This window comes from Hemiscyllium ocellatum, chromosome 11, assembly GCF_020745735.1.
Source record: "Hemiscyllium ocellatum isolate sHemOce1 chromosome 11, sHemOce1.pat.X.cur, whole genome shotgun sequence".
In the NCBI taxonomy this organism is placed as follows: domain Eukaryota; kingdom Metazoa; phylum Chordata; class Chondrichthyes; order Orectolobiformes; family Hemiscylliidae; genus Hemiscyllium; species Hemiscyllium ocellatum.
Genome location: NC_083411.1, coordinates 28,064,132 through 28,194,622, shown reverse-complemented (window position 1 = coordinate 28,194,622; position 130,491 = coordinate 28,064,132). Strand labels below are relative to the sequence as shown.

The window sequence follows — 130,491 nt, the reverse complement described above, 5'->3', positions numbered from 1 at the left end:
GAAGCTTCCTGCCTCTATTCCTGATGAAGGGCTTTTGCCTGAGACGTTGATTTTCCTGCTCCTTGGATGCTGCCTGATTTGCTGTGCTTTTCCAGCACTACTCTGATCTCAACTCTGGTTTCCAGCATCAGCAGACTTCACTTTTGCCTAGCTCTTTCAACCATGTTTCAGTGATAGCAAATACATCAGACCGCCTTGTTTTTATTTGAATTGAATTAGCTTTATTGTCACATGTACTCACATGAGTACAGAGAAGAGTTGCCACTTATGGTGTCATCTTAGGTACATAGGTACCTAGGTACAGAATCTTGGTACAAAGCAGAAAAATAAGGAAAACAATGTTAAAAAGCTAAATGTTACAGTCCTTCTTGCTAAAAAGTAGAAAAACAAAGAAACATGGTTAACAGTTCAACATCACAGTCCATAAGTGCCTGGCCATGCTGGGCTCACACTCTTCACAAGGGCTTGTGCTCCCCCCTAGCTGCCACCCCAGACTGCCTGCTCTCACTGCCTTGCAACCTACAGCTGATCTTATTGGGATTTATGGCCTCAACTCATCTGTCTTGTTTGTCAGATTCCTAATATTAAAACACAAACCATCCAACTCCTTTGTGCCTTAACTGGTTTATAATTTATAATTTCTTTGCCTTCTTGACACACTTTCTGTCTCTTCTAATTCTGGCTATTCACCTCCCTATGCTGGATCTTCTCTCTGGGTCTCACCCTCGCTGCCAAGTTAGTTTAAGCTGTCTTCAACAGCATTAGCAAACCTTCCCACAAGAATGCTGTTCCCATTCCAGATCTGGTACAACCTGTCTACCTTGTTCCTAAAAATGGTCCCATTGTCCCAGAAATCCGAAGCTCTCCCTCCTGCACCATTTCTCCAGCCACACATTCATTTGCAGTAACGTTCTATTCCTATACTCACTAGCATGTGGCACTGAAATTTTTCGATGCTGTGGTCCTGTCCTTTAATCTTCTTCCTAGTTCCCTAGGATTTCATTCTTTTCCTTCATGTGTTATATGTTTGTCCTCCCCTTTCAGAATACCTTTGCAGCTGTTCAGTGACATCTCTGACCCTGGCACCAGGGAGGCAACACATCATCCTGGAGTCTCTTGTTTGGCTGCAGAAATGTCTGTTTTCATTACAATTGTATCCCCTAACCAGTATAGCTCTGCAGTTTTTATTCCTCCCTCTTTGTGCAGCAGAGTCACCCATGATGTCATAAAGTTGGCTCCTGCTGCTTTCCTCTACACAGTCATTTCCCCGACAGTATCAAAGTGTATACTGTATTTGTAAGAAAGGGGACTTCTACATTACCTGCCCTCCTCTACTCTGCCTGGTAATCACCCCTGGCCTTTCTACCTGTTCTGTCTTCACCTGCAGTGTGACCACCTCATTGAACGTGTTGTCAACAGCATGTTCAGCATCATAAATGCTCTGCAGTGAATTCACCCATTGTACACCCCAGTCCAACACCGGCATCTCCAAATCATGACACCCATAGCTCCAACTCCAAAATGCAATTAGCCAGTAGCTGCAGTTGGACACACTCCTGAACATGTTGTCACCAGGGATAACTAAAGGTACCATGATTGGCCACTTAGCACAAAAGGAACACATCGCAAGTGCAAACCCTGCTGCCATGACTTCCTTTTAAAACAAAATTAATTATGTATATGTAACTCTAACACTACTTCCATTACCTTACTTTGCTTATTTATATAACTTTATCATATTGGCCTTTTGACTTATTCCTGTTTATTTTTCTTTTTTTTTCAAAAAAATACACTTTTAAACATTTTGAACCAATCAACACACCACTTTCCTGTGACATCACTCTTTGATTTGTTTTCCCAATCAGCAGTACCCTGAAGCTGTTAAACTAGGGCTCCCCTCCCTCTGTTTAGTTGAAGCTGAAGAATACAGACTCACAAAATATGAAACAAAAAAATGCAAAATGCACCTCTTCCTTTCTGCACCAAATTCCTACGATGTTCCAAATTCTCAAAAACACACTCATTCCAGGCTGTGTCTTTTTCAGGGTGTGTTCTCTCCCACTGTGACTGCAAGGTAAGAGTTCTATTGACAGCACTTTCTTAATTCATGAAGAACAATAGGAAAAAAGGTAGCAGGTCCATAAGAACACAACCAAGCTCCCCTTCAGGACACACCCCACCCTGATGTGGAAAGTTGTTTGCATTCCTTTACTGTCGCTGAGCCAAATTCCTGGAATCCTTGACAGCGTTGTGGTTTACCTACATCATATGGACTGCAGCAGCTCAAGGACGCACAGCAACATGTCATGAATTAATTAATTTTAAAAAGCAGAAAATTCTGGAAATGCTCAGAAGGATTTGCAGCATCTGTGGAGAGAGAAAAACAAACGTAACATTTTGATTCATTGACCAATTTGCCCACCACTGTTGTCAGGCTCACCAGTCTATAGTTCTCTGGCTTTTCCTTACCACCTTTCTTAAATAATAGCACCACATTAACCAATATCAGTCTTCCAGCACCTCACCTGTGGCTATCCTTGATACAAATATCTCAACAAGATGCCCAGCAATCTCTTCCCTAGCTTCCCACAGTGCTCTAGGATACACCTGATCAGATCCTGGGGATTTATCCATCTTTATGCATTTTTGGACATCCAGCACCTCCTCCTCTATAAAATGGACATTTTTCATTTTATTTTATTTATTTCCCCTCATTCTCTATCTTCAATATTCTTCTCCACAGTAAACACTGATGCAAAATACTGATTTGTAACTTCCCCATCTCCTGCAGTTCCACACATAGGCTTGCCTTCCTGATCTTTGATGGATTCTAATCTCTCCTGAGTTAATCTTTTGTCCTTAACGTGTTTTTAGAATTCCCTTAGATTCTCCTCAACCCTAATTGCCAACGCTATCTCATGTCCCCTTTTTGCCCTCCTCATTTCTCTCTTAAGTATACTCCAACCACATGTATACTCTTCTCGGTAATCACTCAATTTCTACTGTCTATACCTGACAGATGCTTTCTTCTTATTCTTGACCAAAACCTCAATTTCTCTAGTCATCCAGCATTGTGTACACCTACCAGCCTTGCCCTTCACCCTAACAGGAACAGACTGTCTTTGGACTCTGATTGTATCATTTTTGAAGGCTTCCCATTTTACAGCTATCCCTTTACCTGCAAACATCCGCCCTCCATGAACTTTTAAAAGTTCTTGCACAATCCTGTCAAAATTGGCCTTCCACCAAATTAGAACTTTAACTTTGTTGCACAGTCATTTAACAAAAGACATCCTATGTTAACTTGATTAGCAATGTTTTGGGAAATTGTATAGATTTGTCTGAAAATGAACCTTCCAGCTCAGTGAGCAAACCTCCATCCAGATTTGAAAATTTACACTGCTTCAAAGATTATGGAGAAAAAGACCGTAGGAGATTGTAGAAGAATTATTGCTCATTCATGATGAGGGGCTTATGTCTAAACGTTGATTCTCATGCTCCTTGGATGCTGCCTGACCTGCTGTGCTTTTCCAGCACCATACTCTCAACTTTCTGAAGAATGCAGTAAATCTGAATTAGCTATCAAAAGTGCCTGATCAGTTAAAAAGGTTACACCTCAAGGATGTTTGTAAGACTATACAGGCTACTTTATAATTGTGTAACTTTTTGGGAAGGTTACACTTGTCAACAGCTTTTTGTAAAAGATAAATTGAAATTAGGAAGTTCACCATTTGAAGAAGGATATTTCGGTTTGTAGGGAGCCAGGGTTCACCCATGGTAGTGTTTCTTAACATTGTGCATGAAACATTTAAATAAAGTCCTGAAAATGTGTCCCAAACCAGAGACCAAATCCCCAACCATATGAGTGGTAAACATAAGAATATAAGAAACAGGAAGGGTGTTGTTAAACTTGAGAGGATGCAGAAAAGATTTACAAGGACATTGCTAAAACTGGAGGGTTTGAATTATACAAAGAGCCTGAATAGGCTGGGGCTTTTCCCCTGGAGCGTCAGAGGCCGAAGGATGACCTTATACAGGTTTATAAAATCATGAGGGGCATGAATAGGTTGAATATAGACCAGTGAGCCTTACTTCTGTTGTAGGAAAAGTTTTGGAAAGGATTATAAGAGATAAGATTTATAATCATCTAGCAAATAACAATTTGATTTCAGATAGTCAACATGGTATCATCAAGGGCAGATCTTGTCTCACAAACCTCATTGAGTTTTTTGAGAAGGTTACCAAGCATGTAGATGAGGGGAAGGGCAGTTGACACGGTATACATGGACTTCAGTAAAGCATTTGATATGGTTCCACATGGTAGGCTGTTGGAGTAAATGCAGAGATATGGAATTGAGGGTGATTTAACAGTTTAGATTAGAAACTGGCTTTCTGAAAGAAGGCAGCGAATGGTGGTTGATGAAAAATATTCAGCCTGGAGTCCGGTTACTAGTGATATGCCACAAGGATCTGTTTTGGGACCACTGCTGTTTGTCATTATTATAAATGAGTTAGACGCAGGCATAGGTGGATGGATTAGTAAATTTGCAGACGACACTAAAGTCGGTGGAGTAGTGGACAGTGTGGAAGAATGTTGCAGAGCGACTTGGATAAACTTCAGAATTGGGCTGAGAGGTAGCAAATGGAGTTCAGTGCAGCTAAATGTGAGGTGATGCACTTTGGGAAAAATAACAGGAAGGCAGAGTACTGGGTCAATGGAAAGATTCTTGGTGGTGTGGATGTGCAGAGGGATCTTGGAGTCCATGTACATAGATCCCTGAAAGTTGCCACCTAGGTGGATAGTGCTATTAAGAAGGCATAGAGTGTGTTAGGTTTTATTCGTAGAGGGATTGAGTTCTGGAACCGCAATATCATGTTGCAACTATACAAAACGCTGGTGTGGCCACACTTGGAATATTGTGTACAGTTTTGGTCCTCAAGGATGTGAAAGTATTGGAAAAGGTGCAGAGGAGATTTACCAGGATGTTGCCTGGTCTGGAGGGAAGGTCTTATGAGGAAAGGCTGAGAGACTTGAACTTGTTCTCATTGGAGAGAAGAAGGCTAAGAGGGGATTTGATAGAGACATACAAGATGATCAGAGGATAAGATAAGGTAGACAGTGAAAGTCTTTTTCCTAGGATGATGACATCAGCATGTACAAGGGTCATAACTACAAATTTAGGGGTGATAGATTTAAGGCAGATGTCAGAGGCAGGTTTTTTATATAGAGTGGTAAGGGTGTCGAATGCACTACCTCCTAATATAGTCAACTCAGCCACATTAGGGAGATTTAAACAATTCTTAGACACGCACATGGATGATTTTGGGATAGTGTAGGGGGACGAGCTGAGAACAGTTCATAGGTCGGTGCAACATTGAGGACTGAAGGGCCTGTTCTGCGTTGTATTGTTCTATGTTCTATGTTCCAATAGCTAAGATCATTTCCTTAAGGTGAGGGAGTCCAAACTAGGGGGCATAGGTTTAATCTGAGAGGGAAATATTTTAAAGGACCTGATGGATAACTTTTTCACCGAGAGGGTGTATAGAATGAACTGTCAGAGAAAATGGTGGAGACCAGTACAATTAAACATTTAAAAGACATCTGGATGGATATATTAATAGGAAGGGTTTCAAGGGATAGAGGCCAAATACTGGCAAATGGGACTGGGTCAGATTGGAATGTCTGGTCGAGTTAGACTACAGGTCTGTATCCATGTTGTATGACTCTATGACTCTATCTAGGAGCACGGGTAGGCAATCCAGCCCCTTGAGCCTGTTCCAATAAAAACAGATCATGGCAGACAGATGTCATGTTGACCTCAACTCCACTTTTGTTCCTGTTCTCCATTATCTACAACCTGCTACTAATTAAAGATCTGTCTTAAAGGGCGGCACGGTGGCACAGTGGTTAGCACTGCTGCCTCACAGCACCTGAGACCCGGGTTCAATTCCCGACTCAGGTGACTGACTGTGTGGAGTTTGCACGTTCTCCCCGTGTCTGCGTGGGTTTCCTCCGGGTGCTCCGGTTTCCTCCCACAGTCCAAAGATGTGCGGGTCAGGTGAATTGGCCATGCTAAATTGCCCGTAGTGTTAGGTAAGGGGTAAATGTAGGGGTATGGGTGGGTTTCGCTTCGGCGGGTCGGTGTGGACTTGTTGGGCCGAAGGGCCTGTTTCCACACTGTAAGTCTAATCTAATCTAATCTATCTTCTGTTCAAATTTGCTTAGTGCCTGCATTCAACACATTCTGGGGTGGTGACTTCAACAAGTTAAATATTTTTTTATCTTTACAATGAATCATAGAGATTTTGTCAAACAGAAATGTCCTTCAAATGGCAAATGAATTGTTTACTTTAACCAGTCATTCCTATCTGCACATACTGCACAATACTGCTGTACTGTAGCAATAAAAAATGTTAAGGTGAATGCTGATGATATAAGATTAGGCTTACTCCTATGCATTTTTGTGGAAACCAAACTACAATGCATTGAGTATAGGAATTGGGAGGTCATGTTGCGGCTGTACAGGACATTGGTTAAGCCACTGTTGGAATACTGTGTGCAATTCTGATCTCCCTGCTATAGGAAGGATGTGGTGAAACTTGAAAGAGTTCAGGGGAGATTTGCAAGGATGTTGCCAGGATTGGAGGGTTTGAGCTATAGGGAGAAGCCAAATAGATTGGGACAATTTTCCCTCGAGAGTTGGAGGCTGAGGCGTGACTGTATAGAGGTTTATAATATCATGAGGGGCATGGATAGGGTAAATAGACAAGATCTTTTCTCCAGGGTGGGAGAATCCAAACTAGTGGGCATAGGTTTAAGATAAGAGGGGAAAGATTTAAAAGGGACCTAAGGGACAACTTTTCCATTTAGAGGGTAGTGCATGTATGGAATGAGCTATGAGAGGAAGTGGTTGAGTCTGGTACAATTACAATGTTTAAAAGGCATCTGGATGGGTATTTGAATAGGGATGGTTTAGAGGGTCATGGATCAAATGCTGGCAAAATGGGACTAGTCTTATTTAGGATATCTGATTGACATAGATGAATTGGACTGAAGGATCTGTATCTGTGCTGTCTTTCTCTATGACTCTATTTCATTAAGTCTTAATACCCCTTTGTAACTTTTGACTTGACTGATGATATCCTCCTATACTGAAAATGTGTTGCTGGAAAAGCGCAGCAGGTCAGACAGCATCCAAGGAGCAGGAGAATCGATGTTTTGGGCATGAGCCCTTCTTCAGCCTTGGATGCTGCCTGATCTTCTGCGCTTTTCCAGCAACACATTTTCAGCTCTGATCTCCAGCATCTGCAGTCCTCACTTTCTCCTAGATATCCTCCTATAAGCTATTATATTGATTCACCTGTGCTACGAAGATAAACCTATATCTCCATTTATAGGTTTATTTATTATGACTGGTGTTTAGCCAAATGTTCTGATGAAGGGTCACTGGACTCAAAAAATGTTCACTTTTCTTTCCGTCAGGTGCTGCCAGACATGCTGAGTTTCTCCATTAATTTTCTGTTTTTGTTTCAAATTTCCAGCATCCATAGTTATTTATTTTTGTTTTGATAAATATTGTTCATTTTCCTCCCTCGTGTCCTAGCTATGTGAAACTGCACTCTTAATTTGTCCATTGTGCTGACTTAAATATTCTATACCCTCAAATGTTTTACCAATTTCAGTCAATGGGATTAAGTCATAGTTTTGATATTCAGAGCAAATCATTGTAACCAAATCCGTGAAGATCTCAGTGCTGGAATATTATTTCCAAAGTTTTGAGTGTTCATTTACAAATTTGCTTTGAAAGGACACAGAATGTTAAGTGTGCAAAAACTAGCAATCCCACACTGTTCATGAACATGTTGCTCAAATTGGTATGAATCATTAAGTTTATTAGACACTTGACTAACTTCCAAGCTGTTGGTAACTTTAGATCCTAAGTAGAGTCTAGATTCCACATCAGTTGGAAAGCAAGAGGTTGCAGTTCCTGTTCCATTATTTGACAAGATTGTTCCTCAACATTTGATTCCACTTTAGCCTCATACTCCTACAGTCTCTGGCCATACAGTTCTGAGGACAACAGAGAGCCCCTTGCTGGGTCCAGCTCCTGAGCCTGGCCAGAGCAACAATTTACATCTTTGGGCTATGGGGGGGGAGTGGCCTTAAAACTGAGATGAAGAGAAAGTTCTTCACCCAGAGTGGTGAACTTGTGCAATTCTCTGCAACAGAAAGCAGTTTAAAGTGAAACATTGTTGTCAGATAGGTTAAAAATAGGTTAAAAATAGTGGATGTGAGTTTGCCCATGGGTTGCTACTTTTTGGCGCAGATAGGTGAAGTTGCAGATACAGATAATTTACTGTAAATTTTTAGGGTTTAAGAGATCAAAGGAAAGACTGAAAGTGGGATTAGTGTACTAAATCAGATGATCATATTGAACGGTGGAGGAGGGTCGAAGGGCTGAATAGCCACGTGCTCCTGCTTCCTTTGTTTATGGGAGCACAGTTTCTGCCACTATTCTTCAGTAGTTAGTTTTGTAATTAATAAACTTCCTTCATGCCTTTTAGTCTTTTGTCATTTGTTGACCGCCATTTGAAAAGAGGACACTTTTGTTGGTGTTTTTGTACATTTAGTAGTCAGTGGTCCCCTTCATATTTTTATGAAGACATGTCCCACTTTACCCCCTCCCTCTGCACGTTCCATCCTCTGATTGACACTTCACCTCGTGATGTCAACACAGTCTAGTCCCGCCCCATGCCACGAAGCGTCATCCATGTGCATGCGCAGCCTGGGTTCCGCTCCTCAATCTCATCCCTCCGGGGATCTCTTAGTGGCGACAATCTGTTCCGGAGGTAACGTTATCCTTGGTGATGGTGGAGTGTGTCGTTAGCCTGAAGAAGTCAGCTGCTCGGCCGAGGCCTAAGGTGAGCAGCAGCTGATGATGCTCTAGTACAAATATAAAGCTTTGTTTCTTTTCTAAATGAGGAAAAACATGTGTCTTTTGTGCAAGAGTGAGGGAGAAACAAGTGAAAGCTTTAATTCATTGGAATCTTTTAAATAAACAACATGACCTGACGTGGATCAGCATGAAAACAAACACTCCATAACAAAGGAAGTAATAATAACCCAATTTGTTCAATAGAATCAATCAAACCCCAGTTCCAGGAAGTAGAATGCGAAATAACAATGCTACACAGAAATTCTTGCTTAGAAATTGAGTATTTTGTGGAAACTTGATGCAGATGTATTGTTAAGTTTTATAATAAAGGAAAGCTAGTATTGGAAGAGCTTGTATGTGATATGATTTATGTAATACGTAGCGACTTTAAAATAGCTTGTATTTATAATGTATAGAAACATGCCAAGGTTCTTCGCGAAAATGCAACCAAACAAATATTTGACACGGGAGTTAGAAAACAGGAGACGTGATGGGGCTGACTAGTATCTGGATCAAAGCGATAGACTTTAAGGAGGTCCGTTTTTTAAAAAATACGAGACAACGAAACGAAGTTTAATAACGATTTGGAGGAGCCGGTATTGGACTGGAGTGGACAAAATTAAAAATCATGCAACACCAGGTTCTAGTCCAACGAGTTTATTTGGCAGCACTAGTTTCAGAGTGCTGCTCCTTCATCAGGTGGTTGTGGAGTGTAAGATACAGAATTTATAGCAAAAGTTTAGTGTGATGTAATTGAAATTGTATATTGAAAAAGACCTGGATTGTTTGTTAAGTCTCTCAACTTTTAGAACGGGCATGTTGGTTTCAGTTCTTTTGATATGTAAATCGAATGTGTGGTCATGGAATTTGGAGGAGAGGAGCATAAGTGAGTCACATGAGTGAAGTAAGTTTCGAGTGTGTTATTAGGGAACTGGAGAATTTAATGAAAAATGGTACTGTTGTTCAGGACTAGACTATGCTGAGCCTTGGCTGAATGGAAAGTGAACAGGCAGGAGGCTGGAAGACAGAACTCCCCTATCCTGTGGCAAAGACCTTAACTATTCATCCTAACCATGCACCTCATGATGGTATAGACATCTATAAGGTCCCCTGTCAGCTTCCAACACTCCAGGGAAAATAGCCCCAGTCTATTCAGCCTCCCCGCTATAGCTCACACCCTTCAACACTGGCAACATTCTTGTGTATCTTTTCTGAACCCTTCCAAGTTTCACAGCATCCTTCTGATAACAGGGAGATCAGAATTGAATATAGTATTCCAAAAGTGGCCTGATCAATGTCTTAGACAGCTGCAACTCACTGCACTGAACAATAAAGGCAAGTGTATCAAACACCACTACTCTGTTGACTTGTGACTCCATTTTCAAAGAGCTGTGAACCTGCACTCCAAGGTCTCTTTGTTCATTGTAATCATTATTCCATACCCTTAATTTAAACTTTCCAATCTTCTGTCCAGGTTGGTTTAGCCACCTTTATGGGGAGAGGGAGGGGTAATGTAAGAGTGAGAAACGCAGGAAGAAAATTTGAGAGTAGCCAAAAACTAAAATACTGCTTCAGAGAAACTGAAGTAAATAAAGGCACTAATTTATAACGATACTGCTTTTTATTTTTGGTAATTGCGTAGATCCAGAAAATCTCAGAAGGTCCCATAAAACTGTTATCTGAACAATCAGTTTTCAAATAAAATACTCCTCGCATCATCTCATTTGAATAATTGAGGTTCTTCTGTCCGTACATATTTTGGTTCAGCCTTCACAAAGGAGAACAGAAGGTCTAGATAGAGGGATGAAGTGAAATAAATTAGTTGGGAAATGGGTTGGGGAAGTTGATGGGGTTAAATATCAAATCCCCAGAGTCCAATAATCTACAGTGTATTTAAGGAACCTGGCCCTAGAAATAGGGCATGACCATCTTTTAATATTCTATGGACTCTTGAACTGTTCCTTTGGACGATGGTAACTTAGGTAGAGAGAAATAGAATTATTGACCAGTTAGCCTGACATTATAGAAGGGAAAATGCTCGAGATTTAACAGAATACTAAGAAAACATTAACAGGATCAGACAGATGCAGCACAGATTTACAGAGGGAAAAATAATGTTTGACAAATGCACTAGAATTTTTCAAAGATATAATGAGCAGCATTGATTAGGGGGGTTGGGGGTGCAGTGGATTAACTTGTAGTTTCAGAAGGTTTTCAATGAAGTCCGACGAAAGAAATCAGCACATAAAATTGAAGTGCATGGGATTGAGGGTTATGTATTGATATTGATAGAGAACCAGTTTGCAGACAGAAAATGCAGAGTAGGCACTTAGGGGTCTCTATGATTCTATTTATGAATAAACTGGTATTTTCTGCAGGAGACTGTAGAAGCATCCCAGCTTTCAGTATCTGGATGCCAGCTATTCACAGTATAGCTTAATGATTTAAGTGAGGAAACTAAATGTAATATCTCCAAATTTGCAGACAGCACAAAATGGGTGGGAGGGTGAACTGTGAGGAGGATGCAGAGATGCTTCGTGTGATATGGACAAGCGGAGCAAGCAGACGAATACATGGCAGATGAAACATCATGTGAATAAATGTGAAGTTGTCCACTTTGATAGCAAGAGATTGGCAAGGGGGAGGTGCAAAGAGACCTGGGTGTCTTGAACATCAGTCGCTGAAAGTAAGCAGGCAGGTTCAGCAGGTAGCGAAGACAGCAAAGGGAATGTTGGCCGACAAAGCAAGAGATTTGAGTACAGGAGCAGGGATGTCTTCCTGTAATTATACATGCCTTAGTGAGATCACATTTGGGAGTAATATGCGCATTTTGGTCTCTATATCTGAGGAATATTCTGGGTCTGGAGGGAGTGCAACAAAGGTTTACCGGACTGATTTCTGATGTATGAATAGATGCTGGATCAGCTCGGGTTGTATTCACTGGAGTTTAGAAGAATGACCGGGATCTCCATCGGAGCCTATAAAATTCTATTAGAACTAGACAGGGTACATGCAGGAAGAATATTCATGATGGCAAAGGAATCCAAAACCGGGACTGTCAGTCTAAGGATTTCGGGTAGGCCATTTAGGACTGAGAAGCAGAGAAATTTCTTCTATTAGAGAGTGATCAGATTGTGGAATTTTCTGCTGCAGAAAGTAGTTGAAGCCAAAATAGTGAATTGTTTCAAGAAGGAATTAGCTATAGTTCTACAGCTAAAGGGGTGAAAAGGAATGGGCAGAAAACAAGAACAGGGTACTGAGTTGGATGATCAGCCAGGATCATACTGAATGGTACAGCAGGCTTGAAGGATCAAAGGGCCTACTACTGCTCTTATTTTCTATATTTCTCTGAAAACTTCTAAACGATTTAAAGGAATACATGCTGTGATACACAACATTTTTGGCCATAGTTTTTCATCACAATGTGACTGCACAAAGAAAACTTGAGCAAATGTCCTAATGTTATTTTGGAGATGACTATGGGCAATTATGAATATCATAATACATTCACTGACCATCTTCACTCATATTGGACTTGAAACTTCAACTGTTTTTCACTCACCACAGCTGCTGACAGGCCCATTGAGTTATTCCAACATTCTGCTGCTATTTCAAACAACAGCTTTTGTCATTACAATTTGTTCATGCATATGAACACAAGAATTAAGAGCAGAAATAAGCCACTCTCTCCCTCAAGCCTTCTCTGGTAATGAGTAAGACCACGTCCTCCTCTTCACTTACTTTCTGATCGACCTTTGTGTCACCAGCAAATTTGGCATTTAGTCCCTTTACCCAAATTATTTATACAAATTGGCTGTGACTTCAACTCTTTCCAATGTTCTCTCGAAGCTGTGCATGCCATGCAAGATGATTGCCAGCGTCATGCTAACCACAGCAGGCACTTCCAGTTCCAGAAGTGATCTTGTTCGGTAAATCTAAAATTTGGATAATTGACATTCGGTTAACCAATGTTGTTCTGTAATTGGTCTGCCATTTCTTTGTTCACCATTATAATTTCCCTTGTTCCTGATTGTAAGGGATCTATATTTGTCTTTACTGAGCTTTTTAATTTTCAAATACTTTTAGAGGATTTTGCAATCTGTTTTCTTGAGGTTCTTGACTGCCTTGCCATTTTCCAGTGATGTGAAGACCAAAGACAAATGGACAAGAAAAGTGAAATGCATTCCATTAACATATCTGTGGAGGGAATGACCTGCAACTCATGTGTACAGACCATTGAGCAACAGATTGGAAAGTTACAAGGGGTCTGCAAAATAACGGTGGGTGTTGTTCAGTTTTTTAATGCAAGCTATTTTCTTCCACATTTTTTGGGCAGTGTGGAGGCATCCATGCTTCAGGATAACGAAAAGCTGAATAAGTTTTACTGGGACTTGAGCATTATGGTGTGCGTCAATGAACTTTGTCTGCCACTGACTTCCATCTGTTTATTAACTCTTCAGTTACAAAATTTCAAATTATATGTAGACAAGAATAACTTGTATGGATTTGTTAAAAGAAAGTCACGTGTAACTGTGAAGGGAATGCTATAGAGATAGTACATACAAACTTTTAGAAATACTTAAACCAACTCTCTCAAAATGCGCGTAGTACAATTTAGTCAACTGATGTAAGTCGAAGTGTAGCTGTCTGGCTAGAAAGCTGGCCGCCAATTGGAAATTTGGGAAGAGTTGGAAATGGTGTAATCTAGGAGTTAATGGTGGGTACACCTTTGTACCCTGTGAATGTTTGGTTGATTTAGACTTGGGAAACAGGAAAACTGTATTAGAATTTGCTGATGATTAAGTAGTGAAATTGGTACGCAGGATGAGGAGTGAAGTACTTTAGAAAGACATATGTAGGTTCACAGAATGAAGAGAAAGTTTGAATATAATTAATTTTGAATAAGTGTTGGGTAATATACATTTAACTGTATCTCTTGCTGCTGTACAGGAGGAGTTGTGCACACTTTGTAGGTACTAACTCTGTTGACCAGTACATTCATGGTTCCTCCCACTGCTGACATCATTGTTATGTGTCTGCTCTATGCCTAAGCTGATGGCCTGCTTGATGCCTTTCACTTGATACACTTCACCCAAGTTCTCACTATGCTACCTCAGCAAAAATGGACAGTAGGTTATCTCAACAAACAGGAGAAAGTGAGGACTGCAGATGCTGGTGATCAGTGTCAAAACGTGTGGTGCTGGAAAAGCACAGCTGGCTAGACAGCATCCGAGGAGCAGGAGAGTCGACATTTCGTGCATAAACTTTTCAGCAGGAATGTGGCAGCGGAGGAATTGGGAGTAAGGGATAGCGTTATTACTCGGGGGGAGGACGTAGTCCAGGTAGCTGTGGGAGTCGGTGGGTTTGAAGTTGATGTCCGTGTTGAGTTGGTTGCCGGAAATTGAGATGGAGAGGCCCAGGAAGGGGAGGGAAATGTCCAAGATGGTCTAGGTGAACTGCAGGTCAGTATTGAAGACGTTTGTGAAGTTGATGAACTGTTCAACCTCCTCGTGGGAGCACGAGGTGGCGCTAATACAAGCATTGATGTAGCAGAGGAAGAGGTGGGGAATGGTGCCGGTATAGTTGTGGAAGATGTACCCAACATCCCCCGCGCCCCATATAAATGCTATCCCTTACTCCCAATTTCTCCACCCCTGCCACATCTCCTCCCAGGAGGACCAGCTCCACTCCAGAACATCCAAATGGCCTCCTAATTTCAAGGAATGCAATTCCCCTGCCCACATGGTCAGCAATACCCTCCAGCACATCTCCTCCATTTCCTGCACTTCTGCCCTTCAACCCCACCTCTCCAATCGCAATGAGGACAGAACTCACCCAGTCCTCACCTCCAATGTCCAGATACATTGCATCATGCTCCACCATTTCCACCACCTACAGTCAGATCCCACCACCAGAGATAAAATTCCCTCCTGACTCCTTTCAGCATTTCACAGAGACCATTCCCTCCGCAACTCCCTCGTTAGGTATGCACCTCTCATCAAACTACCCTCCATTCTGGGCACCTTCTCTTGCCACCCCAAGTGGTGTAAAACCTACCTACACACACACACTCCTCTACATTGGGGAGAGAGGATACCAACTTGTAGAATGTTTCAGCGAACATCTCTGGGGCACACGCACCAATCAACCCCACCACCCTGTTTCTGAATTGTTCAACTCCTCCTCCCACTCTGCAAGTCCTGGGCCCTCTTCCACTGCTAAATCCTAGCCACCTGATGCTTTGAGGAAGAACACCTGATCTTCCACTTTGGGAGCCTTCAACCACAAATAAATTTCACCAGTTTCTTGATCTCTCTTGCCCCCCCCCCCCGCCCCCTTCTTTTCCAATTCCAAGATCCAATCCTCCAACTCGGCACCGCTCTCTTGAACTGTTCAATTTGCCCATCTTCCTTCCCACCTGTGTATTCCACCCTATCACCATCACCCCTCCCACCTTCATCTACCTATCATATTCCCAGCTATCTGCCCCTAGTCCCACCCCCCTCCCATTTATCTCTCTGCCCCCATGACCCTTCGCTCCCCACATTCCTGATGAAGAGCTTATGCTCGATATGTTGACTCTACTATCCCAAAGTACAGTGTACCAATTTGAAAGTTGTGCACTCGTGTTGATCATTGGAGAGACCTTGGCACTCCCACATTGTTCATGATTCCCTAAAGATATGAACAGTACTTTAGGCTTTTTAAGGAATGATAGTGCATGTGTATAGCATCCTTTACAATCTTGGGATGTTACGCAGCTAATAATTTATTTGCTGAAGTGCAATTGCTGTTGTGATTGATTGGAAAGTCATCAGTACGGTTATACATAGCAAGGTTCCACAAGTAGCTATCTCGTAATTATCCAGATTATTTGAGTATGTTGATTAAGTATGTCTATTTCCTACGTAGATCTGTTTATGATTTCATCCAGAAGACATGAACAATGTCATACTTTCTCAGTATTGCAGCATTAACTTTAATGATATGCTTAATTATTTTGGAGTGGGCTTTGAATCCACAATGTTGAGAGTCTGAGGTAAGATTGTTGCTACAGTTGCAAAGTGGACAGCACAAATGGGACGGATGAATAAAAAAAGACCGAATACGTTTATAAAAAATAATGGTTATTCTAAAAACAATGGGAGGAGAATAGAATTGGGTCAGTTGATTTAATATCTCCCATTAGGAAAAAGCTCGAATCTATTATTAAGGAGGTGAAAGTGGGACACTTAGTAAATCCAGTTAGAGTAAACATGATTTAATGAGGAAGAAATCATGTTTGATCAATTTGAGTGTTTTCTATTGAGCAGAAATGGTATATGTGGGCTTCTAGAAGCTGTTGAAAAGGTGCTTCATCAAATAAGAGTTTTTTTTAGGGGTAATATCGTCCCATGGATCGAGGAGTCATTGGCTGACAGAAAACAGATTAGGAATAAAAACAAAATACTGCAGATACTGAAGATCTGAAGGAAACGGGAAGTGTTGGAGAAATTCAGCTGGCCTGGCAGCATCTATGGAGAGTTCATATTTTGAGTCCAATAAGGTGGTTCTTTGGAACCAGAGAAAATGTGACTTTTATTGCTGTTGAGAGGCTTCAGATTTGGTTGGTGGAATAGAAAAAAATGCAGTGACAGGTTAGAGGATGAAGGAGGTTAGAGATCAAAGGTGTCATTGAACAAAAGGCACACGGAGGCATAATGATTTTAGAGGTCAGACAGTGAATCATCCAGAGTCCATTATATAACCAATTGGGAAATTAGATCAGAGAGGGACCACTGGATCATTTTTGGGTTGGTAATCTGTGGAGGGTAAGTGCTTAAGGCTTCAACTCTTTGTGACTTTGAAAAAGGGACCAAATGTATGACTGTTAATTATACCAATGATACAAAGAGACATGAGAAAGTAAATAGTGAGGAGTAAACTAAAGAATTTCAATTGTGTGTGAGGAAAAGATTGGCAAATGAAATTTAATGTTGGAAAATATGAACCGCTTGGTGCTAAAGCAGCATGTTATTTAAATGGAGAAAGCTTGTAAACCTCGGGATTACAAAAGGATCTGTAGTACAAGGGGACCCAGGTCTCTTGGCGCATGAATTGCACAAAATTAGTATGTAAATACAATAAGTGATTAAGAAGGCAAATGAATGTTAATAGGATGGGGATTGGAATACAAAATTAGCAAAGTTTTATTACAGTTGCATGTGACATTGATGAAACTGTATCTGGAGTAAGGTACAGTTTTGCTCTTGGTTATTAAATAAGGATATTGCAATGTTCGAACCAGTTCATAGATGATTCCTGTGATTGTTATAAGGTTATAAAAGATTATAAGGAAAGATGGGTGACCTTATAGAGGTTTACAAAATTATGAGGGGCATGGATAGGGTAAATAGGCAAAGTCTTTTCCCTTGGATCGGGGAGACCAGAACTAGAGGGCATAGGTTTAGGGTGAGGGGGAAAGATATAAAAGGGACCTACTGGGCAACTTTTTCACGCAGAGGGTGGTATGTGTATGGAATGAGCTGCCAGAGGATGTGGTGGAGGCTAGTACAATTGCAACATTTAAGAGGCATTTGGATGGGTATATGAATAGGAAGGGTTTGAAGGAATATGGGGCGGGTGCTGGCAGGTGGGACTAGATTGGCTTGGGATATCTGGTCGGCGTGGACAGTTTGGACAGAAGGGTCTGTTTCCATGCTGTACATCTTTGACTCTATGTGCTTTAACCATTGGAGCTCAGAAGCATAAGAAATGATCTCATTGAAACCTTTAAGATTCTGGGGGGATTTGGAAGGCTGGCTCACCTGTGGGAGAGACGAGAATTAAGGAAGACATTTTAAAAATGAGGGGCCTTCCATAAAAGGTGTAGATTAATAGAATTTTTTCAGTTGTGGTTCTGTTCGCCGAGCTGGAAGTTTTTGTTGCAAACGTTTCGTCCCCTGGCTAGGTGACATCATCAGTGCTCTGGAGCCTCCTGCGAAGCGCTTCTTTGATGTTTCTTCCGGTATTTATAGTGGTCTGTCCTTGCCGCTTCCGGGTGTCAGTTTCAGCTGTCCGCTGTAGTGGTTGGTATATTGGGTCCAGGTCGATGTGTTTGTTGATGGAGTTTGTGGATGAATGCCATGCCTCTAGGAATTCCCTGGCTGTTCTCTGTCTGGCTTGCCCTATGATAGTAGTGTTTTCCCAGTCGAATTCATGTTGCTTGTTGTCTTTGTGTGTGGCTACTAGGGATAGCTGGTCGTGTCGTTTCGTGGCTAGTTGATGTTCATGTATGCGGATTGTTAGCTGTCTTCCTGTTTGTCCTATATAGTGTTTTGTGCAGTCCTTGCATGGTATTTTGTAAACTACAGTAGTTTTGCTCATGTTGGGTATCGGGTCCTTTGTTCTAGTGAGTTGTCTGAGCGTGGCTGTTGGTTTGTGTGCCGTTATGAGTCCTAAGGGTCGCAGTAGTCTGGCTGTCAGTTCTGAAACGCTCCTGATGTATGTAGTGTGGCTAGTCCTTTTGGTTGTGGCATGTCCTCGTTCCGTGGTCTGTCTCTTAGGCATCTGTTGATAAAGTTGCGCAGGTATCCGTTTTTGGCGAATACCTTGTATAGGTGTTCCTCTTCCTCTTTTTTCTGTCTGTCTGTGAATCTGCAGAATTATTTTCTGTAGAGAGCAGTGGATGCAAGGAATGGGATTTATTATAGAGTGAGCTAGATAGATCCTTGATTGACAAGGAAGTTGACGGGCATGGGGGTAGCCAGCAAAGTGGAGTTGCGCCCGCAGTCAGGTCAACACGATGCTGTCAAATGGAGAACAGGCTTGCGATGCCAAATGGCTGAAAGTTACTGTACTCCTAAATCATATGTTCCCCGAAAAAAAGGAGATCTATTTGAAGCCTTGATGATTCCACAGAGTGGGTTCACCAAAATGATACCATATTTGAGAAATTATAGTTAAAGAGATTCTTGAGATCTAAGGATTATTTTTAGCCATGTAGAGAAGACAGAAGATTTATTAGAGGTGTTTAAAATAATGAGTTGTGCTGCTTGATTGAATCTGGAGAAACTAGGTAGTCAGTCATAGATAATTAATTAATTTAACATAATTAGAATAAGAAGAGAGGCTAGCAGAAACTGATCCCATGAAGAAGCATGGAATGTTTTGTTGCATGGATCATTGTACATCATGAAACAAAATTAAATATTTGAAATAGAGGAAGTTATAGATCTACATGAGAGAGACAGTGTGACAGGTTTGATTTGGATTCAACTGCTCCAGCATAGATTCTGGATTAGTGGTGCTGGAAGAGCACAGCAGTTCAGGCAGCATCCAAGGTGCAGCGAAATCGACGTTTCGGGCAAAAGCCCTTCATTAGGAATAAAGACAGTGAGCCTGAAGCGTGGAGAGGTAAGCTAGAAGAGGGTGGGGGTGGGGAGAAAGTAGCACAGAATACAATGGGTGAGTGGGGGAGGGGACGTAGATGATAGGTTAGGGAGGAGAGGGTGGAGTGGATAGATGGAAAAGAAGATAGCAGGTAGGCCAAGTCTGGACAAGTCATGGCGACAGTGCTGAGCTGAAAGTTTGGAACTAGGGTGAGGTGGGGGAAGGGGAAATGAGGAAACTGTTGAAGTCCACATTGATGCCCAGCTTTAGTTCTGTAGTTACTTCGAGTTTACTCACATCATCCTGGTCGCGGGTTCGCAGCCAGGTTACTACGGGTGCTGCCTGGCCATTTATTCCTTCAGTATCTTCTTTAACTGGCTTTAGCTCTAACATAAGAGTCAGTATAGATCAGAATGAATTGAATGACTGTGTTCTATGAGATTTTGAAGTTCACCTTTTAAATGCTTATTTACCTTTCTGTGCCTGTGATAGATGAGGTGCTTTCAGCACTGCTACTATCTTATACAAGTGTACAATGACCTTGGTATTGATGCATGAACCATTATTTATTTTCCATCATTTTCTCTGACCTTTTGATAACTGTGCTGCGCAGTGTTTTGCTTTGTTCTAAGCTTCATGATTTTGGGCAGATATTATAATAAGGGTTTAGATCAGAGTGGTGCTGGAAAAGCACAGCAGGTCAGGCAGCATCTGAGGAGCAGGAAAAATCGACGTTTTTCATCAAGAATAGAGGCAGGTAGCCTGGAGAGATAAATGGAGGGGGGAGCTGGGGAGAAGATAACAAAGAGTACATTAGGTGCATGGAGGTGATAAGTCAGAGGGGAGGGTGGATGGATAGGTGGGAAGGGAGATTGGCAGGTAAGACAGGTCATGAGGACAATACTGAGCTGGAAGGTTGGAGCTGGGGTGAGGTGGGGGAGGGCAAATGAGGAAACTGGTGAAGTCCACATTGATGCCCTGGGGTTGAAGTGTTCCAAGGTGGAAGATGAGGCGTTCTTCCTCCAGGCATCAGGTGGTGAGGGAGCAGCAGTGGAGGAGGCCCAGGACCTCCATGTCCTCGGCAGAGTGGGAGGAGGAGTTGAAATGTTGGGCCAAGGGGCGCTGATTGGTGTGGGTGTCCCAGAGATGTTCCCTGAAAAGCTCTGTGAGATGGCGTCCAGTCTCCCCAATGCAGAGGAGACCGCATCAGGAGCAACAGATACAATAAATGACATGACATTGGTGGATATGCAGGTGAAGCTTTGGATGTGGAAGGCACCCTTGGGGCCTTGGATGGTGATGAGGGAGGAGGTGTGGGCGCAAGTTTTGCAATTCCTGCGGTGGCAAGGGAAGGTGCCAGGATGGGAGGGTGGGTTGTTGGGGGGGTGTGGACCTGACCAGGTAGTCACAGAGGGAATGGTCTTTGCGGAAAGGGGTGGGGAGGGAAATATATTTCTGGTGGTGGGGTCTGTTTGGAGGTGGCGGAAATGTCGGTGGATGAAGCATTTATTGGGAAGGTTGGTAGGGTGGAAAGTGAGGACCGGGGTGTTCTGTCCTTGTTACAGTTGGAGGGGTGGGGTTTGAGGACGGAGGAGCAGGATATGGATAAGATTCTTTGGAGAGCATCTTCAACCACGTGGGAAGGGAACTTGCGATCCCTAAAGAAGGAGGCCATCTGGTGTGTTCTGTGGTGGAACTGGTCCTCCTGGAGGCAGATACGGCAGAGGCGGAGGAATTGGGAATACGGGATGGCATTTTTGCAGGAGGTAGGGTGGGAAGAGGTGTAATCCAAGTAGCTGTGGGGGTCCGTGGGTTTATATATAAAAAAAAGTCCGTGTCAAGTTGGTTGTCAGTAATGGAGATGGAGAGGCCCAGGAAGGGGAGGGAGGTGTCAGAGATGGTCCAGGTAAATTTGAGGTCGGGGTGGAATGTGTTGGTGAAGTTGATGAAGTTGATATTATAAACAGTTTCCTCTTGTATTTATCTTGAATTGGGCACTATTTGGAAAGACGATGTGAACTCGGATCTTTGAGAACAAATGTAATATCCTTACTGACTTGTGCTCAGTGTAAAACATTATGCTTTCCAAAAAAAAACCTTGTTTTTTTTTTGTGGGAGAGGTGTTGTGCCTCCAATCAATTGGGAACAGGTCATTCAGTACAGGGAAAATAAAAGGTATTATATATTAACCTTCAAACAATGATGTATTAACCTCCAAACAATCATAGACTATTAGTTATGCCAAAAGTCCAAAGGTACGTTGCAAAAGGTTGAGTGACATTAGAATTTGTGGCAGATTTTCTTTATGTGTTGGTTTGTAACACATGACATGATAAATTGATTTGTCTTGTACTTTGGCCATCAAGTTCTCAAGGAATTAGTTATAAATTAATGCTTCAACAACACAATCACTGTGCTTGAGAACTTGCATTGATTGGTGCTTTCAGCACTATGAAAGGAACAAAAAAAAACAATTAAGCCAGTTGAGTTGTGCACATAATGGCACAAAGTAGATTGGAAATCCGGTCGGCATGGACGAGTTGAACCGAAGGGTCTGTTTCCGTGCTGTACATCTCTATGACTCTGTCATTGGAGATGGGGATATTTGTGATGCCTGCACTTCCAGTGTGTTGTTTTATTGTTCACCAGCATTCACAAATTGGATGTGACAGGACTGTAGAGCTTAGATCTGATCTATTGGTTCCCAGATCGTTGAGCTCTGTCCATTACTTGCTGGTTCAGCTGTTTGACATGTAAGTAATCTTGTTTGGTAGCTTTATCAAGTTAACACGTAAGTTTTAAGTATGTCTGGTGCTGCTTCAGACATGCCTTCCTGCACGCTCCATTAAATAGGAAAATGGAAAGTTTGAATAGGCAAAAGAAAATACTGTTACCTTGTACCATCAAAACACTATTTGATTTGATTATCCATCTTGTACAGATTTTATTCACTGACCAAGCAGCAACTTGTACTATTTACACACTTATGAAATGGATGCCCCTTGAACTAATAGAGTCATAGAGATGTAAAGCATGGAAACAGAACGTTCGGTCCAACCTGTCCATGCTGACCAGATATCCCAATCCAATCTAGTTCCACCTGCCAGCACCCGGCCCATATCCCTCCAAATCCTTCCTATTCATATACCCATCCAGATGCCTTTTAAATATTGCAATTATACTAGCCTCCACCACTTCCTCTGGCAGCTCATTCCACACATGTACCACCCTCTGCATGAAAAAGTTGCCTCTAACATCTCTTTTATATCTTTTCTCTCTCACTCTAAACCTATCTCTCCCACCCCAGGGAAAGAGTTTGTCTTTTTATCCTGTCCGTGCCCCTCATGGTTTTATAAACCTTTATAATGTCATCCCTCAGCCTCCGCTCTCCAGGGAAAACAGCCCCAGCCTATTCAACCACTCCCTAAAGCTCAAATCCTCCAACCCTTGCAGCATCCTTGTAAATCTTTTCTGAACCCTTTCAAGTTTCACAACAACCTTGCATTAGGAAGGAGACCAGATTTGCACGCAATATTCCAACCGTGGCTTAACCAATCTCCTGTAAAGTCGCAACATGGCCTCCCAACTCCTGTACTCTATACTCTGACCAATAAAGGAAAGCATACCAAACGCTGCTTTCCCTATCCTATCCACCTGCGACTACTTTCAAGGAACTATGAACCTGCACTCCAAGGTCTCTTTGTTCAGCAACACTCCCGAGGACCTTACCATTACGTGAGTAGGTCCCGCTCAGATTTGCTTTCCCAAAATGCAGCACTTTGCATTTATCTAAATTAAACTTCATCTGCCACCCCTCAGCCCATTGGCCCATTTGATCAAGATCCCGTTGTAATCTGAGGTAACCTTCTTTGCTGTCCGGTACATCTCCAATGTTGGTGTCATGTGCAAGCTTACTAATTATAACTCTGCTCACATCCAAATAATTTATATAAATGACAAAAAGTAGTGGACCCAGAACCGATCCTTGTGACACTCCATTGGTCACAAGCCTTCAGTTTGAAAAACAGCCCTCCAACACCACCCTCTGTCTTCTACCTTCAAGCCAGTTCTGTATCCAAATGGCTAGTTCTCCCTGTGTTCCATGAGATCTAACCTTGCTAACCAGTCTCCCATGGGGAGAATTGTCGAACACCTTGCTGAAATCCATATAGATCATGCCCACCGTTCTGCCCTCATCAATCTTTTTTGTTATTTTTCAAAAGACTCAATCAAGTTTGTGAGACATGATTTTCCACGCACAAAGCCATGTTGACTATCCCTAATCAGTCCTTATGTTTCCAAATACATGCACATCCTGTCCCTCAGGATTCCCACCAACAACTTGTCCACCACTGACGTCAGGCTTACTGGTCTATAATTCTCTGGCTTGTCCTTACCACCTTTCTTAAACAGGTGGCACCACATTAGCCAATCTCCAGTCTTTTGGCACCTCACCTGTGACTATCGATGATAGAAATATCTCAGCAAGGGGCCCAGCAATCACTTCCCTAGCTTCCCACAGAGTTCTAGGGTACACCTGATCAGGTCCTGGGGATTTACCCACCTTTATGCATTTCAAGACATCCAGTACTTCCTTCTCTCTAAAATGGACATTTTTCAAGATGTCACCATCTATTTTCCCACATTCTATATCTTCCATGTCCTTTTCCGCAGTAAGCAAAGATGCAAAATTCTTGTTTAGTATCTTCCCCATCTCCCGTGGCTCCACACAAAGATTTTGCTGCTCTTTGAGGGGCTCTATTCTCTCCCTAGTCAGCTTTTTGTCCTTGCTGTATTTGTGAAAACCTTTTGGACTGTCCTTAACCCTATTTGCCACAGCTGTTTCATGTGTTTCCCCCCCCCCCCCCCCCCCCCCCCCCCCCCACCGGCCTCCTGGTATTCCTCTTAAGTATATTCCTACTGCCTTTATACTGACCTCAGGATTCACTTGATCTATTCCGTCTATACCTGACATATGCTTCCTGCTTTTTCTTAACCAAACCTTCAATTTCTCTAGTCATCCAGCATTCCATATACCTACCAGCCTTTCCTTTCACCATAACAGGAATATACTGTCTCTGGATTCTCATTATCTCATTTCTGAAGGCTTCCCATTTTCCAGCCGTCTCTTTACCTGCAAACGTCTGCACCCACTCAGCTTTTGAAAGTTGTTGTCTAATACTGTCAAAATTGGCCTTCCTCCAATTTAGAACTTCAACTTTTAGATCTGGTCTTTCCTTTTCCATCATTATTTTAAATCTAATAGAATTATGGTCACTGGCCCCAAAGTGCTCCCCCACTGACACCTCAGTCTCCTGCCCTGCTTTGTTTCCCAAGAGTAGGACAAGTTTTGCACCTTCTCTAGTAGCTACATCCTCTCCATCTAAACCCTTATGGCACTCCCAGTCTATGTTTGGAAAGTTAAAATCCCCTGCCATAGCCACCCTATTATTCTTACAGATAACTGAGATCTCCTTAAAAGTTTGTTTGTCAATTTCCTGCTGTCTATTACGGGGAGTATAATACAATCCCAATAAGGTGATCATCCCTTTCTTGTTTCTGAGTTCAACCTAAATAACTTTCCTGGATGTATTTCTGGGAATATTCTCCCTCATTACAGCTGTAATACTGTCCCTTACCAAAAATGCCACTCCCCCTCCTCTCTTGCAGGCAAGTGGGGTGTATTTAATCACACTCTTGATCTGTGCCTTTGCAGTATCTCGTGCCTTCAACCATTTTTTAAATATCACCCGCAGTGAATTGAATTGACTGAAGATTGGTATCTGTAATGCTAATCTTCTTGACTTTGGACAGATGTTAAGTCACCTCTTGGGTTTATCGTGAATTGGGCATTATTGTACTGGCCTCCTCTACATCAGGACAAAAGATAAAGCTCAAGTATTCGCAACAACCTTAGGCAGAAGTGCCAAGTGGATGATCCATCTCCGCCTCCTCCTCTGAGTTGACATTGTCTTTCTAAATAGTTTGATGAAATACTCCTCACTTGCCTGGGTGGGTGCAGCTCCAACAACACTCAAGAAACTGGACATTATCCTGGAAAAAGCAGTGCTCTTACATCTACAAGCATCCACTTCCTCTCCTATCGATGCTGTGTGTATTATGTGCAAGATGCATATGCAGAAATTCACCAAAGATCCTTAGAATATTTCAAACCCTTTGAGCATTTCCATCTTCAAGGAAAAGCACAGCAGATACATGGAGGAAAACTTGCAGTAGCAGTATTTCCAAGTCACTTGACATCCTGACTGGAAATATATTACTGTTCCTTGACTGTCACTGTGCCAAACAAATCCTGGCATTCCCTCCCTAAGGGCAATGTGCATCAACTGACAGCATGTGGACTGCAGCAGTTTGAGAAGGCAGCTCGCCACTACTTTCTGAAAGGCAACTAGGGATGAGTAATAAAGACTGGCCCAGCCAGTGATGCCCGTGTCTCATGAGTGAATAAAACAAATGAGCAATTGTCTGGATCATTTCATATGCATTTCCAAATGTTGCAATGGTTTTACATATGAATGCAGCATAAAAATGTTTTTTAAAATTTTTATTTAAATGTTGTGCATCTAAGATTAGTGGAACTGTGGGCAGCAGGTCTATGCCACCAATGCTGGTTCTTCAGTCTCTTCTGTTCTATACCAGGTGGTGTTCTACTCCTCAAACTTTACTAAGTAATCTTTGGCTGGCCCTATTGACTTCATCTTAGTCTCTTTCACTTGATTGCCAAATTGGTAGGGCTTATGTCTTGGAGATAATGGCACATCTGGCCATTATCTCCAAGATATCAGTACAAGCATCAGTTGTCTCTCCATCACACTGAGTCTCTAGTCTCTTCAGCCAATTGTCTGGGTTAACTCTATTTGCGATCCCATTCCTTCACGTGCTACCCAGCATATTGTAGATAGTGCAGGTGAAAGATGTTTGAAATTAGTTAAAACTTTTGTTCTTTCCATGTCTTGCTGACATAGGGGACAAAGGCCTTTCACTTGCCAATAGGTAAACTGTGATTAGCACTTGAGTAGTTAAATGGCTTCTGGCTGTGAAATGTTTGTGCAGAATATATTAGCCCTCCAGAAAGGAAGGAGCTGCCCTTTTGTCTGCAATTAAAAATGCTCATGCTTGAAGAAAACCAGTTTATTTCTCCAAATCCGTTGTTGTAAACTGTGATTCCTGACCAAGAAGTCATGTTAAAGTACAAATTTGAGATGGCCCAGGGGATCCCTTATGGACTCAGACCTGTAAAGCCTCTCTCTTGGTTCATCCCGGAGATTGTATTCTAGGAATCTGGAATAAAAAACCTCTTCCAGATTAGTTTAATTTTAGTCATTCCCTTTCTTTACCAATGGCATCACTGCTGATAGCAATACAGTAAACTCACTAGGTTCTAATGACCTAGCAGAGTAAGGTACCAGCTCTTCAAGTGCACCAACAGGCTTCTCCAATGTACTGATACAAAGTGGCTTCCTTTATACAAAAGTTTACGAAAACATTGCATGTTCTTAATTAGACAGATAACAGTGAAAGACAATAATTCATAAGGAAGAAAAGTTAATTGACAGGTCTGCGTAGGCTTGACCAATCACACTACAGGCTGTAAGCCATTAATCAGGTGGGAAAAACAAACCCACCAAGTTAGGCGTCTGCTAAGGAGATAAACTCTTATCATAAAGAGGTACCAGTCTGAGCTAATTGGAGAGTTCATAAGGTAACCTTGCACAACTCGCATATCAGATACAATTCTTTTACAAAATGGCTTCTTTTCTTAGCAAGGAGGGCAAACTTTTGACCATAAAATGGCTTCCTGAGACATTGTGCCAGAATCTCTTCAATGTTAGGCCTAGAATAATTTCTAAGCCAGGAGCAGACTCCTGCTTTTAAGCACTAAATCATTCTATACCTGAGGCTGAGATGTTACCATAAGGTTGCATTTAAACTGACTCATTCGTCTTCGAATTAAACATGCTTTCTTTTCAGGGTTGTGATTCAAATTCAAATTAGACATAAGATTTGGGCGGCACGGTGGCACAGTGGTTAGCACTGCTGCCTCACAGCGCCAGAGACCCGGGTTCAATTCCCAACTCAGGCGACTGACTGTGTGGAGTTTGCACGTTCTCCTCGTGTCTGCGTGGGTTTCCTCCGGGTGCTCCGGTTTCCTCCCACAGTCCAAAGATGTGCGGGTCAGGTGAATTGGCCATGCTAAATTGCCCGTAGTGTTAGGTAAGGGGTAAATGTAGGGGTATGGGTGGGTTGCGCTTCGGCGGGTCGGTGTGGACTTGTTGGGCTGAAGGGCCTGTTTCCGCACTGTAAGTCTAATCTAATCTAATCTGATGATTTAGAATTGACAGTGGGGTAGTCTGTAAGCTCTGTAGAGTGGTCTGCAAGAACAGCAAGTAAGATAAAGCTTCATCAATATTACCTCTTACAGAGTTTGTATTTAATAACCAGTAAAGGTTACTCTATATCACCATAAAGTCCCAAATGAAATTAAATTCAATCCATAGCAGGTAAGCACTAAGCGTTAATTTTCTGCTGGCTTCAGCAGCCTCAGCACTAAAATGGTCTCTCTCTGTAGTGTCCTTTTGAACTCTCAAGTCAGGGTCTTGTAACTGCAGAGACGTTTTTCTCTCTGTGTCTGCCCCGTTTGCAAGAGGTAATAAGAATCCATTATAATTGACAGGATGTGACCGTCGATTACAAGGCTTTTAATAGTACAGAGTTTAGTTTCAGGGTTAGAATAAAACACTGTCATTAATTTCACAAGGAAACGGCCATGAATATTATCACTTGGTGACCTGTTCACACAGATTCACTGATACTAAGGCAAATGTTCTTAATTGCCTTAGAGCATCCTGTTATTACTTGGTGAACACAGATGTTTTTATCTTCTGTATTCCTTGAGTTCCCCCTTTTTTCTTTTAGCTTTCCTACCTGTCTTATCTTCTAGTACAGCTAGTGTGTTCTAAAATTAAGCATTGCATTTTAGTCTAAATGTTCAAAGACATGTTTTAAAGCTATAGATGTTCTCAGTCAGAGACTTTATAAGGGTGAACCAGTCATTCTGTGCATCCTGCAATCAAGTGAAAGTACCTGGAGAAGGAGGATTGAGGAGTAACAATTTGAAAGGATCATTTCAGCAAACTGTCAGGACAGGAACTATCTCCCTACACTTTCCTTCTGCCCAATGCATCCATTTTCTTTGTGTATCTACATGTGTGTAGGATACTTTTTAACTTGTAGTTAAATGTAGTTACGAATAATATGTTGATTATTCATAATTATTTATCTATAGCTAGAATCCATTTTTTTGCAGTAACTAGTAATTCTTGTTTTATAATAGCCTGGTCTGTGCTTCCTTTTAACCTGGGTCGAAATGACAGGTAAATTGGGGAATTTCGTGTCCACGTAAAATCTTTTAACTTTTGTGACAACTCTGGGAATAGTGGGGCTTGATTTCTCGTCATAATGTGGAGGTGCCAGTGTTGGACTGGGGTGGAAACAGTTAAAAATCACACAACACCAGGTTATAGTTCAACAGATTTATTTGAGAATTCAAGCTTTTGGAGTGCTACATGGCGGAGTATCATTTCGAAAGTGTGTACTTTCAAGTGAACCTGTTGGACTATGACTTTGCGCTGTGTGATTTTTAACCTTGATTTGTAGTGCTTGAGAGTCGAAGATTGTGGCACTGGAAAAACGCAGCAGGCCCGGCAGCATCTGAGGAACAGGAGAGTTGACGTTTTGGGCATAAGCCTTTCATCAGGAATGTGGAGAAGGAAGAACTTATGCCTGAAACATTGACTTTCCTGCTCCTTGGATGGTAATTGGCTTGCTGTACTTTTCCAGCGCTACACTTTTCTACTATGATCTCTGGCATCTGCAGTCCTCACTTTCTCCTTTATAGTGTTCTACCCCAGTGAGATGTTAATATATATGGCTTTGAAGGTATTAATATACTGCTCTGGGATGAGTACTGTCTTGTGATGTACCAGAGTAACTGCTGCTGATCGACATTGGAAGCCTTTCTGAAATCAATGGAGTTGGTAAGGAATGGCTTCTGGCACTCTGATATTTGCTCTTTGACTTTTCTGTGTATAAAGATCTACCAACCTGGAAACTTGCCTTTTTTTTCATGAATATTACCAATTATGTCTGGTTTCAGCCTGTTAAGCTGCACCATGCTCAAGACCTTGCCATCTATCAACAATAGCATTATGCCTCTTTAGTTGCTGTGGTCATTGACGTTTTCTTTATTTGGCAGCTGTGTTGTGATTGTGTGTTTGTTATGTTTTAACAGCTCTTCTGGTATCTCAATGCCTAGTGCTTTGTAGTCCTTCAGATTCTTATTGGCTCTTTGATTTCTGTGGCAGTTTCTCCCAGTTTAATGCTTAGCTTCTGGTACAGTGCTTTTATTGAGCTTGATTCTACAGCTGGGTCTGGGCTAGTTGAGGATCTCCTAAATGTGTTGTACCCATCTGTTGTGCCCCTTGTCCATAGCATCCTGCTGTCCACTCCCCTTATTGGTAAACTGCTTTGGTTCCTTGCACCAGTTAGCTCCCATACAATGCTGTAGAGCATTATGGAGTCATTCTACCATTGTTGTATTGAGCATCTGTTTGAGTTGAGTATAACTTCATTGGGTGTGGTGTTTTTCTTAATCAGAGGTCAGGTTTGCTGCACCCTTCGTGCAGATTTTCCTTTGGCCTGTTGACAGTGTCTCTCAATGTCCGTGACCTCAAGTTATTTGGTTCTCATTTCCATCAGTCCATGGGATTGTTTCCTTTCAGGACGAGTGTCTCCCTGTCCAAATTTGCTGTTGACTCAAAGATAAGTGGTATTTTAAGCAGTGTTGATAAAATTACAAAGATATTGGCCATATCAGCATAATAGAATGCTGACCCCAAATGCGTTATCTAGTTGTTATACTGGAGACTTTATGTGCATGTAAATGTTTTTAAAAAGGAAGAAACTTAGACCTAAAACAGCTGCAGTAGTCATCTGACCACAGGTTGAGGAAAGGCTTTGGATACCAACAGCAAAAATAAAGCTGACTAAAATTGCCTTATTTATCAAAAGACAGAGAATTAAGGCAACTGAATCAACATCATAAAATTTGTATCTCTAATGATACACGCTTATATGATAATTTTGCACATTGGCCTGGGTGGTCTCGAGTGCTATATTTCAACAACTGCCTTCCTCTCTCCACATCTGTCAATTTCTTCCATCATCTTGGAATGGTGAACAAAGACACGCATGAGAATTCTGAGAGGCATGGCATTCCAACTGGAATTCTATCAACAAACACCAAGTTAGATCCCATCTACCATCCCCTGAGAGCTAAGAATTCTGGGTAATCAGAGATGGAGGATGGGAAAAGTTTCTGGCTGTAACAGCTGCTCCTTTTTTTTAAATGAGGTATTTTAGGTGCTGGAGGTGATTTCCTCTAATTCCAGGAGCAGCAATTAATGTTTTATATGATTTGGAGATGCCGGTGTTGAACTGGGGTGTACAAAATTAAAAATCACACAACACCAGGTTGTAGCCCAACAGGTTTAATTGGAAGCACATTAGCTTTTGGAGCATCGCTCCTTCATCAGGTGAAGGAACGACGCTTGGACAGCTAGTGTGCTTCCAATTAAACCTGTTGGACTACAACCTGGTGTTGTTTGATTTTTAATTTTGTTTTATATGCTGTCGCATTGTTTTAGAACTTTGGGGGAAAAAAAGTCAAAACAACAACAGTTTTAAAAGGGACAAAGGAAGCACATGGTGAGGACCGTGCAGGAGAGAGAGACAGAGAGAGAGAAAACCTACACAGCTACTGCCTTTGCTGTTTTTGAATTCATGTATTGCTGGACATCAGAGTGCATCTGGCAAAATTAACAAACAGTGAATTTCACAACTAATCTTGGAGGAACCTGTTTGGGTGAAGTTTGCAACATAGAATCAGATAAGTTAATCGTTGTTTTAAATGTGTCCACTAGAAAGGCTTCAGTAGTGGGTATGTGGGTTCTTTCTTGATTATATGTCTTTGGAAATAAGTCTCTTGATTAAACTTAAAATATAAGCATAACTATTAATTTAACCTGGGGCAGTGTTTTGTAGAGGAATAAGATGGTGTTATTTTCTGGTTCTGTAGATTGCAAAGGAGAAAAAATAGCCTTTAGTTGAGTGATATGTACTTTTTGTCAAATGTGGGAGCTTAAAGAGAGTTTAAGGGTTAATGCGGATTATGTCTGCAATAAATGCTGTTGGTTACAAATCTTATCAGATTCAACGGATCGGTTGGAGAGACAGCTAGAAACGATGAGGAATTTGCAACAGCAACAGTATATGATGGATGGCAGTTATAGAAAGGGGGAAAAGTCTCATATACAGTCACATAGACGGGTTAACTCCAGGAAGGGTAAGAGAGGTAGGTAACTAGGGCAGGAGTCTTTTGTGGATATACCCATTTCGAACAGGTATGCCGTTTTGGAAAATGTAGGGGGTGATGGATTCACAGGGGAACATAGCACGAACACCCAAGGGCGGGGGGGCGGGGTGGGACCCAGAGAGTTAGTGAGGAAAGAGATCAATCTGACACTGGTACACTTGAGAACAGAAGTGAGTCAAACAGTCAAGACAGGCAGGGACAAGGTAGGACTAATTAATCAAACAGCATTTATTTCAATGCAAAGGGCCTAACGGGGAAGGCAGATGAACTCGGGGCATAGTGAGGAACATGGGACTGGGATATCATAGCAATTACAGAAACACGGCTCAGGATTGGGCAGAACTGGCAGCTTAATGTTCCAGGATACAAATGTTACAGGAATGTTAGAAAGGGAGGCAAGAGAGGAGGGGGAGTGACGTTTTTGATGAAGGATAGCATTACAGCTGTGCTGAAGGAGGATATTCCTGGAAATACATCCAGGGAAGTTATTTGGGTGGAACTGAGAAATAAAAAAAGGGATGATCACCTTATTGGGATTGTGCTATAGACCCCCTAATAGTCAGAGGGAAATTGAGAAACAAACTTGTAAGGAGATCTCAGCTATCTATAAGAATAATAGGGTGGTTTTGGTAGGGGATTTTAACTTTCCAAATGTAGACTGGGACTGCCATAGTGTTAATGGTTTAGAGGGAGATGAATTTAAGTGCGTACAAGACAATTTTCTGATTCAGTGTGTGAATGTACCTACTAGAGAAGGTGCAAAACTTGACCTACTCTTGGGAAATAAGGCAAGGCAGGTGACTGAGGTGTCAGTGGGAGAGCACTTTGGGGCCAGCGACCATAATTCTATTAGTTTTAAAATAGTGATGGAAAAGGATAGATCAGATCTAAAAGTTGAAGATTTAAATTGGTGAAAGGCCCATTTTGACGGTATCAGGCAAGAACTTTCGAAATCTGATTGGGGGCAGATGTTCGCAGGCAAAAAGAAGCTGGAAAATGGGAAGCCTTCAAAAATGAGATACAGAGAATCCAGAGAAAGTATATTCCTGTTAGGGTGAAAGGAAAGACTGGTAGGTATATGGAATGCTGGATGACTAAGACATTGAAGGTTTGGTTAAGAAAAAGAAGGAAGCATATGTAAGGTATAGACAGGATAGATCGAGTAAATCCTTAGAAGAGTACAAAGGGAGTCAGAGTATACTTAAGAGGGAAATGAGGAGGGCAAAAAAGGGACATGAGATAGCTTTGGCAAATAGAATTAAGGAAAATCCAAAAGGTTTTCACAAATATGTTAAGGACAAAAGGGTAACTAGGGAGAGACTAGGGCCCTTCAAAGATCAGCAAGGCAGTCTTTGTGCGGACCTGCAGAAAATGGGGGAGATACTGAATGAGTATTTTGCATCAGTATTTACTGTGGAAAAGGATATGGAAGATATAGACTGTAGGGAAATAGATGGGGACATCTTGCAAAATGTCCAGATTATAGAGGAGGAAGTGCTGGATGTCTTGAAACGGTTAAAGGTGGATAAATCCCCGGGACCTGATCAAGTGTACCCAAGAACCCCGCTGAGATATTTGTATCATCAATAGTCACAGGTGAGGTGCTGGAAGACTGGAGGTTGGCAAAGTTGGTGCCACTGTTTAAGAAGGGTGGAAAGGACAAGCCAGGGAACTATAGACCGGTGAGCCGACGACGGTGGTGGTCAAGTTGTTGGAGGGAATCCTGAGGGATAGGATGTACATGTATTTGGAAAGGCAAGGACTGATAAGGGATAGTCAACATGGCTTTGTGCGTGGGAAATCATGTCTCACAAACTTGTTTCTTCTTCAAAAAACTCAATCAAAGAAGATTAAGGAGGGCAGAGCAGTGGATGTGATCTATATGGACTTCAGTAAGGCATTTGACAAAGTTCCCCATGGTAGGCTGATTAGCAAAGTTAGATCTCATGGAATACAGGAAGAACTAGCCATTTGGATACAGAACTGGCTCAAAGGTAGAAGAGAGGGTGTGGTGATGGAGTGTTGTTTTTCAGACTGGAGGCATGTGACCAGTGGAGTGCCACAAGGATCAATGCTGGGTCCTCTGTTTGTTGTTATTTACATAAATGATTTGGATGCGAGCATAAGAGGTACAGTTAGTAAGTTTGCAGGTGACATCAAAATTGGAGGTGCAGTGGACAGCGAAGAGGGTTACCTCAGATTACAACGGGATCTTGACCAGTTGGGCCAATGGGCTGAGAAGCGGATAGATGGAGTTTAATTCAGATAAATGCAAGGTGCTGCGTTTTGGGAAAGCAAATCTTAGCAGGACCAATACACTTAATGGTAAGGTCCTTGGGAGTGTTGCTGAACAAAGAGACCTTGAAGTGCAGGTTGGTAGCTCCTTGAAAGTGGAGTCGCAGGTAGATAGGATAGTGAAGAAGGCGTTTGGTATGCTTTCCTTTATTGGTGAGAGTATGGAGTACAGGAGTTGGAAGTTAATGTTGTGGCTGTACCGGACATTGGCCAGGCCACTATTGGAATATTGCATGCAATTCTGGTCTCCTTCCTGTTGGAAAGATGTTGTGAAACGTGAAAGGGTTCATAAAGGATTTACGAGGATGTTGCAAGGGTTGGAGGTTTTGAGCTATAGGGAGAGGCTGAACAGGCTGGGGCTGTTTTCCCTAGAGCGTCGGAGGCTGAGGGTGACCTGATAGAGGTTTACAAAATTATGAGGGGCATGGATAGGATAAATAGATAAAGTCTTTTCCCTGGGGTCGGGGAGTCCAGAACGTGAGGGCATAGGTTTAGGTGAGAGGGGAAAGATAAAAAAGACACCTAAGGGGCAACCTTTTCAATCAGAGGGTGGTACGTGTATGGAATGAGCTGCCAGAGGAAGTGGTGGAGGCTGGTCCAAATGCAACATTTAAGAGGCATTTGGATGGGTATATAAATAGGAAGGATTTGAAGGGATATGGGCTGGGTGCTGGCAGTTGAGACTATATTGGGTTGGGGTAACTGGTTGGCATGGATGTGTTGGACCAAAGGGTCTGTTTCCATGCTATACATCTCTATGACTCTAAAAGGAACAGGAAATGACATCACCAACCCAAACATATAAATAGAAAGTAGGAAGTTTCAGCATTGCTTCGCCTGAGGCCCACTGAAGATGTTACCTAGTCGGGTAACAAAACATTTTGGAAATGAACCTTCCAGCTCACTGAGCAAAGCTACATCCAAAACCATCATGGAATATGCTGTCCAGGGGAAAGGCAAATTGGGCAATCGAAAATAAAAATAACTACAGGTTTCAGTACTGCTGAAAGTTCAAGTGACCCATTAAACAGCTATGATTTTGGGTTAACCCGGACACAGCCAGGGCTTTTAGGACTTCTTTTAAATGCATAATTATTATTACTTCTCTATCAGAGTCCTCATTTTTAAAACTTTATATAACCTGTTTGTGTCTTTATTATTTTTCTTAGGATTGGGAGATAATAAACTTCATGTTTCTGTCACTCTAAGAAAAATATTGGCAATTTGGAAAAGCATAGTGTGATTAAAGGTGTTCAGCATGGCTTTGTGAGGGGCAGGTCTTGCCTCACAAATCTTTTTGAGTTCTTTGAGGAGGTGCCAAGACAGGTCGATGAAGGCCACGCAGTGGATGTGGTGTATCTGGACTTCAGCAAGGCACTTGATAAGGTTCCCTTTTGCAGGCTCATTCATAAAGTCAGGTGGTGTAGGATAAAGGGAGATTTGACTATCTGGATTCAGAATTGGTTGGCTGACAGAAGGCAGAGAGTGGTTGTGGAAGAAGAGTATTCTACCTTGAGGTCAGGGTTGAGTGGTGTCCCGTGGGGCTCTGTTTTTGGGTCTCTGCTCTTTATGGTTTTTATAAATGACTTGGATGAGGAGATTGAGGGGTGGATTTGTAAATTTGCCAATGACACAATGGTTGGAAGTGCCATTGATAGTATCAAGGGTTATTGCAGACAGCAGCGCAACATAGACAGGATGCAGAGCTGGTCTGAGAAACAGCACATGGAGTTTAACCTGGATAAAAGTGAAGTGATGCATTTTGGAAGGTCGAACTTGAATGCTGAATATAGGATTCTTGGCAGTATGGATGAACAGGGGGATCTTGGTGTTCAAGTTGCCTCAAAGTTCCCTCAAAGTTGCCACTCGAGTGGATAGGTTTGTTAAGCGTATGCTGTTTTGGCTTTCGTTAACAAGGGGATAGAGTTTAAGAGTCGCAAGGTTTTGCTACAGCTCTCCAAGTCCCTGGTGAGACCACTCTTGGAATATTGTATCTAGTTCTGGTTGCTCTACTATAGGAAAGATACAGAGGCTTTGGAGAGGGTGCAAAGAAGGAATACCAGGATGCTGCCTCAACTGGAGGGTTTGCCTTATGATAAGAGGTTGACCAGGCTCGGACTTTTCTCTCTGGAGAGAAGGAGGAAGAGAGGTGACCTGATCGAGGTATACGAAGTAATGAGAGGCATGGATAGAATCAATAGCCAGAGACTTGTCAGCAGGGCAGGATTGACTGGCACAAGGAGTCATAGCTTTAAGATATTAGGAGGAAAGTATAGAGGGGACATCAGAGGTAGATTCTTTACGCAAAGGGTTGTGAATGCATTGCCAACTGTAGTGGTGGAAGAGAAGTCATTAGGGACATTTAAGCAACTGCTGGCCATGCACATGGAAAAGAATGAACTGAGAAGTGTGTAGGTTAGGTTAGTATATTGGGATTAATCCTCGGCACAACATCGTGGGCCAAAGTGCCTGTTCTGTGCTGTACTTTCTCTGTTCTAATTTGGCTCTTTGAAATGTAGTTTATGAGAATACTAATTCAAGCATGTGTTAAGAAATAAAAGTACTTGTTGCATCCAACTGAAAGGAGTTTAAAAAGAGATGAGCCAATTTCCCCCTCACCTTCTCATAACAATGTAAGGAATGAGTAGAAGTTTGGAATTCTCTTCTGTTAATTACAATTGGTTTTAAAATTGAGATTGCTGGATACTTGAAACAAAAGTGTAAAGGAATGTGGATCAACTAGAAACACGTGGCGTTAATTTGCACATTAGCCTCAGTCTCACCGACAGATCAAACTCAAAGGGGGCTAACTGACCTTTGCTTAATCCAATATTTTGCTATTACGACAAATGAAGACAGTTTCTGGTTATCTGTCCCTTGGGTTTTTCCTGAATCGTTTTCCTCTATAAATGCCTTGTATGTTAGCAATGGCCATGTGAATTAAGAACAAGTGAACCTTTCGCAGTGAGTGTCCTTCTGAGCTGAATGGCTCCTGTTTCTCACAGAATGGACAACAATCTGTTTTTTGAAGTGTTGCTCATGAGAATGGGGGCTGGGGGAGAAAGAAAAAGAGTGAAATATGGTCTTGCCTTATTAAAGTTTTTTTTTATTTTCCCTTTTGGGTTCTATTGCAAATAATTTAACTTTCAAAGCTAATTATATTTCTGATTAAGTTTTTCCCTGTGAAAAGAAAGATGAATGTATGGTACTTCTTTACTGATTACAAACCATGTAGCTTGCATTATGTTCTCTGACTATTGAGAAACTGGTTTTGATCAGCTTCTAATTGAACAGTTTTGCTATCTAACATATACCTGAATGTAGGTCACCTTTTGAGGAGGTCCAACAAGATACGGCAAACTTTTTATTTATTAATCAAAACATTGCATTCAACATTATATCTGAAACCTGAAAAGGCTGATGGTACATTTTAAAGTAAAAGTAACTTCAAATGATTCATATCCTTTTTTGGAAGAAAAACCAGAAATTAAGCCTTGCATCTTTACTTGTTGCATTCCCTGACTAAAATGTCATTATCTTAATCAAGGTTCTCATATTGAGGATCAGTTAATTTGAATCGTGGATGTATATACAGAGGAATCTCAATTATCCGATTGAGATGGGTGGGTGCTATTTTGTTCAGATAATTGATAGTTCGGTTAATTGATTCAGTGCCTCTCCTCTGGGGCTCGGAGTTTTCTGAAGTTTCCTGTTTCCTTGCCCTGCCTGCCTTGTTCCCTCTCTCTGTCTCAGGGTTTGTTTCTGAGCAGAAACTCAGTTGTGTGTAAGGGATGTGCAGCATTGCTGAAACTCGCCCATCACTATCAGTTCAATGGGACTGACACAGTGAGCACTTGCTAAGTCCACACCCTGTTCAGGAGGCTAGGCAACAACACACTTCATGTGAGCCCCCAACCTGGCCCCCTGTCCACCCACCGAACCCCGTCCAAGATCCATCCCTGTCCGACCTGGCCACCATGCCCCGCCGTCCGCCCCCACCAGATCCTGTGAGACCCTGTCTGCCCCCGCCCCCAGCAGCTCCTGTGAGAACCCCCCCTCCCTGCTGGCAGCTGGACTGGATAACAACAGTAAGATCACTGCTGGGGGGTGAGTCTCAAAACAGTGCACGTGCAAACAACTTCTTACTGCAAAGTTTTGACAGGTTCCTTCTTTGCCCTATTCAGGACAATATTGGAGAGATTATCTGGGGAAGGGGGGCGTTTAGGGTATGCCCCTGTGTAGAACTTCACGGCAAGTGTGGGGAGGGAGAGAGGGCAGCAGTCAGTCATTTGGAGGCAGTTCCTGGGCTCCAATTGATGTCCAGGACTGTTCTCAGCAGCATTTTAGTAACCTGAGTTCATTTTTAATCATCATAAACAAAAGAAATGATCAGTTTTGAAATATCTCTTTGATGTAATGTTTCTATCAGGACCTTGAGATCTTCTTCGGATAATCAGAAATTCGGATAATTGATGTTCCTCTGTATACAATTGTGATGTAGCAGTGATGCTTATGGTTCAGAAATGTCTCAAGTTTTTAACCTTTGCTGTTCATTGAACATTGCTAGTTTGGAGTGAAAGCACGGTAACTGTCTCTAGTATCCTCAGACCAGGGAAAAAATCAAAATCGATAAACTCAGTGGGAGAAATGAGGGGTGGGTGGGACCTTCACTGAATTTGGAGACAGAGCTTCTGAGGTGACGTCAGGCTTCAGAAAGAGGCATAGAGCAAGAGGATTGGCTGTTGGGAACCAGCTTTAGAGATTGTTTCTCTCGCTGCTATTCATTGAGTGTAAAATCCTTACTTTTTGTTTAGTGAGTAGTGGATAAGGTCAGATAATTGGTTCCTAATTTATTGTTTGTAATCAGTAAGATTCACTGTGGCAGGTGAACTCAACCCCATGCTTCTCCTGCAATGTGTGAGATATCCGGGATGCTAGGTGCAAGGGAGGAGTGCAGCTGCTGGAGATTAGAGTTAAAAAGTGTGGTGATGGAAAAGTACAGCCAGTCAGGCAGTATCCGAGGAGCAGGAGAATTGACATTTTCAGGATGCTGCCAGTTTCCATAATGACCATGTATGTAGGAAATGAATTAGTTGGAGCTGTGGATGAACTCACCAAGAAGCATCCACGGGGCTGAGGATATCATGGATAGCACATTTCGTGAGCTGGTGACACCACAGTCAAGGACTGTGCAGGCAGAGAAGTGTTGGGTGACAACCAGGAAGACTAGGAAGTATGAGCACTTCCAGTGCAGGAGTTCCTTATGGCCATCCCCCTTTCAAATAGGTACAGGTGCACAATCCTTTATCCGAAATGCTGGTTTTCAGAATTTGGAGTTTTTGGAATTTCAGAATAAGTGACAGTTTGGCAAAAGTTTTAAAATCTCACTGCGTAAAACAGGCCCTGAAACAGAATTGAGGCCTGCCAGTGCTGGGCCACCGGCCACCTCCCACCCCCCCCCACCTCGCCACTGTCACATCTGAGTGACACACATTGAGTGGGTGGTGACTTGGATTAACTGTTTGCACGACAAACAACCTTGTTAATGAGAAAAAACCTTTGGACTTTGGAGCTTTTTGGATTTTGAATAAAGAGTTGTTTACCTCTACACCACGTTGTGTTGGGGGGTGGTGGTGGGTGAGTGTGTATGTATATACTGCTTAGTATGGTGCCACTGTCAGGGTTGTCTCACAGGCTGCAGGACATTTTTGAAGGGTGAGGGTGAACAGCCAGCAGTCGTGATATGTCAATACCAGCAACATGCGTGTAATAGAAATAAGGTCCTGCAGCAGGTGAATACAAAATTAGGTAATAGATTAAAGAGGAAGCCTACTGAAGCCGTAATCTCTGATTACTTCCAGTACCTCATGCTACAGAGCATAGGGATAGGAAAATAGGTCATGTGTACGCTTGGGTAAAGGAATGATGTAGGAGGGCGATCTTTAGAATTTTGGAACGTTTGGGATGGCTTCTGGGCTTGGGGTTACCTATACAAGTTGGATAGGTTACATCTGAACTGGAATGGCCCCAATATCCTTGCTGGGAGGTTTACTTGTGCTGTTGAGGTTTTAAACTAATTTGGCAGGGGGAATGGGGCATGAGTGATGAAAAGTAGTGAGCAAGATCTAATCGCTGACCACTCATGGGCAAGATAAGGCACATGGGAGATTTACAAAGCTAAATTGTATCTATTTTAGTACAAGGAGCTTGACTTGTAAGATGCATGAATTTCGGGAAATGGAAGAGAGGTGGGACATTGGTTAAGGAAACCATCACTTCATTAATGAAGGAGTGCATCCTTGAAAGGCCTTCAAATGAGGCCATTTGGTAGAACTTAGAAATAAAAATGGAGGTCATTGTCTCGTTGGGATTACGCTGCATGCCTCCCAACAGTCTGAGGGAGATAGAGGAGCAGATATGCAGGCAAATCACAGAAAGGTAAGAGAGCAATAGGGTTGTGGTTGAAGGGGACTTCAACATTGCTAGCATTAACTAGGAGTCCATGGCTTAGTGGCATTATCACTAGACTGTTAATCCAGAGATCCAGTTAATGTTCTGGGGACCTGGGTTCAAATCCTGCCTTGAAAGATGGTGGAATTTGAATTCCAGAAAGGAAAAAAAACCTGGAATTAATGAATCCATTGCTGATTGTCAGAAAAACCCATCTGCTTCACTAATGCCCTTTAGGAAAGGAAACTGTCATACTTGTCTGGATTGTGTGTGATACCAGACACACAGCAAGATAGTTGACTATTAGTTGCCCTATGGGCAATTAGGGATCATGAAGGGCATCTTGTGAATGAATAAAATATATGTGACTAAGTCCCTATGGCCTGTTGAGATGTATTCCAGGCTGCTTGTGGGGGCTTGGGAAGAGATTGCTGGGGCCCTGGTGGATATATTTAATACTTGGCTGGCTGCTGGTGAAGTGCCAGATGACTGGAGGATAGCTAATGTGGTACCTTTTGTTCAAGAAGGGTAGCAGAGGCCAGGTAATTCCAGATCAGATTGTCTGACATCAATGGGAGGGAGTTATTGGAACAGGTTTAATCAATACTGAGAAGGGCTGAGATTGATCAAGAATAGTCAGATTCAAGGATGATCAAATATACTGATGAGGGTGTATAGTTGTTGTGGTTTACATGGGCTTCAGTCAGGCCTTTGACAAATCCCGTATAGAAGGCTGGTTCAGAAGGGAAGCAAGGGGATCCAAGCTAAATTGGCAAACTGGATCCGAGGCAGATCCGAGGCAAAAGATGATGGAGGGCTGTTTTTGTAACAGGAAGCCTGTTATCAGCGGTGTACACAGGAATTGGTGCTGGAGCTCTTGCTGTTTGTTATGTACATTAACGATTTGGATGGGAATGTAGAAGATTTAATTGCAGTTGATGTGAAAATTGGGGTTTGTTGATTGGTGAGAAAATACTGTCAGACTAATGACTGATACTAATCAGCTGGTAAATTGAGCAGAACAGTGACAGAGAGGATTCAGGTCTTTTAAGTGTGAGGTGATGCATTTTGGGAAGTCTGCTCACGGAAGTGCATACATAATGAATGATATGTTCTTCGAAAGTACTGAGGAAGAAAGGGACCTTGGTGTAAAAATTCAGAGATTCTTGAAGGTTTCAGCACAGGTTGTCAGAGTCGTGAAGAAAGCATATGTGATGCTTGCCTCTATTTGATGGAGTGTAGAATATGGAAATGAGAAGGCTTGTAATTACTTTATAAAAGTTTGGTTAGGCCACAGATTGAATCCTGTGTTCAGTTCTGGTTACATCATTTTCTGATGGATATGGTTGCATTGCAGAGGAAGTTCATTAGGATCTTGCCTGAGATGAAAAGTCTCAGTTATGAGTCGAGGCTGAATAGGCTGGGTTTACTTCTCTTAGAGGAGAGGAGGCTGAGAGGGCATCTGAGTGAGATCTACAATATGGACAGTGGATTGTGGGAATTTCACCCCCATGATAGTTATGTCTGAGACTAGAGGGCATGGTTAAGATGACCAGCAAGTGGTTTAGAGAATATCTAATGGAAATTGTTTTTTCACCGCTGGGTGGTAGAAATATGGAGTGTGTTGCCTGCAAGGGTGGCGGAGGTAAGTACTCTTGCAATATTTAAGAAGCAGCCGGATGAATACTTATAATACCAGAGCATTGTAGGCTATGGGCCAAGTGAAGATAAATGCAGTCAGTATAGTTTTGGTGGTTGTTGGTCAGCATGGATATGGTGGGCAGAAGGGCCTATTTGTATACTGTATGATTCTATGACTTCTGTTGGCTCTCCATACACCTCAACTGCAAGTCTACATGTGATTACAAAGTTTACAATTTCAGAAAAACATTGGGTCTGGCAGTGATGGCTGTAATTCTCCTGTCTCCCTGCACCCCCCTCTCCAGGAATGTCTCTTTCTCCCCACCTCAACAGCCATCTACCCTTTTTCCAAATCATCCAGCTTGCAGCTGCGCATATTTTTCTTTATTCTCTTTGCACTTCACTTTGCTGATCTCCATCAGATGTTCCCAGTTCAGATTCACGATGTGAGCTCCATTTAATTCAAAAAGCTAAATTAAGCAACCAATAAGCACATCAGCAGTGAAAGCATATCACTTGTACCCTCCATAAATCTGCACACTCATCTCAATTTACTTTGAGTTTATTGTGAACCTGTCATTCGCAAACATATTTTTGTAGCACTGGAGTGATTTCCCTCTGACAGTGATTGTATCTTCGCACTGATTTTTGTGCTTATTGAGTGATGCTGGTATTGAATTAGTATTTTAAATCCTGCATATTGGGTGATATATTTACCTTATGCAATTTGGCCTTGGGATAGTATTGGCCTTTTAACCATTTTCTGTTCAATCTTTAAGCATCACTAAATTTGATTTTATCACCATGAGTCATTGGTTTATCTTGGGAGTATCAAAGGTAGAACTCAGCTTCGGGCCTGTTAAATAGATTTGTAGGATATAACGAGGCAAATCAAATAATAGCCTGCCTTGTTGAGCTTGAGGAAATGTGAACAGGTTATACTGTGACTATTCTGTTTTGGTTAATTATTTTATTCTAATAAATTAAACGTAAAGTATAGTTTGTAATCAATTTGAGATTCAATTTTCGGTAGTTATTGCCATGGAGACATTGAATATCATGTCCTGTTCGCTAGAACAATCGATTTAGATTGCACCTCAGGGCTGCTCACCATGCAGTCGGCCTGAGGAGGAGTGAGGTATGCTGTTGGTGCAGTTGGTCAATACTGAGCTTAAAGTTAAAATCTTCTGAGTAAGGCTTTTTTGCTGGGCTGAAATTTAAAATGCTTGTAACTAAGTTTCCATTGTTATCATTTCATAATGATTCTGATATTTTTGTGCTGGTTCCGGTGTTCTGTGGCAAATAGCAATTTTGTAATCCTCTTCTGTGCTACATAAAGAATAGAATAAGCAGATAACTTGTTTTGTTTCCTTTGGTGTTTTTTTTTCCTTCCCTACTACTTCACTTTTCACGGATATAATTATTCATGTTGGGTTATATGTTCACTGACATATTCATCCCTTCGCTGCCTTGCCCAAGTAGACATACTCCATGTCAGAAATCTGGTGAGACTGTTTGGCAGTGGGAGCCATTATAGCAGTCAAAACCTGCTCTTGTTCCATGTTCAAATCAGCACTAATCATCCTGTATTACTGGAATGACAGGAATTAAAGCATTTACTAATTTCATTTTTTTGCCTTCCTTTTTTAGCTTCTCACTTCAGTCTGCAGAAACCAAATGCCCTTTGACTGGGGTCAGTAAGCTCAGCAAAGAGAAACAAGAATTGTCCAATCTTTCTTGGCTAATGTGGCAATGTCACAATTAACTGGGCATTTGTCAAACTTTAACATATAATTTTGGTTTTGAATTTTGAGTGCATCATTGAGAGCTGTGTACCTGATTGGAGTATATGGATTTTGTGATCAGCTATTCCAGTGCTTCAGTCGATAAAGACACCAGCACGAAAACTTCAAACTCAGATTTTTGTATGTGACTTTTCTTTTAATAAAAGGGATATTTATTTGTATATTTTCTTTTCCCAAACTTGTACTGTTTTCATTTTTTTTATGTTAAACTTTACATTTTATTTTGGAATCTTCATTTTTGAGATTTCTTTCAGATGGACTATGATGGATTTTGTGTGCAGTTTTCACAAAGAAAGTACGATGCTGGTTAGAGATTGTGAAAGACCATCTTTGTGCCTCCTTGGAATCAGTGGGCTGGACTGTGTTCAAGTATTCGGCAGAAAACTTACATGTGTACGCCGCCACCGTAACAAACTTCGTTTCCAAATGCTTGGAGGATTGTGTACCAAAGAAGTCAACCCAAGTCTTCCCCAACCATAAATCTCAGATGAACCAGGAAATCCACTCCCACTGAAGACCAGATGTGCAGCATTCAAATCGGGTGACCCAGACCAATACGGGAAATTCGGATATGACCTCTGCAAAGCTATCAGGGATACCAGGAGGTGTTACCAGACCAAGTAACAGGCCCAAACAGGCTCTTGCCACCTATGGCATGGCCTAAAAAAAATTACAGGATATAAAATGAAACAGAGCAAGGTAGGGGACAATGCCAGCTGTGCGGTGATACTTGATCCATCAGCTCTGGACACACCTGTTCCATTGGTTAGCATTGCAGACATCAGATCAGTTTTCCTGGGAGTCAACCCAAGAAAAGCGGTGGGTCCACATGGTGTCCCTGGTTGAACACAGATCCTGTGTGTTCCAACTGGCGGAGGTGTTCACCGATATTTTCAACCTCTCCTTCTTACAAACTGAAGTCCCCACCTGCTTCAGGAAGACCATCATTATCCCCGTGCCTAAGAAAGCACATGCAATGTTCCTTAATGACTACTGCCCAATAGCTCTGACCTCAATTGTGAAATGCTTTGAGAGGCTGGTCATGGCCCACATCAACTCTAGCTTCCCAGACTGCTTCAATCCCCTACAGTTTGCCTACCAACATAACATGTCCACAGCAGGTGACATATCCCTATCGCTGCACTCATCCCTGGAACATCTAGATAACAAGGACACTTATGTCAGACTCCTACTCATTAAGTACAGCTCTGCCTTCAACACAATAATCCCCACCAGGCTGATCTCCAAACCCAGCTCTTTATCCGCTCTCTGCAGCTGGTTCCTCATCTTTCTGACCCACAGACTGCAATCAGTGAAGATAGGTAACTGCACCACCTCCACAATAGCATATGACAACTGGAGCCAAAGTTGCATCCTCACTCCTGTACTGTACTCCCTGTATACCCCTGACTATGTTGCCAAATTCCAAATGAGGGCCATCTATGAGTTTGCTGACCACACTGCCAAAGTAGGATGGATAGCTAATGATGAAATACAGAATATGGAAAGGGCGATAGGGGGCTTGATGACATGGTGCAGTTGGAACAACCTCTGTCTCAATGTCAGCAAAAGTGAAGAACTGACTGATGACTTCAGACAGAAAGGATGAGGACACCATCTGCCACCAAAATCCAGCTACATCAACTGTACTGAAGTTGAGAGGATGGAGAGCATCAAGTTCCTCAGAGTGGAACTGACCACTTGTCCTGGCCTTCCCAAGTAGATGCGACCGTCAAGAAGGCAAACCCATGCCTTTTCTTCCTCAGGCAGCTCAGGAAAATGGCCATGTCATTAAGGACCCTTACTAACTTGTACAGATGCACCAAGGGTGCTTAACGGCCTGGAATGGCAACTACTGTGCCCAGGACCAGAGGAAACTGCAGAAGGTGGTATGCATAGCCCAGACCATCCTTCCATCTGTGGACTCCATCGAAATGGCTTGCTGCCACAGAAAGCCTGCTACATCATCAAAGACCTGTTGTACCCCGGTAATGAGCTCCTACAACTTCTTCCATGAGGCAGAAGATACAGAAGCCAAAAACATGCACCAGCAGGTTCAGGAAAAGCTTCTTCCTGGCTGTTTATTAAACTGATAAATGGACTCTCTAGCCTCAAAATGCTGATCTTGCCAACGCTGGTCTCACTCAGCGCCCACCCTGTGCAATTTAACCTGTAAGCATCTGTTGAAGTCTTTTTGATTTGTACATCCTTGCTTAATATGATCTGCTCATAAACAAAGCTTTTCACTGTACCTTGGTACACGCGACAATAAATCAAATCAGTCAATCTCACCCCCACTTTGGATATTTTTTCATTTTGCAGCTGAACCTTGAGCCTGAAAGCAAACTTGTTCAGCCAAGTCTGAAACTATACATCTGGAATACTGATTCCATCTCATCTCCAACTGTTTTGAGACAGAATCTAACAGCATTCTCTTTGGTGTCCCTACTGAATTGCCTTTGAAAACTCACATCCAGTCTGTTACAGCCAATTTAGCGGGACATCACAAATTATGTCACCTTCATCCTTGCCAAAGCCTGCATCCACATTGAGGCTTGTTGGATCAAGTTGTTGCCCCTGCTAGCTTTCTGAGGTCCAAAGTTTAACTCGTACAAAATACCTTCAGTTTCTCCTTGCCCACCAGTGTTTTTTTTCAACATTTCTTTCCTTCTCTTCCACTCTCTTCATGATCTGACTCCACCCAGTTTTGTCTTGTGGATGTCGATGTATCAGTCAACCTTTCACTCTTCAAAGCTCCTTCAATGATTGTGGCTAACTTATAAACCAAGAATAAAAACAAACTGTTGATATGGTTGTGGGTATTTGACATCTTTATCACTCAACACATGGGGTCTACTCTATGGGTGTGCCTTAAACTCTGCAACAAAGAGCTTTCAACAATCGCTTCCTTACACTCTTCCTTTCTTTGCCTTGTCACCTTTCTCTCTTCAAAAATCTCCTAAAGTTTACTACTTTAGCTATGCATTTTGGTAATTCTTGTATGTTGTCCCTAATTTGACAGCATCTTGACATAGAACTTGAGATACTTTGCAAATTCAATGATGTTGAATTCACGTTTTTCTGCTAGAAAGTGCTGTTAGAATGGAAGCATTTGAGGATCACAATGAGGAAAATTCTGGATAAAGTTGATTTTCTAACTTTTGGCATTTTTCTGATCATTAATGACTTGCTCAAAAGTTGTAAATTGGTTGTCTTCTAAATCTGCAGTACACAAAAATTATAATCTATGGATGCAATTTCTTAGAATTCTTGTTGCAATTGTTATCACTGTTTATCTGAAATATTTTGTATTCTTATGGTCCAAAGTTTGTTTTAAAGCGTCCAGAACTCCTGCTTCTCCATTCTTACTGAAAAATGATGACTTTCCAAAATGCCCAACTGACCACCTGACTTGATTTGATTTATTATTGTCACTTGTACCTAGACATTGTGAAAAGTTCTGTTTTGCATACAGTGCAGGCAGATCATGCCATACGAAGTGCGAAAGGATTATTGAGTCGAGCGAGGAATACAGTGTTACGGTTGCAGAAAAGGTCCACAGAGGGTGAGGTCGTTATTAAATTTGAAATTTGAGAGGTCCATTCGGAAATCAAATTACAGTGGAGAAGAAGCTATTCTTGAATTTCTTGCTAAGTGTGTTTAGGCTTTTGTGTCTTCCGCCCAACAAAAGAGGTTGGAAGCGATTATAACTCTGGTGGGGGGTGGGTGGGGGGAAAGGGTCTTTGATTATGTTAGGCGAAAGTGAGGACTGCAGATGCTGCAGATCAGAGTCTAGATTAGAGTAGTGCTGGAAAAACACAGCAGGTCAGGTAGCATCTGAGGAGCAGGAAAATCGACATTTCAGGCAGGAACCCTTCATCTGATGAACCCTCATTCCTGATGAAGGGCACCTGCCCGAAACATCGACTTTCCTTAGATTGCACCTTCCAAATCTATGAACTCTGATCAGCTGGACGCATGAGGGCAGCAGTGGTAACTTTACCAGTTGCAAGTTCCTAGCCACTCACCAGCCCGATGATGCCTGACCTGCTTTACTTTTCCGTTATATTGACTGCCTTCTGAGGCAGCGGGAAGCATAGATGGAGTCAGTAGATGGAAGGTTGGCTTGCATGATGGACTGGGCTGTGTTCACTACTTTCTGTAGGGCCCTACCAAGCTGTGATATAACCAGATAGAATATTCTCTATGGTGCATCTATAAAAATTAATGAGTCTTTATAGTCATGGTGATTTCCTTAGCCTTCTGAGAAAATAGAGACGTTGTTGTGCCACCTTGACTATCACATCAATGTGGGTGGACCAGGACAGATTGTTGGTGATTGTCATTCCAAGGAACCTGATGCTGTTTACCATCTCCAGCTCAGTTCCATTGATGTAGATAGGGACATGCCTTCCATGTTGCTTCCTGAAGTCTATGACCAGTTCTTTCATTTAGCTGACTTTGTGGGAGAGATTGCTGTCTTTACATGCCACAAACATACTATTTCTTTCCTATATTATGTCTCATCATTGTCTGAGATCTACCTACAATGGCGGTGTCATCAGCGAACTTGTAGGTGGAGTTAGGACAAAATTTGGCCACACAATCATGAGTGTTATGACTTCCCAAAGTCAGCCCACTATCGAATATATGGCACAGGTCAGGAGTGAGATGGATTGCCTCCTATTTGCCTGGATGAGTATGGTTCCAATGACACACTAGAAACTTGAACCAAAAAAGCAGCTCCTTAGATTGGACCTTCCAAATCTATGAACTCTTATAAGCTGGAAACATGAGGGCAGCAGTAGTAACTTCACCAGTTGCAAGTTCCTAGCCACTCACTAGCCTGACTAAAATGTGTTACTATTGCTTCAATGTTGTTGAATCAAAATCCTGGAACTCCCTTGTCTACTCTATTGTTGGTGCACCTACACACCACATAAGACTGCAACAATTCAAGAAGTGAAGGAGTGGTGTTGGAATGGGGTGTACAAAGTTTAAAATCTCACAACATCAGGTTATAGTCCAACAGATTTATTTGGAAGCACTGGCTTTTGGAGCACTGCTCCTTCCTGATAGAATCACCTGAGGAAGGAGCAGACTTTGTGCATTTGAGTTAAAGGAAGCAAAAATTCTGCTTCCATTTGTAATTCAGTTACTTCTGCTAGAAAATAGTGTTTCAAATGTTAGGTGAGGACAGGGGGTGTCTCTGATGCTTTATTTAATTAAGTAGCCTGCTTGTTGTTTCTATCGAAGTGGATGCATTTGTAATCTGAGGAATAGCTACCTGACCAAGTAACCAGAGGACAATATTGTAGTCAGCGAATTAAGGAGGGGGAGGCTACAATTCTCATATTTATTGCGTTTTACATTCCATGAATGTTGCTTTAACAGGCAGATTGTATGTTGCAAGTCAGAGACTTTTCATAGACCACATCTGTATGTCTTCTGTATGTAATTGATGCAACTTGTCTGTTTGTGAACATATGTTCTTTTTAAATCAAAACTGTTTAATTCAAATTATTTGTTACTTCATGTTGAAATGCTTTTTTTAAAAAAGAAATTGTACTATTGTATTTAAACTGCTCATGTGAAAGGCATGGTGCAGTAGAATTTGAGAATTGATCAGTCTGTGAAGAACATACTTAAGGTAATGAACTTTGCTTTGTTGTTCGTTGAGAGGCAGGTCACCTGTCGCTGCCAGGCACAGAGTACTGAACAATTGGGAGGGTTTGACTGACTATAGCAATGAGCATTTTTATTGGTGGTGTAATGAAAAGGATTGCCTCTTTCCTGGATACACTATTCCAGATTGACAAGCAGCAGTTCAACATTTGCTAAGTAGCTGAAGCTTGGTGCTTTTAAATCTCTTGCATAGCTGGTGTTTTGCAATTTAAATTGTCTTGGTAGTTAGACTGTCAAATTTCATCAGCTCTTATCTCAATGAGTGAAGCATGTACTGCTTTATGTGGAGAATTGTCGCTGAGCAACTGACTTCGTCCGGGAATTATCAGAACAGAACGTTGGAATAGCGTCACAGTTTCTCTAATGTGGTGAAGGAACTGAAGAACTAGTATTCAAGACCATGCTACATTGTTAGTATGCCCTGATCTGCGTTCTGTAAAGAATGTGAAGAGATTCCTGAGCTAACGCCATTTGACTCTTGCTCACTTGTTTGATATCTGCTTCGCAGAGGGGACCATAAAAGAAATCCAATATGTCAGTTCAACAGATCACCAGCTGTAAGGTTAGGTCCTCTTTACAAATATATGGATTTTTCTGTCTGTCTGTTTCTCCTTTATAGAGGTTTACAAAATTATGAGAGGCATGGATAGGATAAATAGACAAAGTCTTTTCCCTGGGGACAGGGAGTCCAGAACTAGAGGGCATAGGTTTAGTGTGAGAGGGAAAAAGATATAAAAGGCACGTAAGGGGCAACGTTTTCACGGAGAGGGTGGTACGTGTATAGAATGAGCTGCCAGAGTTTTTGGTGGAGGCTGGTACAATTGCAACATTTAAGAGGCATTTGGATGGGTATATGAATAGGAAGGGTTTCGAGGGATATGGGCCGGGTGCTGGCAGTTGGGACTAGATTGGGTTGGGATATCTGGTTGGCATGGGTGGGCTGGACCGAAGGGTCTGTTTCCATGCTGTACATCTCTATGACTCTCTGCTGAGTACTCGCAGGGGAGACAAATACGTAGATTGACTTTCGTCCAGTAGTGAATACTAAAATCAGTTTCAGCCCTGTTCTTGTATGTGTACTAGCCCAAGTGAGAACTGAACTGATTTTTCTTTGGGTTTCATTTTTCCTTACTGTGGGATTAGAACTTGTTTTAAATTAGCATTTAAATATATCCAGTTTTAATGAGAATGTATGCTTCTATTATTTTTATAAAGTAGTCAGTTAATGTGAAAATTTGTATATTTATATTTGATGTATTTTGATTAGATTAGATTACATTACATTACTTAGTGTGGCAACAGGCCCTTCGGCCGAACAAGTCCACACCAACTCACTGAAGCGCAACCCACCCAGATCCATTCCCCTACATTTACCCCTGCTCCTAACACTACGGGCAATTTAGCGTGGTGAATTCACCTAATCTGCACATTTTTGGACTGTGGGAGGAAACCGGAGCATCCGGACGAAACCCATGCAGATACTGGGAGAATGTGCAAACTCCACACAGTCGGTGGCCTGAGGCAAGAATTTAACCCGGTCTCTGGCACTGTGAGGCAGCAGTGCTAACCACTGTGCCACCGTGCCACCCGTGTATTCCCTGTACTACTTATGATGTTCAACCTCAACTCTGCATAGTTTGTTCTTTTTAGTAAAGGTCAGAAAGCGGTGCTTGCTTATTTTCTTAGTTTAACTTAATTAAGTAGTGAAACTAAATCATTTGATGTTAATCTCAAGGTAGCATTAAGTTCAAACTTGATGTTGCATTTAATGATTGAGATAAACTGAGAGGGAAGATTGAAGTGATTTCACACCATTACCAGGTGGTAGGTATAGGACAGATGTTAGGGGTAGATTCTTTACTCAGCGAGTCGTGAGTTTGTGGAATGCGCTGCCAGTGGCAGTGGTGGACTCTTCCTCGTTATGGTCATTTAAACAGGCATTGGATAGGCATATGGAGGAAAGTGGGCTAGTGTAGGTTAGGTGGGCTTGGATCGGCGCAACATCGAGGGCCAAAGGGCTTGTACTGCACTGTATTTTTCTATGTTCTATGTTCTATTTGTCCTGAAATTCACTTGGAAATATTACTTGTAATAAAAGCAATTATGGCAACTGCTTACTTGCTGTTTCTCTCAAACTCTTTCCCTTTGTACAACTTTCTATTTCTCTGCCTCAGAAAATTAATATTTCATTCAGGAGGACAGTTTCATGGACCTGGATCTCATAAATGCATAAGAATTATGACCTGCAGTATCTTTAATAAGATTATGGCTGATTTGATTTTAACCTCAACTTCACTTTACTGCCTGTTCCCAGTAATCCATGATTCCCTTAAAGTCCAAAAATCTGACTTGACCCTAAAGGTCCTCAAAAATTCTGCAAGCTTCGGAGCTAGAGAATTCATGCCCCAGAATTGGAACACAATCTCCCAGCATCTACTCTGTCAGACCTCCTCAGATTTTGATCAGATTAGATCTCCTACTTCAAAATTTCAGCATGTATGTGCCCATTTTATCCATCATAAGGCAAGCTTTACTTACCAGAGATGATCTCTAACAAACCTTCTCTGTACCATCCCTAAGGCGGTATATTCTCCCTTAGACTTCAAGTTGTTTGCCCATGTACTTTGTGTAGGGCAAGATAATGAATACTAGTAGGCTGCTTGACCTTGAAAGATGTCGTCATATTGCATCAATCTTTTGTCAGGGGAAGCTTTATTAATGTCGTATGCAATGGCTTGTTGGCTGTTAGTACAGAGCTTGAAATTTGATCAACGAACAAGAGTAGACTACTTGGCTCTCTGAGCTTGCTCTGCCTTTCAATAATATAATGGCTAATCTGATTTTAACCTCGACTCTACATTCCTTTATATTCCTGATAATCTTTCATCCCCTTGGTAATAAAGAATCTATCTACCTCTGCCTTTTAAAAAAAAAATATAGATTCTGCATCCACTGCCTTTTTGAGGAAGGGAATTCCGAAGATACTCAATCCTCAGAGAAAGCTGACCTCAATGTTCTTTAAGCTTGTGGACATTTTAGCAGGTTATTAAGTGGGTATAATAAGCTGGAATCAAGATCCATCTCATTATGAATTACTGAGTCCAATTTTGGGGTCCGACAATGATTTGACATTGAAATGAGGTAATACAGGGAACATGTTAGTGTCTCTGGTTTATACGTTCAGCAATGCCTTTAACCAGTCAGGAAAAAGGACAGTCCTTTTCACTGATTTTCACTGGCATTCATTTGTGCATTATATTATTAGGTTAGAAGTGGTGTTGATCAGCTGAGAGATTTTTGTTGTATAATGCATAAGTTCACTGAGCAACAAGAAGAAATTGTCGATCTTGAAGGAATAATGATCTTAAATAAGTAGGTGAATTATGAAACTTCTTAATCAGCTAAAATTCCTTCAGACAAAGAATTGACATTGTGCAAACAATTAAAAGTTTGTAATTTTGCTGAAGATTAGTTGATCTAAGCTTTAACAGGTGTAACGATGTTTTAGGTGTAACGATGTTTTAGGTGTAAAAGGCACAAAATCGCTAGTTCTTATAGACCTAAACCATGTGAAAAATGCATAACATTTGGGGGAGAAAAATGTAAATATTTCACAAACTCTTCATCAGAATTAGATATCTGGCTTTATTGGTCTCACCAAATGTGAAGTAATAATGTGTGTGCGATATATGTTCAGTATTTCTGTTATTTTGCACAAAGAAACATGGTCTTGAAGCTTCTCATGTTGCATTCAAGAACTAATGCAAAAACACCAAAGTTAGCCAAGTTCACTCTGGCTGAGGTGTTGCCATGGAGATATCCACAGGGCCCAATGCCCCTCCAAACTCATGGGAATCCAATAGAGACACATCATGTTAGAACACATTCATTTGTAAAGAATGGCTGCTTATATATAACGTCACTTGCAAGTATATGTGAGCTTGATCGTAAGTTTGTTGTTTGTAGTTCTCTATTGCTTTCAATCAGTGACTCGCCAGACAATGAACAGCTGCCGCTCATGCAATATAAATTGCTGTGATTTTTTTTATCTTTGAAATTTGAAATTTCACGTTCTTTCGTTGTCCTGATGAGTACAGATGAAAAGCATTGGCAGCATAAGAACCAATAGCAGGTCAAGGCAATTTAGTCTCTCGAGACTGGTCTGTTATTTGATCTAATGGTGGCAAATTTCATCTCTGCCTCAACTATACTTTCCTGCTGGCTGTCCCTAATCATTCAATCCATTGCTAATTAAGCATCTATTTATCTCCTTCTGAAATTTACTCAATGTCTCCACATCCACTGCACTCTGAAGTGCAAAGAGACTTGGGAGCTCGGGTCCATGATTCTCACAATTTGCAGGTTGAGACACTAGTTAGGAAGGCAAATGCAATGATGGCATTTATTTTGAGAGGACTTGAATATAAAAGGTGGGATGTACTTCTGAGGCTCTGTAAGGCACTGGTCAGACCACATTGGGAGTATTATGTGCATTTCTGGGCCCCCCTATCTCAGGAAGAATGTATTAGCCCGAGATAGTGTTCAGAGGAGGTTCATGAGAATGGTGCCAGGAATGAAAAGCTTAACATATGAAGAACGTTTGAGGACTCTGGCCTTATACTCTGGAGTTAGAAGGATAAGGGGTAGCTAATTGAACCATACAGAATACTGAATGCCCTGGGCTGAGTAGATGTTGGGAAGATGTTTTCATTGGTAGAAGAGACTAGGATGTGAGAGCATAGCCTTAGAGTAAAGGGATGACCTTTTTAGAATGGAGATAAGGAGAAATTTCTTTAGTCATTGAGTGGTGAATCTCTGGAATTCATTGCCACAGAAGGCTGTGGAGGCCATGTCATTGAGCATATTTAAGACTGAGATAGATAGGTTCTTGATTATCTATGGGATTAAGGGTTACGGGGAGAAAGTGGGAGAATGGGGTTGAGAAACATATCGGCCATGATTGAATGGCAGAGCAGACCCAATGGGCTGAATGGCCTAATTTCTGCTTCTGTGTCTTATGGTTACTTGGGAGTAGTGAATTCCATGGATTCATGACCCTTTTAGAGAAGTCATTTCTCCTCATCTCTGTTTTAAATGTTATTCTTCAGCCAAAATTGTATGCAGGACTCCAGGCGGGGCCTCGTTAATGCCTGCAGTTCTCTTCTTTTATACTGTATTCCATACTCTATTGTGTAATATTCCTCTGACATATTCTTTTCTGCACTGTTCAGCGTTTGTGCTACCAAATTACTTTTGGACTTGGTTTATACAAAAGCTATTGTTGGGAAAGAGCCATTCTGTCATCTTTTTTTTTCTTGCATTCATTGCCAATATCAATAAAGGGAAAGCCAGCACTTTAATGATGATTGACAGTTAACTACCAAGCTTTGTTGAGATTTTAACCCAGACAGCTTGGGTCTGGTTGATTAGGGCATTGCCCAAGAAATGATCTAGCAAAAGGCTGTTGTCCATTTTGTTGAGTTGTCATTTATCTTTGAAATCTCTTCTTTTGGAAATGTTTTTGTTTCCTGTTTTCAGTTGTGCATAAGTGGTTTTATTGCGATAGAATGATGGATAGGAGAGAGAAAAGGATTTCTTCAAAAGGAAGATAACAGTCTTGCAGTTTTGTACAGTAAGTTGGGCAGTAACTAAAACAGAAATTGTTTGAGCAAGTCAGCAAGTCTGACAGCATCTGTCGGAGGAAAACAGAGTGAATGCTTTGAGTCCAATGGCACTTCAGAGCACAATTGGACGTTTATCCAAAGGGTCTGAGCCTTGAATAGGGATCAAATTTGGCATCTTTTTTTAACTAATGAGCACAGTATCTCATCAGAAAGTATGTTTACTTGTTGGAAAAGAGCTAGTCACAGATTAAAACCTATGCTAGAGCAGCTTTGTGGGCTGAAAAGTTGGCAAGGACAAGCTGAGCATCACATTTATTTGTCTTCGCTGTTTTCTGCAAAATACTAACAATACACGCAGTCCCCAGTTTACAAACCGGTTCTGTTCCTAATGTGTTCGTAAGTCAATTTGTACACAGCTTAGAACCCAATACACTGCAGAATGAAATAGCTGTTCATATGGGATCTTGCTCCTGAGCACAAGTGTTCATAAATTGAGGGATTGAGGATCACTTGTAACTTGGTTTTGCTAAATTTGAAATCTGCAGAAGTGAGACAAGTTTGAAACTGTCCAGATCTACTTATTTATTTCCAGATGCTTTCAAGCATTAGTTTACTTTTTAAGATAGACAATATGCTTGTTGTCAGATGAATTGCTATTGTGAACTTGAGCAGTGGAACAGTTTACTATGCAGCTGACAATGTTAATGTTTTATTTTTCTTATCGAAGAGAAAGTATTTTTGTCTTTTTTGTTTTGACTGGAGTTTTGTTTGAGGGTTATTTTTGTTTTCTTTGCCTTTCTCGGGGTTTCTGAGCATTTCCTTTTAAAATGCTTTGATTTTTGTGTTTTTCTGTACAGGTCTCACTTGAAAACCATAATGCTGCTGTTATGTACAATCCAGAGTTCCAGACCCCAGAGTCACTGCAGGAAGCAATCGATGACATGGGATTTGAAGCTACATTGAATGCAAGTCCATTGGTAATCCCTCAAGACTCGCCCTTTCTCAGTAACAAGAGGGAACTCGCTTCTCAGCCTGGCCAGCAGGTTGTAAGCCAAATGCCTGCTACTAATGCCACAGTGAGAAATAGGTTATTTGATGAAAATGATTCAGCCTTCACCTTTATCCCCACCACACCAAGTGTTAAAGAGGAAATCGTTGACTTAAAGGTGGACAGTTCTTCAGTGGGAAAAAAGTTGTCAATGATTGAAGACACTTCGTCCATCCAAGGCAGTGAAATGGTGGTAAAGATGAGAGTTGAAGGAATGACTTGTCATTCCTGTTGCAGCACGATTGAAGGCAAGATTGGGAAGCTACAAGGTGTTCAGCGCATTAAAGGTGATCTTAAAAAAAAAAGTTTTTCTTTGCAACTTTCCTGGTACTGGCAGGTAGATCTTTGTTGACCAAAGAGCTCTGCCAATTTTGTTCATTCTTTTATGTACGTGAGCAAAGGAGGTTACAGAATAGATAAAAGTAACAAATCAAAATGGGTTTACTCTGCCTACAATAGGAAAATTGAGTTTACTCAAACACATAAACTGAAATAGATTCATATGGTTTAATTGGATTACAAGAAAGCACAAAGAAATTTTATGTCTTTACTCATAGTTGCAATTTATAAATTCATTTATAGCCTCTATAGGGACAGTTTATTTGTCTTTTAAAAAGAAACCTTCACTGCTAAATATAAATCTTCAGGTGCAGCATGATGTTACGTGTGTTAGTTGCCTGATTTTTCACTAATTAAACAATGGCAAGATAGTGCTCCCTGCAACACGAGGGATCATAGCTGTGTTTGCATTTCAGAGGACAGGAATGCCTTTCCAGCATGGCGATTCTCAGTGAAAGCGTTAGTAACCAATCTTGTTCATCTTGATTAACAACCCAGCAACTGTCGAATAGTTGTCTGTAATTGATCTTGGGAGCTATTTGACATCTGTCTCAACACTGACAAAAGTCATAAATGTTTAATTATTACCTAAGTTCTGAAGTTTTTTTAAATTTTATTCTGCATTTCCTGATCATTTTAGTTATGCCTGGGTGCAATTCTAACTGCTGTGCTTTGCAGCATGACTTTGTGTCATGTAACTGAGAGGGAGATGTACACAATATTATAGTGCTTGTTCAGTGTGTGAATACTTAACAATTTTTCTGATCCAAATTATTAGAAAAAAATTGGAGAGCGAAAATGAAAAGTGATTTAAAAATTGAAATAGTATGACAGTTACAAACAACATGTGGGTTAAAATTTGAGATGGCACCTTCTGTTTTGATGACACATCACTCTTGAAATATGAAGACGTTCTTTGCGCTTTGGTACATTTTTTTTTCTGTTGGCACTCACTCTTTGCCAGACTGTTGCTAGGTTCAGTCCCACAGGTACTAGGTGTTATCTGGTATTTTGGTCAAGGGGGCGTTCTTTAAACATGAGCATGGATGATAACCATTAACTGTGTCATGGTCAGTGTAAAGTTGGAGAATTGAGCTTGGTTATCTTCTTGCCTAATGTGTTCAGAATGCAGTCTTGAACCATACTGCAGTCAAAGCATGAGGCTACATGTTTTGTTTTTCACCTCTCACCCAAAACAGGGAGTCCAATTAGAGTTTCTCAGTCTGTTGAATTTGTTGGTCTCAGCTTGGATTTGATCCAGAGACTTTTTCTGATTTATGTGGCTTAGTGCAAAATCTGAGTTTTTGTCTATCACACTATTGAGAGAGTAGAAAGTTTTGGCCTTTTTTTATTGAAAAATTAATGTTCTACAAGGTAATTTATCTAAGTTTGCATAATTTAAAGTCTGCTTTAAAGTATTGAACTAACCAGATGTTTCTTTTTAAATATAAAGTTTCTTTGAATAGTCAGGAAGCCACAATTGTGTACCAAGCCCACCTCATCACACCAGAGGACCTCAGGACTCAAATCGAAACTGCTGGATTTAATGCCACAATCAAAACCAAGGCCAAACCTTTGAAGCTTGACCTTAACATTGAACGTCTAATAAATGCAACTCAGGTGACCAAACCCGAGCCACAGGAGGTGACGAACAGACTGACAAACTTGATCCTTAGAATAGATGGCATGCACTGTAATTCCTGTGTAACGAACATAGAGAGTAACTTGTCAGAACTTCCAGCTGTACACAACATCAAGGTTTCTTTGGAATCCAAGAGTGCCACAATACAGTACGACTCAGCCATCATTACTCCAAATGCCTTAAAGCGGGCTATTGAAGCCTTGCCACCTGGGAATTTCAAAGTTTCACTTCCTAATGAATGTTATGATAACATGTCTTCGCTCGGTGTTACTGAGCATCCTTTAGTAACTTCACCACAACTTCGTACCTTGGATTCGCGGAAGCATCGGTTGAGCCATGTGACGGTGATTAATATTAAAGGAATGGTTTGTGATTCTTGTGTAAAAACTATCGAAGAAAATATTTCAAACAAAAGTGGAGTGATCTCAATTCATGTTTCTCTTGCACAACACAATGGAACTGTGGAGTATGATCCTCTATTTACCAATCCTGAGGAACTGAAGGAGATGATTGATGATATGGGATTTGATGCCATTCTTCCTGGTAATGTTTTTAACTCTAAGAGTGCATTTTCATATCTCTTTTTTTTTCAATTTCAATACTTGCACACCCTTAATGATCATCCTTCTTGCGTCCCTTGGTCATAAGGGTAAGTTGCCTTATTGCCTCCCAGATGATTATCCCTCCTGTTTGTGTCTCCTGGCAGCATACCACTTTTTAGTGGAGAAGCCCTATCAATTTTTTTTCTTTTCTGTTTAGAGTGGGCTTCACTTACATAAATATTGTCACGAGAACTTGCGTTAAGCAGTAGTATTAGAATGCTGACATTACCCTGTTAGGTTTGTGTATCCCTTGACTGGAGTAAAGTAAAGAATAATTGACAAATGTTAAGGAAATCTTTAGTGTTCTGATCAAGACATGTAGAATACTGTCAATATAAGTGAAGGAAGTAAGCCCTACTTAGGAAATGCACTGCGCATGATAGAAGAGAGCCATGCAGTCTTGGATAGCTGCAAATGTGAACTTCTGGACAACCTTGAGGTCATTGATCTAGGCCAGAATGTCAAGAGGTACTTACTCCAGGGCTGTCAAGTTAAGCTGAGCGTTCTTTTAGCCAAGTTTCATACATTTGACTTCAGCTGAAAATGCAAGTGCTATTTGAAAAGGGAGTCAATCTTATCTGTGATGTCACCCTTTTTTAGTCAACCATCTGTAAATGTTCTCTGTGAAGACTCATTGTTTGGATGAGCTAACAGGGCAATGTCAACGTTGCCCCTTAGGTCCCTTTTAAATCTTTGCCCTGTCCCCCTAAACCTATACTCCCTGAGCCTGATAAAAGACCTTGTCTGTTCACCCTCTCCATGACCCTCATGATTTTGTAGACTTCTCTAAGGTCACCCTTCGGCGTCTGATGCTCCAGGGAAAACAGCCTCAGCCTATTCAGCATCTCCCTATATCTCAAACCCTCCAACCCTGGAACCATTCTTGCAGATCTTTTCTGAACCCTGTAAAGTTTCACAACATCTTTCCCATGGCACAGAGACCAGAATTGCACATAGTATTCTAAAAGTGGCCTAACTTCCAATATCCTATACAGCCACTACATGGCCTCTCAACCCGTACACTGAAAGCACTGACCAGTACAGACAAACATACCAAATGCTGCCTTCACTACCCTATCTAACTGGGTCTCTACTTTTGAGAAACGATGAACTTGGATTCCAAGGTCTCTTTGTTGAGCAACACTCCCCAGGACCTTCCCATGCTGCTCTGATTTACCTTTCCAAAAAGCAGCACCTCACACTTATCTAAATTAAACTCCATCTGCCAGTCCCTGACCCATTTGCCTATCTGATCAAGATCTTATTGTAATCTGAGGTAACCTTCTTTGCTGTCCACTACACCTCCAATTTTGGTGTCCTCTACAAACGTACTAACTATACCTCCTATGTTCACATCCAAATCATTTATTCAAAGGATAAAAAGTAGTGGACATCATCAATCATCTTTGTTATTTTCTCAAAAAAACTCAATCAAGTTAGTGAGACACAATTTTCCATGCTCAAAGCCAAGTCGACTATCCCTAATCAGTCCTTGCCTTTCTAAATGCATGTAAATCTTATCCCTCCAGATCCCCTTCAATAACATGCCCATCACTGATGGCTGGCTCACTGGTCTCTAGTTCCCTGGCTTTTCTTAAATAGTGGCATCATGTTAGCCAATTTCCAGTCTTCTGGCACCTCACCTGTGGCTATTGATGATACAAATATCTCAACAAGGGGCTCAGCAATCACTTCCCTCACTTTCTACAGGGTCAGTTAGGAATGGATTTCTGTGCAAAGTAGAATATGCATTTTCATTCCACTTTGCCCCAAGTTTAAAGCCATTTTAAACTTAAACAGGGAAAGTGGGATTATCACTGAACTGTTCATCTAGATATCTAGGTAATGAAATCGTGCCATCGCAGATGATGGAACTTGAATTCACTTAAAATCTGGAACTAAAAATCTAATGATGACCATGAAACCATTGTCAATTGTAGGAAAACCCCATGTGGCTTACTGATGTCCTTGAGGGAAGGAAACCTACCATCCTCTGTTGGTCTGGTCTGTATGTGACTGCAGATCCACATCTATTGACTCTTAACTGCCCTCTGGGTGGTTAGGTGTGGGCAATGAATGCTGGCCTAGCCAGTGATTATCCTCATTCAATGAATGTATTTTAAAAAATACTCTCAATCTCTTTAGTTAATTGTAAGGATCTATATATCTTAGTTTTACAACAACTTGTTGGCTCCTACTAAGCACAGCGGCAGTAATACAGTGGCAAGCTCCTGAAATAATGGTCATGCATGAAATGGAAATGTTACACAGGTGTGAAAAGGCAACTCTCTTGGAACCCAAGTTAAGACATAATACTCTGTAGGGACGTCCTGCTTTATAACGATGTGAATCCACTTAATATCTGACAAGTGAAAAAGTGGAATTGATGGTTTTGATGAATTCTAGTGCACGTTCCGTAATACAACTTATAATGAAGTTATTATGCAAATTGCATTGCAGCAAGTAACGAACCTGCAGTGTTACCAACAGAAGTTTTGCCCAAAGTATCTGTTAAAGGGAAAAGCATGAGGAATGGGCTATGTGAAACTGGGATGGTGGCAATGAAAGGAGAGATGCAGGAGTTGAGCATTCCTCAGCAGAACGCAGAAGCTCCAGTGCCAGAAAAATGCTTTATTCAGATTACTGGCATGACCTGTGCATCATGTGTGGCTAACATTGAGAGGAACTTGAAGCAGGAAGATGGTAAGCAAATTTGTTCTGTATCTTCTATGGGACTTATATTTATTACAAATGTCTTTCAAGTCTTAATTTGGTTTCTTTTCTCCTCCCTCTGAAATCTTGTCAGTTGGAGCATTCTCTTGAGCAAGAGTGGTTCCTCTTTCCTCAAAACCTCAAGCTACTGGTTATTTGCATTGCCCATCTACAGCTTTCCTATTGGGTATAACATGAGCATTGATCGATGTTTTAACAGACAGGAAGTGGAAATTGGACATTGGACATTTTCAAGTTGGCAGACTGTGAATGGTGGAGTGCTGCAAGGCTCAGTGCTGAGGCCTTAGCTATCTGCCATCTGCATTAATGATATCGGTGAAGAGATAGGAAGAATAGAAAATCATGATTGATGAGTCAGTTGAAGTTTTTTTTAAGGATACAAATTGCAAATTTAATAAAGGGAAGTCAGTGATTTAGTGTAGTTGATTTTTAGACACTTCCCGCAGGAAGTTAATAAGCAAAATTAAAGCACGTGTGACAGGAGGTAATATACTGGCATGGATTAAGGATTAGCTAGTGGACGGGAAGTAGAAGGTAGGAATATATGCGTCACTGTTGTGGCATGCTATATAAAGTGGGGTACCACAAAGATCCGTCCTTGGATTCCTGTTCAGAATGTTTTTCAATTTGGATGTGGAGACTAAATGTAATATTTCCAGGTTTGCAGACAATAGAAAGCTAGATGGAAACGTATGTTGTGAGGAAGATACTTAAGTGCCGATGAGAGGATTTGGACAGGTTTAGTGAGTTAGCAAGAACATTTTAGATAGAATGCAATGTTGAAAAATGTGAGTTATCCACTATGATGGGAGGAACATATGTACAGAATATTTCTAAAATGCTAAGAGATTAGAAGGTGTAGATGTATACAAGGACATGGATGTCCTTGTCAATAAACCACTGAAGGCTAACATACAGCAAGCAATATGGAAAATCAATGGTATGATGGTCTTTTTCACAGGAGGATTTCAATATATGAGTAGCAAAATCTTGAATTGTATAGAATCTTGGTTAGACTGCACCAGGAGTACTGTATGCTTTGATCCCCATTGCTTAAGATGTTAAACTGCCAAAGTTAGTGCAAGAAAAGTCCACCTGACTTATTCTTAATATGGTGGGAAGGTCCTACAAAGGAAGACTGGGGAAACAGAGCCTGTATCATCTTTAGAATGTCAAAGAATAAGAAGTAATCTCATTTTAATCTTAGAAAATACTTAAAGGGGTCGACTTTTTAGCTGTGAATAAGATGTGTCCACTGAACGAGGAGTCTAGAACTGCGGGATGCACTCCCAAAATACAAGAAGCCAAAGAGGGCTTGGATGAGGAGCATTGTTTTTTAATTAGAGGGTTCTAAATTTTTGTAATTTTGTACCCTTAATCAGCTTGGAAAGTTGACTCCTTGTGTCTATTTGAAGTGGGGATTAGTATTTACAAATTTGTCAATGACATTAAGGGAAATGGGAAAATTGGAAAAAGGCATTCAAGTAGATGGTCAGCCATGATTGTATTGAATGGCACAGCAGGCCCGAGAGACTGAATGTTTCTATGTTCCTCATGTATCAAAGTTTGCTATGATGCAGGGTAGGAGAAAGTGAGGTCTGCAGACGCTGGAGATCAGAGCTGAAAATGTGTTGCTGGAAAAGCACAGCAGGTTAGGCAGCATCCAAGGAGCAGGAAATTCGACGTTTCGGGCATAAGCCCTTCATCAGGATGCAGGGTGGTCGGTTAGTTTTGGTAAGGGTGCAAAGAGGCTGCAGAAAAACATGAGATACGTTAAGTGAATGAACAAAAAGATGACATGGATTATGTTGTAGTATGAAGTTATTCACTTTAGCCACAAGAATAACAAATCAGAATGTCTTTTGAATGATGTGAAACTCCTGAATGTTGCTATTCAAAAAGACACAGCAAATGCTTGTGCCAGTAATGCATGCAAGTACAGCAAGACATCAAATCAAATAGCATTTAACGTGCAAGAATAAAAAGGCCAGCTTAAAATTGTACAGGAATTTGGTAAGAACATATTTGCAGTACTGTATGCAGTTTTGGTCTCCCTGTTTAAGAAAAGGTCTACTTGGATTGGGGACAGTACATTGAAGGTTCTACAAATTTGGTCCTGGAATCAGGTCGATTAGAGGCTGAAGGAATTGGGTCTGTGTCCTCAGAAGAGTGAAAAGAGATCTAATAGAAGCAGTAAAATTTCTGAAGAGTGTTGATCCCGTAGATGCTGGCTGACTGTGCCTATCAGAGAATCTGAAACATTTGACAGTCTCGGGCTAAGGGACGGATCATTTAGGACTGAGATGAAAGATTAGTTCACTCAAAGCATTGTAAATCTTGGGAATTCTTTATCCCTGAATGTTTCCAAGCTTCCATTATTGAATACATTTTAAGGCTGGAGTAGACAGATTTTGGTGTTTTAGGGAATCGAGGGATATGGGAAGCAGACAGAAAAGTGGAGTTGAGGTCCAAATCAACCATGATTGGATGGAATGGTTGAATAGCTTGATTGGCCATTTGGTCTGCTCCTGCTCCTATTTCCTCTGTCCATATGACAGCATGGAGACAACAACATCTAGTGTTTATTCCTGTCCTTATCTGATACCTGTAAAGAAGGGTACTGATCGAGAAGAGGAAGCTTTCCAGATCTTTTTTAATTCCATGGCGAACATTAAGACCAGCTGTACTGCTGCTAGTATCTGCTCTGGGTGAGGTCAGCAAATTCTGTGTATGAAAATGGAAGAAAGGACAAAAGACAAGTGTTTCCCATCAAGCTTTGTGTTTGGGATGCCACTTAACCTGCTGTGCAGTTACAACTTTTTATTTCAAATCAAACATATAATATCATTTTTTTGGCATCATAATTGCAGAATAGCTCCTGTTAAGGTTCTGTGTTATGCAATGAACTGTCTGCTGAAATAACCTTTTATCTTTCTGACATTAAGTCTTCAATTCTTCTCCCTTCATGCAATGTTTTTGACTTTTCGATATCATCAGTACTACTCTTGGGACTGCACTTTTTTTTTCAGTCTTTTCATTCCTTAAATAAGCCATCCAATTTGTTCCAATTCCTCTTTGTAATTTCACTTTGCTGAAGTTGAAATCCATCAAGTATTTTCCAGCTGTCGCTCACTTATATCAAAACCTTAAAACTGGGCAAGTTAATCTTGTATTTTCCCTGCTTCCTGCAACCAGCAGACTTTTAAAATTCAACCTTCATTTTCTTGCAATAGAAAAAATGCTCAAGGGCACTGTGTACTCCCACTCTGACCAGTGGCAATCAATCTTGACAGTGTAATTAAATTTAATTCTGCTTTAGTGCATATGATGTGTGCTGAGCAATATTTGTTTGTGAATCAAGTACGTGAAATATAATTTGGCTTTGAGATGACATCTCTAAGTTATTCTAGTCATATTTGACTTTCTGTTCACTCACCTGATTTAATTATCATCAAAACTTTGAATCATCCTTTTCATTTCTATATGTGTTCTTACATTTAAGGTAATGTTGATTTTAATTTTTAACGGTCTTGAAAAAGTATGAATTAAATCTTAGAAAGTAAAATTCAGAACTAAGTAATACACTTGACATTTCTCCACAGAAACATGCTTCATGTTTATGCTGTTCAAGGAGCTGATCATTTTTATTTCTCAATTTATGCATCTACATTGTAAGGGTTTTTGTTTGTGTGTCACTCATGGTGCAGAATCATGTCGTGTCTTCAGTGGAGTCTGAGGTTGAGCCTCTATCACTTGATTAATTTGTAGTCCAGTTGTCTTCCCTACCCTCCTTATACTTCATTCCTAATTTATGGTCTCTGACTAGATAAAACCTCAATTTCTTACTGGACTTATTCTATGTTGTACCCATTGCTCTCAACTGTCCCTGCTGTGTTCAACTAACACTGCCTTATTGATCCTCATTCCCAACTTTCTGATGAGAAGGCTTGTGCGTTTCTTGAATTATTTAAAAAATTATATTAAGTTCCTGTCAGGGTATTCTATTCCCTGCGACACAAAAGATCTAAAGCCGCGAGGGATGTCTGTGCAGGAAGTGTTGGGAATAAAATCTGCATATGCTTACAAGAAGTTTTCATCACTTATCTGGGATTGAGTATAGAGTCCAGACTCTTACTTCAGCTGAGATCATTGGAGACTTGGGATCATAGAATCTTAGAGATGTACAGCATGGAAACAGACCCTTTGGCCCAACCTGCCCATGCCGACCAGATATCCCAACCCAATCTAGTTCCACTTGCCAGCACCCAACCCATACCCCTCCAAACCCTTCCTATTCATATACCCATCCAAATGCCTCTTAAATGTTGCAATTATACCAGCCTCCACCACTTCCTCTGGCAGCTCATTCCATACACGTACCACCCTCTGTTTGAAAACGTTGCCCCTTAGATCCCTTTTATATCTTTCCTCTCTCACCCTAAACCTATGCTCTCTAGTTCTGGACTCCCTGACCCCAGGGAAAAGAGTTTGTCTATTTATCCTAGCCATGCCCCTCATGATTTTGTAAACCTCTATAAGGTCACCCCTCAGCCTCTGATGCTCCAGGGAAAACAGCCCCAGCCTGTTCAGCCTCTCCCCATAGCTCAAATCCTCCAACCCTGGCAACATCCTTGTAAATCTTTTCTGAACCCTTTCAAGTTTCACAACGTTTTTCTGACAGGAAGGAGACCAGAATTGCACGCAATGTTCCAACAATGGTAAAAACAATGACTGCAGATGCTGGAAACCAGAGTCTAGATTAGAGTGGTGCTGGAAAAGCACAGAGGTTCAGGCAGCATCTGAGGAGTAGGAAAATCGACATTTTGGGTAAAAGCCCTTCATCAGGAATACAGACTCTATTCCAACAATGGCCTAGCCAATGTCCTGTACAGCCAAGACATGACGTCCCTTTTAGATCTGGTCTATCCTTTTCCATCACTATTTTAAATCTAATGGAATTATTGTCGCTTGCCCCAAAGTGCTCTCCCACTGGCACCTCAGTTACCTGCCCTGCCTTATTTCCCAAGAGTAGGTCAGGTTTTTCACCTTCTCTAGAAGGTACATCCACATACTGAATCAGAAAATTAGGAGAAAGTGAGGACTGCAGATGCTGGAGATCAGAGCTGAAAAATGTGTTGTTGGAAAAGCGCAGCAGGTCAGGCAGCGTCAAAGGAGCAGGAGAATCGACGTTTCAGGCATACGCCCTTCCTCAGGAAGAAGGGCTTATGCCCGAAACGTCGATTCTCCGGCTCCTTTGATGCTGCCTGACCTGCTGCGCTTTTCCAGCAACACGTTTTTCAGCTCTGAATCAGAAAATTGTCTTGTATGCACTTAACAAATTCCTCTCCATCTACACCCTTAACACTATGGCAGTCCCAATCTATGTTTGGAAAGAAAAAAATCCTCTACCATAACCACGCAATTATTCTTGCAGATAGCTAGATCAGCTTACAAGTTTGTTTCTCAATTTCCCCTCTGACTATTAGGGGGTCTATAATACAGTCCCAATAAGGTGATCATCTCTGTCTTATTTCTCAGTTCCACCCAAATAATTTCCCTGGATGTATTTCCAGGAATGTCCTCCCTTAGCACAGCTGTAATGCTATCCCTCATCAATAATGCCACTCTTACTCTTCTCTTGCCTCCCTTTCTATCCTTCCTGTAGAATTTGTATCCTGGAACATTTAGCTGCCAGTCCTGCCCATCCCTGAGCCATGTTTCTGTAATTGCTATGATATCACAGCCCAATGTTCCTAACCATGCCCTGAGTTCATCTGCCTTCCCTGTTAGGCCTCTTACATTGGAATAAATGCAGTTTAATTTATTAGTCCTACCTTGACCCTGCTCACCCTGAATGTTTGACTTGCTTGTGTTCTCAACTGTACCAGTCTCCGATCTGTTTCCTCACTTTCTCCCTAGGTTCTCTCTTCCCACCCCCCCCCCCCTCCCCCACCACCACCACCACCACCACAAACTCCCCCCACCTTTACTAGTTTAAATCTTCCCAAGCAGCTGAAACAAATCTCCCTGCCAGTATATTAGTCCCCTTCCAATTTAGGTGCAAACCGTCCTTCTTGTACAGGTTACTTCTACCCCAAAAGCGATTCCATTGGTCCAAAAATGTGAATCCTTCTCCCATACAGCAGCTCCTCAGCCATACATTCATCTGCTCTGTCCTCCTCTTCCCACTCTCACTAGCTCGCAGCACCAGGAGTAATCCAGATATTACTACTCTTGAGGACCTCCTTTTTAAATTCCTGCCTGACTCTCTGTAATCTCCCTTCAGAATCTCAACCCTTTCCCTTCCTATGTCGTTGGTTCCCATGTGGTCAATGACCTCTTGCTGACCTTTCTCCCCCTTGAGGTCATTCTGCACCCTGTCTGACACATCCTTCATACTGGCACCAGAGAAGCAACACACCTTTCTGATTTTTCATTGCTGGCCACAGAAAGGACTGTCTGTACCTCTGACTAGAGAATCCCCTAACACAATTGATCTCTTGGAACCCAATGTACCCCTCGTTGTATTAGCCAGTCTCAATACCAGAAACTTGGCTGTTCGTGCTATGTTCCCTTGAGAATCCATTACCCCCCCCCCTCATTTTCAAAAACGGCATACTTGTTTGAAATTTGTATAGCCACAGAAGGCTCCTGCACTAATTGCCTACCTCTCTTACCTTTCCTGGAGTTACCCCATCTTTGTGACTGTATCTGAGACTTTACCCCCTTCCTCTAACTGCCATCCATCACATACTGTTGCTGTTGCAAATTCCTCATTGTTTCTAACTGTCTCTCCAACTGATCCATTTGATCTGATCAGATTCGCAACCAACAGCATTTATTGCAGATATAATACACAGTAACCCTTAAATGCCTTGACTGCATTTTTATCTCTAGTCGAAAAAAAACAATTTAGCCTTATTTGGGAAATAGTCAAGTTGGAAATGCTTTCGAAATAAAAAAAATCTGGAAACAAAATTCCTATTGCAACTCATTTCAGTGTTAGAAATCTGTTCTGGAACTTTGTTCCTTGATTGAAGTTCACATTGCCATTTTCACTTTCTATTTTTGTGTTCTATGTGTATAAAATTCCTTTTAAGTTAAAATTCATCAGTGAAATAACCTAACAAAGGTGCTACTTATGAACCTTTTGCATCTTAATCAGAAATGTCTGTTTTTAACTTGTTCAGCAACTGCAGATTTGTTAGTAGCATGTGGGTGTGTTAATGGTAAATGAGTATAAATGCTGAAATTATTTTGAGCTTTTTAGCAAAGGCTGCAGTATTGTCATTTAATGTGAATTTCTTTTTATTCTTTCAAGGAATATATTCTGTATTGGTTGCATTAATGGCTGGAAAGGCAGAAGTGAGGTATAATCCAGGTATCGTAAAGCCCCCCGATATTGCAGACTTAATAAAGGAACTGGGCTTTGGAGCCTCTGTACTGGAGGACTATGATGGATCAGATGGTCAGTTGGAACTTGTTGTGAGTATACAGTTCACATATCACTGAATTGTTCACTACTTCAAGGGAAAGAATTCTAACCAATATAGTTACAGCAACACTTGCTTATTTTTATGCTGTTTTCTTTTTGCAAGAAATACTTCGGCCTTCCTTATTATCTGCTGTATCTGCACACTAGTTTTCTGCGATTCATGGATGAGGACACCCAGAATCATTAGGCCCATTCATCTAATCTATCCATGTCTTTTTGTAAATTTCTTAGTTATTCCACTGCAACTTTTTTTGTTGTCTTTTGCAAATTTAGCCATAGCACTTTCCGTCCCTACATTGAAGTCATTAATATAGCTAGTAAATAGTTGGGCCTGAGGACCAAACCCTGTAGCACCCCATTAGTTATGTCTTGCAACCAGAAAAAGACCCATTTATCCTAACTCTCTGCTTTCTGTTGGTTAGCCTGTCCTCTGGCCAAGCTAATAAACTATGACTTGTGGTCTTAGCTTGTGTATCAACCTTTTTTTGCGACACCTTATCTTGACTGTTCTGGTCTATTCAAGATGGTGACTGTTTTCACTGTGAAGTACACATAACAATAAAATCATTCATTCTTTCAGTGGCAATTTCTAGAAGATTGTTAGTTGGGTGTTCGGTAACGGTAATGCTTCTGAATGTCAAGGATTGATGATTAGATTCTGTTTTGTTGGAGATGGTCAATAACTTTTGTTTGTCTGCCCTTGAAGTCTGTCAGTGTCCTCTTCATAGTTCACAGTACTTACAAATTGTGCCTTTTGTGAATTTTCAACTTGTGCCTGGCCCATTAAGTATGATCATTAATATAAATCAAGCAAAGCAGAGATCCTCATACAAACCATTGGGTAATGCATAGTATATCTTCCATTAGTGTGAAAAACAACTGTTTTATATCACTTAGCAAACAATGCTGTCAATGTACATTTTACTCCTTGAGGCTTTCAAGTAAATGGCAACATTTCAAGAAGTGTCTTTCAGAAATCTGTGTGCAGTACATGATGTCAACAGCATCACCCTTCTCAACCCTCTTTGCTATCTCAACAAAACATTTCTGTCATGCTCTTTAACTTTTACCTAGGTGAGAGGAATGACTTGTGCCTCATGTGTTCATAATATTGAGTCAACACTTATGAAAACCAAAGGTATACTTTATACATCAGTGGCGCTTGCAACCAATAAAGCTCACATCAGATTTGATAAAGAGTGCATTGGCCCTCGTGATGTCATCAAATGCATTGAGGTGAGTTTGAATGATTTTAATCTTTTCTGTTATTAACTGAAAATTTGCAGACCCTTTATACATTTACTACTGTAACATCTTATGTTTCTTCAGAATGCTCTGTCTATTTCTGCATGTACCACCCCTGATATTGCCTGAGAACAGTATCACGATAATTATATTTGACTTGATTGCTACTGGACAGACCTACCTGGCTCAAGTATATTTTTGATGCCTGATAAACATAATAATAAATAGAAACTTAGTGTGTTTTTGATTATATTTGTAGATCCATATTATGGATATCTTGAATATTGAAAGCCTTTGCCACTGTAACTGCAGTGTGTGCTCTCTACAGGAAGCGCTGCAGCAACTCAGTTTATTCAACAGCATCGTTGCACTCCAAGCACAGTAGATAAATACAGGCAGTGTAGGCTCTGAGTTCCTCAATTTTTTATGTCATCCTAAAATGAATATTTGTTACTATTCATTCATCATTTATTGAGTTGAGATCTTGAAACACACTATCTGAAAACAATGGAGAAGTGTAGTCAACACATTGCAAGTCCCTCCATATTTTTCATAAAAACTCAAATAGAAGTTGGAGTCGTATAACTGAAAAGCCAGGAGAGTTTTGCAACTTGGAAATCAATAGTTTTAATTATTGTGCTTTACAAAATGCCGCATAATCTTTTGGAGACTGTAGAAGGGAAGATTTGAGACTGACTGGCAGAAGGAGTCTTTAGAGTCGAGGAGATTCTGCCTGACAACAGCCCTTTGGTTAAGCTGAAGACTTAAAATGCTGCAAGTGCCAGCAGCAGCACAGTAGAAGAAACACCCAGAGCTTTGTCTCTCGCTTGTGCTCATGCTGTCTCACTCACACTGCCTCTGTCTCGCCCTCTGGGTGTTGTCTGCCCACTGAGTGTTATCCACCTTCTGGCTCTGGCTCTGACCTTGGTTCTCTGGTGCTAGCATTTGCTATCACTCTTTGACTTTTTATCTCACTTTCTGGTTTGCTTGCGCTCTTGCTCTTGCTCTCTCGCTATCTATAGTGTGTGTGTTAAACAGTTTGTCTTTTATGTGGCTTAATTGTGATTGTGTTTGAAATTGGGGTTTTGAAAGGGTATAGTTTGAGTTTCACAAGCTAGAAATATTATATTTCCCTGGTTTTGTTAAAGTTAAGTGTGTTACAATAAATAGTTATTTACATCTGTTACCATACAACCTGATGTGAATTACTCTTGTCCTGAGGAGCTGTCTGGCAGACAAATTGATTATTTTGATCATCTCATTGGGATTTTATATACTTGTATGTTTTGTGATGGTTTGAGGAAGAGTTAGGTAAGATTAGTGGTGCACTGTTCCCATCTAAGTCATGACAACATGCACTGCAACGCTTCAAGAAGGATGCCCACCATTAACTACTTGAGCACAATTGGAGATCACCAATAAATGCTCCCTAATGGTATGCATTATAATTCTTTACACAGTTGCCTACTGTACAATTGGTGCTAAATTGTTGTGTTGAACCAGTGAAAAGTGTAAATATTAAAGGAGTCCTGAATCTTATTTTTTTTAATAGGATTTGGGCTTTGAAGCGTCCTTAGTCAAAAGAGATCGTTCTGCTAGCCACTTGGATCATAGAGAAGAAATCAGACGGTAAATTCCATTTCCACATTTGAAGTTGATCTCCACATTAAGCTGAAGGATGTAGAACGTTTTATCACACAAAATAGGAGCAGAAGTAGACCCTTCGGCCTTGTGAGCCTGCTTTGTCATTCAATAAGATAATTGGTTCAACTCCACCCTCACTGTCTTCAAAGTGTCTCACCCCACAGACAAAATAAGTTCTTCTCATCTCTATCCTGTAAAGATAGCAGTGTGCTCTAATTCTGAAGTGAATCACAAGAGGAAACATCCTTTTTACATCCACTTTGTCAAGACCACTCAGGATCATATGCATTTCAAGTCATTCCTGACTCTACTAAGCACCAATGGAAATAACTCCAGCCAGTCTCTCCTCATAAGTCAACCTATTTATTCCAGGTATCATTCTCGTAAACATCCTCTGAAAAGTCTCCAGTCCATTTATATCTTGTTTGAATCAGGAAACCAAAAGTGCACTCTGTATTGGAGATGTGGTCTCACCCTCACCAATACCATATATAACTGAGACAATACATCCTTACTGTTTCATTCAATTCTATAGTAATACTTGTAAGAAGGATAACATCCCATTAATCTTCTAGACTATCTGATATATCTGCAGACTAATGCTTCATGACTCATGCACTAGAAGACACAAAGTTCCATAGTGGTTCTCTATTTAAGTAATACTCTTTGTTCTTCTTCCTGTCCAAGTGAACAAATTTATGTTTTTCTCATATTATACTCCACCTGCAAATTATTCAACTTAACTATATACATCTGCAAACTTTTGTCGTCTTCGCAACATAGTTCCCTCCCTGTTTTGGTGTCATCTATGGGTTTAGCTCCCCATATCAAAGTCATTGATGTAAATTGCAAAATGTTAAGGCCTCAGCACAGACCTGTATAGCACTGCACTCAGTTCATCAGCTTGTAGGAGAAGCTCTCTGATGATTTGAAAGAGTTTAAAGTTTCATTATCCACTGAAGCGTAGGGAGAGTTGTTTGGGAGTTAATTTTCGTTGTGAGAAGCAAACTTTGTGAACAGTTGTGGATCTGCATTCGAAAGAGTTTGGTAAGTATAGAATAGAATCATGAGGAAAATAATGTATAATTAATGGAGGATGTTATTTTGAGAACAGCATTGGATAGAGGCCAAAACCTTGCACAATTAATGAGTTAATGGAAACAAAATCAGAGGATAAACAATAAACTACCTGACAGTAGCGTAACTGGAGTGAAAAGTAGCTGTCTATCTCTGTAAAAACAAAAAAGGGTGGAAAAACTTGAGTATCTGTGGCAATTACATGTTTGTAGAAGTTGTAGATCTGATTCAGTGATTTTTAAATCAATACTGGAACATAGTACTTGTGTGAAAGATGACATGGCTTTAACTGGGAATGAAGTCTTGCCTGTTTTTCAAAGTAATGACTGTAGGCACTTGTTCATTTTTTGAAGAAAGTGATGGAAGCACTTCCTTTGTGGCAGGTGGTCAGGAGAGAGATTTCCTGCTGAAATTATAAGAGAAAAGTTTGTCCTATTTTCGGCTATAAACTTTACATAGATTGTATAAAGGGGGGGATATCTGTGCTACAATATCTTTCCACTCTCACTTCGGCTCTTAATCACAACAACAGTTGTGTGTAGTTATACCATATTCGATGCTGCAAACTGTATGTTAGTTCCTTTTTACACTTACGAGCAAGGGAGAGGCATGAACTGTCTCCTTTTTGGTTGGTCGCAACAAAGGTTAAGTTTCTTTTAGCATGAGGCTATGCCTTTCTCCAGTTAAAATATAGTTAACACTTGTTTATACTGCGAGCAAGGACAATGCAGGTTTCTTGAATGTGTAAAAGAGCAATTTAAATATCTACTAACCTCAACAAAAATAACACTTATCAAACATATGGCCTTAATTCAGTAATTGTGCCCTCTCACTACCATGTAAACTGCTAGAAAGTTAAAAGAGGATTATGTCCAGTAGAAAGAAAGATAAACTGACATGCAGTCTATATCCTTTGAGTGTCCTTGAGGCCTAGAGTTTTAACATGAAGACCATAGTTAAGCAAGTTGGTTTCTTGGAGATTATCAGCAGTTAGGTATTAAGATTAACTTTTGGAGTTCTTGGTTTTTCTCCTGCTTCTTTGCAGCAAGTGCAGTCAAGCGAGGTGCTTTCCTTTTAAGAGGCAGAGAACTTCTTGGTCTGTGTTCAGTTCTGCATTCTTGATTCCATCATCATTGGTCTGCCAAAACTAGCTCTTTGTAAAAGGGTTGATTATTGCAGGTGAGGTTTTATCTCCAATATGTAAATATTCTTGTAATAGCATAAATCAAATAGAATATGACTATCTCTTCACACATCCCATTGAGCAGGTCTGGCTGATTTTAATACCCTTAGCAAATATATTGATATCAGCTCTGGCTATCTTTGATCGAAGCCACACTTGTTTCATGAATCTTTGTCAATTTGTGTAGGTCAGGTTATCCTTGTGGCAATTTCAAATTAGTATTTTGGTTTGTTTCAAAAATAATACCTGAGAGACCTAGGTATTAAATTGTCTGATGGGACTAAAAGACCAATGGTGCATATCTTTATATCATTGTGACAACATACTAGGAAGCCTTCTGACCATCAAAAATAAGAATTGTCTCTGCGGTACTGGATTGAAACCAGCCCAGTTTATTGGAAACATTTCTGCATGGCTTTGCTACAAAATTAAAAGGACAAGATCATCCAATTCTGTACTGTTAATTTTTGGGTTTTTTTTATGTCCGCTTTTATTCTGGCTGGTTAAGTTCTGGTAGTAAACAAAATACTTCTATTGTGATTTGTTTTTGTCAGATGGAGGAGATCCTTCTTCGTCAGTTTATTTTTTTGCATTCCTGTGATGATCATGATGATTTACATGATATTTGTAGACCATGCATTCTACAAAAGCCATCAGAATAGCTCGACACCTGATGAGCTTGAAAAACACCATGCCTCAATGTTTCTGGAACGACAGCTCCTTCCAGGGCTTTCCATTATGAATTTGCTGTCCTTCATACTCTGTGTTCCAGTTCAGGTATGTTTTTGTCTGATTTGGATATGCTGAAATTAATTTTTATTCTGTTTCTGGATACTCAAACACAATAAGTGACCATAAAGTTGAAATCCTGTTATGAAATTGTGATTCTAACATTAGCCGTTTTTCAATTAACGCATACTTTTGTCAATTTTTGTTGCTTGTCCGTGTTCTGATTCTCTGTTTTGAAGTAGTTGATTCATTTCTGATTTGTGGTTCCATTCTCCACTGGTCGTTGTTCATATGTATGCCTGGGTACTGAGCGTGATTAATTTGTTAGACCAACACAGTAAAGACTAAAACATGAAAAAGGAAAATGTTAGAAATCCTCACCAAGTCAAACAGTGTCTATCGAGAGAGTGGGATGGAGTTCATGTTTCTGATCAATGACCTTTCATCAAATCTGGAAAAAGTTAGGTTATTTTTAAGTAAGTATAGTGGTGGGAGAGGTAGTAAAACAAAAAAGAAATTCTGCTATAGGGTGGAATGTAGGAGTGATTAAATGACAAAACTAATGTTGCAAGACAAAGCAGTGTTATGATCCCAGTTATGCGAATACTGGATAAACTGGTTCTTTATGATCTGGTTTGATAAACCTTTAATCTTTTAAATTGAGGCAATAAGTAGCAGGATTCAAGGATTGAGTTGAAACACCACAATGTTTTGTACAGTCTAAGAAACCGTGACCTATAGGTACACTGAACAAACCAGATAATGATTCTAAACTAGCATTTGATATAGAACACAGACTGAACTCCTTTTTAATATTATGAATTAATATGAGGTAAACACACAATCTCTTTAAACACCTAGACCGCAGTTTAATGGCCCATGTAGTCCAGGCAGATTCATGACAGAGAGTTACCAAATCTCACTTAACATTCCATCTCCTTGTAAAGTTTCAGATTTGGACTTTCTTCAAAGTCTCTGTCCAGCTCTGACTGCCTTGGTAATTAAATCTCTTCTCCCAAGACTTAGTGTCCCAAACGCCTGAGATTGTTTCCAACTATATAATGACCAACTCAGTTTTGGCTTTTATTGAGCAGCTTGCCTCTCCTAAACTGGCACTGAATTTCCCTAAACTTCAGTCTTCTCTGGTCCATAATTACTGCTTGTGGGCTTCTATCACCCTGCTCTCTCAGCTGCCCTGAACTATCAATGACTCCCAGGGATTTTTTTTAACCCTAATGTTTTTACATGGCACAGAAACTTCACTTTTGGGGGAATTTCTTACAATCTGTAGTCTGCCAACTGTAGCACTTGAACTACCGGATGCTGCGTCTTTACTTCAGCGCTCTCATAGCCAAAAACTCGAGACAACATGAAGCTAGTGAATCTTCCTAACCTCAACCCAAGACATGGTGCACAGGCCGATCTGATCTATCCTTAAATCGACTTTTATGTTTAATTTATCTATAATTGCTTCTTTAATTCACTGAATGTGTTTAATGGTGGCTCAGTGGTTAGCACTGCTGCCTCACACTGCCAAGGACCCAGGTTCGATTCCAGCTATGGGCGACTGTCTGTGTGGAGTTTGTACATTCTCCCCATGTCTGCGTGGGTTTCCTCCCACAGTCCAAAGACGTGCAGGTTAGATGAATTGGCCATTCTAAATTGCCCATAGAGTTAGGTGCATTAGTCAGAGCGAAATGGGTCGCGGTGGGTTACTCTTCGGAGGGTCGGTGTGGACTTGTTGGGCCAAAGGGCCTGTCTCTACACTGGAGGGGAATCTAATCTAATCTAAACTAATTTAGCTTCAACTCTCAAATCAATCTCTCAAATCTACTGCAAGTATTGTGGATACTATTTGTCATTATTTTAGCAAGCCCACATGTTGTTTCTCATCCTACTTTTCGAGCTGTTAACCTCTTAAAGCTACATAATACCGATCTTTGTAGTGTAATAGCCTTCCATGTCCTGCATTGCATTTATGCCATTTTCTCCAGTGAAGTTTTAATCCTACAGCTAAAAAGTCATATGTTAAAATTTATCAACTGGATGTTCACAACAGCAGACAACAATCACACAATAAAAGAAATGAAGGAGGTGTAAATACAATTAGCCAATCCATTACCAGCATCTGCTACACAAAATGGGGATAAATGTTAAAAATTCTCTAATTCAATATTGAGTCTGGAAGTTTGTAGTAGTTTGAGCCTGTTATGTCCTAAAAACTAAAAATGCATTGTCTCTGATGACATCTATGGTTATAGAAACTGCTGTTTTAAAGTGGATGGCTTCTCCTCACTTTGGCTGATTTTTTTTTTGTTTTGCATTACCTCCTTTCCACCAGATCCATGGATGCTGAATCTTGATCTAGATCCCATATCATTGTTTAAATTTATATTTACAGCTCTGCGCAAATTCAAAATTAAACATGGACTTTTCGATGCCATATTTAAGTTGTTCCTTATGACAGCATAACACCAGTCAGAGAACCATCAAAGAGCACTGCAGATGTTATTGTTTTAAAGAAATGAGGAAGAATAGTGAATTTTTTTTAAGCATTTACATATGATAAGTAATCTGCCTATGCAGCTGTGCATTTCTACCTACTGATACTAAGTACTGGGTGAGGCAATGGAATTTCTTAAGCCACCCATAGGGAGAGGGGATAAGTTGTGTTTTTGTGCTGTTAACCATGCCCTTTGGCATCATTCTTACCTCTGAATTAGATGGTTGTGGGTTAAAGTTCACTGAAGGAGATCAAAGGAAGCTTGTGACAGAGACCAAAGGCCCAATTCTGCAAAAAATGATTAGAACCATAAAAATTGTGCGGAATGAGGTGATAAAGTTTCAGCTGATAAAAGAATTGGTTGTTTATCTACAGGAAGATATTAATGGAGATGTCATCTCGGCAGAACTCTGGAGGATTGTGAATTATTATTTTTGGGAAAGGTAGCAAGACAGGAGAATACACAATAAATGATAGGATACTGGGAAGTAAGCAGAACAGTAGGATCTTCAAGTGCATGTTAACAGATGCCTGGAAGTGGCTAGACAGATCAACAAGGTGGTGAAGGAAACATGCAGAATATTTGTCTTTATTAGCTAGGACACACAATGCAACAACTTGGAGGTTATGTTAAAAATACTAAAAGTATTAAGACTAGGTGCTCGTGTTCTGTGTGTAGTTCTGGTCACTCCACTATCTCAAAGGTGTGATTGTACTGGAGAGGGTACAGAGAAGATGTTTTTTGAGCTTAAGAATTTTAATCATTAAAAAAATAATTGGACAAGCTAGGCTAAATGAGTGAGTAAGAACATGGCAGATGGTGTACAACATGGAGAAGTGTGAAGTATTCAACTTTGGCAGGAGAAATAAAACTGCAACATATTTTGTCAATGGTGAAAGTCTGGGAAATGTTTGCATTTGGAAAAGAAATTTGGGTGTCCTTGCATGTTAGTCACAGAAAGCTAACATATCGGTACATCAGTGATTAGGAAGCCCAATAGTCTTCTGGTTTTTGTTACAAAGAAATTAGACTCTGACTAATTGAACCTTACCTCATTTATAAAGGATATTGATGAGGCCACACTTCCAATACTGTCCTCTGTTTTAGTCGTCTTACCTAGGTAAGAATTTATTTACATTTTAGAGGGAGTGCAACTAAGTTTAGACTGGTTCCTGGTTGAAGGCATAACCCCATGAGCAGAGAATGAATAGATTATGTTTGTAATTACTTTTAATCAACACAGTCATACAGCAGGAAAACAGACCCTTTAGTCCAACTTGTCCTTGCTGACCAGATACCTTAAACTGATGATTAGATTAGATTCACTACAGTGCGGAAACAGACCCTTTGGCCCAACAAGTCCACACTGACCCTCCAAAGAATCATCCACCCAGACCCATTTCTCTCTGACTAATGCACCTATCACTATGGGCAATTTACCTTGGCCAATTCACCTGACCTGCACATCTTTGGACTGTGGGAGGAAACCAGAGCACCTGGAGGAAACCCACGCAGACACTGGGAGAATGTGCAAACTCCACAAAGACAGTCACCCAAGGCTGAGAATTGAACCTGGGACCCTGGTGCTGTGAGGCAGCAGTGCTATCCACTGAGCCGCCGTGCTGCCCATTTTGACCCATTTGCTGGCATTTGACCCATATCCCTCTAAACCCTTCCTATTCATGCATCCATCCAGATGCCTTTTAAATGTTGTAATTGTACTAGCCTCCATTCTGCCTTGGCAACTTGCTCCATATATGCTTCACTCTCTGTGTGGAAAAAGTTGCTCCTCAGGTCCCTTTTAAATCTTTCCCCTCTCACCTTAAACCTATGCTCTTTAGTTTTGGACTCCCCTCCCCAGGAAAAGAAGACCTTGGCTATTCACTGAATCATGCCCCTCATGATTTTAGAAACATCTTTAAGGTCACCCCTCAGCCCCCAACGCTGCACTGCAGTGAAAATAGTCCTAACCTATTCAGCCTCTCCTTATAACTCAAGTTTTCCAATCCCGGCAACATTCTTGTACATCTTTTCTGAATCCTTTCAAGTTTCACAACATCCTTCGAATAATTGGTTAATCAGAATTGTATGCAGCATTCGAAAAGTGAATCAATGTTCTGTAGAGTTGCAACATGACATCTCAATTCCTTCACTGACCAGTGAAGGCAACCATGTCAAATGCTACCTTCACCATCCTGTCTACTTGCGACTCCACTTTCAAGGAACAATGAACCTGCTCCCCAGGTCCTTTTGAGTAGCAACACTCCCCAAGCGTTCCGATATGTTATGAAACACATCCCGCAGAAGTGTTTGAACACAGACTTTCTAGCTCAGAGATAGGACACTATCACTATGCTACAAGAATCCGAAGGTTAGGCATATGTTCTCTAGAGTTCCAAAAAATGTGAGGCTTTACCATGTGGTTTCTGAGGAAATGTTTCTCCTAGTTATGAAATTTTCGAAGATGGTTGATAGTGTCAGAATGCTTGGTCAGCCATTTAGTGCTGAAATGAGAAGAAGTTTCTTCACTCAAGGGGTTGAGAGACTTTGGAATTTTCTACCTTGAACCCATGGATGCTCTTGGAGTATATTCACAATAGAAGTTGATGAGACTTTTGAGTATGGTGAGAATCAAGGGACAGAGCAGGGTGATGGAGTTAATGTAACAGTTGAGTAAACATGTTGATTGACCAGAGCAAGGACCAAGGGCCAAATTACCTACTTTCATTTCTTATGTTCTTGCTTCTGCGGTGACTACGCTTCAGAGGCACTCAGTGGCTGTGAAGTGCTTGGAGCTGTCAGGAGGTAAAAAGTGTTTATACCTTTCCTTATCCTGCAGGTCTATTACTACATGGGAAAGACCAAGGTCGATGAGGTTTCCAGCTCCTTAAATCTGATCATCTAACTATCACTATCTCTGAACAGAAACCCTCATTACATTTAAGAAGTGTTGAAATGTACACTTGCAATGCTAAGGCATATAGGATTATATGACAAGTGCTGGAAAATAGGATTCGAGCTGTTAGGTTGTTTTTGACTAGCACAAACTCAATGGGCTGAAGGGCCTTTTTCTGTGTTGTAGACTTCTGTGACTCTAAGGCTTGATACTTATTAGAAGCAGCTGTGACTTTTGCTAGTCCGTCAGGTTTTTAGTCATTTTTGCTGAGTGCTCCAACCTTCATATATGGCTAATTTAAGTATAGTTACACAATACTCAATTCTACCAGAGTGAATGATTGTTTAATTTTAGTTGTTTACATTTCCTATACTTTTGTACTTAATTGAGTTTTTTGTGGAAAGATGTTAATGAAAGGTGTGTATTGCAAAGTGATTACTTAAAACATTGGCAGTTGGTTCGCTCAGTTAACTGAACAGCTGATTCACAATGCAGAGTGAAGCCAGCAACATGGGTTCAATTCCCATTACCATCTTAGGTTACCACAAAGGGCTCTTCTTCTCAATCTCTTCCCTCACCTGAGAGCAAACCACCTCCAACTCTGTGTGTCCCTCTGTGTGTCCCTCGGTCTGTTTTTAATCAGTTTTTCTTTTAGTTTGTAGGTGGATGGTATTTCTATATCCAAGCATACAAAGCACTCAAGCACAAAACTGCCAACATGGATGTGCTGATAGTTCTAGCTACAACAATTGCTTTCTTATATTCCTGTGTCATTCTTGCCATTGCTATGGCAGAAAAGGCCAAAGTGAATCCCATAACTTTCTTCGATACACCTCCGATGCTGTTTGTCTTCATTGGTTTGGGTCGGTGGCTTGAGCACATTGCTAAGGTGAGGAAAAAAAAGACTAACTTTATTTGAATTGTGACTTCAATTTCTTTTCTTGTTCCTTGTCCATTTTCTTCCTGTATCTTCCGTCCTGAAGACCCAAATAATAACTTGGTACAGTTGCACAGTGGAGTTTACCACTAGAATTTCATCCAGTTGATCAACATTAAGTGAATTTGACCAAAAGTATATTTAAGTTCCCTAAGCTCTTGGAATCAGGTAATATGGCTGAGGACGAAGCTGCCTCCACCTAAAAATCGCCTTTAGCAAAGTTTTCTCATTCAGAATGGCAAAATCTGAACAAATTTTATGTATCCTTCTGAGTGATGAGACAAATTGTAGTGTTGTTGTCAATGCCATGCTCAGTTCAGATGTGGAGTTAAATGTGGATCCTTTTGTGTGTTAACCAATTCCCAAATCCAGGAAACTTTTGGCTTCATAGTCAGTGACACTATGGCCACTCTTGCATGCCTCCCAACAAGCGCCTCAGATTGATCTCCAGCAGGCATCCCTGGAATGAAATGCTGTTTATGGAAAGCACAGCAGAGAAATAAAGCTGAATGAATATTCTGGATTTCACTGTTTACTTTTGGATATCAGACATGTTTGTATACTGCTTTCATTTGGAAATTTAAATGGGTGGATTTATGTCTCTCGTACATTCAAGTGGAGAGTTCACTGTACATGGTTTGTTGCAGAAGTGAATTTGACTGGCCAAAATTATTTTCTTTGTTTCCTAACTTTTATTCTGAATTACAGTATTTTGTTTTTTTCTGAAAGAGTTGAATCCAGTTTTATTTCTTCTTCAAAGCTTACAAATGACTCTCTCAGTCTAGTCCTGTGGTTTGAGGTGGAAACGTTGGCCAGAAATGGGTCACCTGACTCCAAGCATGATGTCAGCAGAGTGAGGTTTTAATTTTATTGGGTAATTATGAATGGCACATCTGCATTCCAGCAAGGTTATTGCCCTTTCATTTACCCATAAATTAATTCTGTTTTTAATGCATATTCCTTTGTTCAAACTGTTCAAATGTAACAAAATAGCCAATGAAAGAAAGTGTAATTTTATAAATGAATAGTGGCACAATTTTGATCTTTAGTTAGTTGCCACTTGCATGCTTAGTGAAGGTCACTTCAAATTTCCACAAAAGTTCTTTAGCCAGAAGTTGACTGTTCCCTTGACATTATAATAGCTGTTCATGCTACTTTGTTGAATATGCAGCAGGAAATTCTGGCTTCCTTCCTGTGTTTCAATCAAAAAATGTCAATCCCATCTTGGAGCGAAACATCTAGAGTTCAATTTAGTTTCAGTTTTAGTCCTTTGAATCCAATTTCTCTAATGTTAAATTCATAATTCCACACTTTACAAAGTTGCTTGTAAGTTGCATATAATAAATATGAAAATTTAGAATGATAATTCTCCCAGCCACTGCTAGCCTGTCCTCTTCCTTCGTGCAGGTGCCAATACATAAGCGGTTAGATGAACTTATGATCATATTAAATCAGGAATCCCTCACCATCAATGTGCTATTTTACCTCAGAAAACTCCCATTCAATGACTAAAGTGAAAATGTGTTGTTTTGACATTGAAATAGAAAGTTGAAACATGCAAGAGTGGAAAAAGGTCACAATTCGAGAGTGTACTGTATAAGGTTTCATGAAGACTTTTCTTACAGATTCACATAACCAGCAGCCTTTATTCCTCATAATGGGGACTTAATGCAGGTATTATGAGCAACTGAATATCTGAAGTTAATTGTCTTTAAGACCGTGTGTTGTTTAGTCATCTCAATATAAATGTAGTGGAATATAAAATTGGCAGAATCAAGACTTGTCTACCTTTAATGCATGAAGTTGGTCTGGTTCTGAATCTACAGCAATAGAAGGACTGTTCTGTTTATTGTGAAACTTTTTTATGTATTTTGTGAAATGAGAGAGATTTTTAAAAATTATATTGCAGAGCAAAACATCAGAAGCGCTTGCGAAGCTGATGTCATTGCAGGCAACTGAGGCCACGATAGTGAAGATAAACGAGGACCATTCCATTTTAAGGTTAGAGCCATTAAAAAAGAACATAGTTTTGTGTTTAATTCTCATTAGATGACTAATTTATTTGTTCGTGTCCTTGACCTTTATTTTGTGAAACATTGTTTTTTTTGCACTTTAATACGTTTATTTTCATTGGACAAATTGTGATTGATTAAATGCTGTTTTCTTTTTCTCACAATGGCTCCTCAGTGAAGAGCAAATTGATGTGGAGTTGGTACAACGAGGCGATATTGTAAAAGTGGTCCCAGGTGGTAAATTCCCTGTTGATGGCAGAGTGATTGAAGGTCATTCGTTGGCTGATGAATCTCTGATCACTGGTAAGAAATACACAACAGAATTCTGTGCATGTAACTCAAAAAATAAAATTGTAATTTTTGTGTTCGGGGAGTACAAACATGTACATGAGAAATACTCAAAACATTGTTTTCTGTGCTCATTAGCTTTGTCAGGTATCTAGGATATGCAGGCAATTTCCAAACATGATTTTTGGAATTAACTTCACACGTTGGTCATCATGCCAAAGTTGTAACTAAAAGCAAATTATTGCAGGTGCTGGAATTTGTACTGAATGCAAACAAGCACTGGAAATCACAGTGGGTCCAGCAACTTCTGTGGAAAGAGAGCAAGCTAACATTTTGAGTCTAGATGACTCTGCGTCAGAGCATTGTAACTGTAACCTTTTAAAACTATATTTTAAGTCAACAGCCATTCTGAATTGCTGTATTGACAGTTCGTGGGAGGAGCAGACTGCTCCTCCTTTTTAGGCATGAAGAGAATCATTAAATGAAAGTCAACAAAATCAGGAATTCCTATTGAAAGTCTTCTGTAACAAACAGTTTAGATAATGTGCTTTGGTACTGTACCTCTTAACGAGTTCAACACGCGGCGAGACATTGAACAATTCTTCCGCCGCCATTGCCTCCGTGCCTACTTCTTCAACCAAGATTCTCGCCCACCCTCTGACAACCCCTTCTCCCGCCTCCAACTGTATCGGCGCTGCCTCGTGCTCCCACGAGGAGGTTGAACAGTTCATCCACTTTACCAACACCTTCCACCCCGACCTCAAATTCACCTGGACCGTCTCAGACTCCTCCCTCCCCTTCCTCGACCTTTCTATTTCTATCTCAGGCGACCGAATCAACACGGACATCTACTATAAACCGACTGACTCCCACAGCTAACTAGACTACACCTCCTCCCACCCTGCCCCCAGTAAAAACGCCATCCCACATTCCCAATTCCTTCGTCTCCGCCGCATCTGCTCCCAGGAGGACCAGTTCCAATACCGTACAACCCAGATGGCCTCTTTCTTCAAGGACCGCAGATTCCCCCCAGACGTGATCGACGATGCCCTCCACCGCATCTCCTCTGCCCTTGAGCCCCGCCCCTCCAACCACCACCAGGACAGACCCCACTGGTTCTCACCTACCACCCCACCAACCTCCATATACAGCGTAACATCTGCCGTCATTTCCGCCACCTTCAAACGGACCCACCACCAGGGATATATTTCCCTCCTCTCCCCTATCAGCGTTCCGAAAAGACCACACCCTCTGTGACTCCCTCGTCAGGTCCACACCCCCCACAAACCCAGCCTCCACGCCCGGCATCTTCCCTTGCAACCGCAAGAAATGAAAAACTTGCGCCCACACCTCCTCCCTTACTTCTCTCCAAGGCCCCAAGGGATCCTTCCAGATCCGCCACAAATTCACCTGCACCTCCACACACATCATTTATTGCATCTGCTGCACCTGATGTGGCCTCCTCTATATTGGGGAGACAGGCCGCCTACTTGCGGAACGTTTCAGAGAACACCTCTGGGACACCCGGACCAACCAACCCAACCACCCCCTGGCTCAACACTTTAACTCCCCCTTCCACTCCACCAAGGACATGCAGATCCTTGGACTCCTCCATCGCCAGACGATAACAACACGACAGTTGGAGGAAGAGCGCCTCATCTTCCACCTGGGAACCCTCCAACCACAAGGGATGAACTCAGATTTCTCCAGTTTCTTCATTTCCCCTCTCCCCACCTTGTCTCAGTCAAATCCCTCAAACACAGCACCGCCTTCCTAACCTGCAATCTTCTTCCTGACCTCTCCACCCCCACCCCACTCTGGCCTATCACCCTCATCTTGACCTCTTTCCACCTATTGCAACTCCAACGCCCCTCCCCCAAGTCCCTCCTCCCTACCTTTTATCTTAGCCTGTTGGACACACTTTCCTCATTCCTGAAGAAGGGCTTATGGCCGAAACATCGAATTTCCTGTTCCTTGGATGCTGCCTGACCTGCTACGCTTTTCCAGCAACACATTTTCAGCTACTGTACTTCTGTGGTCCATCTCCATTCAAATTTGGTGATAAATGTATATCACATAAGTTGATTTCTGCCCAGTAAATCATTGCAAGTGCTCTAAAAGCAAAAATACTGAGTGCTGGAGGTTTGAAATCAAATGAGAAAGTGCAAGAAATACTTAACCAGACTGACAGCATCTGTGAACAGCAAAGTAGAGTATGACCGTTCTGAAGAAGGTGCAATCGATGGGCCTGTGCAAACTTCTGAGTGGCTTGTTTACCCATCCCTTCAAGGACCATCTGCCTCACATATGGTAGAGTCTGCAAGTCATGCCTTGTTCCTCACCATTTCTCAGAGCCTTTTGAATGAAAGTAACCATTGATCCCTACGGGCTACCTTTTATGAATTCCAGCACTTTTTTTCTATTTACATAATATGCTTTGCTTACCTTAAGTGCCATTTGCACTACACGAGTAATCTGATGGAGTTTGTTATTGTTAGACTAGTAGACCATGAATATTAGACTATTGAAGCTATTAGTAATAACTTTTTGGTCCCCTTTGTGTTATGCATTGTTTGTAGGTGAAGCAATGCCAGTCACTAAAAAATTGGGGAGCAGTGTCATTGCAGGCTCCATTAATCAGCATGGAGCTCTATTGATTGAAGCTACTCATGTTGGATCTGAAACCACTCTCTCTCAGATTGTGAAACTTGTAGAAGAAGCTCAAACATCTAAGGTACAGTCTTGGTGATCACATTCATAACCTAGGAGCTCTTTACGTGGATTTTCTTTTCCAAATGGATATTATTATATCGACAGTAGACGTGAAAAGTGTGCATGCTGAATTTTTTTTTTGTAGTTACTTTTCAGGTTTTGCTGGATATGTATATGGATAGGAAAGGTTTATAGGAATATGGGCCAAATGCTGGCAAATGAGACTGGATTTATTTCAGATATCGGCCAGCATGGAGGAGCTGGACCAAAGAGTCTGTTTCCATGCTGTACAGCTCTAGGTAGCTTCAAGTAATCTCTTCAATGTACTTTTTATCTGAACATTTCTGGTTTGGGGCTGACATTATCTTTTCATTACAAGATAATCTCATTTACTATATCTACCATTACCATCTCAGGAGAAATGATCCATACAACCGTCCTGTTCCAAGCACTTCACAAAGTTACCTCCCTTAAAGTCAAAAGTGAAACTAAAAATCTCACTCTCAGTTATGAGCTTTTCCCTTAAAATAAAATTTCGCAACACACACTAACAAACCTTTGACAGTATGTTGCTGGTTGCAACCAATCTAAAATTAACAGGTCCAATGGTTAGGGATACCCCTAACCCATTGGCTCTGCAGCCAGACTTCAAAATCTGTTTTGAAAATGAATTGCCATCATTTCAGAAATACTCACAAGTTAATTATTTACTGAATGAGTGCTGAAAATCCCTCCAGTTACAAACTGAAAACCAAAAAACTCATGCTCTCACCATGTATCATGAAAAATTATGCATGTAAATCCCACAGTTTACACCACATTTACCACTTTTTGTCATAATTGCAGCTTTGCAGTCATTTTACAAACAAGAAACAAACATGGTTTATAAAATTATAATTAATGTTGCTCATTGTACAACACTTTGCATCTGGTTTTTAGCACTGAAAGAGAGACGCACTTCTCTTGTGAATGATTAGAGTCATAGAGCTTTACAGCATGGAAACAGACCTTTTGGTCCATCGCGTCCATGCCGATCAGATATCCTAAACTAATCTATTTCTATTTGCATTTGGCCCAAATCCCTCTAAACCCTTCCTATTCATATATCCATCCAAATATCTTCTAAATGTTGTAATTTTACCAGCCTCCATCACTTCCTCTGCCAGCTCATTCCATACACTCACCTACCCTCCATGTGAAAAGGAGACCCTTCGCTCCCTTTCAAAAATCCCACTCACCTTAAATCCTTTAGTTCTGGATTCCCCTAACCTTGGGAAAGGACCTTGTCTATTTAGGAGAAAGTGAGGACTGCAGATGCTGGAGGTCACAGTCAAAGAGTCTGGTGCTGGAAAAGCACAGCCAGTCAGGCAGCATCCAAAGAGCAGGAGAATCGACGTTTCGGGCATAACCCAAATGATTCTTGATGAAGGGATTATGCCCGAAACGTTGATTCTCCTGCTTCTCGGATAACGCCTGACTGGCTGTGCTATTCCAACACCAAATTCATCAACTGTGATCTCCAGCATCTGCAGTTCTCACCTTCTCCTAAATGGACAAAATCTTTTCCCAAGGGTAGGATATGTACCCTATCCATGCTGCTCATCATTTTATGGACCTCTATCAAGTCACCCCTCAGCCTCTGACAGTCCATGGAAAATAACCCCAGCCTATTCAGCCTCTCCCTATAGCTCAAATCCTCCAACTTTGGCAACATTTTTGTATATCTTTTCTGAACTCTTTCAAGTTTCACAACATCCATCCTCTACCACAGAGACCAGAATTGTACACAGTATTCCAAAAGTAGCCTAACCCCCAATGTCCTGTACAGCTGCAACATGACTTCACAACTTCAGTACTCAATGCACTGACCAATAAAGGCAAGCATACCTTCTTCATTATTCTATCTACCTGTGATTCCACTTAAAAGGAACTATGAACCTGCACTTCAATGTCTTTTCATTCAGCAACACTCCCCAGCATCTTACCATTAAGTGTGTAAGTCCTGTTCTGATTTACCTTTCCAAATTGTGGCACCTCGTGTTTATTTAAAGTAAACTCCACCTACTACTACTTAGCCCATCGACTCAACTGATCAAGATCCTTTTATACTCTGAGGTAACCTTCTTTGCTGTCCACTACACCTCCAAATTTGAAGTCATCTGCAAACGTACTAACCGTACCCCCTAAGTTCACATCCAAATCATTTATATAACTGACGAATAACAGTGGACCCAGCACCAATCCTTGTGACACATCAGTAGCCACAGGTCTCCACCACCATCTTCTGTCTTTTACCTCTGCTTTATTTGGGCAAATTTATGCATTAATGACCTTCTAGAAAATGTTCACATTGGATGCAAAAGCTGGAAGAATACCCTCTTCCCTTGCACCTAGATTGTGTTTATTTAGAGATTATTCACTCCTCTAGCTTCTCCACTGAAGTTGCAGAGACTCTACAATTTATTGTTTGTTTTCTTTAAAGGCCCCTATTCAACAGTTTGCAGATAAGCTGAGTGGATACTTCGTCCCATTTATCGTTGGAGTTTCTGTTGTTACTCTGATTGCCTGGGTTATCATTGGATTTTTAAAGTTTAACCTTGTGGAAGAATATTTCCCTGTAAGTACTGAAGTTTAAGCAGAATGTCTTGTCTGGAAAGGTGGTCAATACCAGTGGCAAAGTTTGAAATTTAAGTTGTCGTTGTCAAAACTAGAACTTGCGGATTCTTCATTTCATGATGTATGTCAGTATTGGTCCTGGGCATTATTTCTATAGAAATGATTTTGGATTAAAATAGTGTGGAATTCTTTTGGTATTTATAATTACTTCTGACAATTTAGCCGTTAATGCAGAAATATAATGCAGATACTCTCATGAAAACATTCTGGGTTTAGTTTTCTCTGACTCGCACATTAAACAAGGCATGAGTTCTGTCTATAATCTCGCAAGCTCCTGGTAAAGCTTCAGCTGATGTCACCTGTGGCAAATTGTGGCAGTGATTCTCAACTTTATGTACCGACATCTGAGATGGCCTTGATGAGGTCACCCTTTATAAGATTATCATCTTATAATCTGGGGGTTTAGTGGGTGGACAGGGAATGCAAATGTCAGAGTTCTTGAACTCCTTGCCTATTCCAGGACACCACCCATGGTTAACACTTATAGCTAATAACATTAAGGTTACTGGTCAAATTAACTGGAGAGGTGGACCCGACTTGAAACTTTGATTGACTCCTCAAAGATTTAAAAACAGAAATTATCCTTTCCATAAAAGCTGACTCACCCCGGACCCTGTTAGCTGATAGGCGTAGGAATTCCTTAAACTGTGACAGAAGGAAGACCTCCCCCAGGTTTTGATCTTTCTGCTGGACTTCCCAGCTGTGTTCCCAGCTTTAGGAGGCACAGTTTATATGCACAGTTAGTCTGCCACTGCATTTTAATTGTTGTGGCCTAACCGCTATCCAACTCGCATATGTAGGTTCAAGCTTGGCACTCAGCATGGGTAGATCTTGGCACTTTAGTTGCATTTGTCTATGAAATTTGAGAATGTTAGTCAACCTGGATGCCAATGACTCGAAACAGATTATTAATGAACTCGGGATCAAAAACGGGTGTTAAAGGTATCCTGGGATGATGTGATGAAAGGTTAGTCGGTAGATCAAAAAGGAACCTAGGGAAATGAAATTAAATACAACTTGAAATCTGTTGTGCTGATATAATATGAGAGCAAGCAGAAGAGCTGAGAATCTAAAACTAAATTTGAAGGCAGCAGTTTGATTTTATCATATCCCAATTTGCAATTGGAAGATAGAAGGAACTTTACTTCTGCAAATGCTAAGAGGCAAAGTTAAAAATCACACAACACCAGGTTAGAGTCCAACAGGTTTATTTGGAAGCACTAGCTTTCAGAGCACTCCTCTTTTGTCGGGTGGTTGTGGAATATAAGATCATAAGACACAGAATTTATAGCAAAAGTTTACAGTGTGATGCACCCGAGATGATAAATTGAAAAAGACTTGGATTGTTGGTTAAGTCTCTAATGACCATGTTGGTTTCAGTTTGTTCATATGTAAGTTCCAGAAGTTTTTTCAAGTTATATTCTCAAGCGAACTTTAACAATAAGTGCCATGTCAGCTCAGATAATGCATTGAAGGTATAAGGTTAAAATTTGTCTGTGTCCCAATGTTCAGACTGATACTATTTCTAAAAAGGGATTTACAGAATCTTCCATGAATTCATGCAATTTTTGAGCAAAATAAAATGTAATTCTGCAAGTACAAATTAACCCCACAAACTCATGTGTGTGGGTGGGTGTGTGTGGGGGTGATGTGAGTGTCTGTGAGAGTGTGTGTGTATGTGTGAGAGTATAAAAGGGTTTAAGTCTGTGAGCGGCAGATGACACCAAAATTGGAGGTGTAGTGGACAGCGAAGAGGGTTACCTCGGGTTACAACAGGATCTGGACCAGATGGGCCAATGGGCTGAGAAGAGGCAGATGGAGTTTAATTCAGATAAATGCGAGATGCTGCATTTTGGGAAAGCAAATCTTAGCAGGACTTATACACTTAATGGTAAGGTCCTCGGGAGTGTTGCCGAACAAAGAGATCTTGGAATGCAGGTTCATAGCTCCTTGAAAGTAGAGTCATAGGTAGATAGGATAGTGAAGAAGGCATTTGGTATGCTTTCCTTTATTGGTCAGAGTATTGAGTACAGGAGTTGGCAGGTCATGTTGTGGCTGTACAGGACATTGGTTAGGCCAATGTTGGAATATTGCGTGCAATTCTGGTCTCCTTCCTATCGGAAAGATGTTGTGAAACTTGAAAGGGTTCAGAAAAGATTTACAAGGATGTTGCCAGGGTTGGAGGATTTGAGCTATAGGGAGAGGCTGAAAAGGCTGGGGCTGTTTTTCCCTCGAGTGTCGGAGGCTTACAAAATTGAGGGGCATGGATAGGATAAATAGACAAAGTCTTTTCCCTGGGGCTGGGGAGTCCTGAACAAGAGGGCATAGGTTTAGGGTGAGAGGGGAAAGATATAAAAGACACCTAAGGGGCAACTTTTTCACACAGGGTGGTACAGGCATGGAATGAGCTGTCAGAGGAAGTGGTGGAAGCTGGTACAATTGCAACATTTAAGAGGCATTTGGATGTGTATATGAATAGGAAGGGTTTGGAGGGGTATGGGCCGGGTGCTGGCAAGTGGAACTAGATTGGATTGGGATATCTGGTCGGGATGGACGGGTTGGACCTAAGGGTCTGTTTCCATGCTGTATATCTCTATGACTCTAAGTGTTGCTGTACTGGAATCAGGCTGTGATGTCTTTTCTAAAGGCCCACGCACTGTAGATTTGAGGTAAACACTAAATGCTCAATAAAAGCAAAATATGGCAAATTCTGGAAATCTGAAATAAAATCAAACTCAACTGGTCTGGCATTACCCATGGCGAGGAAACAGTTCATGTTTCAAGCTCAATATCAACTAAACATTAGGTGGTTGATAGCTAATAAGTGGCAGCCAGCATAGATTCAAAAGGTAATGATCCTCCTCGATAAATACACTTTTTAAAAACTAAATAGTGACATCCCAAATCAACTGTGGAAGCTTCAAGCTGGTTGTGTGCCTTGATTTTCAAAACCAATTGAAAAGTGTAGTGTAAACCTGCTACAAAGGCTGAGATTTCAAATTTAACTTGGAAATGAATATAAAATGGTTATGCTGCTTGAAAACAGGGATCATTGAGGGGTTTATGTCAGTGGAGAAAGAAGGAAACATTAAGTGGGTTCTTCAGGAGATTGGTGGGCATTTCTGCCATGTTAGCACGCTCAAATTGAGGATGTGCAGCGCTGTTGAAATGGCAGACACATCACTGTTGGTTTGGAATAACATGTAGCCCAGACAAGTAAAAATGGCAGATTTCATTTCCGAAACAATAGATTGAACCAGATAGGTTCAGATGTTTCTTAATATCAATGATTGTTGAAATCACCATCAAAGATTTATGTCACTTGTTCCTTGTGTCTTAAATTCAAATTCCTCCAGCTGTTGTGTTGAGGTGAGAACCAATGACCTCCAAGCATGGGTTTCTCCTCTGACGACATTGCCACTGCACCATCATCTCAACTACCCATACCCTGATTTATATCCTGGATGAATTTGAGATCGCACTATGAAAGTGTGCATTGCAGTGGGAAATTTTCAGCACCAGTTCAATGTAGTAGAACATTCGAGTTCATCACATCCAGGAGCAGCAGTGAATATTTAATTTGTTTTTTTTAAATTCTAACAATAAAAAAAATTGATTATTAAAATTGTAGCTTTTATTTTGTTTCAAGCAATCTTGCTGCAAAGTAACAACAACAATAATTGCCTGTCTGTTAGGTTATAGCCCAAGCAGTGCTCTTTCTGTTGAGGTTATACCTGCCAGCTATGACTGACCGACTTACCTGTTTTTACATAGGGTTACAACAAAAGCTTGTCTCAACCTGAGGTGATTGTGCGTTTTGCATTCCAAGCCTCGATTACTGTCCTTTGCATTGCGTGCCCCTGTGCATTGGGATTGGCAACACCTACTGCAGTAATGGTGGGAACAGGAGTCGGTGCACAAAATGGTATCCTCATTAAAGGAGGGGAGCCACTGGAAATGGCACACAAGGTAAATACAATAAGAGACTATATTGTCCTTGTAACTCAGGACAAATACTTTGATTGTTGTGTATATAAACTAATATCAGTTGTTAAATCATGGAGATTTTCCTTTCGGAGCATCTTGTCCTTGGCTGTTTACTATGACAACTGCATTGAACATTTATTTTGCCATAAATGGAGTTCGTGTCCTACAAGGTTCACCTATATGTATTATAAACAGTGGCTGATGCACAGGAAATTAGAAAGACCAGTAATAAAAGGTCGGCACAGTAGCCCAGTGGTTGGCACTGCTGCCTCACAGTACCAGGGACCCGGATTCAATTCCATCCTCTGACGACTGACCGTGTGGAGTTTGCACGTTCTTCCTGTGTCTTCATGAGTTTCTGCTGGATGCTGCCACTTGCACAGTCCAAAGATGTGCAGGTTAGGTGGATTGGCCCTGTGAAATACAGGGTTACAAGGATAAGGTGGGGGGGTTGGGTTGGGAAGCTCTTTGAAGGGTTGATGTACACTCGATGGGCTAAATGGCTTCTTTCCACACTGTACGGATTCTATTTTAGAAAGCTACTTTCATTTTCTGCACCAAGTTTTGAAATAGTTATCAGAATCAATTGGATCTGTGAAAATACGTTTCCTCTATAATTCAGACAATTCAGAAGATGACTGATGCAGTGTGTTTGGTTCATGACACTAATGTATTGCTGATGTGTGTAACAACAACGTGCATTTATATAGCCCTTTTTAGTGTAATAACATTTCCCAAGGTGCTTCCAAGGAGTACTATGAAGCAAAATTTGACATAGAACCACATAAGTGGTATGAGGATAGATGATCAAAGGCTTAGTCAACGAGAGGGAAGTGAAACAGAGAAAAGTAGAGGTTTTGGGAGGGAATTCCGGTTCTTGAAACAGGCAGCTGAAGGCACACCACCACGGCTAAAATGAATAAGATCAGGATGCTTATAAGACCACAACTAAATGAATACCCATTCCAGGGTTTTTGGGTTGAATGAAATTACCAACCTTGGGGGGGGGGGGGGGGGGGGGTGCACTGAAGTGGAAGGATATGAAATAATGGATGAGAATTTTCATGTTATCTATCTAAGTCTGGAAACACAGGGTTTTTTTTATATATGAACATGAGGTAGCATGAGTACGTTTTCACCATTTTGGAAGGCCTGAAGTTCATGGCAAGTAGGATTAAATGTCCGTATAAAGGACATCTTTACTACAGTGAAATGTGACAAAGTCTCCCTGTTGGAGTTATTCAGTTTGTAATGTTAATTTTGCTATTTCCAGAAACCAAAAAGTATGAATACAATGGTTACATTGATTTTTGTTCAGCATTGTTAGAGCTGAGGAAAAATTTGAAAAATGTCTACAACCCTCTTTAATTCTGCCATATAGTTATGCCTACATAACATTATCCAGTCTATCTAGCCCATCCTTCGTCGCCTTTCAAGAGCATATTGACAGAAGTCTCAGAACACTCATACCACATGTAGATATAACATTGAGTATGTGATTTGGAATTGCACTAAGGTGGCAGTAGTGCTTACTTTTCCAGTCAGCCTAACAGAAGCTTTATTTTCATGGATTTTATCCTGCCAGTCCTCTGCTTTAATAATATACTGTGGAAAATTTACATAGTTCTCTTGGCTTATTGTCCTGGTTAAATGTAGAACTGCATAAACTTTTTTTCAGCAAAATCAAGTTGTTTTCTTGGATTCAAGTTTAATTCAGTTAAGAAATGAATTGGATTGTATTGACTGACACTGATGTTTTAGTAGAATAATAAAATTCCTGTCTCATTTAGATAAATACTGTTGTTTTTGATAAAACTGGAACAATCACTCATGGAACGCCCAGAGTGATGAACCTGAAGATACTGTCAGAGAGTAATTACATATCACAGACAAGGCTGTTGGCCATTGTTGGTACTGCAGAAACCAACAGTGAACATCCATTGGGTGTAGCAGTAACGAAGTACTGTAAGCAGGTATGACCTTTTCTTATTGCTGTCAATTTGTGAAGAGTAAATTTGCGATCACCGTTTTTTTAAGATCATATATCAGTGAGAAAATCTAGCAGCATTTCTGTAGTTTGAGGCTGGCAGAGTGCTTCCATTATATAAGCTGCACTCTGCAGTGTGACCAGCGTTACCTCCCTCAGTGTTTCTTAAACATGGGTGGAGAAGTTGTCAGATGAATCTATTCCTAATATACAATCGGGAGACACCTAGAAGTTAATTTTCTCATGATATTTTTGAGCAGATATTTGAGAGCAGCTCAAGATGCCCAGATCTTTGTGATCTGAAAGACCCCCCCCCCCCCGCCCCCACCACCCCGCAAAGCCCCCACATTAGAAGTAACTAAACATTAGGCTTCCATCTTGTGGTATTCAGATTTGAATGGCTAGTTTACCGATGAAATGGTTTGCAAAAAGTTGCATAAAATGTTCATGCTGTCGGGCTCAGTAAAGAATTGTTTTAAAAAAAAGTCTCAGCAGTACAAGGGAAAGAACCTGGAAAGTATCAATTAAGTTCAAGTTTTTTAAAAAGCTGAGGGAGGAGCAATACTTCCCTGGAATTGCATATCTGTAAGAAAGATAATGTTGGGAAACATGTTTGAACTTTGTTTCTCCGCTTGCATTCAGGTCTTTCCACCTGTATTGTATAATATGCTCATTTTCTTTGATTTGTGTAATAAACATAGGTCTATTTTTAAAGAACTGTTGCAGCCTGGTGTGAATATGCTCCATTGAATAACCACTATGGTAACCAACTGCAACAATGAAACATATGCTTTGTCAAGCCGTTTCATGTTTTATTGTGGAATTTGACTTGTCATGTATTATCATAAGCTGGAATTGCAATTGTATACAGATGTGGACTTGTTCATTGTAACAATAATGAGATTGTGAATTCTAACCATATCAAATGATCACAAATATGCCAGCCTGGACACTGACAAATACATTGTCATAGTTAAACAAAGATTTTACATAATTATTATCCATTATCAGACTATGACCACAATGTATTCTTGTAGATCATGCTATTTTGTATTATTATCCCATTTTTAGGTGTTTTGTTGCAATTATTAAAACTCATTGGTAACGTGAACTAATAATAATGTGCCAAAGTGATGATTTGTAAATATACACACACACACATTTTGCAAATCCTGTGCAGAATCCATTTTGCAAGAAGCTGAAAGTTTCAGGGAACAATTGTAGGGTACCCTGGTTACCTGGGCCAGTCATGGAGGTATCTTTAATAGCTGTGTTAAGTGCAGCATCTTCTAAACCTTTGTCTATTTGCTTGTCAAGTTGGTTTCTGTGTATTTCACACACTCCTTCCAGGAGGAGGGGAAGAAAATACAAAAGAAGGATACCAATGAAGGAAAGATATGGAGACAGGTGCTCACAACATAAAACAAAAATAACTTGTTCTTTTCTCACTTCAGGAACTAGGCTCAGATGAGCTTGGCTCATGTTCAGACTTTCAAGCAGTTGCTGGCTGTGGCATCATGTGCAAAGTCTCCAACATTGAGTCACTACTAAATAAAAAGAATCTTGAGGTTGAACAGAACATGGTGCTGATACAGATCAATCAGAAAAGCAGCGATGATGGCTCACCACATTCTTCAATCAAAGAGGCTCAATCAGGAAGTGAGTGAATTTTCTTCTCTGCTATAGTGCAACAAATTGTTACAGGTGGTCAAAGTTGACTCCTCCCTTTCCCAAACAGATGGAAATATTAGGAAATGATAAAGGCCATAAATAAGAAGTAGTAACTTTCTCCAGAGGCCTTCTAACGGTTAACTGAAAACTGCTAAAATGAGTTATCTGAGTATGGGTGACCTTTGTTATCGTCAAGATTGACATTGTGAGGCAACATGCAAAGCTTTGATGTTTTGGTGCATAATGTCATTTCTTGGTACATTGGTGTACAGAACTGGTGCTTAAATATTTATTACTGCTTACTTAGATGTAATGAATGTTGTTTAATTGTATTTCAAACATTGAACATTTTGATCTACTGACCTTTGTACTATACGGGGTAGTTTCTTCTCGTATTTCTGTTCTTCTGAAAAGCACTTATCTATTTGTCGCCTCACTTTTCTATTATTGTGCCATTTGGAATAATTATTTCAAATTTTCTGGAAATGTTCCTCTGGTAATCACTGATTTCTCACTTGATTATTTATATTTTTGCATATCAGTTTATTGTTTCTTTGTGCTCTGCTGCTGGTTCAGGGAAATCACAGATCTTTTCGGTGCTCATTGGAAATCGTGAATGGATGAAAAGGAATGGTCTACATATCAATAATGACGTGGACAGTTGCATGATAGAGCACGAAAGTCAGGGACATACAGCGGTGCTAGTCTCTGTAGATGGTAAGAACACGAGCAGTTTTCTGTTTCAATCAGACAGAGCCCACTTTGGTAGGGAACAGGAAGTTGTGTATGTTGGAAGTCTGGCAAGGAAAAGGTCATTCATGCTTGACTGTGGCCCTGTAGGTGGTCTGATACACTGCTTCACACAAATCTGAACACCCCTTGGACAAGGTAATGAAGGCTTGCTAGTGCCTGTTGGACTGCCCCCTGCAAGTATTTTTGGAAATTATCAACTAGCTGCCCAGAGGTGGCATTAGTATCAGCTGTGCATTTGAAATCGTAGGATTGCAACCAGGCATACGTAGGAAATATGGTACAGGAACAGACCATTGGCCCACACAATTGTATATGCTAAACCTGAATTTCCTTTCACCATTTCTCATCTAAATTAACCATTATAACCGTCTATTCCTATCTTTTTCAAATCTTGTCTGGCTTCACTTCAAAGGCATCTATTTGCTTTCAGTATTACCTGCAGTAAAAAGTTCCACATTGTTATCGCTGTTTGAATGAAAAGTTTCTTCGGTTTCCTGATGGATTTCTTGGTGACTGTCTTTATATCCTCCCACAAAAGGAAACACTCTCGGTGTCCTTGTACCAAAACGTATGACAATTTTTAAACATTGCTATTATGTCACCCTTTCACCAAAAGAAAAACAGACCCAGTTTGTCAGTCTTCCTGATATCTGTACTTATGCATTTAGATGGTGCCCTTTAACATCAAAAAACACTGCTGGTTCTTCACAGATTTATATTCAGTGTCATGAATGATAAATATTACTGTTCAGCTTTGTTCTGAGCTTCCCCTTTTGGGGGAAAAAGAGGATAGTGAATTTATGGTCAACTTCGCAGATGGAGAAATGTGCACGTGACTTTAGGTTTCAAATAAAAGCAAAGTACTCCGGATGCCGGAGATCTGAAATAAAAACAGAATGTTCTGAAGAAACTCTGGTGTTGCAGTATCTGTGGAGGGCGAGAGAGAGAGACTCACACAAAGTTTCACTTCAAGGATGATATGATACTCCTTTTCCATGGTTCCATGGAAAAGAGAGTTGAGAAGAGATAAAAAGGCAAAAACGCAACCTGAAGCAACCAGATATTTTGAGGTGTGGCAGGGCAAATGTAGGAAGGATTTTTCCCCTGTTTGAGAGGCTTAGAACCAGGATATTGAGCCTTCAAAGAAGAGGTTGACTGTTTTGTTCTGAGGAATTTCTTCATTCATTTGGTGGTGAATCTTTGAAATTTTCTGCCCAGAGAGGTCAAAAACATTCAGTCATTGAGTACATTCAATACAGAGATTGATAGAGTTCTAGATTTCCACGTTTACAGATATCAGGAGAATTTGTGGGGTGCGGATAATGAAGGGAATTTACATTTGAGGTAAGAGATCATACATGACTTATCGAATGACAGGACAGTCATGATTGGCTAATTGACTTACTCCAGTTCCAAAATAGAACCCATGAACTGCTCATTACTGATTTTAATGCCTCTACAAAGCACTCTTAGAATAGAAGGGAATGAGCTGTTGCTGAGAAGCAGGCACAAAGAGAACTGGAATTCTCCTAGGAGCAGGTTTCTCTGTTTGACAGAAAATGATAGAAAGCAGAAGTCAAACAAAGAATGAGGAATGCAATTTGATCAGAGACAACTGGACCATTTAAAAATGTCAATATTGGCATCTCTGAAATTCTGGGTTGTGTGGACTATTGTGACCTGACAGAAGTGGGGGGGTGGGATTTGGCAAGATTAGATTAGAGTGGAAAGAGGCCCTTTGGCTCAACAAGTCTAACCAACCCTCCGAAGAGCAACCCACCCTGACCCATTCCCCGACATTTATCCCTTCACCTAATACAACGGGCAGCTTAGCATGGTCAAATCACCTAAACTGAACGTTTTTGGACTGTGGGAGGAAACCGGTGCACCGAGGAAACAAATGCTCACATGGGGAGAATGTGCAAACTCCATACAGACTGTTGCCTAGGGTGGGAATTGAACCCGGGTCTCTAGTGCTGTGAGGCAGCAGTGCTAACCACTGTGCCACCGTTTGCAAGGCATGATCATATCTGGAAAGCATGGAAGAGAGTGGAACAATTTTTCGAGGATTGAATGCACTGACAGTCAACAGGTTTGTAAAAATAGGTGACCAATTTGGAAAACTCGACCAGTGAATCACATTAGTATAACATCAGATTTTAAAGCTAAAATTAATTTGGTATTCATCCCACGTCCACCTTCCCACTGTCTGTTGAAATGTACATTTACCAATATTGTTTGATTTTTTTTTAAAATGCAGGGGTACTTTGTGGAATGTTAGCAATTGCAGACACTGTGAAGCCAGAAGCAGATTTGGCTGTCTACACACTCAACAGTATGGGACTGGAAGTGGTCCTCATGACTGGAGACAACAGTAAAACAGCAAGGGCTATTGCTGCTCAGGTGAGTTCAAGTCAGATTTATTATTTTGAAGTTGTGGGTTGTGCTTGGTATGTCTTTTGAGCGGGGGAAAGATTGGGAATAATTAAATGGGCGAATGACGTGGCATGCAATATTTTGTAGGTTAAAAACATCTCTGACACCTCCCTCCCCTTCCTGGACCCCTCCATCTCCATTAATGACGACCGACTTGACACCGACATTTTTTACAAACCCACCGACTCCCACAGCTACTGGATTACACCTCTTCCCACCCTACCTCCTGCAAAAATGTCATTCCGTATTCCCAATTCCTCCACCTCTGCCGTATCTGCTCCCAGGAGGACCAGTTCCACCACAGAACACGCCAGATGGCCGCCTCCTTCAGAGACCGGACGTGGTTAAAGATGCTCTCTAATGCATTTCGTCCACATCCCGCACCTCCGCCCTCAGACCCCACCCCTCCAACCATAACAAGGACAGAACGGCCCCTGGTGCTCACCTTCCACCCTACCAACCTTCACATAAACGAAATCATCTGCCAACATTTCCGCCACCTCCAAACAAACCCCACCACCGGGGATATATTTCCCTCCCCACCCCTTTCCGCCTTCCGCAAAGACCATTCCCTCCGTGACTACCTGGTCAGGTCCACCCCCCCCCCCCCCCCCCCCCCCCCCCCCACACCACCCTCCCACCCCAACCACCCTCCCATCCTGACACCTTCCCCTGCCACCGCAGGAATTGCAAAACGTGCACCCACACCTCCTCCCTCACCTCCATCCAAGGCCCTAAAGGAGCCTTCCACATCCATCAACGTTTTACCTGCACATCCACCAATATCATTTATTGTATCCGTTGCTCCCGATGCAGTTTCCTCTACACTGGGGAGACTGGACACCCCCTAGCAGAGCGCTTTAGGGAACATCTCCAGGACACCCGCACCAATCAACCACACCACCCTGTGGCCCAACATATCAACTCCCCCTCCCACTCTGCCGAGCACATGGAGGTCCTGGGCTTCCTTCACCGCCGTTCCCTCACCACCAGACACCTGGAGGAAGAACGCCTCACCTTCTGCCTCGGAACACTTCAACCCCAGGGCATCAATGTGGACTTCACCAGTTTCCTCATTTCCCCTTCCTCCACCTCACCCCAATTCCAAACTTCCAGCTCAGCACTGTCCCCATGACTGCCTATCTTCTTTTCCACCTATCCACTCCACCCTCCTCTTCTCTCCCCCCCCCCCCCCCCCACTGACCTATCACCTTCATCCCTTCCCCCATTCATCTATTGTACTCTATGCTACTTTCTCCCCACCCCCATCCTCCTCTCACTTATCTCTCCACCCTTCAGGCTCTCTGCCTGTATTCCTGATGAAGGGCTTTTGCCCGAAACATCGATGTTACTGCTCATCGCTGCCTGAACTGCTGTGTTCTTTCAGCACCACTAATCCAGAATGCGATATTTTGTAGCTTGTATGAAAGATAATTGCCATAACTTGATTTAACCTGCATTGTCAGGTTGGCATCACCAAAGTGTTTGCTGAAGTCCTTCCCTCACACAAAGTAGCCAAAGTGGAACAGCTGCAGAAGCAAGGGAAGATTGTGGCAATGGTGGGTGATGGTGTGAATGATTCCCCAGCACTGGCAATGGCTGACATTGGAATTGCGATTGGTACAGGGACTGACGTAGCCATTGAAGCAGCGGATGTTGTTTTGATTCGGGTAAGAGTGAAGATTTCAGTCAGCGTTCTTCGCTTTCTTTATCTAACTACTGGATTCCTTGAGTTTGTACTGTGACTAATTTCACAAGGACCAAGTTAAAAATCACACAACACCAGGTTATAGTCCAACAGGTTTAATTGGAAGCACACTAGCTTTCGGAGCGACGCTCTTTCATCGGGTGATAGTGATGAAGGAGCGTCGTTCCGAAAGTTAGTGTGCTTCCAATTAAACCTGTTGGACCATAACCTGGTGATGTGTGATTTTTAATTTTGTACACCCCAGTCCAACACCAGCATCTCCAATTCACAAGGACTATTTACTTGCAACTATTAATTACAGTGTACAACTGATGCTGGGGGGGAAACACCATTGTTTTAGCCTCACTAGTCCATATGTCGCACAATAAAATAAGAATAGTTTTCTCATCATCCAAAATGACCAATTCTATATCTCACTTGTGTCAGATTTTAAAGAAAAAGCTTTATCCAAAGTTACTGAATAAAATGCAATAGTTAAATAATGCTCTGTATCAGTAATGTAGAAATATAAATGCTTATCCCTATAATACCCCTGAAGTTCAAAGAAAATGCACCTATGTGCATGTGGACACATGCATTCACAGGAAGCTGCAGAATTTTTAAAACTACACAATGTAAGTTTATTACATAAAGAAACCAAACAAACCAAGTTATTTTCAGATCTTACCACACATTAAAGCAAAATTCTGAACTCTATGCATTACACTGAAGTCCACAGAATTCATTTGCCTATTTCCACTCACTTTAGGTTTCTATTTAACTGACTCCTTCATGTTTCTCTTTCTTGAACTGTAGAGGTAATTCTGTGATTCCTCACTGAGTCCGATGGCATGAACTTTTCACAATTCTGATGATCTAAGCCTTTTTAATTCTAGTAGCCTGTAAATTTCAATCCCACGCTTTCCTGACTTGGGCATTTCATAAAAATTGAGAAAACATGATTGTGAAATCAACTCTTAATCCTTCTCAACACTCTGGTGTTTCCTGAACAAATCTGAAAGCAAACTAATGCCTTAATGTGGTAACAGTTCCTGTCATAAAGCTGCAAGTCTAAACATCTCTCCCAAGCCCTTGATTGCTGTTAAAGGCCTCCTTGAAATTAGTCCTTATCCAAGATTGGCTTCCTGACTGGATTTTTAAAAAAATCTCACATCACTACCCACATCCATACACTTCTTATTTGGAATTTGGGTTGTTTTAGAAGATGATGATAAAATTTACGATCAATTTTATAAACTTTACACTGTACTGCTAATGTTCACTAGTCTGTTATCCACTGAGCCTTTTGAGACTTTGTCATATGACATATTTCCAGAATGGCCACTAAGCTGTAGAGCCATACGGAGAATAAAATTATAGATTATACATTCTCACAACTCCTCAATGTGGCAAGCATGGTGTAGTAATATTTCTTTTCTTTATTTATCTCTGCTCCACAGAATGATCTACTTGACGTAGTGGCAAGTATTCATTTGTCCAAAAAGACTGTCCAGCGAATTCGGATAAATTTTGTGTTTGCTTTAATTTATAATATTGTCGGTATTCCCATAGCAGCTGGTAAGTGTGCTCAATATGTATTCAAATTTTTCCCCCCCAAGTTCCTTGAGTAATGAGTGTACAAAATTAAAAACATGGATGGAAATCTTCTGATTATATAATTTTTAAAAAATGTTTGTCGGAGAATTAGAGAACTTTCAATCATTATTTATTTTAATATAAACTTTGTTCCAAGAGTGGAAGTAGATTGAAATAACTTTCTGGCTGCATTGAGACATTTCTGTGTATAATATTTTATTTTATGCGCACACAAGTTATGCAATGATAGCTTTTCTGAAAGTTCTGTTTGAGGCTTATTTCCTCCATATCATTAATTAATGAATGACTTTGGTACCTGAATTCCCACCACCCCACTGTGCCCCTAACATAATACTCCAAAAACATGAAATGTACCAAAGTGTGAGCCTCATCAGAGCATCTACAGCTTTAGTATGGTTTCTTGCCTTTCAGCTTCACAAGTTATAAATATAATCCAGCATCCTTGGTGCTCTGTTTATTACCTCACTCACTACTCAATCAAAGAAAAGTACAAGTCAGTTAACACCATTATATCAATATCTTCTTTGACAAGTATTATCTAACCATGGAGTACATATGCCTGTGATTTGTTCTTCTGAATTGCATAATCTTCTCTAATAAGATTCATTTGCAATAAATAAGCTTCACTCATCACTGATCAGTTCAGCTATAACTCCTGTTAAATTCTATTTTTCAGAAATGAGCTGCCTGTGTCCAAATTTGATTTTTTGTTTTCATTCTACCACCCTATCCCCACTGCCTTCCAGAAAGAAATTCCATGTTATTTACACCCCTTGGACCTATTTAACAAAAACTCTTTGCCATTTGAACACCAGTATGAAAATGCTTCTGAATAACTCTTACTTTCAGCGTTATTTTCTCTGTTTTTTTATGAATCACAACATTTGACTTGGCAACTGCACATGTATTTGAAATCAGAAAATTACTCTTAGTATTGCAATACAGGATTGGAAGGTTTGAGCTACGTGGAGAGACTAATTGGACTGGGGATATTTTCCCTGGAGTGTCAGAGGCTGAGGGGTGACCTTATAGAGGTTTATAAAATCGTGAGGGACACAAATAGAGTAAATAGACAACGCCTTTTCCTAGGAATAGGAGAGTCCAAAACTCGAGGGCATTGGTTTAAGGTGTGTGGGGCAACACATAAAAGGAATTGTTGTGTGTATGGAATGAGCTGCCGGAGGAAATGGTGGAGGCAGGAACAATTAAAACATTTAGAAGGCATCTGACTGATATATGAACAGGAAGGGTTTAGAGAGATATGGGCCAAGTGCTGGCAAATGAAACTACATTTATTTAGGACATTGGGTCGGCATGGACACATTGGACCAAAGGATCTGTTTCTGTGGTGTATATCTCTATGACTCTATATGATGTATTCCACAAGTGTAGCTTGAACTGTATAATTTTGTACAATTAATTTGTATGGAATGATTACTCATCATTTGAAATTAACAAGTTGTGTGTTTCAGGGTAAATATGAAAATAATTGAATTTATTCCACTTTCTCTCTGAATTATCAATTCTTTACTTTTCAGGGGTTTTCTTACCTGTGGGACTGATATTACAACCATGGATGGGATCTGCTGCGATGGCAGCATCATCTGTTTCTGTGGTACTTTCTTCTCTATTATTAAAGCTGTAAGTATTTGCTGCTTGAATTTAGCATTCTAATGGAAAATAGACCTAAGGGATACTGACTTTGGGAGTCGGCAGAAATTAGCTAACTTCTAATGGACAGTCAGTAAGGTTAAATATGTGCATTATCAAGATGTCATGCAAATACTGGCAAGTTGAATGGCAGCTTGTGGGACTGTATCGATGCACTGTAAGGAGCTATATCGAGGAAATGTCAGAAGAAATTTTAATACCTTCAGAAATCGCATGTTTTTGCAATAACACTAATAGTTTTTTCCTTGTTTATATGACCCATTTTTATGGCAGTGTATCCCCTTTCCTTTTGTTTCAGTTACAAGAAACCTAATTCTGCCAGGTTGGAGAATCGAGCTTGGAATCGCATGAAGCAGAAATCGCTGTCTGACATCAGTGTGCATATTGGTATGGGTGAAGCGAGGCGGGAGTCACCAAAGCTAAGCCTATTGGATCGAGTAGTTCACTACAGCCGAGTCTCCATTAATTCGCTGAGGTCTGAAAGGCGATCCATGACTAACATTCCTTTACATGATCCAGACAAAAACAATCTCCTTTTGGGAAAAGATGAGGATGATGCAGTTTGAGCATAGCCTTACTGTTTGCAACAGATTGGCAATATCTGTTCTCCCGACTACAGTGTCTTCTGAACCTCTATATCTCAGATATACGGCGACCACGGAAGTGCAGAGGATGCGCAGATATATGTTTTATTATGATGTAGTTTACTTGCTACACTGTTATATAATTGTAATTTATCCTTTTTTGCAATCTCTATTTTTTTAAACATCTCTTCAGGCTCCTCATCTCTCCTCTTGCACGCAGGAGGAAAAAGCGGTTTTAAATTAGTTTCCTCATTGTTCTGCATGCATAAATCACAAATCCTCCATGACCATCCAACAAGAATTCTGATGGTCATGATGCATATCAGTTTTTCTTGCTTTCACACACAACTGAATCTCCAACTAGTATGCGACTGTGAAGCCTTGCACCATTTGAGTGATTGGACTGAATTCCAACATCTTCAGTTGTGTGAAATGTGTTTAACCACTTTCATCATTTTGAAATGGTGCCTGTGGTACCCCTTTTTATTTAGTCGAGACCAAATTCATCATTTGAGCTGATTACTAACTATTCCAAATTTCCATGTCCTTGTGTTCTTCTGTTAAATAAAGGGCAATGCAATATGTAGGACAAGCCAAAGACACCTCTGGTATCCCAGATTCTGTAGTAATGGCTGAATCTGATAAACGGGTGCATGGTGTAATTAACCAAACATTGCAAACACACGACATGATCGAGAACCGCAACTGAATAGTGAGTTCTATTTTTCTGGCGAACTTACACTTTTGCTGTGATCTTAAATGACATCTTAATATTGAGATTGAAGGAAGTGCAAAATGCTGGATGTATTTTATGAAAAGTTATGGAGTAGATAGTTAACTATTTTAAAAATGCTGATTCGCATTTTTTGTTGATTCTTACTCTGAGCTGTGCAGCTCCGTCATTTATGTTGAAAAGAAAACTGAATATAATTGATACTAAACATAGCCTTGTCCTTCTGCCTCACCGCCAGCAGCACCCTGTCCTCCATCCCCCTTTTCTTTTATGAAAAGCTTTCTTATTGATGCCTGGAGTAGTTGGGTTTTTTTTGTTTATTTTTAAATAAACCGGCCAATCTTTGTTGTCTGGTTTGTTACAGAGAGAGTTAACTCTACAATTTTTCCACAATTGATTTTTATGGAATTGGATGAGTTGCTCTTGCCCTTCCCAGCTGCTTCATGAATCACTTTTGGCAACCAAGGAATAATGGCAGCTTAATTCTAGAGAGAAAAATCCAAAGTTTGGAAGTTTACTTGTCACTTAGGGTAAAAGTTTGTTTTTATTGTACTTCAAATTAGTTTTATATATCCTTAACACTGCAGTTGTATCATGGAATACAGATGCAACAATGAAGTGTCTGAAGTATCACAATCAAGTGCTTTATCTTCAGTTTTGTAGAAAAATTAAAAGCCTAAACATTTCTTCCTAAAGAAATGAACTAATTCAGCTCGTCAATGAGAGTGTAATGTTGAAAGTCCTGTAGTTCAATGTTATTGTAACCTGTGTCTCCCTGTTAAAATATTAGGTCACTCCAGGTTTGTATATAAAATGATGTGTCATTAATAGTAGAACTTCTAGAAAATCACAGTTCAATCTGAATTTCATGCCAGCTGCATTGTTATCTTTTTATGTCACATGGTTCAACTAGTTTTAAGTTATGCTGTCATTGTGAAAAGTGAACAGATTGTCTCCTGCATTTCCTTTTCCACAAGTGCTGACTTTGAACTGGGACATAGAAATGACAGGTCTTTGGTACCTCACCAATATAGTTATTCCAAGTTACAAGCCTAAACATTGTCTGACGACCAAGACCAGTTGACCCCACTCCTACTATAATGTAATATCTACATAGACCTTTCACAGCCGAAACGATTGAATAATGTTCAGGTGAAGCAGTTTTTCCAGACTTGCAGCCAGAAATGCTTGCACCATTCTGTGCAACTCTAAATAACATGACCTAATTCATTAAAAACCAAGACTGAATCCAAGATCTGACTGACTGGACTAACTTTAAAAAAATCATTGGATATCAAATTTATCCACTGAATTACCATTGCAGAAATGTTGATAGCAGGCTGCATCTTTATGCAAGAGACTGAGCTTCAGCAGATGGTAAATATTACTGTCCCATAATTATTGAGATATTCAGTATTTTTGTCTTCTCCATAAGCTATAGACTTTAATAGATGTTTTAGGTCTTAATTTTGTGACAGTTGCTAATTCTACAAGATTAAACGGCAATATGTAACTAATTTTAAGCAGAAGTAAATTAATTTTCTAGTGGAAGGAAAAGAATTCACAAATTTATTTATTATTTTACAAATCAGTTCCAGTCATTTAAGGTTTGCGCCAATATTTAAAGTATAGATGCAATGTTAATTTCATTGCCACAATCAATAATAATTGACATTTTGATGATTTAAGATGGTGAGAAATTCCCAGTGTCCTTGGGAGCTCAACTTGCTTTTTATCCTCTCACTTCATAATGGGGAAAATAATTGGGTAGAGAAGAGAAATTTACGAAAATATATTTAAATCTCCAACAAATGAACAAGTTAAAATACAAGTTAGAAATGGTGGAAAATGAAATGAATGATTTTATATTTGTGAAATCGATCTTTTTCTGTCTGAAATGATTGAAATTAGAAAATGGCAAAAAGAGCAATTTTGGTGTTAATATTGATGTGGTCTCTTTTCCTGATCATGTCTTAGTGGAAACATGTTTTGGCCAAAATTAGAGGGCATTTATGAAGAGATTTTGTTTGAATGCAGAAATGATTAATGTTGCATCCAAGATGGCAATAGAGCAGATGATGTTGTATGGACAAGCTGTTGTACTAATAATACATTGTTGTCCTATTGTTGACTCCATTAACTACATATATGAACTTTGTTCTTGGCCTTTTTAAGCAACAGGGTCTGAAGGCCCGGCTTGGTTTCTAGTCCCTTTATGTGAATATGAGGCTATTTTCCATCCGTACATCAATGTATCAAAGGCAGTTTGATAAATTAGTACATTTGCCTCAGTTATACTTGGCAAAGGTCCTTGCCTCCAATCTGCTTTTGTACGTGTTAAGATTTACCTATTAAGGAAAATGCTTTCAGCTACAGCATGCATGACATTAGTGCTAAAACCTCCAGTCAACTTCACTTTGTATCCTTGGTCCCTGCTGCAGTGTAAGAGCAGTTGGAAGGCTAATCTGCCAAACTTAGCTCAACTGTCAAGGAAAAAAACCTACTGTCCCTCATCATAACATCCAACTATCTCAAATGACTGCAGGAATTTTGACTCTAGTATTTACCTTTAGAGCTTTCCATGCACTTAAAATATTAATGCTAGTTCCAAATTTGCCCTCCACTAATTTGAACTTTGTCACTTTCTTCTTTGTAAACAGACCTCAGCATATTGTACTGGGCTTCTTTACCTTTGTATTTACTTATTCCTACGTAACATTGTGTTTTAAAGGCTAAAGAAAGCAATTCACTCAAAATAGTACTTATGCATATATTGACGTGCAAGGGAAATTTAATTTGTTTCTTTGTAGGAGCAAATGCTGAGTTAATGGGCCACTGAATAAGTTCTGAATGAATTTATTTACAACTTGACACTTTATTTTTTTTTATCTCCAAGGTTCAAAGAGCTAACAACTCCATCACACTCCCTATCAAAATCTGTGGTCAAGTTTGCACAAATGTGAATGTAACAGGACTGATTCCAGATTTCTATTTCCTGATTTATATTTTTTTTGGTTTAATGATTTCATTTGACATAGCTGATTCAAGCTCTTCCCGAATGCTTTCCCAATGATCTGAACAAACCAAGACACCAATGAATCATCAAAAAATAAATCATTTGTCCTATTTCAGAACAGGACAGGCTCAATATCTAAGATGTAAAGTTCTCATCCTGAAATGAGTTTAAAATTCTTAATTATTGTGCAATTCAATTAATATTGTTATTGTTGAACTTATTTATGTACTCAAATAATAAAGCTACAACGGTCTTAAGAAGAAAAAAGTGCCTAAAATGTAAATAATGTTTTGTGTTTTTTTTAAAAAACAAATTTCTAAGAGAAAGAAATTCAAGAACATAGTTCCTTGTTACATCTGGTGGTCCCACAACTATCTTATCATTTTCTTATCAACGTTTAAGCAGCTGGACTGTTCCATTATTGACTTGCTCAGCATTGCAGAAAATGTACATGTTTTGGACAAGTTACAACAAGACTTGAATTGTATTGTTCATAGATGTGGTAGGCCACCAGTTGAACAATGCCAAAATTAAAGATGTTGTATTTGAGATCAGGATTGTAGTACATTTTGCTCACGATCTGTTTCTACATAGAGTCAGAGAGATGTACAGCATAGAAGCAGACCCTTTCGTCCAACTTGTCCATGCCTACCAGATATCATAACCTAATCTAATCTCATTTGCCACCACTTGGACCATATCCCTCCAAACCCTTCCTATTCATATATCCATGCAGATGTCTTTTGTAATTGTACCAGCTCCTCCTTTTCCTCTGGCAGCTCATTCCATACACATACCACCCTCTGTATGAAAAAGTTGCCCCTTAGGTCCCTTTTAAATCTTTCCCCTCTCACCCTAAACCCATGACCTATAGTTCTGGGCTCCCCAACCCCAGGGAAAAGACCTTGTCTGTTTATCCTATCCATGCCCCTCATGATATTATAAACTTTTCTGTAGTCACCCCTCAGCCTCCGACACTCCAGAGAAAACAACCCTTGCCTATTCAGTCTCTCTTAGCTCAAATCCTCCAACCTTGGCAACATCTTGGCTCAGTTAGCTGGACAGATAGTTTGTGATGCAAGAATGATGCCAACAATGACGTGAGCTCAATTCCTGCAGTTGCTGAGGTCACCATGAAGGTCCTAGCTTCTCAATTTCATTCCTCACCTGAGCCATGGTGATGCTTAGGTTAAATTCACCACCAGTCACATCTCTTCAGTGAGTGACCTGTCCTTTGATTCTCTGGGACTATAGTACTTTTGCTTTTTTGCAATCTACTTTGTTGTGAACTGAGTTGACGTTATTTCTAAGTTAGCTGGTATAAAATTGTCTTAATCTTTGTTCCGTTCATTTCATGCATGTTATTCATGTGCTCTTTGTTCTTATGCAATGAACAAAACAAAATGTTATAACAAACTCTGTGACTAATCTTGACGTACAAGCAACCAAAACTTAGTTTATGTGGTCTTTGTAAAATTGGGTTATCCTTTTCAAAAATAATGCTCTCATATATCTGATTTGATCTGAGATCCTAATGTTCTTCTTATTTTACTGCTTGAAGGTGCATGCCCTCAGCCAATTACCAAGCTACCTCTATAGATGCTGTTGGATGAGATTCTTTCTCAGCTATCCTGATAAACTGAACATTCCTGCTGAGAAGAAAAAAGTATACATGGTGGGGAATAGAAAACACAGGCTGCCTACATCTCTATCCCAACTTTGTGTACCTTTTACCAATTTTGAACTTCCTTGGCGGCCTTTATATTTTATTGAGTCATTGGTAAAATTCCTTTGTGCGAATAAATGGTAGTGAATAAAACATCAAGTTTTGATCGTTAATGTCAAATTTGAACTTTCGAAGGACTGCAGATTAGAAGTATAGAAGAAACAAGTCTAAGTTCAAGTGATTTTAAACAAGAGGTAAATATTACAGAATGGAGTGACAGTCACTTTCGGATGCTATAGCATATTGACAGAGCTTACTATTGATGAGAGATAAGGCAGTGTTGTCGTTTGCATGTCCCTTAATTGACTGATTCTCTTTAAATGATAAATTGTGCTTTAAAATTCTTCCTTAATGGCTTTGATTTGATCAATAGAACAAGATTGATTGGAACTTGATTGAGTACCATAAAGTTAGTTATTTTATCAGTAGATATTTCTTGTAACATATTGTACATAACACGACTAGCTGGAAGTATAAACTTGATTACATTTTTTTTCCCTCTTGAAAGAAGTGTTAAAAATATAAACCATATAAACTCCATTTCCAAAAAAATTAAGTGATTTGTCTTTCACTGCTGTAACCTGTACTGAACCAAGCTACAAGCAGACATACTAATTAAACAAACTAAACAATGAAAATGTGTTGAACATAGAATGAATAAATAAACTATATAAATGATGCATATTCCATCAACAGAATTTTGAATGCAACATTAGGAGGTTACTTTTGATTTGTTATTGAAAATAAATCAAATAAATTGTTTCACATGGTTTGTAAATATGACTATATATTATCAATTTTTCACACACTGAAGGATTGGTGTATATGGCCATTAAGATATGTCTGGTGATCTACACTTATGAACTAATCTGTATATTTTACCAGAAGCTTGTTTGTTTTCTCTCTGATGTAATATCCCAGCACTTTGTCTCCTACTCTTATCGAAATTCCATCATGATGATTGGAAGTTGATTAATTTTTGTTGCATAACCCTGTAACTGAACAGAGTATATTCAAGTTGTTCAGTGTTAAACCTTCCGACTGACCCGTTGACAAAAATACATGACACACAATCCCTGGAAAAGAGAGTAACATAAACATAGCCCTGAGGGTGGACTAGCTGTTCATGCTAATAATGAAAAATGAAATCATGGGAACAAAGGCAAAACAGCATTATGTCAGAACCATGAACTTGGGTGAGATCTTAGGAGAGACTGACCATGATTCAGTTACATTAGGTTTAGCGATGGAAAGGGATAGGCACATGCCACAGGGCAAGCATTATCGATGGGGGGAGGGCAATTATAATGTGATTATGCCAGACTTAGGAGACATAGATGGGGTAGCAAAATGCAAGGGATGGGGACAATCAATGTAGAGCTGGTTTAAGGAAAAGATATTGCATGTCCTTGAGAGGTATGTCCCTGTCAGGCATGGAAGAAGTGATAAGGTAAGGGAACTATGGTTTACTAAAGAAATTGTATCTCTTGTTAAGCTTCCCTCTTCCGCTTATGTGTTGTTGAGACAAGATGGTTCAGATGAGGCGATGAAGAGTTACAGATTAGTTGGAAGGATTAAAAGAGAGAGTTCAGAAGAGCAAGGAGGGGACATGAGCAGTCTTTCAAAGTTTGTGAAAAGATTTGTAGCTCGGGTGCTCGTTGTTGTGGTTCTGTTTGCCAAGCTGGGAATTAGTGTTGCGGACGTTTCGTCCCCTGTTTAGGTGATATCCTCATTGCTTGGGAGCCTCCTGTGAAGTGCTTCACAGAAGGAGAGATCACAGAAGCGCTTCACAGGAGGCTCCCTAGCATTGAGGATGTCACCTAGACGGGACGAAACGTCTGCAACACAAATTCCCAGCTCGGCGAACAGAACCACGACATTGAGCAGTCTTTAGCAGGTGGAATAAAGGATATCCCTAAAGCTTTTCTGTAGGTATATGAGGAATAAAAAGATGACTAGTGTAGGAATAGGGCCAGTCAACGACAGAAGTGGGAAGTTGTGTGTGGACCCTATGGAAATCGGAGAGGTACTAAATGAATATTTCTCATCTGTTTTTACTTGGTGATAAAAAAGAATACCATAGAGGAGAAGACCAAGAAATGGGCTATTAGACTAGAAAGGATTGAGGGTAGGAAAGGGGAGGTTTTATCAATTCTAGAAGGTGTGAAAGTAGGTAGTCCCCTGGGCCGGATGGTATTTATCCGAGGATTCTTTGGGAAGCTAGGGAGGAGATGGCGGAGGACTTGGCCTTGATCTTTGAGTCGTCATTATCTACAGAATTTTAACCAGAGGACTGGAGGATTTCAAATGTTGTGCCCTTGTTCAAGAAGGGCAGTAGAGATGACCCAGGTCATTATAGACCAGTGAACCTTATATCTGTTGGAGGAAAAGTTTTGGAAAGCATTAGAAGTGATAGAATTTATAATCATCTAGCAAGCAACAATTTGATTGCAGATAGTCAACATGGTTTCGTCAAAGGCAGGTTGTGTCTCTCAAACCTCATTGAGTTTTCTGAGAAGGGGACCAACATGTGGATGAGGGTAGGGCAGTTGACGTGGTGTACATGGATTTCAGTCAAGCCTTTGATAAAGTTCCCCATTATAGGCTTTTGGAGAAAATACTGAGGCTCGGGATTGAGGGTGATTTAGTAGTTTGGATTAAAAACTGGCTTTCTGTAAGAAGGCAGCGAGTGGTGGTTGGTGAAAAATATTCAGCCTGGAGTCTGGTTACTAGTGGTGTGCCATATGGATCTGGTTTGGGACCACTGCTGTTTTGTCATTTTATAAATGACTTGGATTCAGATGTAGGTGAATGGCTAGTAAGTTTGCAGATGACACGAAAGTTGGTGGAGTGATGGACAGTGTGGAAGAATGTTGCAGGTTGCACAGGGACTTGGATAAACTGCAGAGTTGGGCTGAGAGGTGGCAAATGGAGTTCAGTGCAGATACGTATGAGGTGATTCACTTTGGGAAGAATAACCAAGGCAGAATACTAGGTCTATGGAAAGATTTTTGGTAGTGTGGATGTGCAGAGGGATCTTGGTGTCCAAGTACATAGATCTCTGAAAGTTGCCACCCAGGTTGATAGCGCTGTTTAGAAGGCATACGGTGTGTTAGGTTTTATTGGTAGAGGGATTGAATTCTGGAGCTGTGATGTCATCCTGCAACTGTACAAATCACTAATGCGGCCACACTTCGAATATTGTGTACAGTTCTGGTCTCCCCATTACAGGAAGGATGTGGAAGCATTGGAAAAGGTACAGAGGAGATTTACCAGGGAAGTTGCCTGTTCTGGATGGTAGGTCTTATGAGAAAAGGCTGAGGGACTTGGGTCAGTTCACATTGGAGAGAAGAAGGCTAAGAGTGGATTTAATAGAGAAGTACAAGATGATCAGAGGATTAGATAGGGTGGACATTGAGTCTTTTTTCTCGGATGATGATGTTGGCTTGTGCAAGGGGGCATAGCTGCAAATTGAGGGGTGATAGATTTAAGACAGATGTCAGAGGCAGGTTCTTTACGCAGAGAGTGGTAAGGGTGTGGAATGCCCTGCCTGCCAATGTAGTTAACTCAGCCACATTAGGGGTGTTTAAACAGTCTTTGGATAAGCATATGGATGATGATGGGATAGTGTAGAGGGATGGGCTTACTGTAGTTCACGGGTTGGTGCAACATCGAGGGCCAAAGGGCCTGTTCTGAGCTGTATTGTTCTATATTCTAACTGCTGGCTTCCCTTATAGTAAGGTCATAAAGCATGGGAGCTGAAATAGGCCATTCAGCTCATCGACTCTGCTCCACCATTCTTTGAGATCTTGGCTGATCTGATAATGCTCAACACCACTTTCCTATTTTTGCCCCACAACACTTAATGGATTAAAAATCTGTTCACCTTTGCTTTGTATATACCCATTCTCTTCGCCTCAACAGAACAAGACTTTGTCATTTTTAAACTCTAAGCCCCTAGAAATAAAGGCAAAATTCCATTACCACCTTAATTACTTGGCGCACTTGTATGCCATTTTTTTGTTTCGTTCGCAGATTCCTGTGTCTGTCTTCATTTTAATAATCTGCCTTTTGATTTTTCCTACTGAAGTGCATGATCTTCACTGTGCTACGTTTATTTACCTATGCCAAGGTTTTGCCCACTTTCACTCCCAATCCCCTTGCAAATTTCTTTCCTCCTCATCATAACATGTTCTCCCACCTCTTGTATCATTAAATTTGGACAAATTGCTTTCTGCTTCCTCCTCCAAGTCATTCATATCAATTGTAAATTAATAAGGTCCTGGGACTGGTTCTTTGGCATTCCACTAGCTACATCTTTTCAACCTCGATAAAAGCTATTGTTTCCAACTCCGCCTTCTATGTGTTAACTAATCCTCCACCCAGGCTTGCACATCATCTTCAATACTATGAGTTCCATCTTGTACAATAGTTTTTCCATATAAAATCTTATTGGATACCTTCTAAAAATCCAAATAAACTACATCTACTGGCTCACCTTTAACAACTGTGCTTATATCCTCGAAGCATTCTAACAAATTTGTTACGGCTTCCCTTTCACAACACAATTATAGTAGATGGAGTGTATTTGTCAAATGGAGTCAAATATTTGTCAGATTGATGTGGAAAAATGTGAGGTGGTTTACTTTGAAAGGGAGAACAGTTAGGAAGTCATGTTGTAGTTGGACAGGACATAGGTGAGGCCACCTCTGGTGTACTGAGGCCAGTTCTGGTTGTTCTATAGGAAGAATATTACTGTATTAAGCTAGAGACGGTTCGGAAGAGATTTACCAGGATATTGCCAGGTATGGAAGGTATAACGAAAAGCTGAGTAAACTGCAGTTTTGTTTACTGGAGCATTGAAGGTTGAGAGGTGACCCTATGGAGGTTTATAAATTGAGAGATATTGCAAGTGTGTCTTTTCCCTAGCGTGGGGATTTCAAGGTGACAGGAGAGAGATTTTAAAAAAAGGCATGAGGAGCAAATTTTTTACACAGAGGGTTATTTGTGTTGTAAACGAACTTCCTGAGGAGGTGATTTTGGGTAATCCAAGATGGAGGACAGGAAAAATTTCTGGCTGTAACAGCTCCTTTTTTGAGCTCCTTCAGGTGCTGGAGGTGATTTCCTTGAATTCCAAGAGCAGCAAATACTGTTTTATATGCTGTTGCATTGATTTGGAACTTTGGAAAAAAAAGTCAAAACTTCAGCAATTTAAACAGGGAGAAGAACAGACAAAGGAAGCACATGGTGAGGTCAGTGCAGCAGAGAGAGAGAAAAAGAAACTGACACCATTGTGTATCTGAAAATGTGTTGCTGGTCAAAGCACAGCAGGCCAGGCAGCATCTCAGGAATAGAGAATTCGACATTTCGAGCATAAGCCCTTTATCAGGAATGAGAGAGAGTAGCCAAGCAGGCTAAGATAAAAGGTAGGGAGGAGGGACTTGGGGGAGGGGCGATGGAGGTGGGATAAGTGGAAGGAGGTCAAGGTGAGGGTGATAGGCCGGAGTGGGGTGGGGGCGGAGAGGTCAGGAAGAAGATTGCAGGTTAGGAGGGCGGTGCTGAGTTGAGGGAACCGACTGAGACAAGGTGGGGGGAGGGGAAATGAGGAAACTGGAGAAATCTGAATTCATACCTTGTGGTTGGAGGGTTCCCAGGCGGAAGATGAGGCGCTCCTCCTCCAGCCGTCGTGTTGTTATGTTCTGCCGGTGGAGGAGTCCAAGGACCTGCATGTCCTCGGTGGAGTGGGAGGGAGAGTTAAAGTGTTGAGCCACAGGGTGGTTGGGTTGGTTGGTCCGGGCGTCCCAGAGGTGTTCTCTGAAGCGTTCCGCAAGTAAGCGGCCTGTCTCACCAATATAGAGGAGGCCACATCGGGTGCAGTGGATGCAATAGATGATGTGTGTGGAGGTACAGGTGAACTTGTGGCGGATATGGAAGGATCCCTTGGGGCCTTGGAGGGAAGTGAGTGTGGAGGTGTGGGCGCAAGTTTTACATTTCCTGCGGTTGCAGGGGAAGGTGCCGGGGGTGGAGGTTGGGTTGGTGGGGGGTGTGGATCTGATGAGGGAGTCACGAAGGGAGTGGTCCTTGCGGAACGCTGATAGGGGAGGGGAGGGAAATATATCCTTGGTGGTGGGGTCCGTTTGGAGGTGGCGGAAATGACGGCGGATGATACGTTGTATGCGGAGGTTGGTGGGGTGGTAGGTGAGAACCAGTGGGGTTCTGTCTTGGTGGCGGTTGGAGGAGCGGGGCTCAAGGGCGGAGGAGCGGGAAGTGGAGGAGATGCGGTGGAGGGCATCGTCGATCACGTCTGGGGGGAATCTGCGGTCCTTGAAGAAGGAGGCCATCTGGGCTGTGCGGTGTTGGAACTGGTCCTCCTGGGAGCAGATGCGGCAGAGACGAAGGAATTGGGAATATGGGATGGCGTTTTTGCAGGGGGCAGGGTGGGAGGAGGTGTAGTCCAGGTAGCTGTGGGAGTCAGTCGGTTTATAATAGATGTCTGTGTTGAGTCAGTCGCCCGAGATAGAGATGGAAAGGTCTAGGAAGGGGAGGGAGGAGTCTGAGACAGTCCAGGTGAATTTCAGGTCGGGATGGAAGGTGTTAGTAAAGTTGATGAACTGTTCAACCTCCTCGTGGGAGCACGAGGCAGCGCCGATACAGTCATCGATGTAGCGGAGGAAAAGGTGGGGGGTGGTGCCAGTGTAGTTGCGGAAGATGGACTGTTCCACATATCCTACGAAGAGGCAGGCATAGCTGGGGCCCATGCGGGTGCCCATGGCAACTCCTTTAGTTTGGAGGAAGTGGGAGAATTGAAAAGAGAAGTTATTCAGGGTGAGGACCAGTTCAGTCAGTCGAAGGAGGGTGTCAGTGGAAGGGTACTGGTTGGTGCGGCGGGAAAGGAAGAAGCGGAGGGCTTTGAGTCCTTCGTGATGGGGGATGGAGGTGTACAGGGACTGGATGTCCAAAGTGAAAATAAGGCGTTAGGGACCGGGGAAGCGAAAATCCTGGAGGAGGTGGAGGGCGTGGGTGGTGTCCCGAACGTAGGTGGGGAGTTCTTGGACTAAAGGGGACAGGACCGTGTCGAGGTATTGGGAGATGAGATTACTTTCACAACCAAGACTCCCGCCCCCCCTCTGACGACCCCTTCTCCCGCCTCCAACACACGCCATCCACCTGGACACCCCGTGCTGGCCTTCTACCTCTTTATAGCCAACTGCCGCCGTGACATTAACCAACTCAACCTGTCCACCCCTCTCTCCCACTCCAACCTCTCACCCTCAGAACATGCAGCCCTCCACTCCCTCCGCTCCAATCCCAACCTCACCATCAAACCCGCAGACAAGGGAGGCGAGGTGGTAGTTTGGCGCACTGACCTTTATACGGCTGAAGCCAAACGCCAGCTCGCGGACGCCTCCTCTTATCGCCCCCTTGACCACGACCCCACCTCCCACCACCAAACCATCATCTCCCAGACCATCCATGACCTCATCACCTCAGGGGATCTCCCATCCACCGCCTCCAACCTCATAAGTCCCACAACCCCGCACCGCCCGTTTCTACCTCCTGCCCAAAATCCACAAACCTGCCTGCCCCGGCCGACCCATTGTCTCAGCCTGCTCCTGCCCCACCGAACTCATCTCCCAATACCTCGACACGGTCCTGTCCCCTTTAGTCCAAGAACTCCCCACCTACGTTCGGGACACCACCCACGCCCTCCACCTCCTCCAGGATTTTCGCTTCCCCGGTCCCTAACGCCTTATTTTCACTTTGGACATCCAGTCCCTGTACACCTCCATCCCCCATCACGAAGGACTCAAAGCCCTCCGCTTCTTCCGCTCCCGCCGCACCAACCAGTACCCTTCCACTGACACCCTCCTTCGACTGACTGAACTGGTCCTCACCCTGAATAACTTCTCTTTTCAATCCTCCCACTTCCTCCAAACTAAAGGAGTTGCCATAGGCACCCGCATGGGCCCCAGCTATGCCTGCCTCTTCGTAGGATATGTGGAACAGTCCATCTTCCACAACTACACTGGCACCACCCCCCCACCTTTTCCTCCGCTACATCGATGACTGTATCGGCGCTGCCTCGTGCTCCCACGAGGAGGTTGAACAGTTCATCAACTTTACTAACACCTTCCATCCCGACCTGAAATTCACCTGGACTGTCTCAGACTCCTCCCTCCCCTTCCTAGACCTTTCCATCTCTATCTCGGGCGACCGACTCAACACAGACATCTATTATAAACCGATTGACTCCCACAGCTACCTGGACTACACCTCCTCCCACCCTGCCCCCTGCAAAAACGCCATCCCATATTCCCAATTCCTTCGTCTCTGCCGCATCTGCTCCCAGGAGGACCAGTTCCAACACCGCACAGCCCAGATGGCCTCCTTCTTCAAAGACCGCAGATTCCCCCCAGACGTGATCGACGATGCCCTCCACCGCATCTCCTCCACTTCCCGCTCCTCCGCCCTTGAGCCCCGCTCCTCCAACCGCCACCAAGAAGAACCCCACTGGTTCTCACCTACCACCCCACCAACCTTCGCATACAACGTATCATCCGCCGTCATTTCCGCCACCTCCAAACGGACCCCACCACCAAGGATATATTTCCCTCCCCTATCAGCGTTCCGCAAGGACCACTCCCTTCGTGACTCCCTCGTCAGATCCACACCCCCCACCAACCCAACCTCCACCCCCGGCACCTTCCCCTGCAACCGCAGGAAATGTAAAACTTGCGCCCACACCTCCACACTCACCTCCCTCCAAGGCCCCAAGGGAACCTTCCATATCCGCCACAAGTTCACCTGTACCTCCACACACATCATTTATTGCATCCGCTGCACCCGATGTGGCCTCCTCTATATTGGTGAGACAGGCCGCTTACTTGCGGAACGCTTCAGAGAACACCTCTGGGACGCCCGGACCAACCAACCCAACCACCCTGTGGCTCAACACTTTAACTCTCCCTCCCACTCCACCGAGGACATGCAGGTCCTTGGACTCCTCCACCGGCAGAACATAACAACACGACGGCTGGAGGAGGTGCGCCTCATCTTCCGCCTGGGAACCCTCCAACCACAAGGTATGAATTCAGATTTCTCCAGTTTCCTCATTTCCCCTCCCCCCACCTTGTCTCAGTCGGTTCCCTCAACTCAGCACCGCCCTCCTAACCTGCAATCTTCTTCCTGACCTCTCCGCCCCCACCCCACTCTGGCCTATCACCCTCACCTTGACCTCCTTCCACCTATCCCACCTCCATCGCCCCTCCCCCAATTCCCTCCTCTCTACCTTTTATCTTAGCCTGCTTGGCTACTCTCTCTCATTCCTGATGAAGGGCTTATGCTCGAAACGTTGAATTCTCTATTCCTGAGATGCTGCCTGGCCTGCTGTGCTTTGACCAGCAACACATTTTCAGCTGTGATCTCCAGCATCTGCAGACCTCAGTTTTTACCATTGTGTATCTGCACAGTTACTGCCTTTGCTGTTTGAATTCATGTATCGCTGGACATCAGAGTGCATCTGGGAAAATTAACAAACAGTGAAATTCACAACTGCTCTTGGAGGAACTGTTCGGGCGAAGTTCCCAGCACAGGATCAGATAAGTGTATTGTTTTAAGTGTGGCCTACAGAAAGTCTGCAGTTGTGAGTAGAGTGGGTTCTTTCTTGATTATGTTTTTTGAGATATGTCTCTTAATTAAACTTAAAATATAGGCCATAACTATTAATTTAACCTGGGACAATGTTTTATAAGACAGTGTTATTTTCTGGCTCTGTAGATTGTGAAGGAGCAAATATGGCCTTTAGTAGAGTGATATTTACTTCTTGTCAGATGTGTGAGATTAAAGAGAGTTTAAGGGTTACTGCGAATTATGTCTGCAAGAAACGCTAGCTTGCAATTCTGATCAGATCGAATGGATTGGTTGGAGAGACAGTTAGAAGCAATGAGGAATTTGCAACAGCAACAGTATGCGATGGATGGTAGTTATTGGAAGGGGGGAAAGTCTCAAATACAGTCACATAGAAGGGTAAGAGAGGTAGGCATCTAGTGCCGGAGTCTTCTGTGGCTATGCCCATTTCAAACAAGTATGCTGATTTGGAAAATGTAGGGGGTCTTGGATTCTCAGGTGAATGTAGCATGAACAGCCAAGTCTCTAGTATTGAGACTGGCTCTAATGCAAGTTGGGGTACATTGGGTTCCAAGAGATCAATTGTGTTAGGGGATTCTCTAGTCCGAGGTACAGACAGTAGTTTCTGTGGCCAGCAGTGAAAAAGCAGAATGGTGTGTTGCTTACCTGGTGCCAGGATCAAGGTTGTCTCTGAGAGAGTGCAGAATATTCTCACGGGGGAGAGGGGCCAGCAAGAGGTCATTGTCCACATTGGAACCAGTGAATAAGAAAGGAAAAGGTTGAGATTCTGAAGGGAGATTACAGAGAGGTAGGCAGGAATTTAAAAAGGAGGTCTTCTAGAGTAGCAATATCTGGATTACTCCCAATGCCATGAGCTAGTGAGGGCAGGAATAGGTGGATAGAGCAGATGAATGCATGGCTGAGGAGCTGGTATATGGGAGAAGGTTTCACATTTTTGGAATCTCTTTTGGGGTAGAAGTGACCTGAACATGAAAGACGGATTGCACCTAAATTGGAAGGGAATAATATGCTGGCAGAGAGATTTGCTAGAGCTGCTCGGGAGGATTTAAACTAGTAAGGTGGGGGTGGGACCCAGGGAGATAGTGAGGAAAGAGATCAATCTGAGACTGGTACAGTTGAGAACAGAAGTGAGTCAAGCAGTCGGGGCAGGCAGGGACAAGGTAGGACTAATAAATTAAATTGCATTTATTTCAATGTAAGGGGTCTAACAGGCAAGGCAGCTTAATGTTTCAGGATACAAATGCTACAAGAAGTATAGGAAGGGAGGCGAGAGAGAAGGGGAAGTGGCTGAGGAAATGCATCCAGGGAAGTTATTTGGGTGGAACTAAGAAATAAGAAAGGGATGATCATTTTATTGGGACTGTATTATAGACCCCCTCATAGTCAGAGGGAAATTGAGAAACAAACTTGTAAGGAGACTTCAGCTATCTGTAAGAATAATAGGATGGTTATGGTAGGGGATTATAACTTTCCAAACATAGACTGGGACTGTCACAGTGTTAAATGTGTACAAGAAAATGTTCTGATTCAGTATGTGGATGTACCTACCAGAGAAGGTGCAAAACTTGACCTACTTTTGGGAAATGAGGCAGGGTAGGTGACTGAGGTGTTAGTGTGGGAAGAATTTGGGGCCACTGACCAAAGTTCTATTAGATTTAAAATAGTGATGGAAAAGGATAGACCAGATCCAAAAGTTGAAGTTCTAAATTGGAGAAAGGCCAATTTTGACGGTTTAGGGTGTAGGTTTGCTCGCTGAGCTATAGGTTTGATATCCAGACATTTCATTACCTGGCTAGGTAATGTCATCAGTGGCGACATCCAAGTGAAGCGAAGCTGTTGCTTCCTGCTTTCTATTTATTTGTTTGTCCTGGATGGAGTTCCTGGGGTTTGTGGTGATGTCATTTCCTGTTCATTTTCTGAGGGGTCGATAGATGGTATCCAGATCTGTGTTTGTTTATGGTGTTGTAGTTGGAGTGCCAGGCAACTAGGAATTCTCTGGCAAGTCTTTGCTTACCCTGTCCCAAGATAGATGTGTTGTCCCAGTCGAAATGGTGGGTTTTTTTCATCGGTGTGTAGGGCTACGAGGGAGAGAGGTGTTCGTGGCTAGCTGGTGTTCGTGTATCCTGGTGGCTAATTTTCTTCCTGTTTGTCCTATGTAGTGTTTGTAGCAGTCCTTGCATGGAATGCCAGACCTTGGAGTTCAGGTTCATAGCTCCTTGAAAGTGGAGTCGCAGGTAGATAGGATAGTGAAGAAGGCATTTAGTATGCTTACTGCAACTGTACAAGGTCTGGTGAGACCACTTCTGGAGTTGCTTGCAGTTTTTGTCCCCTTATTTGAGGAAGGAAGGCAGTTCAGAAAAGGTTCCTTCGGATGATCCCTGATATGGACGGATTGTCTTGTGAGCAAAGGCTAAACAGTTTGAGCCTCTACTCACTGGAGTTTAGAATAATGGGAGGTGATCTTATTGAAACATACAGGATTCTTAAGAGTTTGACTTGGTCAATGCTGAGAGGATTTTTCCCATCATGGGCAGAAGGCATATTCTCGGACTCACCAATTTAAGAGTGAGATGAAGAATTTCCTCTCCAAGGGTTGAGAGTCTTTGGAACTCCTTGCCACAGAGAGCTGTGAGGCAGAGTCCCTGTGTAAATGTAATACTGAGACAGATAGCTAGCTTCTTAATTAGTAAGGGAATCAAGTATTATAAAATGGGCAGGTCATGATCTTATTGAATGGTAGAGCAGGATCGAGGGGCTGAATAGCCTATTCCTATTTCTTATGGTATTGGGGTAACTGTGCAGTCTTAAAACAAAAATGGTTCAATCCAAGGTTGAGGTCTGCAATAATGTCAGGAAAATGGAATTGTCTTTGGGTTTCTCACTGTAAAAGAGAAGAACTAGCCTTGATCACTGAAATTTTATTTTGTTTTTATTTAATCTTTCTTTGTAATAAATCTGTTCAGGTGTGGCGTTACACACCTGTGGAGCAAGTGGGTCTTGAACCCAGGGCTCCTACCACTGTGCTGCAAGAGGGGTTGCCAACTGCAATACCAGGTCGATGCATGTAGCCAGAGCAAGCCCGACTCCATCACCCTGGTCCAAAATTCAATTTCATATGTGGTCCCCAGATAAGGGGCATATTAATGCTGGTTTGGAAATATCATGTTTCAGAGCACTCAGGTCATTATCCCCAAACATATAAAGTTGTCAAAGCCAAGTCATTGAATATCTTTTAAAGAAAGAAAGAAACTTTTAGACACTAAAGGCATCTAGGGGTATGGGACAGCATAGGAATATCGTGTTGAGTTAGAACTTGTTGACCCTCTTTGTAAATAGAAACAGTCTCCATTGTTTGTCTTGTAATATCCTATTAATGCCTCTGAACAATCCAAGATAAAATTGGTGATGTCTCACCAAGTGATGCGAGTGGAAGATATTAGTTGGCTTTTTGAATGTAATATGTAGTTGGCATATTGAAAGTCACCATTACCTTCATGAGCAATGCAGACAGTGTGCTCTATCGCTGCAATATCTGGATGTTATCTACTAAGAGTGAGTGAATATTTATTTCGGTAAAGTACTGCAATCTGAAATATGATTTTAAAACATTGCTGGAGAAATTCAGTTGGTTGGGCATCATCTGTGGAGATTAAAATTGTTCACATTTTGAGTCTAATGACTTCAAATTTCTGTTACTCTCTCGACAATACTGCCAGACCAGCTGAGTTTCTCCAGCTTTTGGTTTTGTTATGGAATATTTTTTACTTGCCAAAAGCAACAACAAAAACATCCAGTTTGTCACCTGCTTTATTGGTTCAATGTTGGAAGCAGCATTGCCCATTTTACACCATGACAGAACACGGCTTCTTCAGGGATGTCAAAAGGTTTCACAAGCTGCTGACAAATGTTTTCATTCTGTATCCTGTTCTATGTTAATGGGAGAAGGACGTTTTGTTGTGTTGTTAACTTAAGAAGGCATGTCCAATGTTCAACCAGGTAAATAACCATTTAGAAGAGCAAGTTAGAGGCTAGCAAGCCTGCAATGAGCAACATTCCTTCCGAGCTGTGTGCAGCCTCACAGCTGCTCAATGTGTGGACACATTGACTTTTGCTTTCAGAAGCAACCTCTGGTTTCAGAAACTGCTGCTGTACATGGACCTTAGGGGTTCATGCAGTGACAGGAAAATTTAAAGGGAATGTAGGCAGTAAATATTTCATCTGACTCCCTAAATCTTTTGACTCCATTTATTAAGGCATAAGCCAGAAATGTGATGGAATACTCCCCACTTACCTGGGTGTGTACATCTCCAACAATAGTCAACAAACCTGACACCAGCTAGGACAGGGCAGCCTCTTTGATTTGAACCAATTACACCACTGAAACAGAGTAGCAGTTTATACCATCTATGACGTGCACTGCAGCAATACACCAAGTTTTTTCGGCAGCACCTTCCAAACGCACTATCAGCTAGAAAGACAAAGGCAAAAGATGCAAGGGAGTAACAGTTCCTGCAAGTTCCCCTCTAACTCGCTCACCAGCGTGACTTGGAAATATCTTGCAACTCCCTCAATGTCACAGTGTAAAAATCCTGGAACTCCCTCAGTAACAGTGCTGTGGGTGTACCTACACTCAATGGACTGCTCGAGTTTAAAAAGGCAGCTTCTTGAGAGCCCAACTAGTGAAGTCCACATGTCCCAAATTTTCTTTTGATTTATTTGGGATATCTGAAAGTGAATAAAGGTTTGGTTTCAACAGTGGCGAATGTATTATTAATTGCTGACATGTGAGAATTGTAAGGGTGAGAGTTTGTAAGGGTGATTCTCATATGTCTTTTTCATTATTTTGAGGCTTACTATAATTTGACCTTTCAAGCCAAAAATAATTTCACCTCAAAGCATTTAATGCAATTTAAAATCTTGTGTTGCATGGATTGTGGCAGAGGAAGATCAACTGAAGAACTCATCAGCCACAATTATGGCTGCAGTGATTTGCCTACGTCCTGCTATTTTCCTTTTTCAATTCTAAATCAGAATTGTTCAATGACAAACACTGCCACTGTAAAGTGATGTGTATATAACAGATGGGGTAGGAGTCGGGGAGTTCACAGTGGCTCAGTGGTTAGCACTTTGGCCTCACACCACTTTAGACCCAGGTTCTGTTCCAGCCTCTGATCACTGTGTGAAGTTTCCACAGAGTCTCTGTTTCCGCATGGGTTTCTTCCAGGTGTTCCAGTTTCTTCTCACAGTCCAACAATTAGCAGGTTAGGTGCCTGGCCATACTACATTTCCCATAGTGGTTAGGGATGTGTAGGCTAGGTGGTTGAGATATGGGAAATGCAGTGTTACATGGATAGGGTATGGGGTGGGTCAGTGTACACCCAATGGCTGAATGTCCTGATTCCACACTGTAGGGATTTTATGAGTGAATGATCTCACCTTTGACAGTGACAGTGATGGGATGCAATTTGACAATGAGAAAATGGTGTGGGAAAGGGATATTGATGTGTTTCATCCCCTTCCTTATTTTCGCCAGGAGCAGCATTGATGTGCTGAAGGCAGCCCACTTAGTCTCACCAGAAAATCAATTGTGATTATTAGTGAAATAAGTACCTTGAGTCTTGGAGTCGGGAGGACATTGGTTTGGCCACTGTTGGAATATTGCGTGCAATTCTGGTCTCCCTCCTATAGAAGGATATTGTGAAACTTGAAAGGGTTCAGAAAAGATTTGCAAAGATGATGCCAGAGTTGGTGGATTTGGGCTATAGGGAGAGGCTGGGACTGTTTTCCTTGGAGCATCGGAGGCTAAGTGTGATCTGACAGAGGTTTATAAAATCATGAGGGGCATGAATAGAATAAATAGACAAGGTATTTTCCCTGGGTTGGGGGAGTCCAAAACTAGAGGGCATGATTTAAAGTGAGAGGGGAAAGTCTTTCAAGGGACCTAAAGCACAACTTTTTCATGCGGAGGGTGGTATGTGTATAGAATGAGCTGCCAGATGAAGTGATGGAGGCTGGTACAATTACAGCATTTAAAAGGATGGCTACATGAATAGGAAGGGTTTGGAGGGATATGGACCAAGTGCTGGCAAATGGGACTAAATTAGTTTAGGATGCCTAGTCAGCATTGTTATTCATCTCTGTGAGTCTATGACTTTAAGTCAATGGGAGTTTTCTAAAGACAATGGGATTTTTACCAGCAGTGTCCAAAACCCTCCACAATATTTATAGCTTCTCAGCTCACAAGTTGTGTACAGTTTTTTGGAGTGTTTGGGATTAGTAAGCTAGTGAAAAGAATGTGCAATTGCTCAGCCAATTGACAAGCCAGGACATCTGCTGAGAGAGGTCTGTATTTGCATAACTAATCTCAAAGATCGACATTGGTGAAGAAATGGCTGCTGTTTCACATATTCACTTTATTCTGCTTTTTCACCCCATTCCCCTCAGGCACAGGTTCATTGTAGATGTACTGAAAGTTGCTTGCAGCCTCTGTCGTGGTTTGCCCTCCTCCATCAATCTCTCGAGTAAAAAGTGAGGTCTGCAGATGCTGGAGATCAGAGCTGAAAATGTGTTGCTGGTTAAAGCGCAGCAGGTCAGGCAGCATCCAAGGAACAGGAAATTCGACGTTTCGGGCAAAAGCCTTTCATCAGGAATGAGGAAAATGTGTCCAGCAGGTTAAGATAAAAGGTAGGGAGGAGGGACTTGGGGGAGGGGCGATGGAGATGTGATAGGTGGAAGGAGGTTAAGGTGAGGTTGATAGGCTGGAGTGGGGTGGGGGCGGAGAGGTCAGGAAGAAGATTGCAGGTTAGGAGGGGGGTGCTGAGTTCGAGGGAATCAACTAGGACAAGGTGGGGGGAGGGGAAATGAGGAAACTGGAGAAATCTGAGTTCATCCCTTGTGGTTGGAGGGTTCCCAGGCGGAAGATGAGGCGCTCTTCCTCCAACCGTCGTGTTGTTTTGTTCTGGCGATGGAGGAGTCCAAGGACCTGCATGTCTTTGGTGGAGTGGGAGGGAGAGTTAGTGTTGAGCCACGGGGTGGTTGGGTTGGTTGGTCCGGCGTCCCAGAGGTGTTCCCTGAAGTGTTCCGCAAGTAGGCGGCCCGTCTCCTCAATATAGAGGAGGCCACATCGGGTGCAGCGGATGCAATAGATGATGTGTGTGGAGGTGCAGGTGAATTTGTGGCGGTTATGGAAGGATCCCTTGGGGCCTTGGAGAGAGGTAAGGGAGGAGGTGTGGGCGCAAGTTTTGCATTTCCACCTTCCCCTGCAACCGCAGGTCAGGCAGCATCCGAGGAGGAGGGGCTCTTCCTGTTTAAGGGCTTCTGTCCAAAACGTCAACTCTCCTGCTCCTTGAATGCTGCCTGACCTGCTGTGCTTTTTCAGCATCACACACTCGACTCTGATCCCCAGTATCTGCAGTCATCACTTTGTACTCATAACACAAGCCTGAGAAATTGAATTTTTGGCTTTTGTGTTCACCTGTCACGGTCGAGATTGGGTGACCAATTATTGCACCTTTAATCATTTAATAATGATGTTTCCCATGTTTTCTTGTGGATGTTGACTGCTCTAAAATATAAAGTAAGGCTTTTATATATCGTTATTCTATGTGACTCGAGGTTTTGAAGGGAGAAGGTAGAAAAGTAGATTTATGGAGAGATTAAAAGGTTAAGTCAAGGCAGATATCCAGATGTTGTGTTTCATACATAGATAAGTCAATAGTGTAAATATCTCAGAAATAGATTGCAGCACAATCCTTGAAGAAACTTTGACAGCTGGTCATATTCACAGTGGCCCAATCAAGTAGCCTCTCCTTTTTAACTGTGGTTGTTATTTACCTGAGCGTGAACTTCATTTTCACCACTTCCACAGAAAGGACCAAACCACAGTCATAAACTTGGCAACTTCAGTTCTGTAATTCCAAGCCCAAAATTATGAGATCCTCCATAGTCATAGGTGAGGTGCCGGAAGACTGGAGGTTGGCTAACTTGGTGCCACTGTTTAAGAAGGGTGGTAAGGACAAGCCAGGGAACTATAGACCAGTGAGCCTGACGTTGCTGTTGGGCAAGTTGTTGGAAGGAATTCTGAGGGACAGGATGTACATTTTTTTGGAAAGGCAAGGGCTAATTAGGGATAGTCAACATGGCTTTGTGCATGGGAAATCATGTCTCACAAACTTGATTGAGTTTTTTGAGAATGAAAAAAGAGGATTGATGAGGGCAGAGCGGTAGATGTGATCTATATGGACTTCAGTAAGGCGTTCGACAAGGTTTCCCATGGGAGACTGATTAGCAAGGTTAGATCTCATGGAATACAGGGAGAACTAGCCATTTGGATACAGAAGTGGCTCAAAGGTAGAAGACAGAGGGTGCTGGTGGAGGGTTGTTTTTCAGACTGGAGGCCTGTGACCAGTGGAATGGCACAAGAATCAGTGATGGGTCCTTTACTTTTTGTTATTTATATAAATGATTTGGATGTGAACATAAGAGCTATAATTAGTAAGTTTGCAGATGATACCAAAATTGGAGGTGTAGTGGACAGCAAAGAAGGTTATCTTACATTACAAGGGGATCTTGACCAGATGGGGCAATGGGCTGAGAATTGACCGATGGAGTTTAATTCAGATCAATGCGAGGTGCTGCATTTTGGGGAAGCAAATCTTAGGATTTATGCACTTAATGGTAAGGTCCTAGGGAGTGTTGCTGAACAAAGAGACCTTGTGGTGCAGGTTCATAGCTCCATGAAAATGGAGTCGCAGGTAGATAGGATAGTGAAGAAGGTGTTCGATATGCTTTCCTTTATTGGTCAGAGTATTGAGTACAGGAGTTGGGAGGTCATGTTGCAGCTGTACAGGAGTTTGGTTAGGCCACTGTTGGAATTTTGCGTGCAATTCTGGTCTCCTTTCTATCGGAAAGATGTTGTGAAATTTGAAAGGGTTCAGAAAAAGTTTACAAGGATGTTGCCAGGGTTGGAGGAGTTGAGCTATAGGGAGAGGCTGAACAGGCTGAGGCTGTTTTCCCTGGAGTACCGGAAGCGGAGGGGTGACCTTATGGAGGTTTACAAAATTGAGGGGCATGGATAGGATAAATAGACCAAGTCTTTTCCCTGGGGTGGGGTGTCAGAACGAGAGGGCATAGGTTTAGGGTGAGAGGGGAAAGATATAAAAGGGACCTAAGGGGCAACCTTTTCACATGGAGGGTGATACGTGTTTAGAATGAGCTGCCAGAGGAAGTGGTTGAGTCTGGCACAATTGCAACATTTGAAAGGCATCTGCATGGCTATATGAATAGGAAGGGTTTGGAGGGATATGGGCCAGGTGCTGGCAGGTGGGACTAGATTGGGTTGGGATTTCTGGTCAGCATAGATGAGTTGGACCGAAGGGTCTGTTTCTGTACTGTACATCTCTATGACTCTCTGAGTCTATGATTATGTCATTCAAAGCCAACTTCTCCCATCTATTTAAAGTATGCCCATCTTTCTAGCCTCTAAAGTTAGCAAGCACACCAAACTGTACTTTCCCAATGTCATAATTTTCAATTGAGGTAGTTTTTCTGGAATTGACTGAGAGTTCTCAAACAAAATTATTATTGCATCTGATAAAGCATTTTGAGCTTTCTGAAAGTGAGATGCTATGTGGTCATATGTTTTATTCTAATTTTAACTTGCTGCAGATCTCTACCTGTACGTTACTGGCTAAAATAGTTTTAACAATAAAAACTATTTGTAATGAAATAGTTCAATTAGTTATGTGGGTAAACACTTTGCATTTCTTCTCAAACTCAATTTCAGTTACACCATGAATTGGTACCAAGATCATATTTTTTGTGTGGGGGAAGGTACTAAGGAAATGACACTGGATTCCAAAGAGCCTCTTGTGATAATTATCACATTGATTAACAATCCAGACCAGGAAAATGCCAGGTTCCATTCTCTGGCAGGAGTTGTTGATCTTAGTGA

General features: G+C 41.4%; 1 protein-coding gene across 2 annotated transcripts; it reads left to right on the top strand.

Moving 5' to 3' along the window:
• Positions 1-8,835: 8,835 nt before the first annotated feature.
• Positions 8,836-109,426, top strand: LOC132820401 (copper-transporting ATPase 1-like). Of its 2 annotated transcripts, none has more exons than XM_060832493.1 (23): positions 8,836-8,922; positions 13,076-13,216; positions 56,119-56,596; positions 58,102-58,833; positions 61,353-61,595; positions 68,947-69,110; positions 70,195-70,356; positions 71,918-71,994; positions 74,824-75,046; positions 81,054-81,287; positions 83,245-83,336; positions 83,523-83,650; positions 86,215-86,369; positions 88,830-88,964; positions 92,798-92,992; positions 94,801-94,983; positions 96,452-96,656; positions 97,245-97,385; positions 99,682-99,824; positions 101,324-101,527; positions 103,005-103,122; positions 104,700-104,802; positions 105,131-109,426. In XM_060832493.1, the coding sequence occupies exons 2-23, from the start codon at positions 13,097-13,099 to the stop codon at positions 105,396-105,398; spliced, it is 4,503 nt and encodes a 1,500-aa protein (XP_060688476.1). In that variant the 5' UTR covers positions 8,836-8,922; positions 13,076-13,096; the 3' UTR covers positions 105,399-109,426. The 2 variants fall into 2 exon arrangements, with proteins under 2 accessions (XP_060688476.1, XP_060688475.1); XM_060832492.1 differs by having other exon boundaries at positions 8,842-8,922; positions 13,049-13,216.
• Positions 109,427-130,491: the final 21,065 nt, after the last annotated feature.

Coding starts and splice junctions, on each gene's coding strand:
- LOC132820401 (XM_060832493.1), top strand. CDS start 13,097: ATGGACAAGAAAAGTGAAATGCATTCCATTAACATATCTGTGGAGGGA. Junction 13,217..56,118: donor AAGGGGTCTGCAAAATAACG/GTGGGTGTTGTT, acceptor TTTTCTGTACAG/GTCTCACTTGAAAACCATAA. Junction 103,123..104,699: donor CGGTATTCCCATAGCAGCTG/GTAAGTGTGCTC, acceptor TTTACTTTTCAG/GGGTTTTCTTACCTGTGGGA.